At 38.6% G+C, this 116,524-nt stretch overlaps 3 protein-coding genes across 4 annotated transcripts; all 3 read right to left on the bottom strand.

Annotated features, from left to right (window-relative positions):
* Window positions 1-14,477: 14,477 nt before the first annotated feature.
* cpe (carboxypeptidase E) lies at window positions 14,478-62,739 on the bottom strand. The gene is made up of 9 exons (XM_055205520.2): window positions 62,297-62,739; window positions 25,603-25,799; window positions 22,412-22,579; window positions 22,214-22,331; window positions 21,691-21,873; window positions 18,609-18,748; window positions 17,406-17,505; window positions 15,977-16,095; window positions 14,478-15,892 (listed from the first exon to the last, which is right to left on the bottom strand). The coding sequence occupies exons 1-9, from the start codon at window positions 62,541-62,543 to the stop codon at window positions 15,794-15,796; spliced, it is 1,371 nt and encodes a 456-aa protein (XP_055061495.2). The 5' UTR covers window positions 62,544-62,739; the 3' UTR covers window positions 14,478-15,793.
* A 901-nt stretch (window positions 62,740-63,640) lies between these two features.
* Window positions 63,641-68,536, bottom strand: msmo1 (methylsterol monooxygenase 1). Its single transcript, XM_055205521.2, has 6 exons — window positions 68,387-68,536; window positions 66,643-66,926; window positions 66,409-66,557; window positions 66,062-66,188; window positions 65,787-65,941; window positions 63,641-64,428 (listed from the first exon to the last, which is right to left on the bottom strand). The coding sequence occupies exons 2-6, from the start codon at window positions 66,895-66,897 to the stop codon at window positions 64,239-64,241; spliced, it is 876 nt and encodes a 291-aa protein (XP_055061496.1). The 5' UTR covers window positions 66,898-66,926; window positions 68,387-68,536; the 3' UTR covers window positions 63,641-64,238.
* A 1,285-nt stretch (window positions 68,537-69,821) lies between these two features.
* klhl2 (kelch-like family member 2) lies at window positions 69,822-89,087 on the bottom strand. Of its 2 annotated transcripts, XM_073864810.1 has the most exons (16): window positions 88,963-89,087; window positions 85,329-85,433; window positions 82,063-82,188; window positions 81,369-81,475; window positions 78,150-78,271; window positions 77,577-77,739; window positions 77,365-77,474; window positions 76,854-76,970; window positions 76,603-76,752; window positions 74,831-74,948; window positions 73,581-73,778; window positions 73,293-73,394; window positions 73,071-73,199; window positions 72,849-72,989; window positions 72,620-72,763; window positions 69,822-71,169 (listed from the first exon to the last, which is right to left on the bottom strand). In XM_073864810.1, the coding sequence occupies exons 1-16, from the start codon at window positions 89,058-89,060 to the stop codon at window positions 71,141-71,143; spliced, it is 1,959 nt and encodes a 652-aa protein (XP_073720911.1). In that variant the 5' UTR covers window positions 89,061-89,087; the 3' UTR covers window positions 69,822-71,140. The 2 variants fall into 2 exon arrangements, with proteins under 2 accessions (XP_073720911.1, XP_055061494.2); XM_055205519.2 differs by lacking the exons at window positions 85,329-85,433; window positions 88,963-89,087 and adding an exon at window positions 82,494-82,841.
* Window positions 89,088-116,524: the final 27,437 nt, after the last annotated feature.

Below are 116,524 nucleotides of genomic sequence, written 5' to 3'. Positions count from 1 at the left end.
GTTCTCCATATGGCATTGTGGGTTTACTCCCACAGCCCAAAATCATGCACGTTTGCTAAATTTGGATGTATTAAATTGCTTTTCAGCCAACTTATGTGTGGAATAACTTAATGGATAGATGTTGATGGTGCTTATACAGTTGTAATTCTTTGAATTGAGAGGACATAAGTCACTAGTTGAGTGAACTCAGAAATTTGCTTATTGCCTTATCAGTTTAAGTTGGTTTAACTTGTTGGTTTAATGGCATTACTAACAGAAAACTCTTGTGTGATGCTACATCTACGCTATCATATTGGTCTGGGATACCAAAAAGTAGGGGTCCAGGGCAGATTTGACAATATCGGAGCCCAGGCGCATCTTATTGAATGTTATAATTGAGGCCATATACTGCAGAACATTAACCACAGATCAAATCCACTCATGGCAACGAACTGCTTCTGATCAAAAAGGTAAAGTTTGTGTTGAATACACTTTTAGTACTAGCAGCATGCACTTGGACCTCAACCCTAAAAACACAAACTTCACACTGAAAAAATATCTTCGCTGCCTTAAATTTTTTTGTTTAATCAACTCAGATTTACAAGTCATTTTAACTTACTGTTATTTATCTTGAGATGGGTCAACTTTAGTCAAGATAAATACATTTTGAATTGAATTGAACAGTGCAGTGATGGTTGAGGTTCATTTTTCAAACATCATTCATTAAAAACAACACTAAATACAACATAAATAAGCAAGAAAACACTTAAATAGTAATCTTTAAAAAAATTAACCGTCAAATTAAACATTCCGTAATGCTTTCTGGAAACCTTCAAAACCCTTATTTAATGAACTGAGGAGTTTAGATACAAAAGCCGCTAAACGCCTCCTCCATCAAGAAATGAGATAATGATATTAACCAAATGCTATGGACATGTATTAAATTTTAATCAAATACCTTCGCCTAAAATCAGTATAATCCTGGCTCCAGCCAATTCAGAAATACCCTTTGTTGGCAGAATCTGCTAAACACTGATTTTTCAGCAAAGTCCTCTTAGTGCACAGAAGATGAATTGGAATAATTGGATTAAACGTGCACAAAACAACTGTTAAAAACATTTAAACTTGTGTCCCTTGTAAGTAGCCTACATGGACCTGAATATAACACGAAAGTGGCAGCGAGATGGACACAGCGCCCCCTAATGTGTGACTCAGTGTCTTCATTTTTACATTCTGACTTTTATTATTTGCAATGTTTCTAGTTGCATCTTTAGTGATTTTGATGTCTTGTCCAGAAGTGGATATGTCAGATGCACTTAGAATTAGAAGGTTTTGCTTCTGAACTCCTCAATTGTTTGTCCAGTCAACAAAAAAATCTTTGTTAGTAGACTAATCATATTCAGTATATGCCAAATAATAAATTGACTCCTACTTAAAAATACAAAAGGGTTACTTTATTTCCATTTTTTGGGAAACATTTTGAAGTTAGATGTAATGTATTTATTTTTGACAGTAAATTTAGCAAACTAAAAAAAACCTGCATTAGACAGGTGCAGAAGTAGAGATAAAATATGTACTTGTAAAAGACATAATCTAGAAATTATATAAGGCACATACAGTAGTTGAGTAATTTCTGAAGGGAGCTGAGCTTTCGGCCCAGTGTGAGTACACGGAAATCACCATGCCGTGATTTTCCTAAAGTAAAGAGTGTGTGTCAGGAACTGGTGTCTCTTTGAGTTTCTGGCCATGTGAGATATGTTTCCTCTTCAGAGTGGAAGTGCATTATTACCAGCTTTAGGGACTATTTGAACGTGTGTGGACTTTCTGCAAGCAATTTGAGACTGAATGGATTCTGATAGACCGAAGGATGAAACTCTAAAATTTGTAAATAACTTCTATTAGACTACGTGTGCACATTTGTATTTTGTACATTTTAAAATTTTATGCCGTAAACATTTCAAAAGAGAAATCAAAAGTACATTATTATTATTTATTTAGATTTCATTACAACTAAATGACACAGTTGTGTTTTCAGTTAATTATACTTTCACAGATATTACACAAATTGCAATGAAATGCTGCATTTGATAAGGTGTGTGTGTGTGTGCGCAGTACAAACTGATACATCTAATTGTGTGTGTGTGTGTGTGTGTGTGTGTACAAGTTCATGGGCAGCCCCTCACAACTTTTTCTCCCTCCATCACCTCACTATCAAGGTGTGGACTGCGCCAGATAAGATAAGAGCAATGCGGACTAAACCACTCTGGCTTTGAGGTAAAGGGAAGATTGGACAGCTGAGGTGGCAGCGCCAACAGGAAATGGCCCCCTTTGAAACAGGAAGAGGATGTGAAGAGTGTTTGTCAAAGGATACTGGGAGGATTGTTACATAAACTATAGGAGCTTCTGTGTGTTTGGGTTTATGTGTGTAATTGTTTTATTATGCTTGTGAGGGGTGAATTTATGAAATGTTTATACAAGTATGATAAAAGTCTAATTTGTATGTCTGTCTGTCTGTCTATCTATCCATCTACTAAGCCTGGCCCTGTACTCATAATCCACTACTACTTATTATATTTATTATAGATATTATAGACCTCGGTGGTCTCATCTTTGCAGCTCCTCATTGGGTCGATGAAAAGAAAGAAAATGCAAAAATGTAAGTTTTTTCAACCTGATCTTATTGGGAAACATAGCGGTTTTACGAGGTGCCAATGTCATCAATTTGGATGATAGGAATTGTACATACGATTATCCAAATAAATACAAAATAATGCAGAGCCCTGACCTATATCAACTATCTTTGGGATGAGCTGAACTGAGATTCAGGCTTTCTTACCCAATATCCGTGCCTGATCTCATAAATGCGCTATAGAATGAATAAGCACAAATTTCCATCGAAATGCTTTTAAAAGTTTTGTGGAGATCTCTGCTCCATATTTTAGCATAATCTACTTAATCTGATTAGACCATAAGCCTCGCGCTCAAAAATAACCAAAGAGTTTCAATATTTTTCCTATTTAAAACTTGACTCTTTTGTAGTTACATTGTATACTCGAAAATAGTCCTCTTGGTCACTTTCAATAGCAGGGGACTATTTTTGGTCACTGCGTAATATAATTGCGCCGTCTGCAGCCATGGTTTTAAGCGCAATGCTAATGGTCTAATCAGATTCAATAGATTATACAAAGCTATGCTAAAAGTGGTACAGACAGACCCGGAGATCGGCTGAATGGATTCCAAAACGGTAAAAATCAAATGTTTAACTCTAGGGGAGCTGGAAAATGTCTAAGGGGACCCTATACTTTTGTCCATATAATGTATATATAATATCTTCTTTTGAACATACAGTAAATAAACATATAAGACATAAAAATCCTTCCATTCATGTTGTGCCCAACTATGCCAATAGCCTTGCATATATTCGAAATATATGCACTGAAGTTGTATTTGGTTACAGTTATTCCCTGTCAATTAATTTACATTTGATTTTAAGTATTCTTTATTTTTATATTACATAGCTTTATGCCAATTATAGTAATTTACCTAAAGTTTTGTGCCCTATTGGTAAGTTACTATGAGTAACTGTGAAAATAAGATAAAATGTGAGAAAGAATGTGGTCATGTTTATGCGCCTGAGGTAGTGACCTATGATAAGTCGTCTCTGATTGGCTGTGGCAGGTTCAGCTGAGGTCTGTGGAGGTGACTGCCTGTCCCTGTGATTCCCGAAAGCAACTGTTCTAATACATAAAACTCAAACTTTAGACAGTCTGTGTGAAAACGTCCCTAAAGCATGTGTCTGTCAGACATCACTGCAGCATCGGGGAAATGCAGGGTCAGTGCTTGAGTATGCACACATACAGAGAAATTCAGATGTGACTTTTCTTTCATAAGACATTGAACAAGAAGTTATGCTGTTACGTAAAAAGTGATACAAGACATTACAAAGAAAAGGAGATAGAAAGGTGAAAAGAGATTGAAAAGTTGATGAAGTTTTTTTCCTGTGAAATCCAGGCTAAAGTCTTATAATATTATTTTGAGATTTGGAGTAGCAAAATTTGATTTCAAGCATATGATTCTAACCCAGCAACGTAAATTCCAGCCCATTCAATTTGTCAAGCATGGGGTGGATCCGCTGAAAAGTAGCGTCCGGGAGAGGTCCCTTTTGTCAGATAAGTGGGTTCAGAAAGTCGATCTCGATCGTCAACTGAAGTTCCCACAGCATATTGCCATAACATCTCTGTGACCTGACATTGTGATAAGATCACCTACCACAATGACTGTCATCATGGCCGAACTAACCGTGCCATCGGATGGAGGCAGCTTTCGAGAGGAAAAGGGAGAAGTATGCAGAGCTTGTATCTGCATGTTCGCAGGCTGGGTGGAAAGCATATATCTTCCCAGTGGAAGTAGGCTGCAGAGGCTTCACTGGAACTTCTACACAGCGATTTCTAATGACTCTTGGAGTTAGAGGCCCCAGGCTGCGGAAGGCCTTAAAGTATCTGGCGGACGAGGCAGGGCAGGGGAGCCTTTGGCTACGTAGGAAAGATAAGGTTTCAGAGAGAGACGGATCCTAGGGTCACTGCAGGGGTGGCAGGGAGAAGTCCCTTTCACTGCTCCACCACCCACAGATGGGTGGCACTAGACGTGTGCCTGACAGTAATGCCTTGCAGGGAGCTCTACTTGTGATTACATACACTGAACAAAATTATAAACGTAACACTTTTTGCCCCGTTTTTCATGAGCTGAACTCAAAGATCTAAGACTTTTTTTATGAACACAAAAGGCCTGTTTCTCTCAAATATTGTTCACAAACTTATCTGAATCTGTGTTAGTGAGCACTTTACCTTTGCCAATCCATCCACCTCGCAGGTGTTGCATACCAAGATGCTGATTAGACAGCATGATTATTGCACAGGTGTGCCTTAAGCTGGACACAATAAAAAGGCCACTTTAAAATGTGCAGTTTTATCACACAGCACAAAGCCACTGACGTCGCAAGTTTTGAAGGGGCGTGCAATTGGCATGCTGACTGCAGGAATGTCCACCGCAGCTGTTGCCCGTGAATTGAATGTTCATTTTTCTACCATAAACCGTCTCCAAGGGCATTGCAGAGAATTTGGCAGTATATCCAACCAGCCTCACAACCGCAGACCACGTGTAAACACACCAGCCCAGGACCTCCACCTCCAACATCTTCACCTCCAAGATCGTCTGAGAGCAGCCACCCGGACAGCTGGTGCAACAATTGGTGTGTTCCAGTTTTTGCCAATATCCAGCAACCTTGCACACCATTGAAGAGGATTGGACCAACATTTCACATGCCACAATTACCAACCTGATCTGCATGAGGCAAATGGTGGTCACACCAGATACTGACCTGTTTTTGGACCCCCCCCAATCCCCCCCCCCCAATACAGTAAAACTGCACATTTAAGGCCTATTCCACACGGACACGGGTATTTTTATAACCGTTACTTTTTTAAGCAGTTTGGCCGTTCGTCCACAAAAAAAAACGCAGAATCAGGGCAATGAAACCGAAAATTTTTGAAAACCCCTGCCAGGGTGAGGATTTTAAGAAACACCAGTTGCAATGGTTTTTGCCTTGCGACTGCACTTTTGTTAGGCTTTTGATTGGCCAAGGTGGCCAAGGATGTCAAGGATACTTCCTAGGCAGGACTGATCTTTCCAAGTCACATCCTTTAGGGGCTAGGCGAGGCTCCTCTTTAGCATTCAGAGAACACGTAACTGGAACAGGCTAGCAAGTGCATGTCATTGCGTCATTACGTCAGTGAAAAGGTCTTTCGGCGCTGCGTGCATAGGATTGTGGGTGATTTGAGAGCGCGAAGAGCGCAAAGGATACACATGTGCATTGTTTGCTGTATATGTGATATTTTTCGAACAAAGGACTAAGTCCTTGGTTGAAATTCCGAGGATCTTCGACATTGGAACAATCCTTTGACAGATGTCGACAACGTAGCATCCTCGAAATTCTGGCTTCTGAGAGTCCTTCCTTGACATTGAGAAACACCTAATGACTGGTTTTTGGACTCCCTAATACAGTAAAACTGCACATTTGAGAGTGGCCTTTTATTGTGCCAAGCCTAAGGCACACCTGTGCAATAATCATGGCGTCTAATCAGCATCTTGATATGCCACACCTGTAAGGTGGATGGATTCTCTCAGCAAAGGAGAAGTGTAAAAGGAGATAGTATATTAAAAGCACATTCATGGTGTCTCAAAATAGCACAACACTTAGATCATCTTAAAGACACACTATGCAGTTATTTTACCTTAATATAACAGCTTTAAAGTTATTTCGGTGGTAAACAAAGTCATAGTAAGGCGAATCATCCTCCTGTTGAAGCTCGGGGAGGACGCCGCTACCAAAACGAGCAATGCAAGCTTGAGAGAACCGCCCCTGACAAATCTCGCGCGAATCACGACTTGCTTTACGGCAACGACGTCACACACGTTAGGCTTGTTCGACTTCGTGTGGTGCTGCAAGAACCGACCGCCGGATGACGTCAAAGTACCGCGAGAATGATACGAGACGGCACTTTGACGTCATCTGGCGGTCGGTTCTTGCAGCGCTGCATGAAGTCGATCAAGCCCATAACAACAACTACACGCACAAATTTGAGACGTGAGGCTAAACGATTTAAAAGTTAAGAAAGCGTGTTCGGAAGCAAGTAGGAAAAGAGAATCTGACCGCGTAAGGAACCGGACAAGAGTCCCACTCGGTCAGGTTTTTACTCGTTGGCGTGAGCTAAAAGACAGCACTGGAGGGATGCTGATCAGGCGATCTTGTTGATGGACTAGTAAGTAAATCTCTTATTTGTAAACTTGTTTGCGGTCTATGTTGTATGTTATTGCGCTTGCTTGTAGTATGTCATGCGATTATCATACAAGTGTTGTCAATATCTCACATAATTATCAGGACATAAATAAGCCTATTGGTTGTAAATAGTGTAAACATGCACAATTTGCAAACTATTATGATAAATAGCAATAATCATGTATAGTGACAGTGACATTATAACGAATAATGTTATGAGATAATGCAACGTACACAATTAACTTTGTCATGGCATTTTGTAATGTTTAATTGTGATTTAGCAGCAATCATGTTAAAACATTATAAGCTAGCAAACGCTGTATTTTATTATTATATGCACTTTATAGGGGTGTGACGAGACACTTAATCCACGAGACGAGACGAGACACGAGATTGGGTTCACGAGAACGAGACGATATTTTTACACTTTTTAAGAAACCCTCGATGATAAAATAAATGAATAAGAAACTGAAATCATGTTATTTTTAAATGTTTTAACTAATCAAGGACTGGCCCTAACAATTATTTTACTAACTGATAATGAAGTAATTTGTTATTTTTGGGTAATAAAAATAGACCCAAGTGAGCAGTAGCCTTTAAAATTACATAACGAAGATGCAATAATAATTGGTTCAAATAAAGTATTAAAACCAAGTTACATTAAACAACATTACATTAACAAACACATTACATGTGTGGTCTATAAATAAAAAGCATAATGTATATATTATAACAAATGCCTGCAGGGGGAGATAGTTGACTCGTCTCGCGGACGCTATCTTCACTTTCACTTTAGACGGAGAGAAACGCAAATTTTTTAGCCAAACAATGTTTAAATCCATTTGAATATTTAATATACGTCCATTTCTTTAAAATAGAAATGAACATGCAGACATTAAATCATGTAAACTCTGTGATGGTTTAATCTGCGGAGACTTCACATCTGACACTGATCATCAGACAAACACGACACGTCTCAGACTTCATACGAGCTCCCAAACGAACATTATTAAAAAACCAAAAAAAAAGCAAATGCAGTAAAAGACAGAATATAATGCATGCACTGTAAGAGGCTAATTACACCAACCACGCTTTAAACGCTTGGAAACACAAGGCACGACGCACTGCCTTCTAGAGCAGTGCGAGTCGACGCGGCTTTTAATATTGCTAGGCAACCACCTAGTCAGCTGTTTTGTCAATCAAATATTGAAGCGTGCGCTCTTTTGCTGTTAACTGTCATATTAGCAGAAACTTTAAAAAGATGACGCTTGCTCTGACCTTGTTTGAGGGTGAGAGGTGCACAAACACGCAGGAGAGAGTGAGCGAGTGGAGTCCGGTTCTTCAAAGCAACTGTAAACTTCCCTCACCACAACGTAAGGCCTGCATCTCCCCTCATTCGAGTGGACAATAGAAAGACGCGAATGACGTCGGGCGCTTCTCCGCTCTCAGCGTTCCTTCAAAGGCGCGTGCTGCGGCCGCCGGCAAAAACCGCAAAGCGCTCAGCGCGCATAAATAGCGCGCAAACGCTCCATGCCCATAGAATATCATTTAAAAAAGGCGCCTGCAACTGCCATAAACGCTTTTGGTGTAACTGGCCCATAAAAGGGTCAAACAGAAAGATGCATCCTCTGAGGTCGCATATGCAGGCTGCATACGTCATTAAGGTTTATTTCAGATCATTAACTGAGCATTACATTTGCAAGTCGTGAGCATATTACAACAATTTGCGATTAACTAAATTATTAGTAAACTTTATAATTGTAAGTAGTCTCTAATAAGACAGTCTTTATGAAGTAAATGCAGTTTAAAAATGTGACCTCCGAAGGATGCAGTCTTTTATTTGAGAAACGGCCAGAATTTCACGTACACAAGAAATCTCGCGAGACACACTTAATCTTACGATACATATTTAATCTCGCGAGATCTCGTCGCACCCCTAGCACTTTACACTTGGAATAAACTTCTTATTATCCTATTACCATCATCTGTAGTTTAGTAGACTATGCAGTAGCCTAATATTTGTATGAAATTGTGAAACATTACCTGTTCATTATCTTTGGAGTACTAGAGTGGGAAATTACGACAGTTGCAAGTATTCTCCAGCGACTAGGGGTCGCTGTTTGACAAAAACGCCGAATTGCATAGAGCGGCTTTAAGAACATCTTAAGAAGTACTAAAGAAGAATTTGTTGTATATTAAGTACAAAATTAGTGTAAAAATAAAGCACTTTAAGTACATGATGAAAGTGTACTACTTTTTCACCTGGGAAGACTCCTCACACACACAGAACTGCACACACACACATTTCATTCCTGGCTGGATTTCCCTGCAGTAGCCCAGCAGGTATCATGATTAATAGATACAGTTTAAAGATACAGTTGTGCTTGAGTCACAGATGTACACTAGATTATTATTCCAACAGGAGAGAACTGAGATTAGTATAGACTGTTGTGGGTGATTGCCAGGGCATTGTTATGGGCAGTTGCTAAGGTGTTTTGAATGTTTAAAAAAGGTGCTATGTGGTGTAGGGTGTTGTATACTAAATGATATTTTTATAAAATTCATGCTCATACAAACAGAACTAAATGTGTTACCTGCTAAGGTTTATAAGCAATTATAAAGTATAAACAATAGTAGAAGTGATGCTTGACTTAATGAGTGTGACAGAGCCAGTAAGAAAGAAAAGAGATTATAGAAGAGTGCAGTATGATCAACATCATGATACACAAACCAGACCCAATGACCTTTCCAGCATCTCCACCCTTTGCATTCTCGCTCTCTGCGTTTTGCTAAATTGAGCATGCATGCACATATTACAGGCACACTCATACATACCTGTATAGATATACCTAGATCACAAACAAACACGTTTTTTACTCAAATACTGTACATACACAATTGTAACGCACACACACAAATTAGGATGGTGTTCACAGCCCAGTGATACACGGAAATTTGGAGAAAGAGGAGAAGGTTAGGCCACCCAGAAGAACAAAAGAGCAAGGAAATGCTGAAACAGGGAAGAAACCGAAAAGAAAGGGAGGATTTGAAACAGGTCTTGAATCAAAGCACTGCAGCTTCACATACACACGCTTATGTTCGCCTTTACACACATACACACACAAATACACACCCCTGAGTGCATATATGGCATGTGACCACCTCTGTCTTTTGGCTATGTCTTTTCAGCGCTGATTTCTCTTTCACGGTTCCTCCCCTTCCAACATGTGTCTCCCTGTGGGTATATGTGAGTGTGTGTGTCTGTTATGCATTTGGCACTTGTTCTGGACCACAGCATAGAGACCCACAAGAATGCTTTGCTTACATTCATAATACAGTACGTGCACTGTATGAGCATCATCTTCGATAATAAACATTTTCTCTGTATTCCTCATTTTTGTAAGTCGCTTTGGATAAATGGCATTTGTTAGGTGCTCGAACATAAATGTTAAATGTAAACACACACTATTAAATGGTTGTTGTGTTAGTTCACATGTTGCCTGATATAAAATTTGAGTCTCTGTGACATCTATATAATAGATATTTAAATAAAACATTCACATTAAAAGTATGCGTTTGGCAAACACTTTTATCCAAAGCAAGTGCATTCAAGCTGTACATTTTAATAAGTGTGTTCCCCGGGAATCAAACCCACAACCTTTGCCTTGTTAACGCAGTGCTATAACTGAGCTACAGGAACGCATATGTGGGTGATTCTCACGAAACCATTGAAACACCAAGGCACTAATGATTTAAGCTTTAAAATGTGTAATATAGTAACATTAAAAAGCATCAGAATTAACACAATACTGTGTTCTACTTTGCACAATGTGTGATTTCAACATAAGAATTTATAATTGGAAATTTTATCTCATTTTCTGCTGAAATTCTCAATACCGCAATGTGTCCGGCTGTGTTTGAACATTCGTTATGTTGTAATTTAGTTAAATTAACACAAAAATATTAAGAAAAAAAATAAATGGATGTTTTGCTAGACTACTTTAGATGACAGAAAAAATATTTACTGAATATTCATGTATAATAATAATGAAGAAAAATTAGGAAAATGATGTGTCCATGCCTGATGTTCTCATCCTCCGCAACACTTTTTGCGAACAGTTTAAGCACACATACAGGATTTTAATAAAGTTTGATTTTGAGTGACCAAGCACATGGACCAGTTACTTCAAGATGGCTACCAGGTAAGATCATTTTTTACAGTTAATTTGAAATATTGTCTTGTCAGAATGCTTACACAACATTTTGATTATCATTACCGCAACAGATGCTTATTAAATGTTAATTTAATTAATAGAAGCATAATACTTTGATTTTAAATGCATGTGCAGAATCTCCAAATTATGTTCTTTCAGGTTTGTCATGTCATTTTGAAAATATGTCAGTGTTGATGTTTTCTGATTGTTGCGGTAATGAAATTTTTTAGGACTAATTTTTTTAATTATGTTACAAAAAGTGTTAAATGATTAGAAAAAGTTTTTAAATTAATGTTCCCATTTACTCCAGACTTTATTTTTCAATGTCTGGTGGGAAAAAAAGTAAATTTAAGCAATTTTTACATTTTCATGCTTGACATTTTTAAAACCAAGTTTTCGTGAGAATCACCCATGTAGGATTTAGTCATGCTTGTACATAAGAACGGTTGATTTTTTTATTCAAATGTCTTCCATAAGGCACCATCCAATTTCTTACCGTTAAAGGGATAGTTCACCTTAAAATGAAAATTATTTCATAATTTACTTATCTTCATGTTGTTCTAAACCTGTATGAATTTCTTTTTTATGATGAACACAAAAGAAGATATTTTAAGAAATTATGGCAAACACACATAGTAGGAAAAAATATTTTGGAAGTATTGTGATAAATTATGAAGAAAATATTTTGATAAATGATGGTAATAATAATTCGTTACATTTATATAGCGCTTTTCTCATGGAAGTCAATGGTCACTTTCTGCTGTGTGTTTACCATCATTTCTCAAAATATCTTCTTTTGTGTTCGTCAGAAAAAAGAAATTCATACAGGTTTAAAACAACATGAGGATGAGTAAATGATGACAGAATTTTCATTTTAAGGTGAACTATCCCTTAATCCATTATTCCAACTTAAAACATATGTTTCAACAGCGCCCTCTGTTGATTTTATGAGATGTGTGCAGTAGTATTTTCAGTAAAAACATTTAGTGGGGCTTTTTATGATCACAAGAGAAATTACATGCATGTCATTTCTTTATATATTGTAATCTTTTCACACTAAAATAAACTAAAGTTTATTTGTTTGTTAAAAAATTTAAACAGAAGATCAGAAAAAAGGAACTGACATGCCTGCAAGATTGCAGGGCATACTGAAATGCAAAAGTTATTGTTCGTTTGTGAAAACTTTTTGCTGTTTTGTAATGCATTTCATTATACATTGGTGTCAGCTCTCATGGGAAAGAGCACGGGTATTTTTAGCTCTAATTAAACACATATCAATGCTACTCTCGCACCTCTCTGAGGGAAGTAATGAGAGAAGCGTACCTTAGAGAAAAAGTATTGCTGTTTTAGGCATTCTGAGACCCCTCTGGGCCAACAGGAGCCGTGCCATACAGTACCTGTCTCCTCTCTGATCAATACTATTGATCAGGTTTATGCTAATAGACAAGGAATGAATAATGGGGAGACTTGGATCTGCTATGCCAGCAATTATACAGAAAATAGAGCCTAATAACTTGCCGACACAACATACCGTAACTGCAAAACTTTGCGATGAGGAACTAATAGTATGGAAACTTAAAAATGGTAACACTGAACTTCAGACTTAGTTCTGAAAGTCATAGAAAGTGTTTCTTTGCAAATCTGCTCAATGGGAAGTTATGTAGATTTGACTGGTAATTGGATTTTTAGATGAGATCTCAAAGAACTATTAAACATAAAAAGCCAATTAGAACCTAAAAAGCAGACAGACAACTTTTAGTCCACAAGGAACTTTATCATTTAATTTTAAAAAAGTTAGATCTATGTGTTGTTGCTTAAAGGACCAAGAAATCAACTTATAACACTAGAACTTCTTTACAGTACAATGAATAAAATAACCAATACACAGCAAGAATGAATGTGGTATATCAAGGTAAAAATAGAAAGCCTCATAGACTGGCTGTTCTGTATGCATTATATTATACATATCTATTGTGTTAGCAAATTAACTGAGAATGGGAGAAAAATATTACCAGCTGAAGTAACTGGTTAATGAAACTATCAGTTTTTTAACAATACACTGTAAAAAGTAAATGATTTTTCAACCGTAATGTTCTGACTTCAAAGCTCACATAACACACGATGTTTCTGCTTATCTCGCGTTAATTTTGAGTACTTGTCCTATAGAGTAGTATTACATCCATTTATAAAAGACAGATCAGCTCTCGCGGTACTTTGACGTCATCCGCATTACCGTTCTAGCGGCCCATGAAGTCGAACAAGCCTATAATATTATTGTCTGTGTTTTGATGGCAATCGGCTTATAAGTGCATATAATGTAAAGACACAGACATGTAGTGAATCGTAAGTTATCCAGAGGTAGTGGAAATGTTATGCAATTTTAGGAAAACTTACCACCTGATGACCCGGTTGGGACCGCCCCATTTCAACGAAATCCAGCGCATGACAAATACACACAACTTCGCTCCAACCCTGGATAAACAAACTATATCCGTTGTTTCCATAATGCCGGGTTCATTGGGAAGCTGAACAAGCTTAAACTTCCCTCACAAACAACAACACACTCCTTTGGTGACGACGTTGATTTCGTGTCAGCTCTTGGTTGATGTGTGCGTGAGCTATTCCGGTTAAAGTGCCCATAAAAGGACTTCCACTGTACTTCCTGCACTGAAATTGACCATTAAAGAAAAAATACGTACATAAAGCTAAACATAGACATTAATCTTGATAACACTATTTTTCTGATTTCTCTTCTTGGAAAATTTCATATTCATAAAGCCAGATCCATTCGTTCTAAACCTAATTTTAGAATGTTTGCTACAGACATTAAGCTACATACAAAACTTTTGACAATATGACAAAGCCGTTAAATTCAAAAGCTCAAAAAACTTTTAATATACTTAATTCTGTTATAAAGTATATTTGATTGTATTGTATGTTTTGTAAATTGTGATGTCCGTCTACCCCCTGGTATCTGTTCATTGTTGTCTTAAAATTGTTAAAAAAAAAAAGCTAAACATAAAAATGGTTATGTATGAATTTTGTTTGGTGTTCCCAACTGAAGTACGTTTTTTAAGTAGAACAGCATTTACTTTTTACAGTGTACTTCAATTACATCTGATGTCTATTCATTTCAAAACTACTTAAAATATAAATTTTGCAATAATTCAGAATAACTAAGTCTCATACACTGATAGAAATAAAGTTACAAAAGCTGTCACTGGAACGGTACCCTTTTAAAAAGGGTTTCTTAATTTCTAATACTGTATGTACTATTTAGGAACCGATATGCACCTTAATATGCACCCTTTAGGTACAAATATGTACTTTTTAAAAGGTTACTGTCCAAGTGACATCTTTTGTACCTTATTTTATGAAAGTGTATAGACAACATCCACATGCATTTTCTCTATAGTTGCATGGCATCACATAAAATTAAGACAAATCAATGACAACAGAAAGGGACATTTATTTTTATTTGTGAATTTAGTTTAATTTAACCATCATTACATTCATTTACAAGAACTTCCATTGATGTTTCATATAAGAAATATTTAAGCTGACTTAAAATGCCATTTTATGACACTAATATTTTAGGTTTAAGCTTTAGGTTTCATTTTGATAAGTAGAAGTTTAATAGAGTTGACATGTGAAAAGATAGATTTCATCATTATATTGAATTATTTAGCATTTACCTTCGAACGTGGCATTGTATAGTACAGAAATTCAGTAATTATAATGAAGCTGACAAAAAGGAACAATATATCATTGAATATTCAATAAGATTGCAGACAGTACCGTACAGGGCACGTTTGTGCATTTTGGTATATAGATTACAAAACCTTCGGATCCCTCCGTACATTTCAATAAACATATTTGTGCCATTAAAATCTGCTGTTTTATTAACTGAAATTTTACAAACATAGATAATACAAGTTTATAGCTATTATCTATTATATGTTCATTATTATTTAATATAAGGTAGGAGTTCAGTCGATAACCTCTTCCATTTAATTCGTACCTGCTGTTCAGTTAAAGTGAACTTATCAAAGCATTAGTAAACAGGAAATAGGTTTATCAAAAGCACTCCCATTAAAAACATCAAGCATAACTTTTTTAAACTCACAAGACAGTGTCTGTACAGAAAGAGATTATGATCAGGCGTAAATGAGTGTCGACTACATAGGCTTCAGTCATAATCAGTCACAATCAGAATAAATAGTAATAATCATTGCTGACACGTACATTCATCACAACACAGTGCTCTCTGATTGGTTGGTGTGATTGATGACAATAGCTACAAAACATAGCACAATATCAACATAAAACACAACGTTACAAAATATAGATCAGTCAAACGGCTTCCACAATATTAACTGTCTGTGTTATGTGTGTTTATATTTTATGAATAACTAGGTTGATCAAAATTGCAAAAACCCAGCAATAGATCAACTTTACCGTAGGGGCACTTTACCATGACTAAACACTGTAGCATTCGATTCAGTGTCAATCCGTGTATTCATCCATATATACAAGGACGCAGATCAATTATCCAACAATACATTTTATGGACCAACTATACCAGCTTTGTCTTTGTCAACATGTATGTGTATTATGGCTGTTATAAAGTCCGGATGCAGTGCCTCTAACATAAAACATTCAAAAAGAACAAATAAACAGAATGATATATTTAAGTTGAAGAACATATGACAACAATAAATATTTTACACCCAGTAAGCTTGCCATGATCTCAGCCGCAGCTTGTTTAAAAGTTGAGGGTCTCTGACATCATCTTCCACCAGTCCATGAGCTCCTCTTTCTCTTCTTCTTTCCTCTCTTCCATTGACTCCAGCTCGAAATCCACCTGAAAGAGAAAGAGAGAGATCTGAGATGTTAGGAGAAAGTGAGAAACAGAGGCTACAGAAGTGTCTTTGATAAACGTGTTTACCCGTGTAGCGGGGCTGTGAGGAACAGCCACTTTCTTGACCACGGTGAGGTATCCAGGAGCGGCTGCTGTAACTTTGTAGTTACCAGGAGCCAACAAACGCCAATAATCGCCATCCTTAGCTGAAGAAAAAATTAAACATGGATGTGAAACGTTTAGAAATAATGCTTAAAATGTCCACAAGAGGGCAGTGCTATATGACAACTAGTCACCATGCGGCCTAATACAAAAACAAGACAGCATTTTAATATAAAGTAGTTTGTGTTAAACTGAAGAAAGGAAGTAAATTACATTTGGGATGAGGGGAGGCTGCATAAAATATGAGAGAATTTGAACTTTTCCTTTGGTAAGCAACTGTAATTGTTGGTTGATCTGAAAAGATTTAAAATACTGTGGCTCTGCATTGCAATCAAAATATTGCATTCTGACCAGGCCCATAAAACAATGATGGATAAACGTGTCAATTTTGAACATATTTGGCATTTGGTTGCCAAGGGAAAAGTTGGGAAGGGAAAGAGGGTATAAGAAATATGTGCCTGTGTTTGTCTAATTCTATTTGGTGATGCTATTAGCAAGGAAACTACACACTTACAGTATCTTTAAAGGACAAGTTCGGTATTTTACAGTTAAAGCCCTGTTTTCAGATTGTTTATGATGAAATAGAACGGTTTTGACTGAAATTTGGACATATTATGAATTTTCGGGTGTTTCTTGTATCACCTCCCACCTCTATAATGGGTTTATAGGTGCACAGGAACAATCCTTCCTAAAATGCATTAAACTTTCATTTACAAAGACGTGAAACTCACCGAGTGGTCAGGGGTGTTCACTGACATGCTCACACAAAAATCGCTGCAAAATTCCAACAGGTTTTATCGTAGTTTTTGTCCAACTCCATTGACTTGTATTAGATGTGCTGTGAGGTACGATATTACTCCGTGCCGGGAACCCGTTTGTATTCTTGCAATTTGCAAAGGCGGATTATCATCACCAACTGGGCTGGAGTGTCTATTATTCAAGCTCTCAACGGAAGAATGTACGGGTGTGAAGCGTTTGGAAAAATAGGTCCACAAGTTTACAACGAACGCTAAAACACCTGTTGGAAAGGATCTTTAGCAGCGATTTTTGTGTGAGCATATCATTGAACACCCCTGATAACTTGGTAAGTTTCAGGTCTTTGTAAATGAAAGTTTAATGCATTTTAGGAAGAATTGTTCCTGTGCACCTATAAAGCCATTATAGAGGTGGGGGGTGATACAAGAAACACCCGAAAATTCTCAAGGCAGCCGCATATGTCGAAATTTCTGTCAAAACCGTTCTATTTCATCATAAACAATCTGAAAACAGGGCTTTAAGTGTAAAATACCGAACTTGTCCTTTAAATGTATTTGAATTATTAATCTCAGATGTGCATGTGATGTTTTGTGTGTACCTGTGGTGATGTCGTGGTCAATGCCTTCAACAGAAATAGAGGCGTTGGAAATGGGGCTGCCCTGCAGATCACGCACAAATCCAGTTACTCCCCTGTGAACCTGTAAAGGACACGAGGGATCAAATGGGATGAATACCTGCTAATCCTAACTCTCCACACACACTGTCAACAGGCTGAAAGAAGAACTAGGAATGTTCCTACTGAAAAAAACAGCTAAAACCAGCCTAATGCTGGGTACACACCTACTACAAAGATAATCGGCTGATTTTGGGGCGATTTCCCCCCTTCCGACAATCCTAGCTATGTCCTTATTATCTTGATAGTTTTACAGATTATCTTATCAAATTTTCCCTTGGTGTGAGGTGTGTTAAGAGTGTTCGAACCTGATCGGAAAAACGTCGGAGCCGCCCCGATCGCGAATCATAAATATTAAACATGTTTAATATTTACGATCAGAAATCCTGATGTGTGGGGGAACCCCGAGGACAAACACGCGCACGCTATTGAGATTACAAATTGAAACTAAACAATATCCAATCAGAAAGTGAGATGATGGAAGATGGAAGCAGTCATGGCGCAGCACAAAGTGAAGTTGACTTGTACAGACATGTTCCCGCTGTCTCCACGACTTCACCCAAACACTTTTCTTAATTTTTCTGTGAAAATCATTCCAAACACTATACTTGAAATTTCTTCCTGCATATCATCCACCATGCTCATAAGTCTCGTGAGATTTCGCGAGATTTCCTGTGTTCACAGTCGAGACTCTGGTTAAAATCTGTTTGTGTGTGGTGTGCTGTCTTTGACAAATCATGGCACACCACACACACTATAGGAGCAAAACGGGTAAATTAGGATTTTTTTCCTCATGTTTGTGGTTTATCACATTTTGAAAATCTTATACGATGCAAAAAATCTTTTGGTGTGTACCCAGCATAAGCTGGTTGACTGGTTTTACTGTAGCTGGTCTCCCAGCCTGGTTTTAACTGGTTAAGGCGGTGTAGGAGGCTGGTTTTAGACCCTTTTAAGCTGACCCACCATCTTAAAAACATCTTTACGAAGCTGGAAGCTTGGCCAGCTTGACTAGGCTGGTTGGCCAGTAGCTGGTTTAAGTTGGTCCTCCCAGCCTTGCAAAACAGGTCTTCCAGTCTGGTTTTAGCTGGTCTTTTCAGTAGGAATGAAAGACAAAAAAATTGTTCATACCTGCTCTATGTAGTTGACAAGTGAGTTGCGGTTCTGGTCCCAGTACTGTTTGAGTGTGTCCTCAGGAGGAAACTTATCACAGCTCAGCTCCAGAGTAATCTCAAAGCAGTTACTGCTCAAATAGTTAAAGTCCTGCATACCTGAGAGAAAAAGGGTGGTACAGATCAGGGGTCGGCAACCTTGTTAAAGGCGGGGTGCATGATCTCTGAAAGCCAATGTTGACATTTGAAAACACCTAAAGAAACACCCCTCTACCCCAATAGAATCTGGACCTTCTTTTGATAGACCCGCCCCACACATACATAAACCAGGCAATGATGTTGGGTAGTGGACACGCCCCTACTGCTGATTGGCTACAAGTGTGTTTTGGTACACGGCCCGACTCCCTTCTCCAAAGTGTTTTTCAAAAATCATGCACCCCGCCTTTAATTTGAAGTTTTATTTTTAACAATAACATATAGACGGTTTCAGCAGTAACAACATAAACAAGCGGCTGTCGTGGTCCGCACGTAACTTCCGGTAAACTTCGCTAAGAATAAATAACAACAAAGTCCTTTAAACGTAGTTTATTTATATAACAAGCAAAAAACCAACACATAGATTACCTAGGAAACCAAAACATTTGTTATTTTCGACGAGGCATTTGTTCAAGAGATCAGTTTAGCAACTAGTCAGACCATTTAAAAAAACGAAACCAGAAATAAAGTTCGGATCCAGACGTGTATCGCGTTAGCGCACGTGCGTCCAATGAAACCGTCTATATACAGTGGGATCCAAAGTCAAGTCAAGTTTATTTTAATAGTGATTTTTTTATAATGTTACAAGTAGCTTTACATGAAAGAAAACAAAAAAACAGAAAATGGAAAAAATATTAAATATATAGTATAAAGATTAGAATACACTGTATAGTATTATCACAAATGTTATTGTCTTCATAGATTATAATATAATAAAATTATATATACCTTTTTTTAACTATCAAACATTCTGTCAATTAATATGATGAAAAGCAGGTGTCATATTAATCTAAAATTGCATTTCCACCTTACCATTAAAACATAAAAAAAATTATTTACATTACATAAAGAATTTGCAATAATACCAAGAACAGCAGTGTAAATGCATAGAAAAAATTGTAGCAACATTAGAAGGATCTCTTGACAGCAATGCAATATAATATACATTTTATTACACTTTATTATCAGCAGTGTATAATGAACTGTATTGTTTTTATTACCTTAGAATGAGACGTTATATCTACATACAGCAGGTCCCCTTACATGGAAGTAGCTTACCATAGATTCACTATGTGTTTGCGAAAGGGAGGGGTAAGTAGTGAACTGAGCCATACAATCGCATGCCACCACAAATTTTTTTTCGACCTTTCACAGTCGACCTTTAAGATTGTAGCCGGACTATTACAAGAAACGCTGTATTAACACTTCCCAAGGCGTCAAAATCTGAAGCATGATCAAACGCCTTCAGCGTCAGTATGAAGACGCGAAGGGTGCCCCTATGCGTCACTATATCGACGAAATGGGAACTCCGTTGCTTTCATGCTAATCCCTCAGCGCCGGATATAGAGACGAAAGGGAATCCCGGAAGGTGATGCCGTCACGTTATGCGACGATCGGCAGGATCATGCCGCTTCTGGACGGTAACTACTCAATTTTTTCCCAATTTTTAAACCATTGTCGCTTGGGGTTGGGGTTAGATTTGGGGTTTGGATGTCAGTTTGTTTATACTTTTTGTCTTCTGATTTTTAAGCCACTGTTGCTTGGGGTTGGGGTTAGAGTTCCGGTTTGGGTTAGGATGTCTGTATTGGTTTATACTTTTTGTCTTCTGATTTTTAAACCATTGTCGCTTGGGGTTAGGGTTAGAGTTGGGTTTGGGTTAGGATGTAATTTTATGTAACAGAAAGTCATTCTGGCCCCAACCCCAAGCGACAATGGTAAAAAGTTTGGAACAGGAGTTGGGTGGTTGCCGTCCGGGGGCGGCGTGGTCCTGCCGATCGTCGCGTGGCGTGGCGGCGTCGCCTTCCGGGATTCCCTTTCGTCTGTGTCCGGCGCTGGGGGTTTGGCGTGGGACCAGCGGAGTTCCCGTTTCGTCCATGTGGTGATGCATGGGGGCGCCCTTCGCGTCTTCGTGCTGGCGCTGGGGCAGTTTGAGCATGCTTCAGATTTTGACGCCTTCGGGAGTGAGAATGGGTTGCTTTAGCTAAGCTAAGTTAAAGGCGATAATTTTTCATATTTAACCCAAAATATTTTAAAAATAGTTTTATTTCAGTAGATTCAATAAATAAAGAAATATAATATTGCAATATAGTATTAAGAAATAATTTTAATAAAATATTTGTATTTTTATTGCTTGATTTGGGAATGTTCTAAGGGCCTCTTTTGTGCTTAGACAGAAGCAATGAAATCTGACATGGTCAGCACTACAAATGTGTGTATGTTAGTAACCGCATGGTCTCTGACAATCTGTCCTACATTATTTATATTACAGTATATATTATTCCTATGAACTATATTCTAGTATTCTAGTAACTAGTATGCGTCACTACATAACTTTAATCAGTGCGTGGACCAGGGCCCTCGATGCAAAGTTCGTCACAACATGTATGTAGCCCGTCATGTGTGTGGTTTCAAAATACGTGTTCTGCGCGTCGAGAGATCCTGTGTCCATCACGTGTCCCGTCAAAATAAGTGCCTGCCGCAGACACGTCCAAAGGGTCTATGACAAAAGAGACGCTTGCTTTTGCCAGATACTCACATAATCTCATGCGTAATCGAAGTTTACTGTTAAGGGAGCGTCTTGCGTGTATTTTGTGAATGTATCATAAAGGTTTTGACGCGTGTGCAGCAGGCACTTATTTTGACAAAACACGTGATGCACATGGTTTAAATGACCCAACAAACACATATTTTGAAAACGCAAGCAACACGCATGACACTCCGAACACTTATTTTGAATTTGCCCCCTTTGGATGAGCAGTCATGAGCCGGCACTGGCATAGACGTGACTGTGTTATTTTAAGGCTACCTGACACAGGCACCAGATAATTAAGGTTGTGCATTTGTACCTCCAGGAACACTGTACCAGGCTCCTCCATTGGTGATGCCCTCTTTAAAGCTGGAGTCATCGTCATTCTTGCGGCACGGTGGTCGGTTTGGGTCAGACATCACTGGGTTGAAGCTGGAATAGGACTTTGCCAAAGTCTTAAACACCATATCATCTGGACTGGTGCTATACTCATGAGTGGAGCCTGGGGATTGAACAGAAAAATAAAAACCTTTAACCGGAGCTGGTTCTGTTTTTAGCAATACTCAGTTGTATTCACAACAAATGTCCATCACATTTCATTTAAGACATCACAATAATGATTGCCTGTATTTTGCTTAATTCTGTAATGATCACATGGAAAAATAGGTGAACTCACTATACTAATCTATATTGGTATATGCGCTATACCAAACTGTATGGGTGTGCTCCTATATTAAACTCATCATACTAAACTACTGAACCATACATTTGTACTCATTATAACTATATAGGTGTACTTGCTATACTAAACTATATGGCTGTGTGTTTATTGCATATCTCACCACTGCGTGTCTCATCATAGGGGTAGTTGGCCACCACATCACCTCCATGAAGATTGGCTGAGAGGACGAATGGTATGTCCATGATCCAGTGAATGATGGCCTTGGTTTCTGGAGCCAGCTGTAACAGACAGAAAACAAATACATTTGCAAGTCTGTATTTCGCAATATTTCAGTACAATATTTGACACACTGTCTCACCTTGGTGTTTTCATCCACGGCTTTTTTCATGTTTTTAAGGAGGTGGTTGTTGGCTCCTCCCTCTTTTTCGTTCATGTAGACAATGCGATCGAGGTCTGGAAAGTTCCGGTTCAGATCAATGCCTTGAGCATTGCTGCGACCCACAAACCAGTCCTTCATTTCTCCAGACTGCAAATGCATGTAATAATCATACTATTAGCATAATTCTTTAAAAATTCTGCCAAAAAACAGTATTTCTGAATGCCCTGAGGCTGGGATTATGCGGATTTGAAGCGAAAGTATTTGATGAATATATAATACATGCCTAATATCATTATCTTATTTTTGACGTATCTTGCGTTTAAAGGCTTTGGCATCTTAGCTTTTTATATGTAACCTCATTCTGGCAATTGTATATGAATCTAAAAATAACTGAATATATGCATTTTGCAGATCCAAAAACCAGACTGAATAGCCTGAAAGAGGTTTTAAGAATTAAAGTTATGAAAATCAGGTCACAAGTTTGTCCATGAATGTTGTAGGGTGATTCTCGCGAAATAAGACTTATGAGGTGTCGTGAAACATTTTGATAAAAAAAAGTAAATGCAAAGTAAGTATCAAAATATTTTGCATTTCAAATGACATCATACAAACCAATTTTGTTGCTTTTTCCACAATTAAAAGGAAGATTTTCATTAACGCAACGTGTCCATGACTGGATTTGGGTTCTTTGACATGGAAATATTTATAATTAAAAAATCTAAAAAATGTAAAGCTTCAGTGCATGTTATACTATAAACATTTACAGTAAAGAAACATGTGGTATTTGGTGATCATTGGTAAATGTAGAGAAAAAAATAAGGAATATAAATGTGTCAAAAACAATTTTCTCATTCTCCGCAACAATTTTCAATCATTGTTTAAGCCCTCAAGAAACTAAAATTTTCAACGAAAAAAAAATGTTGGAAGGGACATAATTGACTGTGACACTCAAGATGGCTACCAGGTAAGCAGTTCATATTTTTTCTCTCCAGATAAAAGTTAAATTTTGTTTGTCATAGTACCTAGACCTTTTTAGTTCTTATAACCGAAACATGAGTTTGTAAATCCATATATAACATGTAATATCATGATAATTTTTGATAATGATAATCTAAAAAATGTCAATAATTCTATAGAAAATATATTTTTAAATCCTCTAAAAATAATGGTTATAGTAAGTTCAGACCTTAATCTTATATGGGCTTCAAGGGCTTTTTTTAAATTCTGATGCTGGACACATAAATCTGGATTTCGTGAGAATCACCCATAAATCCATAAATCTCTTTGGTCCTATAGCTCAATTGGTAGCAGGTTATGTTAGCAATTCAAAGATCATGGGTTCAATTACGAGGGAAGCCACATACTGAAATAATAATATCCTTGAATTCACCATAAGTTGCATTGGATGAATGTGTCTGCCAAATGCATCAATGTAAAACAGGAGATGAACAGACTGAGGGGACTATGTTTTAGGCAGAGAAGTTACATCTCATTTTGCAGATGCTACACCAGGAAATGCCAAAGTCTTAAGTTTTGGCTGAAAAGCGAAGCCTGAAAACAATCACTGCTATAACTTAAAAATAAAACCAGACAAGCCTTTGACTCAACCAAAACCCAATGTTTACCTTTTTATTATAGTAAAATCATTTATCTATAGAAATCTCTTACTATATTCAGAGCCATAGTTAATATTTGCTTCTATTTGTAACTGCTGTGGCCACCCTTGGTTCACACACTTCACCTTGTATATCACTGACTGTGCCCACTAAACATTTAACGAGAGGACTGTACGAAAGCAGTCACTTCCAGAGAAGCGTTTTTGGGTATGTTGGACAGGGGGCTATTTATTGTCACCAAATACAGCTGAAAGTGCAGAGCACCTTTATATAAAACATGACTAATGTGTCTTTAAATGTCAAAGCCCACACAAGTCCTATGTACGTGTAAAAATTTGAAGGATGTGGTTAACCACAGCAAAGTGATATAAAATCAGCACCTATGCAATGCATACAGCTAAACAACAAACAAGTGTAACGCTAAATGATGAAGGAGGTGAACTGAACTGAAACTAAAAACTTTATTTGCATTTTGGGGGCCTACAAAAATAAAAAAGCACACACATATATATATATATATATATATATATATATATATATATATATATATATATATATATATATATATATATATATATATATAATAACGTTACTTTGTAAGATACTTTGTAAGATACTTTGTAAAACAATTGTTAATCTGGTCATAATATTTGTATTTAGGAAAAATGTGGTGCTTAAAAACAAAAATGACCCACAACGGGATCCGTGAATGGGAATCGTTTTAAAGGAACAGTGTGTAAGAAATTTATATCAATTAATCATAAAATGGCCCCGATGTTTCACTAGACATCAAGAAATCATTTTAATTTCAAATACTTATATCACTGACGACAGTGGTCTGGCCAGGATATTGTCATTTAAAAAGTGGAGTTGCAGCCCTCAACTGATGTTTATGTTGTCATGTTGTGTATTGGCCACCAGTTGGGTGATTGCAGTACCAGTTTTAGCCACAAGTTTTGTTATTGTAATACCAGTTTTGGCCACAATCCTACATACTGTAGGATTCGATGTTGACTGTACGCAAAAAACGCAAGCAACTTTTCTGTTTTAAATTACATAAATTGAAACAGTGAAGTTTTTAAGATTGTATCTTACAAGAAAAGCTATATTAACAGAATTTCGCTAAGCTAAGTTAAAGGGACAGTTCACCCAAAAATGAAAATTCTGTAATCATTTTCTCATCGTCATGTTCTCATCTTTGTCATCATTTATCACAATACATGCAAAATATATTTTCCTACTATGGAAGTCAATGGTGACAGCAGCTCTGTGCTTACCATCATTTATCAAAAAAATCTTCTTTTGTGTTTATCAAAATAAAAAAAACTCATACAGGTTTAGAACCATGTGAGGGTGAGTAAATGATAAATCATTTTTGGGTGAACTATCCCTTTGAAGACTGCAAATACTAATGAAAATGCTTTATTTTTTTTTTCAAATTTAACGCAAATATTTAAAATATTATTTTATTTCAATAAATAAATACCTAATCAAGTACCTCATTGTTGTGTAAATGTACCATTCTTTCTCTAGAAATACTTGTGTGCCTGTTACCTGTGAGGCGGCCTTTTCAAAGCCGTCAGGATTCATTGAGGGCATGATGTGAATGCGTGTGGAGTGGATCAGGTCGATGATGGTGTCATTGCCCGCCTGGTACTCATTACACAGATACTGAGCCAGATAAATAAGCAACTCTCTGCCCACAGCCTCATTGCCGTGCATGTTCCCAATGTACTTGAACTCCGGTTCACCTGTCACAGAAAACAAACAGTTAATGACAGAACACTGTACACATACAGTACACATACATGGCCGATGAATTCTCTTCTGAGGGGTGCGAATTCAAAATATGTGTTTGGAGTGTCGTATGTGGCTCTCATGTCAAAATATTGTTCGGTACATCATGTAAACCTATGTGCATCATGCGTCATGTCAAAATATGTGCCTGTTGCACATGCGTCAAATTGGTTTATGATAAAATTGACAGCTCGCTTAAACAAGAAGCTTACTTAAAGGATTATTCCATTTTCTTTAAAAAATCCAGATAATTTACTCACCACCATCTCATCCAAAATGTTAATGTCTTTTTTTGTTCAGTCGAGAAGAAATTTTGTTTTTTGAAGAAAACATTCCAGGATTTTTCTCATTTTAATGGACTTTAATGGACCCCAACACTTAGCAGTTTTAATGCATTTGAAAATTGCAGTTTCAACGCAGCTTCAAATGACTTTAAACAATCTCAAACGAGGCATAAGGGTCTTATGAAAATGATTGTCATTTTCGCAAAAAAAAAATATGCACTTTTAAACCACAACTTCTCGTCTTCCTCCGGTCCTGTGAAGCGCCAGCGCGACCTCATATGTCATCACGTCAAGAGGTCACGGATGACGTATGCGAAACTACGCCCCAGTGTTTACAAGTGTGGAGAAAGAGGACCGTTCTGACGTTGTTGTATGTCGAATTATACTAATGAATGTCTTTGTGTGTTTATTGTTTAAAATTATCCGCAAATGTGCGTTTAATATATGTAACACGCGACCTTTAGACTTCATTGCGCAATTACGTGAGGTCGAAGAAGGAGGAAGAAGAGAAGCTGTGGTTTAAAAGTGCTTTTTTTCTTGCCAAAAATGACAATCGTTTTACTAGATAAGACCCTTATGCCTCGTTTGGGATCCTTTAGAGTCCTGCATTAAAACTGTTAAGTGTTGGGGTCCATTAAAATCCATTAAAATTTGAAAAATCCTGAAATGTTTTCCTCAAAAAACATAATTTCTTCTCGACTTAACAAAGAAAGACATCAACATTTTGAATGACATGGTGGTAAGTAAATTATCTGGATTTTTTAAGAAAATGGACCAATCCTTTAACACTAAACTCTGATTACACGTAAGATTAAGCGAGTGTCTGGAAAACGCAAGTGTCTCTTTTATCATAAACCCCTTTGAGGTGTCTGTAGCAGGCACATATTTTGACATGACACGTGATGCACATAGGTTCACATGATGCGCCAAACACATATTTTGATATGACGAGCCACACACATGACAGGCTACATGTTTTCACGAGCTTCGCAATGTGCGCCCTCGAAAAAGAAGTCCACGGCCGCCACTGCACCTTATTGACCCATTTCCCTTACGAAAATAAAATTGTAGTAAACATGTTCTCTTGGTGTATGTAGCAAAACCATGGTTCATTTTCGTAAGGGTTACCACAATCATTAAAGCATTTTGTCAACCAAATCAACTTGTTCATCAGAAGAATGACTAGAACGACAGACTTGAATGACTGATTCAGTTATTTAAATGCACTGACATGAGGGTGAGTAAATAATGATTAGATGATGACTTTACATAGTTGGGTAAACTATTTCTGTAACAGCACAGTGAAACTGAAAAGGATGTTTACATTGGGCAGAGGAAAAACAAACAACAACACAAAGACATACGGCATTGTATACATAAACAGTTTATGGTGCATATTCAATGATGTTTCAGAAAAAACAAAAATGGCTATTTTTATGCTTTTATATACACTGCTTGACTAAACAAATGGAGAATGCTAGGATATTTTCAAAAATATCTGCATATGTGTTTGTGTAAAAAAGATGGACATATGTAACTCAAATGGCTTAAGGGTGAGTAATTTTCATTTTTTTAAATGAAAAAATGTGAATTTGAAAAGTATGTTTACAAAGTGGTTTTGAAAAGCCAACACGCCAGTTAAAAAAGAATACAAAGGCATACAGCATTGTATACATGCACATTTATTCACTGAACACAGATTAGAAGCAGATGGAAGCGCTGTTTTATTCAGCAGGGGTCCTTGCAGGCTCTGGCCTTTTATAGCCGTCTATTTCATTGCCTTCTCCGAACATCTAAATATTCTACATCTCACAATTAAAGAGCAGCGAGCACAAAGCGTCCTTTAAAAACTTTAAAAAGTATGTGTCTCTCTGTCACATTTACAACTGTCCTTTGAAGCTCCAATTTCTTTCAAATGAAATTACAGCAAAACACTTTTGCAGATGTCGAAGCAAAGTATTCCCAGGCTGGTCCACAGGAAATGTGGTTCTGAATGTGCTATGTGTGCGTGAGTGTGCATGGCTTTGTGGATGGGTGGGTGAGAAGGCCAGAAAGAGAAGGTGTTTTCGTTTTGCTTATTAACTGTTTACTGTGTATGCTTATGATAGCTGAAACGAAACAAAAATCTGCACACTGCCACTAGTGCTTTCAAAGTGGTTTTATTAAAGACCAAAAAAGGTCTCTATCAGGCAAACCTCTATTAAACGAAATTTGTTAAAATAACTTTTTATGACGATTTTTGTTTATTTTCAGTGTATTTTTCTTGACCGGGCACCTGCTGACAAGATTTTTCTAGATGTGCGCATTTTTATTTGAATTTGTAACATTCATTATAACTCACAATCCAAACAAAGATTTATTTTTTCACCCCAGATAAGTAATATGTAATTAAGCTTATTATTAATAATATTGATTAGGGATGCTCCGATCAGGATTTTTGCAGCCGATACAGAGTACCGATTTCTTGTTGTCATAATCGGCTGATACCAATGCCCGATACTGATTCTTCAAGCTAATATGTAAGCTCTTTGATGCCTGTAACTGTTAATCTTTTTTCTAGAAAAAGTAATACAGATGTTGCCTTTGCTATATTATTAAGTGTGCTTGCAAAAGCACACTTATTGTTCTTCTTAAGTTTTATTATTAAGTGTGCTTGCAAAAGCACACTTATTGTTCTTCTTAAGTTTTATTATTAGGGGTCAAGCACCGAAGGTGCTGAGACACCTATTGGAATTGTCAGTATTATTATTATTATTTTTCCGCAATGGGAGTCTATGGCAGCCCTATGAACCGTACATAGGAAAATGATAAAATTTGGCACAGTTGTAGAGGTGGTACTGAAAAGTCAAGTGACCAAAAATGGGGTCTCTAGCACTAACTCTATAGCGCCACCAGCAGTGCAAAAATTCAATTTTCAAATGGTTATAACTGGTGATCCGCTTGATCTATGAAAATTCTACTTAGTACACGTGATTGCTCTCCTCCCGCTTATTGAATTTGATACTTTACAGTAAAACTCCACCCATTACAGTAGCTGCCATTTTGAAATGTACAGTATTTCGTTTATTCGCTACTCCTCCTTCAAATTTGGTTCAATTGTTATGAAATTTGGCACAGGTGAACTTTGTAGTGAGCCGCACAGAAATGACCGAACAGAATTTTGATATTTATCTTTGTTCAAAAGTAATAAATGCGCAAACTTAACGAGGTTGACGCAAAAATGGTTCTGAAGCTGTTGCTCGGTCATTCTTTGATCAATTGAAATGAAATTTGGTACACTTCATGTGGACCATGAACTTGGGGTCCATGCCAAATTTGGTGACAGCGCCACCTATGGGTCCTGAGATATGAAAATAGGCTATTTTTGCCCATAACTTCTGAACTGTTTGTCAGAAAATTATGATCTTGATGTCTATGGATTGCTTACCTCATACCGCATCTGTCGATGTGCATTATGCCGGGTTTGACCGAACCGCCTGTCCGCCATTTTGAAATTTCACATAATTTGTTATATTTTTTTGAACAATTGGACATATCCGCGCAAAAATTTGTAAGGAGCTTCGACATGATGTCCTGAAGGTACCTGGGAAGTCAGAGTACAGCGCCACCTAGGGGTTATAAATTATAACAGTTCTTATGGAACTGCTTATAACTTCTGAATACTTTGTCTTATATTAATATTTTTGTGAAATTGTATTCACTGGTTTATGCCGATTGCAACGATACCTCGTTTGTCATTTTCCAACATTCTGTTCATGTGTTATTGTAAAGCATATGGTAGATGATTTTTTCGCTACTCCTTTTACAAATTTTGTTTATTTTATGCCAGGTACTGCTCGTATAATGTTTGGAGCAATCCGCACAGAAATGACTGAACAGATTTTTGATATTCTGTTCTCTTTCTTAGAAATACCACTCCAAAGTTGACCGTCCCTGTGACGTTGTCTATTTGTCATAGTAAATTAATGTGACTGTATATTACATTGTATAGCATTACTATACAGAATGATCTTCTTGTCTTCAATCTCACTTGAGCTTTTTGATTCTCATATACATTGTACTTCTGTTAGTTCTGCTCTGCACTGTCAGTTCTGCATCTGTGTTGATTGGCACATGTCAATCCTTGCAGCACCTAAGCTGTCTTTTTTGCTGCCCCTTGAGCTGTGTTAACTGAGTTGCGCATCTGGTTAATCACATGCCATGAGATTCTGATGTCATGGGTTCGAATCCCATGTGCAGTGGTATTTTGTTTTGTGATTCTCATACTATACATTGTATTTCAGTTATTTGTGCTCTCTGTTGTCATTTCTACACTTTTGGTAATTGCTGGATATCAATGTTTATAGCTGTAAAGCTGTATTCTATAGCTTGAACACACCAACTCAGTGATTTAATTGTTTACTCAGTGGCGCATGAGGTTAGTGCCGTGCTTTGGGAACATGAGGTCATGGGTTCGAAGCCCAGCTTTTACTTTCACTTACTGAGATTTCCTTTTGTGTTCCCTTTAACACGTTCTTCTCGACCTGTCTGGTTTTCCACACGTGTTATATTTTTGCAGTCTTTTCTATTGATGCTCCGCACTGCAGTGGTTCTGCTCTGCATTTGCTTTGCTTCGGATTCGGGCTCTGTATTGCGTGCTTTCTGCGCTTTGCGCATTTGCTGCGTCGTGTGGTTTTTGCTGTGCTTTGGGTCCTCATTGCGCTGAAGGTGCTTGACCCCGCAATTGCTGCTTGCAACCGAAGCAACCGAAGGTGCTGTGACACCTATTGGAATTGTTATTAGTATTATTAGGGGTCAAGCACCGAAGGTGCTGTGACACCTATTGGAATTGTTAGTATTATTATTATTATTCTGCGTCTTCTTCTTCTTAGCCATAGGCGTCTATGGCAGCCCTATGAACCGTACATAGGAAAATTATGAAATTTGGCACAGTTGTAGTGGTGGTCCTAAAAAGTCATGTGACCAAAAATGGGGTCTCTAGTACTAACTCTATAGCGCCACCAGCAGTGCAAAAATGCAATGTTCAAATGGTTATAACTGCTGATCCGCTTGATCTATGAAAATTCTACTTAGTACACGTGATTGCTCTCCTCATGCTTGTTGTTTTTAATACCTTACAGTAAAACTCCACCCATTACAGTTGTGGCCATTTTGAAATGTACAGTATTCCATTTATTCGCTACTCCTCCTTCAAATTTTGTTCAATTGTTATGAAATTTGGCACAGGTGATCTTTGGAGTGAGCCGCACAGAAATGACTGAACAGAATTTTGATATTTATCTTTGTTCAAAAGTAATAAATGCGCAAACTTAACGAGGTTGACGCAAAAATGGTTCTGAAGCTGTAGCTCTGTCATTCTTTGATCAATTAAAATGAAATTTGGTACACTTCATGTGGACCATGAACTTGGGGTTCATGCCAAATTTGGTGACAGCGCCACCTATGGGTCATGAGATATGAAAATAGGCTATTTTTGCCCATAACTTCTGAACTGTTTGTCAGAAAATTATGATCTTGATGTCTATGGATTGCTTACCTCATGCCGCATCTGTCGATGTGTATTTTGCCGGGTTTGACCGAACCGCCTGTCCGCCATTTTGAAATTTCAAATAATTTGTTATATTTTTTGAACTATTGGACATATCCGTGCAAAAATTAGTAAGGAGCTTCGACATGATGTCCTGAAGGTACCTGGGAAGGCAGAGTACAGCGCCACCTAGGGGTTATAAACTATAACAGTTCTTATGGAACTGCTTATAACTTCTGAATACTTTGTCTGATATTAATTTCTTTGTGAAATTGTATTCACTGGTTTATGCCGATTGCAACGATACCTCGTTTGTCATTTTACAACATTCTGTTCATGCGTTATTGTAAAGCATATGGTAGATGATTTTTTCGCTACTCCTTTTACAAATTTTGTTTATTTTATGCCAGGTACTGCTCGTATAATGTTTGGAGCAATCCACACAGAAATGACCGAACAGATTTTTGATATTCTGTTCTCTTTCTTAGAAATACCACTCCAAAGTTGACCGTGCCTGTGACGTTGTCTATTTGTCAGAGTAAATTAATGTGTATATTACATTGTATAGCATTACTATACAGAATGATCTTCTTGTCTTCAATCTCACTTGAGCTTTTTGATTCTCATATACATTGTACTTCTTTAAGTTCTGCTCTGCACTGTCAGTTCTGCATCTGTGTTGATTGGCATATGTCAATCCTTGCAGCACCTAAGCTGTTTTTTTGCTGCCCCTTGAGCTGTGTTAACTGAGTTGCGCAATTAGTTAACCATATGCCATGAGATTCTGAGGTCATGGGTTCGAATCCCATTAGTGTGGGTTTTGTCTTGACTAATTTGTTGTTTGAGTTATCTGATTCTGTTATTCATTGTATGTTTTATTTCTGATCAGTGGTGTCATATTTGCACCTTCAGTGATTGCCATATGTCAATGCGTGTATCTGTAAGCTCTTTTCTGCTGCCACTTGAACCATGTCAACCGAGTGGCTTATCTAGTTAATCATATGCCATGAGATTTTGAGGTCATGGGTTCGAATCCCATGAGCGTCGGTTTTGTCTTGACTAATTTGTTGTTTGAGTTATCTGATTCTGTTATTCATTGTATGTTTTATTTCTGATCAGTGGTGTCATATTGGCACCTTCAGTGATTGCCATATGTCAATGCGTGTATCTGTAATCTCTTTTCTACTGCCCCTTGAACCATGTCAACTGAGTGGCGCATCAAGTTAATCACATGCCTTGAGAATCTGAGTTCTTGGGTTCGAATCCCGCAAGGGGTATGTATTAAGTTCATCTATTAAAGTTTTGTTCTCTCTCACCAATTCTTCTCAACCTGTCTGTTGTTCACATATGTTCTATTTTTGCCGTGTTTGGCGTTGTTGCTCTGCACTGCGGTGGTTCTGCTCTGTGATTGCTGTGCCTTGTGTTCTTGATGCACCTTGGGTGCTCAATGCGCCTTGGGTGATTTCTGCGTTGTATGTTGCTTGCTGTGCTTTGGGTGCTCATTGCGCTGAAGGTGCTTGACCCCGCAATTGCTGCTTGCAGCTATATTTATTATTATTTTTATTATTTTTCCCGGGTAGATTTTTTTGGCCAGCTCTAGCGACCAGACCGTTTGACGCAGAGACACCGTTCAAACTTTAAAATGTTCGGGCAGTACCGGTGTAAGTTGCTTGAGAAGATGAAGTCACAGATCCATGTCGTTCGGCCACCATATTGGATAGAACACAAAACCTTTAAAAAGTTTCACAGGTCACAAATTTTGTCCAAACTTCAAGAAATTCCACGTACACGATCCTTGGACCAAGCCTCACAAAAGTTACTAGAAGGATTTTTGATTTTCAGAAGCATTTGCCCAAAACAGGTCAAAATATACCTATGGCGTAGTCCCCAAACAGGAAGTAGTTCATATCTCAGATTGTCTGTAACATATCTTTATAATTTTTTTAATATGAACTCGGAACTCCAATGTGAACATGGCCAAGATAAAAAAACATTGCAGTAACATGTCTATATTATGTTATTTTCACTTTAAAATGTCCAATAAAATCCTATGTAAAAATAAAAATGTCATATAGCTTTTACCACTAGAGGGCAGCCCAAGCGTGTTTAATTGCCTTGCCTTCACACGTGACTAGACCGAAACTTAGTCCGTGCCTATTGAAAACTATATATACTGAGAATTATTTGATACTAAATCCAATGGAATATTAATATTTCTCATATACGTTTGTGTACAAAACTGCAAATGGATGTTATATTCTGAAGGCGTGAATCAACGCGAGCTCTCTGGAGAACGTGCAGTACAGGTAGGAATGTTTCGGGGATTCAGACGTAAAACCCTTTCTTTTATTTCAGTAATATATAACATGACAAGTTTAATTCCGTTTTTCATCAATGTAATACATTGTAAACGTATTAGTTTGTAAAGACGTCAATTTCGCGTCCTCGCGTAGCAGTGATCGTTTGGCATCGGCTCTATAACAGCTGCATGGTTTAAATGATTGTGAATTGACGCGAAAAAGTGTCACTTTACCTTAAATCATGCATGTTATGCCAAGTGTATTTAACGTAAACAGTCATGACTTTGAGAAATGTATGAGACATTAAAACACAGCTTGCCACAGCTAGAAGACTGCGTATATTTACATAATCTTCAGATAAGAAAGTTATATATCATCGTATGCTTTACTAACGGGAACACGATCGATTGCATTATGCTGTCAATCATTATGCTGTCAATCACTCAGCGAAGCATTGATTTCACATGGAAAGCAAGAGGACAGGGTCGCAATCTTGATGCGCGTGCATATGTTGTTGCATGAGATGCAGAGCGCGAGTCACCCCTTCACGTGTATTCGCGCTTTGGTCTGCCCGCGTCAAGATGCAGAGACCACGGACTCTATGGCTGTTTTAACTTTATTTATTGTATTTCCAGCTTACAACAACTCCTCTTCCGACAGTTGTTGTCTGATATGTCGGCTCAACGATCACAATGACATTAGATGTCTTAATAAAGGAAACGATTTTTGTGAACTAGATAAAAGATCCTGGCGTTTCTCCGAAGTTCAAAGCAGACAAAGGCTCAAATATTATGCGAGTCATCGTTCTCACACAAGAATGCAATTTAAACGTGTAAGTTAATCGCCCATCGCTCACAGCCCAGCACCTGCACCACTGCATGCGTATCGCGCTGACAAACATACACGTGATTTTACTGCCCTGATGAAATCTAAAAGTATAATTTCTCTTATTAGAAGCTAGCTTAATGTTTGCCAGTTATTAAGATGGCGGTTGTAGTTTAAATAGAGGTCGTGAAATAATTAGCATTGCCAAAAAGTGCATAAAACAATGTTATGTTCCATATTATAAACTTTTGGTTATGTGTACTTAAGTGAGTAAATAAGTTAAATTCTCAATGAGTGTGATATGGCTCTTATTTACCCCTTTAAATGAACAATAAAGCTTACTCTGGTATCTTACAATGCACTTATGTTGTTATGCAGTTTTAAAATACAAAATACGAACGTCTGGATGTAGATAAAGCCTACTTGGTCATATTACAATGCACAAGTTTTGTTGTATGCAGTTTGAAAATACATGTTTGTAGAAAAAGTATATTGTACAATGCACTGATTTTGTTGTTATGCAGTTTCAAAATACAACATGAGAATGTTTAAATGTATATGTAGTCATCATCACTGATGTATCTCTGGCCCCCATGACAAACTAATTGAATAGCCCTGTCGTAGACGCTCAACACACAATCATATTCATAAATAGTAAAGAAATGCAATGATATTAGGCTATCAGTGCTGCTGTCGCTCTTTCCTATCGCTTATTTTAAAAATGAGCTTATGATCAATAAAATGCAGCTTACATCTGCTGCTTTTGGTGACGTGAACTCTGGCCTACATTAAGTCTCATGTTTTTAAGATTACTAAAGAAGAATTTTTGGTATATTATGTACAAAACTAGTGTGTGAAAATAGGACACTTTAAAGGGATTGTTCACCCAAAAATTTAAATTATTTAAATTACAATTCTAAAAAAATTTAATAAGAAAACACTGAACATGTGCAGCATAGCTGTTATAGTTGGTTCTAGGCTAGCTAGAGCGGGTTATCTAGGCTTGTGATCCCTGTATTTACATAAAATGGTCTGTGCTAAACCCCGGATGTCCTTCAATGCTGGAAACACCCCTGGTTACAAGCCTGTATACATTTCTGTGTGTGTGTGTGCGTGCGTGCGTGCGTGTGTGTGTGTGTCAGGAATGCTTTCACGTAGAGGTCGACCGATATGGCTTTTTCTCTGGCCAATGCCGATATTTAGAAATCAGGGCAGCTGATGGCCGATATGTTAGGCCGATTTTCTATATGTACATAATTATCAAAATGTTCTCATCATTAGCAGATATTTTAAATGTAAAAATGTCACTATTTAAGTCAAAGTCTTTTAAAAAAAATATGACTGGTCTTTCTGAAGAGTTTTACAACCTCCTCTGCACCATGCATTTATCAGACACAGATATTACCTGACACTCTTCTGTCATCATCTTTGATCAGTTTTTTACCATGGCTTTTATTGCTTTGTAGGATAAAATCCTTATTTGGTAGACCTGATAAAATATTTATTCATCATAAAGTTAACATAGTAATAAATGTCTATGTTTTTTAGTTGAGACTGTTATTTAGGGCAAATCTTTCTAAACAGATTTACATTCTCCTTTCTGAGGCGCTATAAGTGACTGATTGTGCTGACAGTGACGTCTTGTGAGTTTAGTGTTGGGACAGATCTGTTGTTTCAACCGTTCATTCAAACGAATCCGTTCAAAGGAGTCAGTTCGCGAATCGGACGCATTGTGTTGTAATCCAGGCTGAGCAGCGCAAAACTGTAAACAAAGTGTTACTGTAACAACACGAAAAACATTTCCTCGGTGGATATGATTTGGTCTTCCGACCTTTCGCCATCGAGTCAGTTTTGTTTTGAGTAATAAAAGCAGGGAGACAGTTTAAAGACAGAACTGTCTCCCTGCTCTCCAGTAACGCATAACTTATGTTGTTATGCAGTTTTAAAATTCAAAATACGAACATGTCTGGATGTAGCATTTTTTTGTGGAGGGAGGTGCCCTTTTTTTTTAGGTTAGAGCAACTGCCCCTTAAAATTCCTGTGCACGTCCCTGATGCTTAGTTACTGTTGAACGGGAACACGATTGATTGCATTATGCTGTCAATCACTGAGTGAAATATTTTTTTTTTATGGTAAATTTTAGAGAAACAGTTGTTACAAGTCTGTATACATTTCTGTGTGTGTGTGTGTGTGTGTGTGTGTGTGTGTGTGTGTGTGTGTGTGTGTGTGTGTGTGTGTGTGTGTGTGTGTGTGTGTGTGTGTGTGTGTGTGTGTGTGTGTGTGTGTGTGTGTGTGTGTTTTTAAAATGTTCGGGCAGTTCCGGTGTAAGTTGCTTGAGAAGATGAAGTCACAGATCCATGTCGTTCGTCCGCCATATTGGAAACCTTAAAGTTTCACAGGTCACAAATTTTGTCCAAACTTCACGAAATTCCACGTACACGATCCTTGGACCAAGCCTCACAAAAGTTACTTGAAGGATTTTTGATTTTCGGAAGCGTTTGCCCGTCACAGGCCAAACTAAATGTGCGTGGACGCCGCCAAAACAGGAAGTAGTTTATATCTCAGGAATGATTTCACGTATTGAAACCAAACTTTGTACATGAATTTCGGTCTCCAATGTGAGGATGCACAACATCAAAAGAACAATTTTTTTCCTAAAATTTTACGCTGCCAAACAGGAAGTAGTTTATATCTCAGGAACGTTTTTACGTATTGAAACCAAACTTTGTACATGAACTTGGGACTCCAATGTGAGGATGCACAAACTAAATCGGCGGCACCAGAGCAAGCACACTTTTGCAGTTCGTCCCGAAATGCATTTTCTAGTTAAGTGTGCTTGCAAAAGCACACTTATTGTTCTTCTTAAGTTTTATTATTCTTATTATTATTATTATTATTATTCCCGGGTAGATTTTTTGTGTCAGCTCTAGCGACCAGACCGTTTGACGCAGAGACACCGTTCAAACTTTAAAATGTTCGGGCAGTACCGGTGTAAGTTGCTTGAGAGGATGAAGTCACAGATCCATGTCGTTCGGCCGCCATATTGGAAAGAACACAAAACCTTAAAAAAGTTTCACAGGTCACAAATTTTGTCCAAACTTCATGAAATTCCACGTACGCGATCCTTGGACCGAGCCTCACAAAAGTTACTAGAAGGATTTTTGATTTTCGGAAGCGTTTGCGCGCCACAGCCCAAACTAAATGTGCGTCAACGCCGCCAAAACAGGAAGTAGTTCAAATCTCAATATGTCTGTAACATTTATTAACCAAAAATTTTATATGAACTCTTTACTCCAATGTGAAGATGCCCAAGATAAAAAAACATTGCAGTAACATGTCTATATTATGTTATTTTCACTTTAAAATGTCCAATTAAAACCTGTGTAAAAAATAAAAAATGTCATTAGCCTTTACCAGTAGAGGGCAGCCTTTACGTTCAAACGTGTTTTTTAGACAGAATGCAAAGACAGCGGCAGCCATCTTTAGAAGCTAAGCTAACAGGCTATTGCTCCGTGGAAAAGTTTGAATAACAATGGCGGGATGTAGTTTTAAGGTTTAAATGGCAAAATGGAATAGAGAAGAGCTGTTGAGAGAATCGAGTTTTCCTTTAAGAGCCATAATACAGCGAAGAGCTGAGGAAGAGAAAGCAGAGAAGCCCGGGGAAGAGGCGACAGCCTCAGACTCTGCTGCGAGCCCATGGAGGACCCAGCAACCTCGGCCGCCACCCAAGCTTCGTATCGTATATGGACAGATTCCTGGATACATATTTTTAGAATCATAAACTTCATCTTATTCGGTTTCGGACGCAAAACTGCAAATGGATTTTATATTCTGAATGCTTGAATCAACGCGAGCTCTCTGGAGAACGTGCATTTTTACATACAGGTAGGAATTATATGATTCAGACATATTTTAATCCCTTTCTTTTATTTCAGTGATATATGGCACGACAAGTTTAATTCCCTTTTTCATCAATGTAATACATTGTAAACGTATTAGTTTGTAAAGACGTCAGTTTCGCGTCCTCGCGTAACGTTAGCAGTGATCGTTTTTCATCGGCTCTATAACAGCTGCATGGTTTAAATGATTGTGAATTGACGCGAAAAAGTGTCACTTTACCTTAAATCATGCATGTTATGCCAAGTGTATTTAACAGTCATGACTTTGAGAAATGTATTACACATTAAAACACAGCTTGCCACAGCTAGAAGACTGCGTATATTTACATAATCTTCAGATAAGAAAGTTATATATCTAAATCGTATGCTTGACTAACGGGAACACGATCGATTGCATTATGCTGTCAATCATTATGCTGTCAATCACTCAGCGAAGCATTGATTTCACATGGAAAGCAAGAGGACAGGGTCGCAATCTTGATGCGCGTGCATATGTTGCATGAGATGCAGAGCGCGAGTCACCCCTTCACGTGTATTCGCGCTTTGGTCTGCCCGCGTCAAGATGCGAAGACTGACAGTGGTGCGTTAAGAGAACACGGACTCTATTGCTGTTTTAACTTTCTTTATTGTATTTCCAGCTTACAAAAACTCCTCTGCCGACAGTTGTTGTCTGATATGTCGGCTCAATGATCACAATGACATTAGATGTCTTAATAAAGGAAACGATTTTTGTGAACTGGATAAAAGATCCTGGCGTTTCTCCGAAGTTCAAAGCAGACAAAGGCTCAAATATTATGCGAGTCATCGTTCTCAAACAAGAATGCAATTTAAACGTGTAAGTTAATCGCCCATCGCTCACAGCCCAGCACCTGCACCACTGCATGCGTATCGCGCTGACAAACATACACCTGATTTTACTGCCCTGACGAAATCTAAAAGTATAATTTCTCTTATTAGAAGCTAGCCTTATGTTTGCCAGTTATTAAGATGGCGGTTGTAGTTTAAATAGAGGTCGTGAAATAATTAGCATTGCCAAAAAACTGCATAAAACAATGTTATGTTCCATATTATAAACTTTTGGTTATGTGTACTTAAGTGAGTAAATAAGTTAAATTCTCAATGAGTGTGATATGGCTCTTATTTACCCCTTTAAATGAAGAATAAAGCTTACTCGGGTATCTTACAATGCACTTATGTTGTTATGCAGTTTTAAAATACAAAATACGAACGTCTGGATGTAGATAAAGCCTACTTGGTCATATTACAATGCACAAGTTTTGTTGTATGCAGTTTGAAAATACATGTTTGTAGAAAAAGTATATTGTACAATGCACTGATTTTGTTGTTATGCAGTTTCAAAATACAACATGAGAATGCTTAAATGTATATGTAGTCATCATCACTGATGTATCTCTGGCCCCCATGACAAACTAATTGAATAGCCCTGTCGTAGACGCTCAACACACAATCATATTCATAAATAGTAAAGAAATGAAATGATATTAGGCTATCAGTGCTGCTGTCGCTCTTTCCTATCGCTTATTTTAAAAATGAGCTTATGATCAATAAAATGCAGCTTACATCTGCTGCTTTTGGTGACGTGAACTCTGGCCTACATTAAGTCTCATGTTTTTAAGATTATCTTAAGTACTAAAGAAGAATTTTTGGTATATTATGTACAAAACTAGTGTGTGAAAATAGGACACTTTAAAGGGATTGTTCACCCAAAAATTAAAATTATTTAAATTACAATTCTAAAAAAATTTAATAAGAAAACACTGAACATGTGCAGCATAGCTGTTATAGTTGGTTCTAGGCTAGCTAGAGCGGGTTATCTAGGCTTGTGATCCCTGTATTTACATAAAATGGTCTGTGCTAAACCCCGGATGTCCTTCAATGCTGGAAACACCCCTGGTTACAAGCCTGTATACATTTCTGTGTGTGTGTGTGCGTGTGTGTGTGCGTGCGTGCGTGCGTGTGTGTGTGTGTGTCAGGAATGCTTTCACGTAGAGGTCGACCGATATGGCTTTTTCTCTGGCCAATGCCGATATTTAGAAATCAGGGCAGCTGATGGCCGATATGTTAGGCCGATTTTCTATATGTACATAATTATCAAAATGTTCTCATCATTAGCAGATATTTTAAATGTAAAAATGTCACTATTTAAGTCAAAGTCTTTTAAAAAAATTATGACTGGTCTTTCTGAAGAGTTTTACAACCTCCTCTGCACCATGCATTTATCAGACACAGATATTACCTGACACTCTTCTGTCATCATCTTTGATCAGTTTTTTACCATGGCTTTTATTGCTTTGTAGGATAAAATCCTTATTTGGTAGACCTGATAAAATATTTATTCATCATAAAGTTAACATAGTAATAAATGTCTATGTTTTTTAGTTGAGACTGTTATTTAGGGCAAATCTTTCTAAACAGATTTACATTCTCCTTTCTGAGGCGCTATAAGTGACTGATTGTGCTGACAGTGACGTCTTGTGAGTTTAGTGTTGGGACAGATCTGTTGTTTCAACCGTTCATTCAAACGAATCCGTTCAAAGGAGTCAGTTCGCGAATCGGACGCATTGTGTTGTAATCCAGGCTGAGCAGCGCAAAACTGTAAACAAAGTGTTACTGTAACAACACGAAAAACATTTCCTCGGTGGATATGATTTGGTCTTCCGACCTTTCGCCATCGAGTCAGTTTTGTTTTGAGTAATAAAAGCAGGGAGACAGTTTAAAGACAGAACTGTCTCCCTGCTCTCCAGTAACGCATAACTTATGTTGTTATGCAGTTTTAAAATTCAAAATACGAACATGTCTGGATGTAGCATTTTTTTGTGGAGGGAGGTGCCCTTTTTTTTAGGTTAGAGCAACTGCCCCTTAAAATTCCTGTGCACGTCCCTGATGCTTAGTTACTGTTGAACGGGAACACGATTGATTGCATTATGCTGTCAATCACTGAGTGAAATATTTTTTTTTATGGTAAATTTTAGAGAAACAGTTGTTACAAGTCTGTATACATTTCTGTGTGTGTGTGTGTGTGTGTGTGTGTGTGTGTGTGTGTGTGTGTGTGTGTGTGTGTGTGTGTTTTTAAAATGTTCGGGCAGTTCCGGTGTAAGTTGCTTGAGAAGATGAAGTCACAGATCCATGTCGTTCGTCCGCCATATTGGAAACCTTAAAGTTTCACAGGTCACAAATTTTGTCCAAACTTCACGAAATTCCACGTACACGATCCTTGGACCAAGCCTCACAAAAGTTACTAGAAGGATTTTTGATTTTCGGAAGCGTTTGCCCGTCACAGGCCAAACTAAATGTGCGTGGACGCCGCCAAAACAGGAAGTAGTTTATATCTCAGGAATGATTTCACGTATTGAAACCAAACTTTGTACATGAATTTCGGTCTCCAATGTGAGGATGCACAACATCAAAAGAACAATTTTTTTCCTAAAATTTTACGCTGCCAAACAGGAAGTAGTTTATATCTCAGGAACGCTTTTACGTATTGAAACCAAACTTTGTACATGAACTTGGGACTCCAATGTGAGGATGCACAAACTAAATCGGCGGCACCAGAGCAAGCACACTTTTGCAGTTCGTCCCGAAATGCATTTTCTAGTTATTATTATTTTTCCCGGGTAGATTTTTTTGGCCAGCTCTAGCGACCAGATCGTTTGACGCAGAGACACCGTTCAAACTTTAAAATGTTCGGGCAGTACCGGTGTAAGTTGCTTGAGAAGATGAAGTCACAGATCCATGTCGTTCGGCCACCATATTGGATAGAACACAAAACCTTTAAAAAGTTTCACAGGTCACAAATTTTGTCCAAACTTCAAGAAATTCCACGTACACGATCCTTGGACCAAGCCTCACAAAAGTTACTAGAAGGATTTTTGATTTTCGGAAGCATTTGCCCAAAACAGGTCAAAATATACCTATGGCGTAGTCCCCAAACAGGAAGTAGTTCATATCTCAGATTGTCTGTAACATATCTTTATAATTTTTTTAATATGAACTCGGAACTCCAATGTGAACATGGCCAAGATAAAAAAACATTGCAGTAACATGTCTATATTATGTTATTTTCACTTTAAAATGTCCAATAAAATCCTATGTAAAAATAAAAATGTCATATAGCTTTTACCACTAGAGGGCAGCCCAAGCGTGTTTAATTGCCTTGCCTTCACACGTGACTAGACCGAAACTTAGTCCGTGCCTATTGAAAACTATATATACTGAGGATTATTTGATACTAAATCCAATGGAATATTAATATTTCTCATATACATTTGTGTACAAAACTGCAAATGGATGTTATATTCTGAAGGCGTGAATCAACGCGAGCTCTCTGGAGAACGTGCAGTACAGGTAGGAATGTTTCGTGGATTCAGACGTAAAACCCTTTCTTTTATTTCAGTAATATATAACATGACAAGTTTAATTCCGTTTTTCATCAATGTAATACATTGTAAACGTATTAGTTTGTAAAGACGTCAATTTCGCGTCCTCGCGTAGCAGTGATCTTTTGGCATCGGCTCTATAACAGCTGCATGGTTTAAATGATTGTGAATTGACGCGAAAAAGTGTCACTTTACCTTAAATCATGCATGTTATGCCAAGTGTATTTAACGTAAACAGTCATGACTTTGAGAAATGTATGAGACATTAAAACACAGCTTGCCACAGCTAGAAGACTGCGTATATTTACATAATCTTCAGATAAGAAAGTTATATATCATCGTATGCTTAACTAACGGGAACACGATCGATTGCATTATGCTGTCAATCATTATGCTGTCAATCACTCAGCGAAGCATTGATTTCACATGGAAAGCAAGAGGACAGGGTCGCAATCTTGATGCGCGTGCATATGTTGTTGCATGAGATGCAGAGCGCGAGTCACCCCTTCACGTGTATTCGCGCTTTGGTCTGCCCGCGTCAAGATGCAGAGACCACGGACTCTATGGCTGTTTTAACTTTATTTATTGTATTTCCAGCTTACAACAACTCCTCTTCCGACAGTTGTTGTCTGATATGTCGGCTCAACGATCACAATGACATTAGATGTCTTAATAAAGGAAACGATTTTTGTGAACTAGATAAAAGATCCTGGCGTTTCTCCGAAGTTCAAAGCAGACAAAGGCTCAAATATTATGCGAGTCATCGTTCTCACACAAGAATGCAATTTAAACGTGTAAGTTAATCGCCCATCGCTCACAGCCCAGCACCTGCACCACTGCATGCGTATCGCGCTGACAAACATACACGTGATTTTACTGCCCTGATGAAATCTAAAAGTATAATTTCTCTTATTAGAAGCTAGCTTAATGTTTGCCAGTTATTAAGATGGCGGTTGTAGTTTAAATAGAGGTCGTGAAATAATTAGCATTGCCAAAAAGTGCATAAAACAATGTTATGTTCCATATTATAAACTTTTGGTTATGTGTACTTAAGTGAGTAAATAAGTTAAATTCTCAATGAGTGTGATATGGCTCTTATTTACCCCTTTAAATGAAGAATAAAGCTTACTCGGGTATCTTACAATGCACTTATGTTGTTATGCAGTTTTAAAATACAAAATACGAACGTCTGGATGTAGATAAAGCCTACTTGGTCATATTACAATGCACAAGTTTTGTTGTATGCAGTTTGAAAATACATGTTTGTAGAAAAAGTATATTGTACAATGCACTGATTTTGTTGTTATGCAGTTTCAAAATACAACATGAGAATGTTTAAATGTAGATGTAGTCATCATCACTGATGTATCTCTGGCCCCCATGACAAACTAATTGAATAGCCCTGTCGTAGACGCTCAACACACAATCATATTCATAAATAGTAAAGAAATGAAATGATATTAGGCTATCAGTGCTGCTGTCGCTCTTTCCTATCGCTTATTTTAAAAATGAGCTTATGATCAATAAAATGCAGCTTACATCTGCTGCTTTTGGTGACGTGAACTCTGGCCTACATTAAGTCTCATGTTTTTAAGATTATCTTAAGTACTAAAGAAGAATTTTTGGTATATTATGTACAAAACTAGTGTGTGAAAATAGGACACTTTAAAGGGATTGTTCACCCAAAAATTAAAATTATTTAAATTACAATTCTAAAAAAATTTAATAAGAAAACACTGAACATGTGCAGCATAGCTGTTATAGTTGGTTCTAGGCTAGCTAGAGCGGGTTATCTAGGCTTGTGATCCCTGTATTTACATAAAATGGTCTGTGCTAAACCCCGGATGTCCTTCAATGCTGGAAACACCCCTGGTTACAAGCCTGTATACATTTCTGTGTGTGTGCGTGCGTGCGTGCGTGCGTGTGTGTGTGTGTCAGGAATGCTTTCACGTAGAGGTCGACCGATATGGCTTTTTCTCTGGCCAATGCCGATATTTAGAAATCAGGGCAGCTGATGGCCGATATGTTAGGCCGATTTTCTATATGTACATAATTATCAAAATGTTCTCATCATTAGCAGATATTTTAAATGTAAAAATGTCACTATTTAAGTCAAAGTCTTTTAAAAAAATTATGACTGGTCTTTCTGAAGAGTTTTACAACCTCCTCTGCACCATGCATTTATCAGACACAGATATTACCTGACACTCTTCTGTCATCATCTTTGATCAGTTTTTTACCATGGCTTTTATTGCTTTGTAGGATAAAATCCTTATTTGGTAGACCTGATAAAATATTTATTCATCATAAAGTTAACATAGTAATAAATGTCTATGTTTTTTAGTTGAGACTGTTATTTAGGGCAAATCTTTCTAAACAGATTTACATTCTCCTTTCTGAGGCGCTATAAGTGACTGATTGTGCTGACAGTGACGTCTTGTGAGTTTAGTGTTGGGACAGATCTGTTGTTTCAACCGTTCATTCAAACGAATCCGTTCAAAGGAGTCAGTTCGCGAATCGGACGCATTGTGTTGTAATCCAGGCTGAGCAGCGCAAAACTGTAAACAAAGTGTTACTGTAACAACACGAAAAACATTTCCTCGGTGGATATGATTTGGTCTTCCGACCTTTCGCCATCGAGTCAGTTTTGTTTTGAGTAATAAAAGCAGGGAGACAGTTTAAAGACAGAACTGTCTCCCTGCTCTCCAGTAACGCATAACTTATGTTGTTATGCAGTTTTAAAATTCAAAATACGAACATGTCTGGATGTAGCATTTTTTTGTGGAGGGAGGTGCCCTTTTTTTTAGGTTAGAGCAACTGCCCCTTAAAATTCCTGTGCACGTCCCTGATGCTTAGTTACTGTTGAACGGGAACACGATTGATTGCATTATGCTGTCAATCACTGAGTGAAATATTTTTTTTTATGGTAAATTTTAGAGAAACAGTTGTTACAAGTCTGTATACATTTCTGTGTGTGTGTGTGTGTGTGTGTGTGTGTGTGTGTGTGTGTGTGTGTGTGTGTTTTTAAAATTTTCTGGCAGTTCCGGTGTAAGTTGATAGAGAATATGAAGTCACAGATCAATGTCTATCGACCGCCATATTGGAAAACAAAAAGTTTCACAGGTCACAAATTTTGTCCAAACTTCACGAAATTCCACGTACACGATCCTTGGACCAAGCCTCACAAAAGTTACTAGAAGGATTTTTGATTTTCGGAAGCGTTTACCCGTCACAGGCCAAACTAAATGTGCGTGGACGCCGCCAAAACAGGAAGTAGTTTATATCTCAGGAATGATTTCACGTATTGAAACCAAACTTTGTACATGAATTTCGGTCTCCAATGTGAGGATGCACAACATCAAAAGAACAATTTTTTTCCTAAAATTTTACGCTGCCAAACAGGAAGTAGTTTATATCTCAGGAACGCTTTTACGTATTGAAACCAAACTTTGTACATGAACTTGGGACTCCAATGTGAGGATGCACAAACTAAATCGGCGGCACCAGAGCAAGCACACTTTTGCAGTTCGTCCCGAAATGCATTTTCTAGTTATTATTATTTTTCCCGGGTAGATTTTTTTGGCCAGCTCTAGCGACCAGACCGTTTGACGCAGAGACACCGTTCAAACTTTAAAATGTTCGGGCAGTACCGGTGTAAGTTGCTTGAGAAGATGAAGTCACAGATCCATGTCGTTCGGCCACCATATTGGATAGAACACAAAACCTTTAAAAAGTTTCACAGGTCACAAATTTTGTCCAAACTTCAAGAAATTCCACGTACACGATCCTTGGACCAAGCCTCACAAAAGTTACTAGAAGGATTTTTGATTTTCGGAAGCATTTGCCCAAAACAGGTCAAAATATACCTATGGCGTGGCCCCAAACAGGAAGTAGTTCATATCTCAGATTGTCTGTAACATATCTTTATAATTTTTTTAATATGAACTCGGAACTCCAATGTGAACATGGCCAAGATAAAAAAACATTGCAGTAACATGTCTATATTATGTTATTTTCACTTTAAAATGTCCAATAAAATCCTATGTAAAAATAAAAATGTCATATAGCTTTTACCACTAGAGGGCAGCCCAAGCGTGTTTAATTGCCTTGCCTTCACACGTGACTAGACCGAAACTTAGTCCGTGCCTATTGAAAACTATATATACTGAGGATTATTTGATACTAAATCCAATGGAATATTAATATTTCTCATATACATTTGTGTACAAAACTGCAAATGGATGTTATATTCTGAAGGCGTGAATCAACGCGAGCTCTCTGGAGAACGTGCAGTACAGGTAGGAATGTTTCGGGGATTCAGACGTAAAACCCTTTCTTTTATTTCAGTAATATATAACATGACAAGTTTAATTCCGTTTTTCATCAATGTAATACATTGTAAACGTATTAGTTTGTAAAGACGTCAATTTCGCGTCCTCGCGTAGCAGTGATCGTTTGGCATCGGCTCTATAACAGCTGCATTGTTTAAATGATTGTGAATTGACGCGAAAAAGTGTCACTTTACCTTAAATCATGCATGTTATGCCAAGTGTATTTAACGTAAACAGTCATGACTTTGAGAAATGTATGAGACATTAAAACACAGCTTGCCACAGCTAGAAGACTGCGTATATTTACATAATCTTCAGATAAGAAAGTTATATATCATCGTATGCTTAACTAACGGGAACACGATCGATTGCATTATGCTGTCAATCATTATGCTGTCAATCACTCAGCGAAGCATTGATTTCACATGGAAAGCAAGAGGACAGGGTCGCAATCTTGATGCGCGTGCATATGTTGTTGCATGAGATGCAGAGCGCGAGTCACCCCTTCACGTGTATTCGCGCTTTGGTCTGCCCGCGTCAAGATGCAGAGACCACGGACTCTATGGCTGTTTTAACTTTATTTATTGTATTTCCAGCTTACAACAACTCCTCTTCCGACAGTTGTTGTCTGATATGTCGGCTCAACGATCACAATGACATTAGATGTCTTAATAAAGGAAACGATTTTTGTGAACTAGATAAAAGATCCTGGCGTTTCTCCGAAGTTCAAAGCAGACAAAGGCTCAAATATTATGCGAGTCATCGTTCTCACACAAGAATGCAATTTAAACGTGTAAGTTAATCGCCCATCGCTCACAGCCCAGCACCTGCACCACTGCATGCGTATCGCGCTGACAAACATACACGTGATTTTACTGCCCTGATGAAATCTAAAAGTATAATTTCTCTTATTAGAAGCTAGCTTAATGTTTGCCAGTTATTAAGATGGCGGTTGTAGTTTAAATAGAGGTCGTGAAATAATTAGCATTGCCAAAAAGTGCATAAAACAATGTTATGTTCCATATTATAAACTTTTGGTTATGTGTACTTAAGTGAGTAAATAAGTTAAATTCTCAATGAGTGTGATATGGCTCTTATTTACCCCTTTAAATGAAGAATAAAGCTTACTCGGGTATCTTACAATGCACTTATGTTGTTATGCAGTTTTAAAATACAAAATACGAACGTCTGGATGTAGATAAAGCCTACTTGGTCATATTACAATGCACAAGTTTTGTTGTATGCAGTTTGAAAATACATGTTTGTAGAAAAAGTATATTGTACAATGCACTGATTTTGTTGTTATGCAGTTTCAAAATACAACATGAGAATGTTTAAATGTATATGTAGTCATCATCACTGATGTATCTCTGGCCCCCATGACAAACTAATTGAATAGCCCTGTCGTAGACGCTCAACACACAATCATATTCATAAATAGTAAAGAAATGAAATGATATTAGGCTATCAGTGCTGCTGTCGCTCTTTCCTATCGCTTATTTTAAAAATGAGCTTATGATCAATAAAATGCAGCTTACATCTGCTGCTTTTGGTGACGTGAACTCTGGCCTACATTAAGTCTCATGTTTTTAAGATTATCTTAAGTACTAAAGAAGAATTTTTGGTATATTATGTACAAAACTAGTGTGTGAAAATAGGACACTTTAAAGGGATTGTTCACCCAAAAATTTAAATTATTTAAATTACAATTCTAAAAAAATTTAATAAGAAAACACTGAACATGTGCAGCATAGCTGTTATAGTTGGTTCTAGGCTAGCTAGAGCGGGTTATCTAGGCTTGTGATCCCTGTATTTACATAAAATGGTCTGTGCTAAACCCCGGATGTCCTTCAATGCTGGAAACACCCCTGGTTACAAGCCTGTATACATTTCTGTGTGTGTGCGTGCGTGCGTGCGTGCGTGTGTGTGTGTGTCAGGAATGCTTTCACGTAGAGGTCGACCGATATGGCTTTTTCTCTGGCCAATGCCGATATTTAGAAATCAGGGCAGCTGATGGCCGATATGTTAGGCCGATTTTCTATATGTACATAATTATCAAAATGTTCTCATCATTAGCAGATATTTTAAATGTAAAAATGTCACTATTTAAGTCAAAGTCTTTTAAAAAAATTATGACTGGTCTTTCTGAAGAGTTTTACAACCTCCTCTGCACCATGCATTTATCAGACACAGATATTACCTGACACTCTTCTGTCATCATCTTTGATCAGTTTTTTACCATGGCTTTTATTGCTTTGTAGGATAAAATCCTTATTTGGTAGACCTGATAAAATATTTATTCATCATAAAGTTAACATAGTAATAAATGTCTATGTTTTTTAGTTGAGACTGTTATTTAGGGCAAATCTTTCTAAACAGATTGACATTCTCCTTTCTGAGGCGCTATAAGTGACTGATTGTGCTGACAGTGACGTCTTGTGAGTTTAGTGTTGGGACAGATCTGTTGTTTCAACCGTTCATTCAAACGAATCCGTTCAAAGGAGTCAGTTCGCGAATCGGACGCATTGTGTTGTAATCCAGGCTGAGCAGCGCAAAACTGTAAACAAAGTGTTACTGTAACAACACGAAAAACATTTCCTCGGTGGATATGATTTGGTCTTCCGACCTTTCGCCATCGAGTCAGTTTTGTTTTGAGTATTAAAAGCAGGGAGACATTTTAAAGACAGAACTGTCTCCCTGCTCTCCAGTAACGCATAACTTATGTTGTTATGCAGTTTTAAAATTCAAAATACGAACATGTCTGGATGTATCATTTTTTTGTGGAGGGAGGTGCCCTTTTTTTTAGGTTAGAGCAACTGCCCCTTAAAATTCCTGTGCACGTCCCTGATGCTTAGTTACTGTTGAACGGGAACACGATTGATTGCATTATGCTGTCAATCACTGAGTGAAATATTTTTTTTTATGGTAAATTTTAGAGAAACAGTTGTTACAAGTCTGTATACATTTCTGTGTGTGTGTGTGTGTGTGTGTGTGTGTGTGTGTGTGTGTGTGTGTGTGTGTGTGTGTGTGTGTGTTTAAAATGTTCGGGCAGTTCCGGTGTAAGTTGCTTGAGAAGATGAAGTCACAGATCCATGTCGTTCGTCCGCCATATTGGAAACCTTAAAGTTTCACAGGTCACAAATTTTGTCCAAACTTCACGAAATTCCACGTACACGATCCTTGGACCAAGCCTCACAAAAGTTACTAGAAGGATTTTTGATTTTCGGAAGCATTTGCCCCTCACAGGCCAAACTAAATGTGCGTGGACGCCGCCAAAACAGGAAGTAGTTTATATCTCAGGAATGATTTCACGTATTGAAACCAAACTTTGTACATGAATTTCGGTCTCCAATGTGAGGATGCACAACATCAAAAGAACAATTTTTTTCCTAAAATTTTACGCTGCCAAACAGGAAGTAGTTTATATCTCAGGAACGCTTTTACGTATTGAAACCAAACTTTGTACATGAACTTGGGACTTGAGGATGCACAAACTAAATCGGCGGCACCAGAGCAAGCACACTTTTGCAGTTCGTCCCGAAATGCATTTTCTAGTTTAATTAGGTATATTATTGTGGTTTTGTTTGAGGATAAATAAGCACAACAAATATTCATATTAGAATATTCAGAGCAATGTAATATGCCTTTTAAAAGGCTTATGTCTGGTAAAGGTGGTAGATGCTTTTCCTACTTAGCCCCTAAGCTCTGAAATGATTTGCCAACTGTTGTCCGACAATCAGACACAGTCGATCACTTTGGGCTCTATCTTACACCCGGCGCAATGCAGCGCAATGCGCGACGCAAGTGTCTTTTGCTAGTTTCCACCCTGCGCAATTATAATTTTCACGTTTAGCGCCGCATTGTTTAAATAGAAAATGCATTTGCGCCCCCTTCTGCTCCCATGGGCGTTCTGGTCTGAAAACGAGGTGTGTTCAGGCGCATTGTTGGCGCGTTGCTTTTTGAGGCAACTAAAATAGACTACGCCATTGACCAACAAAAACCTGGTCTAAAGTCAATGGCGCAATGTTTTTTTTTTTGTTATTTAAAGAGCGCTTTGCGCAGCAGCACAAAAACACTTTTAAATATGAAAGATTAAAGGATTGAATGTAAAAGATTATTATTGAGTCTCTTGGACATAAATGATGACCGATTATGAGACGTTAGAAGGCGCAAAGAGCTGCTTCACCTGCAGCCTGGTAAGTAAATAAATGCTTTGCTTTAAACAAATGCATCTGTTTTTAAATGTTTTTAAATGCTATCTCACAGATTTATTGTATATGATGACTCTGTACCTGTGGATATGGTGAGATGAGAAACATTTTTAAGTAATGCTTAAAAAATCTCGTGACGCGGTCCAAGTGCTGAAAGGAGAGCCGTTTGTAAATTCTTTATCTCCTGTTTGTTACAAATAAAGTATTTTTAGAGTACAAACCTTTTCTTACATACTTGTAAATTATTTTTTGATGATATTGGATAGCCATACATTTAAAGCAATTAAAAGCCTGCTTTTTTACTTCTATGACTAAAAGAAAACGGGTTTTAAAGGTTTTAATCCAAAAAATAACAATTTCAATTACAAGTGAAAACAACACAATTATTTAACATTAATCTTAAACTGGGGATCTTCTTCCTCCGCTTAGTTTTTCAGTTTACAAAGTCCATCATCTAAATAGGGATTAGACATAGCGCCAGCGCAACTGGGGGGATGAGAGCTGAGACTCTCATTGGTTTATTGCACGTTACGCCCGAAATACTCCCATTAATCATTAAAAAAATAGGACCAACCCTTTTCGACCATGCGCTCGGCACACAAACCATTTTTCCCGTCGTTAAATTAGCAAAAGTGGATTCGGACACGCCCTTTAGACAATGCGCTTAGAACGTTAAAATAGGGCCCTTTAAGTCTAAACTTAAGACTTTTCTCTTTAACAAAGCATTCACATAATTTGTCTAGTAAATGTACTTATCTCACAATAGTTAGCCTGTACGGAACAAAGCATTCACATAACTCGTCTGGGTAATATACTAGTGCCGCAATAGCCTGTCTTGCTTTACATGCGAACAGCCCCTACGCTAAAATATATATATTTTTCCTTCTAGGACTTTTTTTTCCTCCTGGCTAAAAATGCCAAAAAAATGCTACAAATCCTCCTGCATTCAGGAGCCCTAAAGTAAATCTGTTCGTGAGATCGGCAAATTTAGCAAGTATCGATTGAGTCATTTAATTTGGATGATCGACTGATACCGATCTACGGCCGATCGATCAGAGCATACCTAATGCTGACAGTGATGTGTCATATATAAACTAAACTAAAATTGTTTGATTCACTTCATTAATTTACTTTAATTCGGGGTGTGTATTAAAATGACAAACCTAACTCACTTATCAAAAGATCCAATCATAAATAATAACCAATTTATGATCAGTTCAGATGCAAAGCCCTCTAAATGCATCTGACATGTTTTCTTGTAAATGAGCAAAACGCTATTTCTGAATGGTCTGAGGCCAGGAGGATTAAGTGGATTTGAAGCTAAAGTATTGGATGAAGGTATAAAACATGCAGAGAGCATTCGATTAGTAATTTCATTGTTTCATTTTTGACGGAGGTGGCATTTAGCGGCTTATGTATCTGAGCTCTTTAAATATAAGTATTAAATGTGACAACAGGAGCCAAATGATATACTGAATCAAAACATCTCTAGTACTTCGCACAAGAAATAAGGGTGTGATACGTTGGGTATTACTGCAGTAAATTACATAACCAATGCAATGATTTTTTTGTTGTTGTGTCATTTCCTTGTAAGGTATATTAAACCCCTCATCTTACAAAATAAAATGATCAGTTTATTAAGAAGATTGAGTTTGCAAAATCCCACACAGATTGTGCAGAACAAACTACCCATTAACCGCAAAAACCCTGTATTTATTTGTGTTATCTCAACAAAGCAATGTTGTCTTGTAACAAATGATGATGAGGAAATCATGTGTTGTACAGATGAGGTGAAGACTAGAGCTATGAAAAACTGCTAATCTATCAGTGAAACTGACAAACAAAGAGATGGTAAATCACCAAATTTTACCTAAATGACCTCTTACTTTCTAAACATTTCCACTAAGATCAACATGGAAAAACATTGTATCAAATCTCTATTATATCTCTTCTTTCTCATCCCTTATTCCATTTTTTCTCACTTGAACAGAAAGAATAACTACACAACATCTGTTAACCTCATTAAGAACAGAATGCCTCAATCACACAAACATTTAAAGACACACAGCGCTCTTTTATTAGGACACAGTTCAGATGGTCTCACCGGTATGCACTACTGGCAATTCTGCGCATTACTGTTCACAATATCAGGAATTATTTTTGCAGGTCTCTTAAACTGCTGGCATACTTTTCATCCCTGATCAACAAGACTTCAGTGTCACTTGCCAAAAACCTAAGCCTTGCACTGTGAAGTTTTGCTATCGCTATTAAATATGTGCATATTTTAGTCTTTTTTTTAATTAACAAGTTTTTTATCCAAAGTGACTTACAGTGTTTGCTAAATATACTGTCATGTTTTTTATCAGTATGTGTGTTTCCTGGGAATGAAACCCTTGATCTGTTAACGCAATGCTCAACTGCACAAAATATCAACCCTGCATCGGAAATCACATACTGTGAAAGTATGTACTGAAATAGATGAAGTTATCGACCATAAATACAGTAAATGCCAGGAACTTTGATGTAGCTTTGATGTATTTTCTTTGAAGACACAATGATATACAGTACTGTGCAAAAGTCTAGGCCACCATCACCAGCTTTGTTGTTTTAGCAAAGTTTTAATATCCATCCATATTTATTTTCACTCTCTTTTAAGATACAAACAGAACATACAGGAAATATGTACACAAAATTAAAAACAAAACAATTTTCAGAACTAAATGTGTTCTTCAGGCATCAGTCAGTATTTAGTGTGACCTTTCTTGGCACTAAACACATCTGGAGCTTTTTTAAGGAGACTGAAGTCCTGAAGTCATTCAATTAGAATTAGAAATTAGGATTTAGTTTCTTTTAGGTTTAAGAGATCCTGCAGCTGCCTGCTATTGGTCAAGTGGAAGAGGAGTTTACCATAAATACTTGACACTTCAGCTTATACTTTTATACTGTTTTTAATACTACATACACATAGTATTTTCTGGTGGTATTCTAATAAAGATAATTATATATGATCACTATAATTGCAAAAAACAACACATCTAATGGTAGTAAGGTGGCCTAAGACTTTTGCACAGTACTGTAAGACCAATGGGTGTCATTGCAGGCTCTATAGAGACAGAGCACAGTTATGCAAACCTGAAAACCACGCCCACCGGGGGGAACGCAATCCAACCGTCTCCACCGACCCCGCACCGCGAGAAGCCGCCTCCCCGCCACCCCCGGCCCACAACAAAAAACTGAATAATGCCTAAAAGCTGCTGTGCGACAACACGTACAGCCAACAAGCCAAAGAACCCAGAAATAAGTTTTTATAAGCTGTCGAGCCGTAAAACCCAGCTTTTAAGGAGAAAAAAGTGGATAGCCGACTACGTTTCCCCCTAGTGGACGCAGTTCTACTAATAGAAGTACTATGAAAAGTTGCCTGTATCCATTTTTGTGTCTTTGAACGCTCGTTTTTTGGGGTCGACAGCTTATTAAAACGTATTTACAGATTAAACTTAAAAACAGAATAATACCTAAAAGCTGCTGTGTGACCAGGTGTACATCTAACAAGCCAAAAAAAAAAAAAATACGTTTTTATAAGCTGACTTCAAAAAAGGAGCGTTTAAAGACACAGAAATGGAAACAGGCAACTTTTCATAGTACTCCTATTAGTAAAACTGCGTCCAATAGGGGGAAACGTAGTCGGCGATCCACTTTATTCTCCATAAAGACTGGGTTTTATGGCTCGACAGCTTATAAAATCTTATTTCTGTGTTCTTTGGCTTGTTAGCTGTACATATTGTCACAGAGCAGCTTTTAGGCATTATTCAGTTTTTTGTTATAAGCCAGAAATGACAAGGAGGCGGCCTCTCGCAATACAAAGTCAATGGAGACGGTTGGATTGCTTTCCCCCCCGGTGGGCGTGGTTTTCAGGTTATGACGCGCTGCGCTCTGTCTCTATCCAACCGTCTCCAACGCTCGTTTTTTGAGATTGACAGCTTATAAAAACTTATTTCTGGGTTTTTTTGCTTGTTAGCTGTACACCTTGCCACACAGCAGCTTTTAAGTATTATTCTGTTTTTAAGTTTAATCTGTAAATACGTTTTTATAAGCTGTCGACCCCAAAAAACGAGAGTTTAAAGACACAAAAGTGGAAACAGGCAACTTTTCATAGTACTCCTATTAGTAGAACTGCGTCCACTAGGGGGAAACGTAGTCGGCTATCCACTTTTTTCTCCTTAAAAGCTGGGTTTTACGGCTTGACAGCTTATAAAAACTTATTTCTGGGATCTTTGGCTTGTTAGCTGTACATATTGTCACACAGCAGCATTCTGTTTTTTTGTTATAAGCCAGAAATGACAAGGAGGCGGCCTCTCGCAATACAAAGTCAATGGAGACGGTTGGATTACCCCCCCCCCCCCCCCCCCCCCCGATGGGTGTAGTTTTCAGGTTATGACGCGCTGTGCTCTGTCTCTATAGAGCCAATAATAAAAATATATATTATGAAGGCTTATGGTTACTGAGTTTACTTCAAGAAAAACCCACCATATAAGTTCTACCTCAGAATCTATACACTTTAAAAAGTTTTCGGTTGTTTTTAACCAAAGTTAAATATTGGACAGAACACACCACTGGTTTAAAAAAATTACCCAATGCTAGGTTGTTTAAACCCATTTGCTGGGTTGTTGAAACATTTACATTACATTTAATGGAACTGCTTCTGTTGCCCTTTCATGGCCTCTCTCTCTCTCTCTCTTTCTCTCTCTCTCTATTTCTGCCAGAAACAAAGGGAGAGAACAGAGAACCCAAAGAAGAAAAATATAATGCTGAAAATGCTGTCTCATCTTGTCGTGCAAGGATAAGCTAGAGCAAGAGCGAGAGAGAAAGAGACAGAAATTTTATTTGAATCTTTTTGATCCTAATCACTTGATAACACAACCTCACATTATCACTTTACATAAAATACTGTAAGCAATCTCATCTTTCCATCAACAAAATCAACACTGATTTTCGTTCCTGATTCATCTCTCAAATCTTTGAAAAATCCTTCTTTCTGCGGCTTTAGACCTTTTAACTAAACCCATCCATCAATCAGTCACAGAAACTGTGTGCTTTTGACTCAAGTCTGTTTCAAAGACACACGCAAACACACACAGAGACGTCACTGAAGGCCTGGTTTCCATGACTATGTTGACCAAAGGAGACCAATAACTTAAGATAATTGATTCAGCACACTTTTCCAGTGGAAACACACACAGTTCAATAGCGTTTGTGTGGTACTGTATGACACGCATTGTAGGATACAATCTGAGCGACAGTTTCACTTAAAAAAATTATGGTGGGTTTAATAACAAAAAGTTTGTTTTACATACAGAATCAATGGTCATCATAGACCGAAATGTTTTACTGTACAAAATAGCTATGAATAAATGTGACCTGCTTGTGAAAACCCAGCATTTTATTTATTATTTACAATATCTGCATTAAATCATCCTAAGAACATTCTGTGAAAATATAACCTTGATATCTTTAATACAGGCCATGTATGGCAAATAAAATAGGCTCTGATATGTTTAGACAAAGATAAACGTTAATTGCCAATCTTGCATGGTCAAACTAAATATTTTATTCGCTTTTTATTTTAAATTCATAAAAGATGTGCAATTTTTGCAACTACTGTGTGAGCAAAATTTGAAAGCTCTGCATTTCTTGGGTGTCACAATTCAATGTCAAAAAAGGGTTGCACTTACGATATACTGTAAGTATGCACCTAAACGCTAAGGTAAATAAGTATGCACCTACATACTATTTTGGGTTTGTTTTTGTTCTTTACTACAATAATGTAGACTGTGTAGCAAGCTAATGGGTGAATGTGTTGACTACACTGACAGAGAAAATGGTCAAAATATGAAGAGTTTGGTTCCAAAACGCAAAAAGCGCCATTTAAAAAAAATGAGTTACTGCCAAAATCAGTATTGTATCATGTCAGTATTTAAAAGTAAAATTCTTAATTTTACACAAAATACAAAATCCGCCATGTTATTATGTCATCTTTTCTACCTTTTTCCCAAAAAGCAATAAACGCCACTCCTCCTTTTCTGCAGAATGCAATAAATCTGCTCAACAAATCACAGCGCACCATTCCACGTTGTAAACAATAATGGCGGCATGTTAAATACAGGGTACCCTGGATTCCTCATCTTGTGATCAACAAACAAACAAAAACAAAATAATGCTTTTGATGGCATTGATAAACATGTGGTGGTTTTCTGTGACGGGAAAGAAACGTAAGCCATCAACATCTAATAATTTATGCGAGAGGCACTCGGGAGACGGAAAAAAGCTGGCTGGTGCTTGCTCTACCGACAACATCAAGCTTTTGTCATGCCAACACATTGACCCCAGGGGATCTTATGAAAAACGTTCTATTATTTTACTCAAAGTCAATGAAAACTTTCGACCAAAACATTTTACAGCTGATCGCTGTCAAAAAAGTTCCCGACGACGTCCCAAGTATAACAGCAGTAATGACAGTGTTCTTAATATGACAAAGTAAGTGTTTTGATTAATGCCATTAATGTTTATTTTTTTAATCAGTGTATACCACTAGTCAACTAAATTAATATATCATGGCAGAGATGAATGCACATTTATATATTCATTCAATAGATTTATAGCATTTTGAAAAAATAACTTGTCATGGATTTATAGCATTTTGTGCAAAAAATAATCAGTTTTATTATAAATCTTTGAAAATCAAATAATGGATTTGAATTTTTTATGTCTTTATAACCTAAAGATGCTATGTGAACGTTTGTAACAGAAAATAGTGTTTTTCATCTTGTCACATAGAAAACACGTTTTTACCGAAATTAGTCAAAATGGATTTATTGCGTTTTGGAACCCTACTCTTCATAAGCACCCCAGGTCTGTATCCTTTCAAAAAGTACAGCTTTGCTCAAAAAGACTTCATTTTACTACTGATTAGTATCTCAAAGATTCATATTAGTAGTATCTCAAAAGTACATCCTATAATGGTACATATTTGGAACTTTTTAAAGGGTATACTCTCCAGTGACAACTGGGGAACTTATTTCGACCATTTCTTCTAAAAGTGTACCAGCATAGGTGATCTCGCATGCTCATTCAGTACAGCACCAGATGGCCTGTTTCTGAGCGTGTCCCAGCCATCGGGGCAGACGGTTCTGTATGCTAATTCTTCCTCATCCTCATCTGACTGAGCACAGAGAGGTGCGTGGCTCATGGTGTTAAGCTGATCTGTCTCCAGGGCAACAGCTATTTCTGCTCAGCCGTAACACTCGACATTAGCCGCACAGAGCCGGCTGACTGCGGGCCCTCTCTTTGATATATCCTGCTCTCTTTCGCTTGCATCCGTACACTGCTGCTGAGGTGCAGCTGGTTGCCAATAGTTACGGGGCGTGGGCAGCGCTGGAAACTCATCTGGTAGCAATAAAAGACTTAATGCAATGAGTCATATCTACGCAAACACACATATGGGAAGCCAACCGTTCTATTTAAGGAACAGGAGCACTACCTTTAGGAAAAAGTCTTCCCCCTACAAGCATTCACACTTGAATACACATATGATCACACGCTCTTGTTTACACTCCCTCAAACACATGGAAAGCCACAACACAAACTGTACATGAGTCTTAATCAGCTTTGCTAAACTTAATGGTCAATAAAAACAGAAACGCCTGGCATCTGTATTTAAATCATATCAAAGATTGCACACACTATTATTTAAAAATCTAATTCTTCCTCTCTATTCCTTCTACACAATTCTTAAAACATTGTATTCTACCACTATTTTTGCCTGAACAATGAATCGCTTTGTTGTTTTCCTCACTTTGGTATGTTGCATTGGATAAGCATCTTCAACTTTAAATGCTCTAATGTTTGCATGTTACATTAAAGGGACACTCCCCTTTTTTTGAAAATATGCTAATTTTTCATCTCCCCTAAGGTTAAACATTTGATTTTTACCGTTTTGGAATCCATTCAGCTGATCTCTGGCGCTACCACTTTTAGCATAGCTTAGCACAATCCATTGAATCTGATTAGACCATTAGCATCGTGCTAAAAAAGAGCCAAAGAGTTTCGATATTTTTCCTACTTAAAACTTGACTCTTCTCGTGTACTAAGACCAACAGAAAATTAAAAGTTGTGATTTTCTAGGCAGATATGGCTAGAAACTATATTCTCATTCTGGCGTAATAATCAAAGATTTTTCTGGCATAACATGGCTGCAGGAGGCGCGATGATATTGCGCAGTGCCCGAAAATAGTCCCCTGATATTGAAAGTTACTAAGGGGACAGTAGTAAACTCTAAAAGGCCTAAACAATCATAAATATTTTTAATAGACAAGAGAAGTAAGCTATGTATGCAATATCATACTGTACACACTTCAAATTCAGCTTTAAAAAACCATGTACTCAAGCCAGGACACAAATGATCCCCAAAGCTTTTTACTAACTACTCCTAAATATTTGATGGATTTCTGTGTAGCTTTCAGTGTGAGACGTTAAGTGATTTATCAGAATCCATTGTCTAATTCCGGACTATATGGGTAGGCCTATATTCAAAATCCAAATGTAGCACGCTAAAGTAATCTGTGTGTATATGAATCAAAAGACTTTGGCTATAGTATCCTACTTTTAGCCTACATAACACATACTGAAAAATAAGTGAATATTACTTAAAGTAACTGTACCCAGGGTTTAAATTGGGCCGGGGCCGTCCGGGGCTAAGCTCCGGCACATAGGCTGAAGGTCGCGCTGTGCTCTTGCCAGTGTACCCGCTGCGCTTGTGCGTGTGTACTCGCTGCGCTGGTGCGCGTGCACTGACGCGAAGGGAATAATGCGTTTTCATTCATTATGGGGCATACTCACCAACGCAAGTTCAACGATTTGCGCGAGCAGATTACATACAAAGTCAATGCAAAGACGCAACCAGGCGCGTCCTTGCAAGGGGCGATGACAATGACGCGAATTGGGCGCCGCAATTGCCGCGAAAACACGCGCTTTTCCCTTTAAATGCGTCTTCGCGCAAGTTATGCAACTTAAGCGAAAAAACTCAGAACTTCAAGAACGCGCTCTCACACAGGATCATTTGACGAGAGAGAGAGAGAGAAACAGAGAGAGAGAGAGACAGAGAGAGAGAGAGAGAGAGAGAGAGACAGAGACAGAGAGAGAGAGGTAAGAATGGTGCCCACGTCGAGAAAACTTCATAAGACTACAAACGTGTAAAGGATTAAAGTATGTATGTCACTCATCTAATTACATTATGTTAAGGATGACACTGGATATAACTATTATGGTTTAATAAAATAATGTATTTTGATTACACAAATCTATATGATTGTTTTAGCTGCTGACCAGCATAGGGAATCTCTATGGCTAATTTATAAGACATTTTGATGATACAGTACTGTGTGTTGTACCTTTTCTTTTTATTTGAGTCTTTTTAGCCTATCTTATGCCTAGAATTATTCAAGGAGGTTGATTCTTTTAACTTCATTTAAAGTTTGATCAATTGTGCATAATGACATGTGCAACAAATGCATATAGGGTGTCAGACTCATAGATTTGCATCATTTAAAATTCAGACGCTCTTTATAAAATATTTGGGGTCAACCTCTGGCACAGCTTTAAAGCTGAAACTTATCAAATCCTATCAGAGGTCCAGAATGTCATTGAAACACACCAGTGGCTTTGCTATCATCAGTATTAAACATGTTACCGCTTGAAGTACCCCTCCCCGCAGAGCCCCCCCACATAACAAATCCCAATTTAACCCCTGACTGTACCTAACATGTAGTGTACAACCAGGTCATCAAAAAGCCATGATAAATGTGCACAGCAAAAAACATGGTTCTTTTTGCAACACTTTACCTTACAGTGTAAACATGTCATGACATAACATGTAAATGCATAAATAATGTATAAACAGAAATAATGACGTCAATGTTAGAATTTTTAGCCTGCTAGAGAAAATAACTGTTTAATATGTTGTACTACTCTGTCACTAATATGTATTTACAATGTAATGTAAGAAATGACCTATTGTATTTAACTGTATTCCATTGACTGGGTAACAGGCGTGAGCTGCAATTACATCCTCGCAAAATGGCGTCCACGCGCATAGTGAGCTGCTGTCGAGGACGCGCACCTGCGCATCACCGTCAACAGGGACATCCATGAAATGATTAATAAAACCTATGTAAAATGATTAACCTCGTTTCTTTTACAAAATCACTGTTGAACTTAAACAATAGAGATTTTGCATGGTTACTATTTGTTTCAAAATCACCTTTCAGTGAATGCGTTTGTTCGGCAGGAGAGCAGATTTGGTTTTGCGTCAGTTATAAATTATGAGTGTGAGATGTGCTCTCATTAACAGACCCAATTCTTATGTCTGATGAGAAAAAACGTGGGTAGGCATATAAATACATATATAAAACATACAATGACAAAAACTATTCAAATGGATGGGTAGCCTACTTGTAATATGAGAACCCCATTTATTGATCTGTGGCTTTCATTTATGGCCTGATCAAATTCTATGTAGGCTGGATAGACATGGTGAAAACAACTTACGTCAAGCAAGATTATAGCATTGACACATAGTTTAAAAGGTTTATGGTTTTTCTTTATTGTAGGCTAAGCATCTCTCACCAGGTTCATGGATACCGGGGTTGTCGCTCATTTCCAGCACCAACAGCTCTCTGCGTTCGAAACTCTCGCCCACCGTGTAGATGCGGGTGATGGACGGGCACTGCAGCCACACCGACACGAGCGCTTTCCGCATCTCCTCATATCGGTGGTACTCAAACGAGATGGCTCCGTCGCCCGCAGCATCCCCGCCCGAGGCCAGGGCCAGCAGAAGCCAAGCCCCGCAAAACACCGCCGCTCGCACCTTCATCACTCCCGTCTCTCTTTTCGTGTATCTATCTTTTCTTTATTTCCTCCCTGCTTCTCTCTCGTTTTTAGCGTCGTGCGCAGAGGAAGCCCGCAGAATAGATGAGGGGGCGCGAGTGTACCTGTTTAAAAGCGAGAACGCGCTTGAGATGACGGACGTGCGGCGCGATGCTTTGAGCACAAGATTACACACGCACAGTGGGTGAACGCGCACGGTGCTACCCCTGCATGGGCGTGGCTTATGTAATGACACAAGAGAAAAATGGACATATGTAAATCCAAAGCCGATCCTAGACTTCTGGGGGCCCTATGCAACTTTATCAGGGGGCCCAGTCAGCGAGTTCATAAATACCCATTCACTCTCTACTTAAATGTAGCTATAAACTGTACATTTTGCCATGAAAAAATGAAAATTATGAATAAAATAAAACCAAAATTGCTAAGCCGTCAGAAAAACTACAACAAACAACACAACAGATTTTCCAATTTGCTTAAAAACTAAGGCATGATCAATATAGTTTACTCAATTGGTACATAAATACCAAAATACATAAATAATTTTTTAAACTTTTGACGTAATATGCATTGTTTTAAATGCTAACATCAGTCACACAAGCTTGCTTGCATGAATAAATAAATCTGTTTATTTCTTTAATTTGTAAATTCATTTTATTATTGATGCTTACAAGCATTTAAAAAAAAAACTAGACAAATATTGGAAATATATTGGATACATTTGGAAATTTGGACTGGAATATTTTTAATAAATCCATTGCATATTTATTTTAAAACTAAATAGACTGTTGTTGGTGTACTGCTGGTGCAAATGATCTATCCTAAACTATATTTAAACTGCTATGCTTTGTTGTTTTTTGCTTTTCTGTTTTTCTATGTTTTTATTTAATGTAAAGTTGCTTTGGAACAACAAACATTTGGGGAAAAAATGCTATATAAATAAAACTGTTTTTTTTTTACTTCAAAGCCCTCCACATTGTCCACAACAATAAGCAAACACTAAAAAAATATTGTGCTGTAACTTTTTTTAATGCTTTTTTTAATATTTTAATTTTAAATAATTCTAAGTTCTCACAGACACAAAGCCAACATTTTTGGTAATTTTACTAAGTTAAAAACTTGCATTGTCAAATTAACATGCAAACAATTTTGGTTTCAATTATATATAAATCTATATTTATTTGTAATGTTTTTCCACATTCTGTTCAAGGTCCATTATATTTATTTTACAGTGGGTTGTCACAAACTTTTACAATGTTTACTTATTTTCTTATTCTGCAAAGAAAAATTTGTTAATGCAACAAGAAAGTCGTTAAAAAATAACATTTTAAGACAGTGTGTCCTTGTTCAGGTGAAAGTAAAGTGCTTTTCAAGAATGGAATGAAATAATAAGTCATTACTTAAACGAGATTGTTGATAGCACAGAAAACAGGGTGTCATTGTTCCTTTAATTCCTAAAAGTCCTTTGGACCACTGTGACCAGTGGGGTTGTGTTTTCCCTTTTTAAAAGGCACATTGGTGAGAGAAGGTGGCCTTGATTGATCTGAATTAATTCAGTCCAATTTGAAATACTTTACAGCGGGTGTGTGTGGGGGAAACATGCCCAAACAGATGTCCATGAGAGACAGATCCTTCTGCATGATGGTGAAACCGCTGTATATTTTAGTAAGTGCACTTCTGTCAATCAGTCGGTCTTCACTGCTTTATTATGGCCGTAATGTTTGTAATACTGGGAATCCGTGTCGAAGAGTTTGTCCCACCAGGTGAATGTAGAACCGTAGTTACCCACAAAATTCATGTGGTGGAAGTCATGGAAGCGAGCGCCAGCGTAGAATGGAATCAGATGCAGGGGGTTCAGAGGAATGTCATAGCCACTAAACATAGGACAAAAGAAAAACACATCAAATGATAAAAAGACATGCATACAATATAAATTAATTGATGAGAAAAAAAAGTACTTTAAAGCATTATAATACAATAAAAATGCTTCAGACAAAAATCTTTGCCCATTTAATTAAAATGACACAATTTGATATAAATTGATAACACAGTGCCCCCTAGTGTTGCAATTAATGACTCGGCACTTTCCACAAATCAACAAAATCATCAATGTTAAAGGAGACATTTTATGAGAGTTTCTTAAGATGTAAAATAACTCTTTGTTATTACCAGAGTGTGTATGTGAAGTTTTAGCTCAAAATACCCCATAGATAATTTACTATAGCATGTTAAAATTGCCACTTTATAGATTTGAGAAAAAAACTGGCAATTTTGGGTGTGTCCTTTTAAATGCAAATGAGCTGATGAAATGCAAACACTAATCACCATAATGGTGGTTTGTTGAAATTGAAACTCAATTGTGCTGTCAATTATGTTCCCTCTCACTCTCTGTCTTTGCACTAAATGTGCAAAGGTGCCATGGTTGGATAATGCAGATTAAGGGGCGGTATTATTGTAATAAAAAAAACTTTCAACATCACAAGAGGAGCCAAATCTGAATTACCTAATTTTTTACATGCTTGCAGAGAATGGTTTACCAAAACTAAGTTACTGGGTTGTTCTGACAGAAGCACTGGGAACCCAATTATAGCATTTAAACATGGAAAAAGTCAGATTTTCATGATAAGTCTGCCTTAAATCTATTTTCCGCTTTAAATTAACCAAATAAATATAAACATTTACCAGAATGAGTAACATGTTTGAACTTTACAAACCACTACTTATTTAAAAACAAATCACATTGAATCTGGGCCCCTAATTCTCTGAACAACAGTACAGGGGTGTGCACAACACAGCTTTTAACAGTTTTCAATTGTTTCCAATGGAAGCGGGAGTTTTTCAAAAAAGGAGGCAGCATGGTGTTTTTTCCGTGCTCATTGCAGAGTCTGAGAGTTGAAAAATTTTCAACTTTGGGTGAAAAGCTCAGCTCGTCAATGTCAGTTCTCACACGGCCATCCAATCACAGCGGAGGAGGGGATGCATAAAAAGCACAACAACCAATCCGCGTTGGTCATTCAACGACTGATAAGTTCACAGCAACCAAAGCGCTCAGCTGAAAAAAGCTGTCAGTTGGCTGAAAAAACGCTGGAAGTCTGCGTCCGCATGGCATTTTCAGCCACATTTAAAGCTTTGGTGTGCCCACCCCCTAATAGCCAATGTAATTGTGCAAAGTACCATTAACATAATGACTGTGTTAATATGATAACATTTAAGACACGTGTGCTGGTCTTACCTGTGTACATCAATAGTTTCCATCAGACGGAAAGTGACCCAGGCCCAGAGCATAACAACATGATTGCAGAAGATCATGATGCCAATGAAGAATCCTGCTCCCAGAATGATGGTCTCGAGAGGGTGGGCATACTCAGCCTGCATGCCAAAAGGAGCCTAACATACAAAGACAGAAAAAAAATGATTGAACAGCAAGGTTAATTATCATTAACTTAAATTACGCAGATGAGAGATAAATGTTTTCCTTAATTTGCATATTCATTGTCAACAGCTTACAGTGAAGTCGTGATGGACTTTATGGATGTATTTGTAGATTCTGCGGTGATGTAGAGCTCGGTGAAGGAAGTAATGCCATGTGTCCTCAATCACCGCACAGCCAAAACATTGGGCCAAAATATAAGGCCTGAAATGGAAAAAGAGATTTTTAACAATAAATCAAGGGCCACTCAAACTCATAAATTAACCATAAATCAACAGAGCAATGACACGTCCAAAATCCTGCTCCAATGAAACTTGATATTGCAATGTGAATGGCTCTGAATGTGTCATGTTTACTTTTTATATTCATTTTGGAAAGACAGTGTGCAAATAGCATGAAATCCTCAAAAGTTTTATCTGCTCACCAGCGAGGCATAGAGTCCCAATCATAAGGAATGCTGAAGAACTCAGTAAAGTAATATGTCCCACAGATGAGTGGTAGTTGGATAAAGAAGTGATTAAACAGCAGCATTTTCAAGCACTTCCACTGCTTCTCCCATGTCTCTGGTTTGTCCTACAAGCAAAAACGAACAAAGTTCAGAAAAGTTCAGCTTTAATTGAAATTAAAATGTATTACAAATACATAAAAATCAACATACCGGTTGGATCTTATATTTTTGCATGAAGGGGAGGAACTGAAAGATAAAACCAGGCAGACAGAACATGAAATATATCAGTTCATGGACGATGAGGGACCCCCAAGTGGCGATCTGAAATTTGCTATAGTTCTGCAGCATGTCGTTCCAGGCGTGCTTCAGAGGTTCCTGCAGCGGATTGGCTGGCAGAACCGAGTCCACGAATTCAACGGCCAGGTACGCCGAAGACAGTATGTTGACTGTGCCGTTCACCTCCATGACAGCGAGTCAATGGGCCTCTGTGTAAACTATATAAACAAATGAATAAAGATCGATAAGATTCAGTTAGTTATTTCAAAGTAGGTAGACACTTGGAGTTGGACCTTACAGGACAGTGTTATTACATACACACACATTAAAATTATGTGTTTTTCAGTTTCAACTTAACCAATAATTTATACACAACTAAATCCTAAATTTCAATGAAATTAAACGAGGCACACAAAAGTGAATTGCAAAAAAAAAAAACTGTAATTCAACTTACTCTCAATCCAAGTTTCACAAACTAACATTGATTGCACAGTAATTAATAATCTGATTTAAGGAAATAAAATATAAAGAATAAAATAATAAACAGAAAATTAGACAAATATACAAAGTTGATATAAATATATTTGAATATCCGGTTTTCATTTTACATAACTATATGATATTTCCCTAATAATTGTTATGTTATTTTGGCACCCATGTTCTATGATAATAAATATATAGCTAAGTTACAATATAATATAGCTACAATAATTAATCAGATATAAAATAAATATAAATTAATATATATACACATGTAAATGAATGTGTGCGTATTTATATATACATAATAATTACACACAGCACAAACTCATATGTTATGCAAAAAATTACTTTTATTTTGTATGAGATTAATCTAGATCAGTGCTTCCCAATCCTGGTCCTCGATCACCCCCCCAGGGGGTTTTGGATGTCTCCTTGTTGGACACGCCTGATTTAACTCATCAGCTTGTTAGAGAGACATGTTTAACATTTTGGAAGAAGGCTGATAAGTTGAATCAGGTGTGTTAAATAAGGAGACATCTAAAGCTTTTTGGGAGGGGGTGCTCGAGGACCAGGATTGGGAAACACTGATCTAGATTAATCTATTCCCAGCTCTAGTATTTATTAATCTTTGTTAATGTTAGTTAATAGAAATAAAGCTTTTATTTGTTTGTTCATGTTAGTTCACAGTGCATTAACTAACGTCAACAAGATTTTAATAAAGTATTAGTAATTGTTGAAATTAACATTAACAAAGATGAATGACGTACAGGCTGTATAACTGCAGTTCATTGTTAGTTCATGCTAACTAATGTAACCAATGTAACAAATCAACATCAATGTAACGTGTTACCGATATATTATTCAGGTTACGTTTGCGACCATTTGTTTATCACTTTTGTTTTTATCTAAATTAGTAAGTATCAACACTGTTAACCTAACCCAAGCCCTTATTAAACAACACATACTTATATAATTTCTTAAACAACGCAAATGCACAGCAGTCCAACATTAATATTTAACTCTCTGCGTGTTTACAGTATTTCGTACATTAGCTAGATGCGAAATAGCGCAAGAGTTTCCGTTAAACACTGAAAATAATACAACCGATTTTAATATAGTTAAATGTCGATATATTAAAATATATAAAAATCGCCATTCACCATTATGCAGTTCAGCACGAGTTATGTTGACTTACCTGTGAGCAGCTATCCCTCTACCTTGCTGAAGTATGGACGCTTTAATGTATTACACATTTACATATGACCATTGGCTCAGACAAGAGGAGACTAGTGTAGGCCCGTAATAACTGAGCGCTGATTGGCTAACACAAGAAGGAGACGGACGTGTGCGATCATAGGTCACGTGCTGATTGGCTGAAGCAATGAACTGACGATAGTGAGATCTTTACTTCTGGCATCAACAGCCAATAGGAAACGCGTTTGTCTTAGATAACCTGCGCGTATTGGATGTGAATCAATTTATTTACCTCAATCGTTTAGTATGAAGCATGTGCATTTTAATGTGCATTATAAACCGAAATACGTAATAACACCTAAAATTTGAGGATAGGCATCCCATTTTAACACAGTAAATATTATTATTTGATAATATGGTAACACTTTACAATAAGGTTGTATTTGTTAACAATTAATAAATGCTAAAATGATCTATTAAATAACGATACTTAAACAGCATTTATTAATCTAAGTTCATGTTAATTTAAGCATTTACTAATTAATACATTTTTAAAATAAAAAATCTAGCTAAGACCAGCATAAGCTGGTAGCTGGTTTAAGGTGGCAGTAGCTGATTTTAGCTGGTTTAAAGGGATAGTTCACTTTAAAATGAAAACTCCGTGACCATCCACTCATCCCCACGCCGCTGTAAACCTGTATGAACTTATCCTTTCCGATGAACACAAAAGAAGATACCCTAAGAAATGATGGTAAACACACAGCAGTGACCATGGACTTCCATGGTAGGAAAAAAATATTTTGGAATTATTGTGATAAATGACTAAGAATTTTTTTTATAAATGATGGCAAGCAAACAGTCGACCGTACCCATTAAATTCAATCATATTTTTTATTTCTACTATGGAAGTCTATGGTCACTTACTGCTGTGTGTTTACCATCATTTGTCAAAATATCTTCTTTTGTGTTCATCAGAAAAAAGAAATACATACAGGATTAAAACAACATGAGAATGAGTAAATGATGACAGAATTTTCATTTTAAAGTGAACTATCTGTTTAAGGTGGCAGTAGCTGGTATAAACTGCTCCGCCCAGCCTGGCAAAGCTGGTGGGTCAGCTGATCTTCTAATCTGGCCAGCTAAGTCCAGCTCAAAAAGTGACCAAAACACAGCAAAACCAGCTAAAACCAAGCTGGGAGACCAGCTTATGCTGGATTTTTCAGTAGGAATGGTAACTGTTAACATCAGTTAATGAACAATGAACTAACATAAATAGCTGCATTGACATTAACTAACATTAAAAAAAAAATTAGTAAATGCTGAAAAACTATATTGTTCATGTTAGCATTTACTAATTGTTAACAAATAAAACCTTATTGTAAAGTGATACTATATGGTGTTCTGTTCATGAGCTCATGTAAACACACTCACCCCAATTTGTATTTACAAGCATGTTTATTATTAATATTACAAAACAAGTTATGAAACAATTCAAGAACACAACATTCTCTTGACTGACATTTAATAATACACTTATTATTTACATACACACATTTATTAACAGGCTTGGTGACAGCAGTTAAAGAGAGTTAAATACTAAACAATGAGAGAAGAATAGATAAAAGATACAGAAAACAAAGAAACTACGAAAAAAGAAAGAAGGGTAAGAAAAAGGAACAAAAACAGAGAAAACAACGTTTTTAATATAGAAAGAAATTTTATACTTCTTCAGTGTTCAATACCGCCAGTACACAAAGCATGTCACGTTGGTTACTGAATACAGTAGTAGTTTAAGAATGGCACACAAGTATCAGTATTGAAAACCATGCAAAGCGGTTTAATACCCAAGCAACCAGCATTAGTCCACACAGTGTCGTGCATGTCAAAGCGTTCAAGTTAACAGGCATTCAAAGATTGCAATTCTCGTACAACTGGACCACAAGAAAAAATCCAGAGGATATTAAAATAAAAAACACCAACAGACAGTTCAAACTTTAAGACTTCAAATGTAATTTGGCAAACAATCATAAAAGTTTGCTTGAATTCAAAGGAGACCGTTCTCCCATATAGGCGGGCAAGCAAAGTTTCAGCTCCAAACGTGAAACTAAATTCACATCCGACCTTCATAATGAAGATGCTTTGAAGTCCAGTGACCTCATAACAAGCTTCCGAGAGGCAACAAAGTGCTGGTCCTAAACTAGACGCAATTTTACTCAAACTTTATTTGAATGAGCAAAGATCATCATGAAATTCAGCTCAAATGATCAAGCAGCAAAATCACCGGCCATCGCTTTAGCTCGACTCAGAAATTCATTCCATATGCGCTGGCCAACATATTGAGTTGAACAACACTGTTATGTTTTGATCCTTCTTCATTAGTGCTCCTCCTCAAAGTGCATTAATCTTCATCTTTGACTACTCTCAAACAAGAGAAACAGAAAGAATAGAGATAGTGTGTGTGTGTGTGTGTGTGTGTGTGTGTGTGTGTGTGTGTAGTGTATACTGTATGCTAGAGACATAACGGGAGGTACAGTAAAGTGTTTAAATGTGTATTTATGTATCTAAATGTATGTGTGTGTGTCCGTGTGCAAGAGAAAGAGAGAGAGAAAGAGAGAGAGAGAGCAGTATTCTTCAGGCCATGTCCATGGTGAAGCAGTTCCAGGATGAAGTCTCAGCCGCTGCAAGAGCTTCAGTGTTAGCAAATCCTTTGCTGTACGTCAGCTTCAGGTCAAGTGTTCAACAAAGCCTCAGCTGCTCAGAGAGGTTTATCAATGACGGTCACACCTACCACACACACACAGCATATATCAGAAATGTCATTCATAAGTGCCGAAAATAGTCCCCTGCTATTGAAAGTTACCAAGGGGACTTTTTTTTGGGCACTGTGTAATATCATTGCGCCTGGTGCACCCATTGTACGGCAGCAAAGTTTTAAGTTTTAAAGTCAGTTTTAAATAGGAAAAATATCAAAACTCTTTGATTATTTTTAAGCTCGATGCTAATGGTCTAATCAGATTAAAAGGATTATGCTAAGCTATGCAAAAAGTGGTAGCGCCAGACCCGGAGATCGGCTGAATGGATTCCAAAACGGTAAAAATCAAATTGTTTAACTCTGGGGGAGCTGGAAAATGAGCCTATTTTCAAAAAAAGTGGAGTGTCCCTTTAAAAAGCAGAATTTTATTGTACATCAAACGACCACTAGATGGAGCTCTGTATCATTTATGTTTTTGGCAGATGCTTTCTCACACAGCATGCTCTGCTGAACATAACAGCACATTTTGTCATGTAGTTGTTTGCCAGTTGATTTTTATATCAAATAAAATATGAATTCTTATATTTCTATTTCATTAATAGCTCAGACAAAATCATAATTAGGCTCTGGTCTGGGCTTAAAGGAATTGTCTACTCATTTTCAATATTAAACTATGTTATTACCTTAACTAAGAATTGTTGATACATCCCTCTGTCATCTGTGTGCGTGCACGTAAGCGCTGGAGCGCGCTGCGACACTTCGATAGCATTTAGCTTAGCCCCATTCATTCAATGGTATCAAGCAGAGATAAAGTTAGAAGTGACCAAACACATCAACGTTTTTCCTATTTAAGACGAGTAGTTATACGAGCAAGTTTGGTGGTACAAAATAAAACGTAGCGCTTTTCTAAGCGGATTTAAAAGAAGAGGAACTATATTGTATGGCATAATAGCACTTATGAGAGTACTTCGACTCGGCGCAGTAACACCCTCCCTCTCCCATTATGAGAGGGAGAAGGGGAGCGGACTTTTCAAGCGAGTCGAAGTACTCCCATAAGTGCCATTACGCCATACAATATATTTCCTCTTTTAAATCCGCTTAGAAAAGCGCTACGTTTTATTTTGTACCACCAAACTTGCTCGTATAACTACTCGTCTTAAATAGGAAAAATGTTGATGTGTTTGGTCACTTCTAACTTTATCTCTGTTTGATACCATTGAATGAATGGGGCTAAGCTAAATGCTATCGAAGTGTCGCAGCGCGCTCCAGCGCCCACGTGCACGCACACAGACGACAGAGGGATGTATCAACAATTCTTAGTTAAGGTAATAACATAGTTTAATATTGAAAATGAGTAGACTATTCCTTTAAGTGCCCCCCAAACTCTGCCTATGTTTTTATTTATTTGCACAATACACAGATTATACATACTGAAATATTAGTATGGTAGTATGTCATTTCAAACAGGTTTTTATCTCTGACCTGCATAGCTGCGTCCTGTGCTCATACAGGTGGGCAGTAAAGTCCATTTATCACTATTTGGATTGTAGAACTCCACTGAAGCCAGGTTGCAGGAGCCGTCATCCCCACCAATCACATACAGCAGGTTACCCACAGCACACACTCCTGTAACAATGAGCGAAAAACCATGTTGATCCATCATAGCTATAAGAAAGATGGTTGTGGATGCTGTACTGTTGATCCAACTCACCAGCATTCCTGCGGCACATGTTCATATCAGCCACTTGTTTCCAAGTGTTGGTGGCTGGGTCATAAACCTCACAGCTTTTTCTAACCAAAGGGCCATCGTGCCCACCCACAGCATACAGCAGACCTTTCAATACACCTACACCTGTAACGCAGATGTGTGGTTTACACAAATACAAAGTGATGACAGCATATGCAAAGTTATCAGCGTGGCTGTGGATGTTACCGGCACCACTACGTCGAGTTCCCATCTCTGAAGTGTAAGTCCATTCATTTGTGTTGGGGTTGTAGGCCTCAACTGTACTTAAACACTGACGCGTCGCCCCATCATATCCTCCAACTGCATACAGCAAACCTAAAAAAAAAAAGTAACAGTGTCTCTTGTTGACTCTTATTGGTTGTGGTTGCTTATATTTGGATTGAGATAGAATGCCTGGATATCACTAACCTCCAACGACTCCGACTCCCACGCTGCTGCGGCGTGTGCTCATGGGACCTACGTGGAACCACTCGTTGGCTTTGGCATTATAAGCCTCTACAGTAGCTAAACCTGCAAACCATCATCAATATTGTAACGGTCACAGATGTGTACATGTCAATATCACAGCAATATCATTTGAATGAGCCTTGCCAGAGGTGCATTTCTCCATGTAAATAATAAACAGATTTTCATTCTGTGTATATGTGTAAGTGCATGCAAAGCATATTTAATTCTAATACATTGTGTTTGTGTTACCCGTGCTGCCATCGAAGCCCCCTACAGCGTACAGCAGTCCGTTGAGCACAGCGGCCCCTAGTGTTGACCTCCGGTCCTGCATGCTGCTGACACAGCACCATTCGTCTTTCACCGGGTCATAGGCATCCACCGTCCTCACACGTAATGACCCGTTAAACCCGCCAACAGCGTACACAATACCGCCCATGTACACCACACCTATGCACAAATAATACAAAGAAAAATGTATGCATTTATACAAAAAAGATCAAAACAAAACCCCCAAAAACAACAAATTGTTATGTCTCAGATATACAGGTAATCTGTGTAGTTGTGTAATGGAAATCTGGGCCCCACCAGGGAAATATGTAACAGGACTTTGTCCATGAGCAGAGATAACTTCTGGGCAAAGAGTATATTTAGGATATGTGATGCATTTAAGGTTACCTGTAGCAATGGGAGCGCATGCAGGGTTCCCACACCTTAGTTAACTTCAAATTCAAGGACCTTTCAAGGACTTTCCAGGTCCAATACCCTCAAATTCAAGGACATTTCAAGTGAGGGCAAGGTTACATTGTGTTACCTTTAAAGATACATTATTACAGTTCCCTTTCGAAGGAACTCGCGCTGCGTCACTGCGGTGACACTTTTGGGACGCCTCCAGGATAAGCGTGTCTGATGGGTATATCAAATTCAACCAATCGTGAGGCTTAACGACAAAGACAGGGTGACGCGGGAGCCAGGAAGTATATCGCTATTTGAAATACTGCCAAAGTTACAGGGATGTAGGATGTATGGCAAGGGAGACACAGCGCCTCTTTCCCTTCTCAGGGAACAACAGCTACATAAGTAACCAAAGACATTTTCATGTGTCAAACACAACTATGCAAAAAAGCATTTTGGTATGAATCAACATTCGCATACAGAAGATATAAGCAATTAAAGCGAACAGTTTAGCATGTGTGCTTAAAAAGTCTATAATTTTTATGATATTATCCTACACTACACAGAGAATAATATAGATTTTTTCCAGAAAACTCCTTGCATAAAATAGATGCAAGCAATTTCAATGACCTGTATTTATGTATGTATATTTTCAAGAACTTCCCAGGGCCTTGAATTTTCCCCCCAGATTTACAAACTTTCAAGGATTTCAAGGACCCGTGGGAACCCTGCGCATGGCACTGGCAATGCCAAGGTCATGGATTTGGTTCCCAAGTAATGCGGACAGAATGTCAGTAATTTGCATTGATATGAGCGTGTCTGCTCACCTGCTCGACATCGTCTGGAGGGCAGTTCTGCCACTTGAAACCATCTCTCTTCTTCAAAATCAAAGCACTCCACACTGCGAATGGCTTTTGGTGCTTGCCCCCCCACCACAACCATCACCTTAAACACATACACACACATTACAATTAACACCCTCTAGAAATATAACAACAGTGTAACTGTAAAACTGATAGTTTAGGCCTTTAAACACTGGGGGTCTCATGCTGTTTCATGCATTCTGACTTATTAATGCTGTTAAAAATTGGATTCCTCATGCTAAACATATGGAAAGTGTCAAAAAAACAGTTGGACATACGGTAGGGGTATTTCTGTGCCGAATGCACTTACCTAGATACGTTTTTTCCAACATGAAAGATTCATATATAAAAGTTGAAGTCCTTATATGGGCACTTCATGCCAAACTAGCGCAAGCACAAACCTATCAAGGGTTGACACGAAATCAACATCACCAGAGAACTGTTTTTGTTTGTAAGGGAAATTTTTCTTGTTCAGCGTTGCAATGAACCCAGCATTATGAAAACAATGGATATAGTTTTTTTTATCCGGAGTAGCAGCAGAGCTGTGTGTGTGCGTTTGTTTAAAGGATTATTCCATTTTCTTAAAAAAAAAATCCAGATGATTTACTCACCACCATGTCATCCAAAATGTTGATGTCTTTCTTTGTTCAGTTGAAAAGAAATTATGTTTTTTGAGGAAAACATTCCAGGATTTTTCTCATTTTAATGGACTTTAATGGATCCCAACACTTAACAGTTTTAATGCAGTTTAAAATTGCAGTTTCAAAGGACTCTAAACGATCCCAAACGAGGCATACGGGTCTTATCTAGCGGAACAATTGTCATTTTTGGCACTTTTAAATCATAACTTCTTGTCTCCCTCCGTTCCTGTGACGCGTCAGCATGACATATGCGCAACTACGCCCCAGTGTTTACAAGTGTGGAGAAAGAGGACTGTTCCGACGTTGTTGTATGTTGAATGATACTAATTAATGTCTTTGTGTCAGTTTATTGTTTAAAATGGTCCGCAAATGTGCGTTTCATATATGTAACACGTGACTTACAACGTCATTACGCAGTTACATGAGGTCGCGCTACTGTGTCACACAGCCGTAGGAAGACAAGAAGTCGTGGTTTAAAAGTGCATATTTTTTATTTTTCTTGCCCAAAAATGACAATCGTTTCGCTAGATAAGACCCTTATGCTTCGTTTGGGATCGTTTAGAGTCCTTTTAAACTGCATAAACACTGTTAAGTGTTGGGGTCCATTAAAATGAGAAAAATCCTGGAATGTTTTCCTAAAAAAAAAAATTTCTTCTCGACTGAACAAAGAAAGACATCAATATTTTGGATGACATGGTGGTGAGTAAATTATATGGATTTTTTTTTTTACAAAAATTGACTAATCCTTTAAAGCTGGGTTTCATTGAAATGGGGTAAACGGTTTGGCTACAAACATTTCTCATAATATCTTCCTTTGCAGGTTTGTAACAACATAAGAGTGAGAAAATTATCACAGAATTTTCGTTTTTGGGTTACTATCCCTTTAATGCTGGTCAATAGCTGTTGTATATTCATGATAAAGTGCATGACCTCTACTATTTCCATTCCAGTGAAACATCCATAGTTCATAGTTATTTTTGTTGCATAGTTCATTTACTGTTTACAAGTCAGTGATCTTCCAATGGAGGAAATGCTTTACTGTTTTTTAAGGTGAAAATGACAAAAATGACCCTAATCAAGATTGTCCAGACAAACCTTTGGGTAGCTGATGGGTGTTCTCACTCTCGTCCGGATGGTCTTCATCATAGAGCGTTGATCAGCAGGCAAAAGGTGGTACTTCATGGCTTCAATCAGGTAGTCTTTACAGGTGCTGCTGTTCTTTACCAGAGTTTCCTCCTCCACTCTCTACACACACACAAACACACACAATATTTAATGATATTACATTTATTCAATTCTTTCATCAAAGCTCATACGCATTAAATCTCATGCATATGCAAACACACCTGCACCAAGTACTCTCTGGAAAGTAGGGGTAAGCGGACATGTTCCATCAGATGAGCCATATGTTCCTGACGCACATCTTTATCATGTGTAACCCATGCGATGACTGCTTCAAACACCTGCAAACACACACGTTTGATGTAACAAGTGGAGCACAATCAGAGCATAGTCACAAAATCTGAGATCATCCTTTTGATAAAATCTGGTCAAACATGGTCACAAGAGATACATGCAAAACATGATATCTTTAGATGCTGGTGTTGCCATGGCAAAATAACACAGCATGGTGCCCACATTTTGCCTTGTCCGACTCCTGTTTCCATGATGACAAACAAGCCCTCACCAGCAGCTACAGCTATTCCCATAGTCTTATTGTACCAGCGGTGCATTACTATGGCAACAGGGCTGCCGAAGTCTGCATGATACAATCACCCGTGCGCTTCTCTGTAGTTACAAACATCGGACCCGATGACAACACAAGGCGTCAGCCCGCTCATCATAGGGTAACGTTACCTTTTCCTCTGATGGAATGGTGAGTTTGTCACTTGCTATGAGGCTGCACACTTGGTCCATGCCCAGATTGAGAAACTCCTCGCTCTGCACGACCTCAGAAAAGTGTTGCTCTGTGAGTGTCAATAAGTGGGAGAGAGATAAAAACTGTCAGAGTTTCTGACACTCCGATGTTTATCAAATAGGACTCAAGAATCATTACATATCCAACACACCTGCATACGTGTTGGCGAGATTTAGAAGCTCCGTGCAGGCGTGCAGGTCGGCGAAAGCGCGGATACCGAGGCAGTTGGTCGGGTGAAGCTGAGTAACGAGAAACTCACAGCAGGCCTTTTTTACCTCCTGCAGCTGGAGCAGACCAGCGGCGGGAAGGAGAACCTAAACACACCGACATCAGCACTTAAGTTTTTTAGTTCAAATTTATTGCAATGTTAGCACTTGAGCAGATTCCTCAAAATACAGCCTCATTTTTACACCATCAGTCTATCCAACTGCGCAGACACATAAAGTACTGACACCCACCCACACAACACACACTTCCTGATTTCTGTCCTTTTAGATTTAACACAGCATTAAAAGAAGGAAAACGCTTTGAAACAGGGCAGGCTTCCCAAACCTTTCGATTAAAGAAACTTCTGACTTTCTATAAATATTCCATACATTTTTTATTATCGGGTAAGAAAATAAAAACATTTTATTGAAATGATAAATAAACAACAAACGCTAGGTAATATCTTAGCTATTTCTCCTGCTGCTGCACACAAAAGTATCAAAAGTGACCCACAAACCTGCACATTCTCCTCCGTGACTTGAATTTCAGCAGTGTAAACATAATCGATCAGCATTCCCAGGGTCCAGCCGTCAATCTCTTTGATTCTAACCTTTTTCTGACGGCTCTCTGTCATCTCTCCTACAAACAGAAACCAAATATGTCACCTGATGAGGACAGAAATCTGTACATGGATATTCCTCAGTGAAACATTGTCCTCTTTTAAGTTCATTGTGAATTTTATAAAGCCTTTATGAGACAATGAAGCCTTCATGAGATAATACATGAACTAAAATTTATGCACAATTAAGTTAAGAAATAGATAATATTGATATCTGTGCTTCTAGAACAAGGACTACAGGTTTTGTCACGAACCACTACTATGTAATATGTGCTGGCAATGTTGTGTTGTATTTTATACAATGGTAACTCTATTTTGTTCTTTGGAGGGGGGAATTAAAGCTATTTCATGCATGTCAATAAAGCAGTTGGACGTATGATGAGTATTTCTGTGCCAAATGCACTTCGCCAGGGTTCGTACAAGTTTCAGAAAGTTTTTTTTATTTGAACATGAAAGATTCATACGTAACAATCTTGCTTTATTTCTTTTATGGGCAATTTCAGTGCAGGAAGCTGACATGAAATCAACATCACCAAAAAACTGTGTTGTTGTTTGAGAGGGAAAATTAAGCTTGTTTAGCTTCCCAAAGAACCCAGCATTGTGGAAACAATGGATATAGTTTGTTTATACGGGGTAGCAGCGGAGTTGTGCGTGTGTGTTTGTTTAAAGGAACAGAATGTAGGATTGTTGCCAAAACTGGTACTGCAATCACACAACTGATGGCCAACACACAAAATGACAACATAAACATCTGTTGAGGGCTGCAACTCCACTTTTTAAATGAAAATATCCTGGCCATACCACTGTTGTCAGTGTTATAAGTATTTGAAATTAAAATGATTTCTTAATGTCTAGTGACATATCAGGGCCATTTTTTTGATTAATTGATATAAATTTCTTACACACTGTTCCTTAACTCTGAAATGGGGTCCCAACCGGGTCACGAGTCGCAGGCAGTTAGTAAAACTGCATCAAATGTGTGTGTTTTGTTGGCAATCAGCGTGTAAGTGCATATAATTTAAACGACACGTACGTAGTGAATCATAAGTAAACAATAGATAGTGAGATAATGATTTGTGTTTTTTGCTTTATCGAGAATCGCCTCGCCCGTGGTATGCCTCCAGGAGCTTGGGCTTATTCGAAAGGAATCAGTCCAACTGATTTGTCTTTTATAAATTTGATAAAATTAAAGACTCTTTGGATATATGAAGGATGTAACACTACTTTATATGTACTCTAAACATGAGATAAGCAGAAATAGCGTGTGTTATGTGAACTTTAAGGGTCACGTTCTTTCTGATCCAATTTTTAAAATCCTAGTTAGTGTGTAACGTTGCTGTTAGAGCATAAATAATATCTGTAAAATAATAAAGCTCAAAGTTCACTGCCAGACGATATATTTTCTTTAACAGAATTCGCCTTTCAAAGCCTACAGCGAACGGCTGGTTTGGACTACAGGTCTCTAATTCCTGTTTTAATGACATCACTAGAACCGTTTTTTTGACTAAACTCCGCCCACAGGAATACGTCAGTCGCCAGCTAAACTAACGGCAAGCTAAGCTGCTATCGAATCACAACACAGTAAACAAACTACACAATCAGAACTCGATACGCATTTCTGAAGGAGGGACTTTAGGAAGACATCAGCCCGTTGATGTGAAAACAGCGCTATAGAGATAAGTAAATTTTGTGGAAAATACTGCGTTTTTTACACGTGAAACATGAACGCATGTTATATTGCGTACTGTAAACACAATCAAAGCTTTAAAAACACAGAAAGAACATGACCTTTAAATATGTAATTTTCGCTGTGAGAAGTCAAACAAAAACAATGGAATTACTTGATGACACTATAAAGAAGTATGAAATATTGGGAGTTGTAATCTTTTCCCCACTGTCGATTGGAAATCAGTATGACGGGACTTACAAATCATGTTCATGGATATAGTAATAGAATGAAGTTTTGAAACTTTGCAAAGGCAGAAATTACCAGAAAAAACACAATTAACGGGCGACTCAATGAACAGGGGCAGACTGCTTTTTAAAAAATTATCTGGATTCAAACATTGTTGACAACATTTGTAATTTGTAAGTACGCTTTTTTAATCAAACTCCTTTTTTGGATTCTGCCAACATTTTTTTTAACATAAAGGATACTGCCAACAAATATCAGATGTATTTGTGTATGACCTGAAGCGAAATTATTTAATGAACATACATCATGGCAAGAGCATTTGGTTAATATCATTATCTAATTTTTGACGGAAGTGGCATTTAGTGGCTTTTGCATCTGCGCTCCTTATATATACTGCTATGCTAGTACAGTGTTTCCCACAGGATTTTGAGAGACTGTGGTGGTGATGACGTCACCCGCTAATTAGCATATATGTGACGTCATCATGTCGTGTTTGCGTTTGATCTAGTGTTGGCACCTGAAAAATGTTTCACTTCTACTCTTTAATCTGTATCTGTATTTGATCTGTATTATATATCAAATTATATTTTAAGCCGAATTAAGCTGTTTTAAATAGTGAAATAAAAATGTAAATGGGAATCATGAAAATTCTATTTGTGGGGGCCAGTGTTGATTCTGTGGTGGGCCACCACAAATAAATCAATGTATGGGAAACACTGTGGTAGTTTTTGGATATTTCAATGAAAAAAAAAAGTTTATTATGGAGTGGTTTCCCAGACAGGGATTATCTTGAAACAGAATTAGGCCTTAGTTTAATTACGTAATATACCTATTTTTACATGCCTTACTAACAAAATTACTTATGCCCATTTTGAGGCAAAACAAAGAGCACTGATGTATTTTAAGAAATGTTAATGTAAGTTGTTTTCAGTTTGGACAGCTCTTTTAGTCTCACACATTTATTTTAGTCTAGGAGTCTAATCCCTGTCCGGGAAACCGCCCCATGGTGTCTTTAATGTTTTCTTATAAATTTGGTAGAGACTTGTTTGACACACACAACATCAGACTTTACCCTGAATTTTAAAAGCCACATACATGAACAAAAATTGTGTAATAAAATACAGGTTTTTGCTATTTCCAATCTGTTTGTACATAGTTATAGACCAGGACCATTCTGACCATTGCTGCCAGTCAGTTCTCACCTGTAAACATGGCATGGAAGTAAGGACTCCCAGCAGCTAAGACGACTCGATGAGCAGCTATCTCCACATCCTCCGCAATGATGGTGACATCACACAACACACTTTGACTGCAAAGAAGAGAAACAGACAGAGACATGTATTACACATAAAGTAGCATGAATATATATTTGTATACAATACATTGTCAAAATTATTAAAAAAATTAATGCCAAAAATCATTAGTAAAGATCACTTTTCATGATATTTTGAATTTTCCTACCGTAAATAGATCAAAAATGTATTTAGTAATAGAAACATATGTTGCTGAGGACTTCATTTGGACAACTTTAAATGCAATTTTCTCAATATTTTGATTTAATGCACCCTCAGATTCCAGATTTTCAAATAGTTTTATCTCGGCCAAATACTGTCCTATTCTAACAAATCTATTCATACATCAATTAAAAGCTTATTTATTAAGCTGATGTATAAATCTCAATTTTAAAACATTGTCCCTTATGGTTTTGTGGTTCAGGGTCACATCTTACAACAAACATATAAACAAAGCAACTCTTTTAAGGAAAAGAGAATAAAACATGTGCGTTATATTTAGATAGATAGAAAAAAACAACAACCAGACATCACACACAGATACACACACACACACAGATACACACACACACACACACACGCACACACACACACACACACACACCTGCGGAGCTCGTTCATGATCCTGAAGGCTTTTCTCATGTGACGTGGATTGATAGTGACAGCACTCTGTTTCTCACACACATCATCCTTCAGCTCCACAGCTTTATGATGGCAAAGCTTAGTGCATCTGAAACACGCACACACACACAAATATACAAATCATCACCTACCACAATACTATCCCGAATAACACATAGCCTAAAGCATTATGTTTCTGAGCATACAGACAGTCTCTGTTATTTATGAAGTGACCATATGGCAGTTGGTACACATGACATTATTTGACATATGCCAGCTGACATGTGACAGTGCTGAGGTGTATGGAAAACGATGTCACGTGATCTTTGTGCTACACATATTTACTCTGTATTGACATTTTTACAGTAGTGTGAACACATGCAGGTCACTCATTCACACACGCGCTGCTCTTACAGTGGATGTATCTCCATATCGCTGGCTATGTTCAAATCAGTCTGCGTCTCTCCATCTCTAATCGCACCCTGTCGTTCAAATCGCCACTGGGTCCCGTCCACCGAACCGAGCTGAACCGGGCTTGACTGAGTCCCCGTGTACGGGTCCAGCTCCGATGGTGACGATCTGGTTCAATGTCGGTGTCAATGTATCCGGATAATAAGCAACAGTAGGGTCTGATGTGTGGGTAAAAAAATGACACATCCAGAGACTGACACGACTGTTATTTTTCTACAGCTCACATACAAAAACAAGAGTGAAGGAAAGACAGACGCTCTTCTTCGGCGAAAACACGAACGTTCGAGCGGAGCCACAGCGCCAACTGCTGGTGGAAGACTTGTAAAATACATGTACGTTTACACAACTGATTTCGGTTATATATATATATATATTTTTACAGTTTATGGTTATATATCAGAGATCACATTATGGAGATATGCAGTAGGCTACATAAAAGACGAAATCTCGAGATCTGAGCAAATTTTAACAATATCTATTTTCGCATTAATTTAAAAAGGTCACTTTCTTTTGCACACATGAAATAAAAGCATGCTTTAAATAAAACATTAATAAAGTGAAAAACAGTAAAAATGTAGACCTAGTTAATAACTTACTGCTTATTAAATTAACACAGTAAATTCTGCTTAAGATTATGAAAGACATTGGCTGTTCTACCACCCTTTGTCGAACTTGTTAATTTTAACTCCTTGCAAATGATGGCATTTTGTTTATTGTCTCTTAATGTAAACTAAATTATCCCCATATTACAGAATTTAGAAGTGGGTATACCATCTAATAACTCTGTATACCTGCGTATAGCCTGCACTACACCACCCCATCATCCGCTTGCATGTCTCCCTCCACACCTGTGGTGCTTACTGTTGTCCTTTGATAATGAGGATTTACATTTTGCGCTACTCGTGTGACGTAAAGGGGAAGTGAACTTATAGTCTTTGGCACATTAATTGCAATTTCCCACCATATTCGATATATACTGTATTCTGCTATTTTATTCCTTCAGCACAATTTTCTTGACAAAATCTCATGCATGGTTTGGAAATTAAAGGCGTATAGTCCTTTGCATGATCAAACTGATCAGAGATCAGTTTGTCAAAATGGAGTAAATGAGTGTTCATTATGCCTATGTCATGAAAATTTTCAGATTTTACTACAGTAGTCATTATAACCACATTTGTGGTATTACTATGGTAATACAAGTGGTCATCAATCCACTATAAAACCATGGTTGAACTGTGGTTGATTTTTCTAGTTTACTCGTCTTTGTTTTTTTATCAGTGTTCCACCCTTAAAGAGCAACTATGATCCGATTCACGATTTTACATTTCCTTTGGTGTTTAAGTGTGTATTAGTACATGTTAACAATATGCAAAAGGTTCATACCCCAAAGTAAACAATGATGCAAGTTATCGTTTCCAACGTAAATCTCTTTTGTTGGACTATAACAAACACACGGATTGTAGGCAACAGTTTACTTCTTAGGCCGGTTGACATGGACAAGCCGACATTATCATAATTCCTCCCGCTTTGGACTCACAGCCTGTAAGTTAACTCCTGTTAGCATTGCATTGTGAGTGAATCTTTCAAACATGGTAAGGAGCGTCACATTTCTGGCTGATGTCAAAGGTATTCGGGCAAATCACAACGTACAGATTAGCTGACCAATCAGGGACACAGCGCTTTTCAGAACAATGAGTTTTGTACAAAATCAATGCGTTTGAGAAAAGCAGTATATCTCGAGCTACAAAAATGTACGGTATGTGGAAAATAATGTATTTTTTACCATAAACCAACGCTAACACATTGTATTATACAAAATACACAAAATAACATTGTTATTTAGCAATGAAATAAGTGCACTTTAAAACATTTTATATATGTAGAGAATTATATTTAACATAGGCCTTTAGGTCTTTAACAGAAGGGCCTCTGCTGCCCTAAAATCCTCAGGAACAATGAGATCATCTATCCAGGTCCGTTAGAAGTCAGCTTCTCTATTTTAGTTGTATTAAATGTTTTAATCTGTCTAATTTGTCTTGTTTTTTTAAGCATCTCACACTCATTAAATTTTGCTTGATGGTGCAGCAGCTAAAAACAGATGCTCAACAGATTGATAGATCCAAATGAAATGTATGTATCCCAGTATGGATATGGCTTGCAGATATTATAGGTCTAATTATAGTCTATAGGCAGATACAGAGATTAAGAGAATGTACAACAGGCAGGAGACGAAGTGTTGTATAAAATGATAAAGGATTTATTGAATAATCTCAGTTGTGCTTCAATGCTCAGTTTCGCTTTGTCGATGGAGTGACTTACTCTGTCTAATAAGAAGCAGATTTATAAGGTGGTATAGCAAACACAGACGAATTTACTGTTGACAACATTCTGGTGATGTTGTTTAAAACCTTGAGATGGAGACAGCACCAACAATAAGATTAAACAACAATATCATGCAGAAAAAAATTAATATTACATAAGTTGAATATATATTAAAAAAATATAACTATCAAAATGAATGATAAAACAATTAAATAGATAAATTAATATATAATTAAATAAGTAAGGGTTAGTACAAATAAATAACTAATTTACTTTTATGTAGTTGCCTAACTCTAAACACAAAGGATTAGCCATATATTTTAGACAGAAAATCAGAGACAGCTTAAATCTCCAAAATCTATATTGATATAGGATGTAAAGTTGAGAAGGTGTAGGCAAAGGGAGAAGCAAAAGGAGGAGATGGGCAGTAGGGTTATGTGAGGTTTGCAGTGGTACCTGGATAGTAATGGACGTCCAGACGTAGTGCCTTTTTGCAGTCTGTGATGAGATGATGAGGGAAAGGAATAGAGCTGCAGGTGGAACAATATGCTTTGATGGCTGCTGTAAAAACATTATGGGGATAGATATTTAGACACATAATTTTACAAAATTTCTTCAAAACCTAACATTGTCTTTAAAATTGTACTAAAACAATGACTGTATGCCACTTTGCCACTGCCACATTTTGATCAACTCTGGACTGTTTTTAGTAAAGTTGTTATGAATGGTACCCAAAATGTTTTAACAAAACTATAACTGGTCAGTCCATGCACTGCTATTATCCTCAGCTGGGTACAAGTGTTTATCTGATATACCATGTCTGAATTAAAGCAACACTAAAGAACTCTGGCTCTTTGCTCCCCCTACAGGTTAGAAGCGTAATTGTTCAGTACCACTGTCGTAAATACTGCAGCATAGCTGGCTCTGATTGGATTATAGGTCTGCCGTAAAGCAAGTTTTTGTAGTTTTCACTCGAACTACAGGACCGCTACCCGACGGTTGGAAACTTCTTTAGTGCGGTTTTGGCCGATAGAGGGCTGCAAAGCGAATGTGAAAGTGCCATTCACCCTGTTTTGTGTTGATGAACCACTGAAACTTTTTTGGAAACGTTATTTTAAGGTAAAAAAAACTCTTTGGTGTTGCTTTAAATCCAATACAAAAGTAAAGACACAAAATGTACACATAAAAATATGAAAGCCTTTCTAAATTACGTGCAATTCCCCAGTAGAGGGCACTGTAACACTCACAACTGTGATTTCTGGCATTGTTTACATGAATTTATTGGGGCGGATTCCCGGACAGGGATTACCCTACTGAAAAATCCAGCTAAGACCAGCATAAGCTGGTGAGCTGGTTTTAGCTGTTCCCCAGCTTGGTTTTAACTGGTTTTGCTGGTGTTGGAAGCTGGTTTTGCTGGTGTAGCAGGCTGGTCTAGCTGTGTTTTGGTCACATTTTAAGTTGGTCTAGCTGGACTTAGCTGGTCATGCTGGAATACCAGCTGGCCCACCAGCATGACCAGCTTTGTCAGGCTGGGAGGACCAGCGTGAACCACCTTAAACCAGCTAAAGCCAGCTAAAACCAGCTACCAGCTTATGCTGGTTTTAGCTGGATTTTTCAGTAGGGTAGACTAGTCCTAGACTGAAATAAATGTAAGAGCTGTCCAAACTGGTAACATCTTGCAATGACATATCTAAAAATACATCAGTGCCCTTTGTTTTGCCTCAAAATGCACACAAGTTGTATTTCATAAGAAAACTAAGGCCTAGTCCTGGCTTAAACTAATCCCTGACCGGGAAACCACCCCATTGTGTCCTATTTCACTGACAGCCTCAGTCATCATGTCACATTAATTGTATAAAAGAATAGAGGGGTCATTTTGAAATTAAAATTTGTTTAGTTACGAAAGAAAGAAAACCGTATGGGTGATGACATGAAGGTGATTTGTTCAATATCTCAATAGGCTTTATGCCCAGCTGCACTGAACTTTAGCTAGCTCCTTGTTTCCTGTCTGCCATTATTGGACAAACTGATTAATCCAGGTGTGCCTGACCTCAGTAGTCACAAACAAACTGAATAATCCAGCTGTGCCTGACCTCAGTAGTCACAACAACAATAATCAGACACACCCGGATTAATCAGTTAGTCCAATAATGGCAGACAGGAAACAAGGAGCTGGCTGAAGTTAAGGAAGTAGTGCAGCTGGGCATAAAGCCTATTATGAAGCTATGCCTTAAATCTCCTGTGTCTCAGCTGCTTCCCCTGAAAGACAAAAAAAATCAAAGAAATCTAACACATAATTTAAAACATTTATTAGACCACCTGTCTATTTGTCTCAAAGATCATCCATCACCATGAAGTGCTTTAAAGGGGACATTTCACAATACTTTTTTAAATGTAAAATAAATCGTTGATGTCCTCCGACTGTGTATGTGAAGTTCTAGTACTGTACTGTCATTTGTACTGTTGTATTTGTATTTTGTCATGGTGGCAGAGTTCTGGCAGTCCCAGGCCTTATGTGGAGGTTCATGCCTTGTTTAATGTGGCATGTGCCTCCGGTGTCTTGTCTTGTGACCCCGCCCCCTCGTTCTCCTGGGGCACGTTCAATCTCACACAGGTGCACAACGTTTTGCTACGGTTTCCGGGTTGAACGACATGTTTCCTGGAAACGGTGTGCAACGGAGTGCAACAGGTTTTAGAAGCGTTTTCTCTTGTTTGGTGGGTGTGTCAGAAATGTCAGCCCAATCAGCGGCAAGATGTATAAAACCACGCGGTAGTAAAGAGACAGCTCGCTCAATGGGTTCAAGTTGGAATGTTGTCTTTCATTCTGGACGGCAAGGTCAGTGACTGTAACATTGAGGGTCTTTTACAGTATTAAACACACATTTATAACGATTTCATCAGTCCTCAGAAACATTTAAAAAAAGAACACAAAGAATGGCCTCTCAGCTACCGTAGTTGCAACTCTTACGTCATCACAACAGGGCGTTCAACGCATCACCGTTTCTGTTTAATAAACGTTGTGCAACGTTTTGTCGGAGCTGAACGCAGCCCTGCTTATAAGTAATCATTGGTTTTCTCCCATCACCTGTTCCCGCTCGTTATCTTGTTTGGTTTCTTCTATTTAATGTCAGTGTATCTTTAGTTCTGTGCAGGTTCATTGTGTTCTGTTTCTCGTGTTCGTGTACTTTCAAGTCCAGTTATCAAGTCAAAGTTTAGTGTTATCTGTCAAAGAGTTTCATGTTTCATGTTTTGTACCCCCTCGTGGGTTTTTGTTTTTTGTCACAATAAAGTGTTTTCTGTTTTCCCCGACATCGTTTGCGTTTGGGTTCATCTGTCCTAGACCCTCACAGTTAACAGTGCGCAATATAACGTGTGTTCATGTTTCACATGTGAAAACACATTCTTCTTCACACAATTTACTTATCTCTATACCGCTGTTTTCTCTGTCCTCAAAACGAGCTGATGTCTTCCCTGTTCTATGAAGTCCCTCCTACAGAAATACGTAACGAGTTCTGATTATGTAGCTTGTTTAGTGTGTTGTGAATCGACAGGAGCTTAGCCAGAGCTGTATGAGCTTAGCTGGCTACTGACGTATTCCTGTGGGTGGAGTTTAATCAAACGCTCTTGCTTTGATGTCATTCAACTGGGAAGTAGGGGATTGTAGTCCAAACCGGCCATTCCCTCTAGGCTTTGAAAGGGGAATTCTGTTAAAGAAAATATATCGCCTGGCAGTGAACTTTGAGCTTCAAAATTTTGCAGGTATTATTTATTCTCTAACAGCAACCGTACACACTAATTAAAGTTTGAAAAATTGGAATAAGGAAAAACGGGACCTTTAAGATATGTCAATACAAGGTGTTTTGAAATTAAGACAGTTCAAACACACATTTTAGTCTGGAACTAGGATAAGCCCTGTCTGGGAAACCGCCCCAAAGTGTCACAATGCTGGAAAAATCTTAATGCTCAATAAAAACAGGTGTCAACATCTTTAGGCAAAAAAAAACTTTAATTATGTTCTTGGGGTGAAATTTTCAAGTATGGGGTGAGGATATTTAAAGAAGGTGTTATGTCACAGCACTGGTAAACTTACATCTCTGAGACTCTGAAAACCACCTGTTGGTCCTGGATGGTGTCATGCTTGAACGCCTTTTGCATGTTGATGTCCTGTAAGTGGACAGCATGACACATATCCTAATATTATCAATACGTCTGAAAATCAAATTTCAGCTGAATTTATTGTCACTTGCGAATGTCTGATCCATATGAAACATACCTAACACAAGGGTCAATTTTAATTACAAAAATACATTTACTCTCCCCTTACCCGTGATGGTAATCCGGATCAGATAGGAAAAACAATTTCTGCAGCACATGTAGGATATAGATGGAGCATAGAAAGAAAGAACATGGTTAACTTACTGTAACTATGCCATTATACCAATACTGAACAGTAAACCATTATACATAGATAAGTAAAACCATGGTCAACATGCTGTTACATATAGTAAGCTTTGAAATAGCAGAAACACATACAAATACATGACATGGTTTGGCAATGGTCTGATAACACAACAACAGAGATGTACTGCATTTCACAAGACTCTTTTAAGATGTCAAATAAAGTTTTGGTGTCTCCAGAGTATGTATGTAAAGTTTCAGTTCAAAATATAATATGGATAATTTATTATAGCATGTTAAAATTACCACTTTTTAGGTGTGAGCAAAAATGTGCCGTTTTGGGTGTGTCCTTTTAAATGCAAATAAGATGATCTCTGCACTAAATGGCAGTGCCGTGGTTGGATAGTGGAGGTTAAGGGGCGGTATTATCCCCTTCTGACATACCAAGGGGAGCCAAATTTCATTAACCTATGTTTTCTCATGCTTGCAGAGAATGGTTCACCAAAACTAAGTTACTGGGTTTATCTTTTTCACATTTTCTAAGTTAATACAAGCACTGGGGACCCAATAATAGCACTTTAACATGGAAAAAGTCAGATTTAATCCATGAAGATCAGCTGTGTTTGGTTGTGTGCAGCACTGTTTTAAGAAAAAGGTGTCCCAAAAAGATTAATTCACAGATTATACTGTAAATCAAATAAAAAAAACACCTACAGCATGGAAGATGATGATCATGGAGTAAAGGCTGTTTTTTGTACTTTGGTACACCGATGGCAGGACTACAGTAGACAGAAACAACAACAAAAAAATCGAAAGATACAACTCGAATTACTGTACAGTTTCAACCCAGTATCACGAAATTATGTACCTATAGACACGTAAATTTGTGAGTCTTAAGCGTGACACTGATACGGTTTTTCGCCGTTTTGTAGATTTGTTTACAGTAGTTACAGTATAAAACTTTATTTGATGTGGTTTGTATATGACCAGTTACCTTAGGGGTCAGAGACGTCTCGACTTTATCCGTTTTAAAAAAAATTGTCAGAAACTGCGGGTGGAGGAAGGGTTTTTGTGGTTCCGTCGATAGCAGACTCTTGTTACTGACTGGCCATACGACGTCAATTAACGTTATCCCCACTTTCTATTTGGTGAATGAGCCCAGTGCTATGCATAGATATGTACACATATGTGTATATATCTATGAGTGCTATGATTGGGCTTTTTTTTATTCTGTTGCTTGTTTTGAGTACTTCGCGCGGCGGCGGCAGAGGCGTCACCAAGTTTTTGCGTAGAGTGACTTACTAACGTTACACACGTAAATAAAAAGCATGTTAACAGATAGTTTTGCGAACAATGCTTTCCGATACACTATTTAAAACGTTTAAACTTAACCCACATTCCCTAAAGTTACTTACACTGTGAGTTTTGTCCATTTATGCAAGTGCGGTATATGCACTTAGGGCCCGCTGTCACTAAAATACTGCTGAACTGCGGTTATATGATTATACTCGTAAAAAAACATTACATTTCACATTATTTTCCTCAAAATTTAAACTAATCAATTGATGACAAAGACCTCAATATTAAATCTATAATTTTATATCGGCGTTAATATGTTTACATTTAAAGAAAACGGACAACATGCATTTAATTTGCCCGCTCTCCTCGTCCTGCGCGCACGTGACATACTTTTTTTAGTCACGTGACACAGACGCCTTTTATGGAATGTACAGTGTATGACGTCATATAGAACTTATAAAAAAAACCAGTTAGAGCTGGATTCTGTCATTTAGTGGTAAGCATCAGAACGGTGAAGGTGAGTGCGGAACACAGGCGTTGCGATACACTCGTGTAAAATGTTATGTGGTTTAATTATTTTAACTATTTGACATTTCATCTTAATTATTTAACATTTTCTGTAAGTCACAAATAATATAATATTTTCAACGTAATGTAACTCATCAACAAAAAATGCGGGGTACATTTTTAATATTCATATTTTTTTGGAAGTTATCCGAATCACCAAGTAGGCATTTATAACGAATATTGACATCTGCGTATAATCCGGTCTTGACAATTCATTGTATAATAGTGTACGCTGTGACATTTGAGCGCGGTAAGTAGTTGTGAGAGCCCGGATGCAGCAATGTTGTCAGGTCCCATTATTAAAATCCTTTTTAGACGTTATGTTAAGTGTTTTAGCAATTAATGTGACTTTACAAGTGTCTGGCAACAGTTAATGACCCGCACCTAAACTGACAGTAATAACAAAAAGGCACATCATTAAGTGGGCAGTAGGTTTTTGATGACAGGACATTGGGCATTTTCCAAACGGCATTTATGCACCCTTGAAGGGCCCTTCGCGAAGGGGGCGCCGTTTGTAGGGTTAAGTTAACCTAAAGCGTCTTAACCGTAACCTTTTAGTGTTTAAGTAGGCTATTTTTTACAATGGTCAAAACGGCAACGGAGCAGCGGTTGCTATAGTTACAAAATCTCATAGCGTAAACAAACCAACGGACCCAGCTCAACAGACGGTGATTTTTGTGTAATGTATATTAAAGATGTCGCCAATAATTGTAAAGTACCGCAGGTAGAGGAGGCTATCTGAACAACTAGCCTGTTTCACACTTCGTATGCAGTGCGAATTGTGTAGAACAACAAGGTATGCAGTACAGATCCGTCAAGTGCCATTGTGTTTTCCATATTTAACTTTACACATACATTTGCACGACCCTCGTCTTCTGTTTGATTAACAGTCAAAATTGAGTAAGTAATTGTCAATGTCTGCATAAATGCACCTTCCCATGCAATATAAACACTGAAGCATATTTAAATTTTATATAATTTTGAACAGATTAAGTATTTTTGCAACTCCTAGTAAGTGTTTTGCTTTTATTGCTTTATCTGGAAATTAAACAAATAGAATGATAAAAATATAATAATAAACGTTATCTATATGCATTTAGGGTGAAATTACAGCATTTGTGTCAATCTGTGTTCAGTTTGACCACTAAAGGTGTGGTACTAGTTAAAGGCGGGGTGCATGATTTTTGAAAAACACTTTGGAAAAGGGAGTTGGGCCAACTACCAAAACACACTTGTAGCCAATCAGCAGTAAGAGACGCGTGTCTACTAATTGACATTGTTGTCTGGGTTGCATATCTATTAAAAAAGGTCCAGATACTGTTGGGGTATGGGGTGTTTGTTTAGGTGATTTCAAATGTCAACATTGGCTTTTAGAGATCATGCACCCCACCTAAAGACACCTTTTACTAAAGACATGAAAACAGAAGACCCCCCGTTTAAATTTTGAGTGTTTATATATACATTTCTATCCAGAGGTGGTAAATTGCCTAAACTGAAATTCCTAAAGTACTAAAAGCGGTGCTATATAGCACCAAAAGTGATTCTTTGCTCGTAATCATAGAAGAACCATTTTTAGTGCCATATAGCACCGGTGTAGCACCAGTGAAGCACCTGTGTAGAACCATATAGTGCTATGTAGAACCATATGTGGTGCCATATTGCCCCTATATGGTTCTACACAGGTGCTTTACAGGTGCTTCACCGGTGCTATTGGCACTACAAATGGTTCTTCTATGATTACAAGCAAAGAACCACTTTTGGTGCTATGTAGCACCGTTTGTGTTTAGAGTGTATACTTGTAGGTGGATCATAACTGCGAAGAGGATTTGCCCCTTCAGAGCGAAGAGGATTTGCCCCTTCAGAGCGAAGAGGATGTGCCCCTTCAGAGGCAAGGGGATTTGCCCCTTCAGAGCCAATGGTATAATCCCTTTCAGAGCCAAGGGTATAATCCCCTTCAGAGCCAGGGTATAATCTCCTTCAGAGCGAAGAGGATTTGCCCCTTCAGAGCGAAGAGGATTTGCCCCTTCAGAGCGAAGAGGATTTGCCCCTTCAGAGCGAAGAGGATGTGCCCCTTCAGAGCGAAGAGGATGTGCCCCTTCAGAGCGAAGAGGATTTGCCCCTTCAGAGCGAAGAGGATTTGCCCCTTCAGAGCGAAGAGGATTTGCCCCTTCAGAGCGAAGAGGATTTGCCCCTTCAGAGCGAAGAGGATTTGCCCCTTCAGAGCGAAGAGGATGTGCCCCTTCAGAGCGAAGAGGATGTGCCCCTTCAGAGCGAAGAGGATTTGCCCCTTCAGAGCGAAGAGGATGTGCGCCTTCAGAGCGAAGAGGATTTGCCCCTTCAGAGCGAAGAGGATGTGCCCCTTCAGATCGAAGAGGATGTGCCCCTTCAGATCGAAGAGGATGTGCCCCTTCAGAGCGAAGAGGATGTGCCCCTTCAGATCGAAGAGGATGTGCCCCTTCAGAGCCAAGGAGATTTGCCCCTTCAGAGCCAAGGGTATAATCCCCTTCAGAGCCAGGGTATAATCTTCAGAGCGAAGAGGATTTGCCCCTTCAGAGCGAAGAGGATTTGCCCCTTCAGAGCGAAGAGGATTTGCCCCTTCAGAGCGAAGAGGATTTGCCCCTTCAGAGCGAAGAGGATGTGCCCCTTCAGAGCGAAGAGGATGTGCCCCTTCAGAGCGAAGAGGATGTGCCCCTTCAGAGCGAAGAGGATGTGCCCCTTCAGAGCGAAGAGGATGTGCCCCTTCAGAGCGAAGAGAATGTGCCCCTTCAGAGCGAAGAGGATTTGCCCCTTCAGAGCGAAGAGGATTTGCCCCTTCAGAGCGAAGAGGATGTGCCCCTTCAGAGCGAAGAGGATGTGCCCCTTCAGAGCGAAGAGGATGTGCCCCTTCAGAGCGAAGAGGATGTGCCCCTTCAGAGCGAAGAGGATGTGCCCCTTCAGAGCGAAGAGGATGTGCCCCTTCAGAGCGAAGAGGATGTGCCCCTTCAGAGCGAAGAGGATTTTCCCCTTCAGAGCGAAGAGGATTTGCCCCTTCAGAGCGAAGAGGATTTGCCCCTTCAGAGCGAAGAGGATGTGCCCCTTCAGAGCGAAGAGGATGTGCCCCTTCAGAGCGAAGAGGATTTGCCCCTTCAGAGCGAAGAGGATGTGCCCCTTCAGAGCGAAGAGGATTTGCCCCTTCAGAGCGAAGAGGATGTGCCCCTTCAGAGTGAAGATGATGTGCCCCTTCAGAGCGAAGAGGATTTTCCCCTTCAGAGCGAAGAGGATTTGCCCCTTCAGAGCGAAGAGGATTTGCCCCTTTAGAGCGAAGAGGATGTGCCCCTTCAGAGCGAAGAGGATGTGCCCCTTCAGAGCGAAGAGGATTTGCCCCTTCAGAGCGAAGAAGATGTGCCCCTTCAGAGCGAAGAGGATTTGCCCCTTCAGAGCGAAGAGGATGTGCCCCTTCAGAGCGAAGAGGATGTGCCCCTTCAGAGCGAAGAGGATTTTCCCCTTCAGAGCGAAGAGGATTTGCCCCTTCAGAGCGAAGAGGATTTGCCCCTTTAGAGCGAAGAGGATGTGCCCCTTCAGAGCCAAGGGTATAGTCCCCTTCAGAGCCAGGGTATAATCTCCTTCAGAGCGAAGAGGATTCGCCCCTTCAGAGCGAAGAGGAGTTGTAATCTGTAAAATATGTAAAACTATGTAAAAAAAAAAAAACAGGGTCTCCTTTAAATGTGTACATTATGATACATCAGATGGGTCCTTCACAGCCTTGGGTATCCCAAGATTCAATGCTAACCTGTGACGTTTGGGTATTATAAGATGAACACGCATAACTTAAATGAAGTTAAAGTATATATTTTGCAAATTTAAGGTCCTGTTTTACTTTTATAGCTTTTAATAATGTGAATTAATATTATTGCTGCATTTCTGTGCATGTTGCTTTTTTCTTTTGTATATTTCTAAGGTTGTTAAATTTGATATACTGTGGAGTAGCTTAGTTCACCTAAAAATAAAAATTCTGTCATCATTTTCTCACTCTATGTTGTTGCAAACCTGTATGAATTTCTTTGTTATGATAAATAAGAAGGAAGATATTTTCAGGAAAGTTTGTAACCAAACCGCTCGTGAGCCCCATTCACTTCCACAGTAGGAAAAAGAATACTATGAAAGTGAATCGGGCTCATGAATGGTTTGGTTACAAACATTTCTCAAAATATTTTCTTTCTTGTTCATTAGAAAAAAGACATTTAAGTTTGTAATAAGATGAAAGTGTGTAAATGATGACAGAATTTTCATTTTTGGGTTAACTATCCCTTTAATGCATCAACACATCATATGCTATAAAATAAAATATTTATTTGTAAAAGTCTGAAATGTCTCTGCTCTTGTGTCCTGCTGACAGGCGCAGTGGGCGGGAACAGCAAGTCATCCAACTGCCTCCACAGGCTAGACCGTCTCATTTCAGTTCGCTTCGTGACTTGAGATGCTGCAGCCTTCAAAGTCTACGTCCATCAAAGGATCCAGCCTTCAAATTGAGATGCACCCCTAGACACTGCTGCAGACCCACCGCATCTGGGTTGTACCTATAGAAGCATTATTGGTAGCAATATTCAGTTTAGAATGTAATATGCAATATGGCAATGCATTTCTGTATTTTAGGGTGTTTTCACACCTGCTTTGTTTGAGCCCTCCAAACGCTCTCAGAGCAGTTCAGGGTGTATATCTGCACAAACCAAGTGATCTCAGACCCCCCTAAAAGGACCAAAAAGCGAACCGAACTCAGACCACGTCGGGAGGTGGTCTGAGTACGGTTCGCTTTTGGGTTCTTTTGTGGTTCGATTTCTTTTTGATATGTGAAATCAATGAGGTCCCGGTCCGTTTCGTGTGTGGTTTTGACGTTGTATCAAAATAAACTGCTGCATAGAAGGCTGGGGTCTGAGTTCTTATGAAGTTGTGATGTGAACAAGAAAGGGTCTGAGATCACTTCAGTTCTGAAGGGGACTAATAAAAGAACTGGGTCCTCTTTTGAGTTCCCTATATTGTGAACACCAAAAGGACTGAGGTCACATTCAGCTAGTTCCTTTTCTGGTTCACTTTAAGTGAACTGGGTTTGGTTCTTTAAAAATGAACTATATGTGAAAACACCCTAAATGTACATTTTTCATGCTATAGATGGTTTCAGCAGTAACAATATCCGCTTTTGTGGAAAACACGTGGATGACTCCGCTAAAAATAAATAACAACAAAGTCCTTTTAAAGTAGTTTATTTATATAACAAGCAAAATAAACAACACGTAGATTACCTAGGAAACCAAAACATGTTATTTTCGACGAGGTATTTGTTAAAGAGTTCAGTTTAGCAACTAATCAGACCATTAAACAAACAGAAACCGGAAGTAAAGTTCCGACCAGACCCGTAATCGCGTCACCACACCATGTGTCCGATGAAACCGCCTATATGTGCAATGTTTGGTGCGAAATGAAAATTAATTTACATTTGCCAGTTCCTACAGTCCTTTTTTAAATAAAGATTTTAATGCTTTATACGTTGCAAAATTAAATTGGAAATGTATAAGCTGAATTGATTAGATGTGTTTACATGGTCAAGCAAAAACTGTAGCAAAATGATATATGTAATATATATGTATATGTAACATTCATGGCTGTTTTGTGAATGTGAATCAATCTGTTCTTCAATTGAAGTTTCCAAACAAAGGATGTGATTCCTTAGCTAATGAGACTTTTAAGTGATGCTCGATTAAAAATGAAAATGAATTGTGTCAAAAACAGTAGTATAACAGTATATAAAAATCGATTCAGCAAATTGGTTATCGGGCACATAAGCAACCAAATATTTGGTATCGGTATCGTTTTTTTTTTTTTAAATCAGTACCAGTCTATCTCTCATACATATGCTGCGTTCTGTCCGCTGATCTGATACTGTAATGAAGATGAATGTGTAGTAACTCTGTTTTAAAAGGTAAAATGTACAACTTTAAATAAATAGAAAAACTATGTGCATGCTTAGGATTTGCGTTGTTATAATGTACAGGGAGACTTCAGATATAAAAACGGAGACTGGTAAGTACTGTTTTTCTTTTAAATCTGATAACGTTCTATTACTTTAATAGAATGTTTGGGCAAACCAATATGGCAGCGCGGTGGCTTCACAATTGTGACGTCATGCAGGAGTCGGTGTTTTGTCTTAGATATTAAAGGTAATGATTCGATTAAAGGACTGTGTTCAAAGTACCTGGTGTAAATTTACATACTACTAATAAACCTACTGTATGTTGGTTGCGAAGGCACAAGAGTAATAAATAAATTAGGAGATTCACTGTCATTTTGGTTTGAGTTTATTTATTTAAGAATTGGGACAATGCACATTCATAGCCATGCAACACATTGAGCATGAAAATATGCCAGGCAGGCAGATGTTAAATAATACAATTACAATTAAAAAGCTAAATTCTAATAAAAATAAACATATAATACATTTTCCAAACAGCATACACTTTTGATTATCTAATAGCCACTGTTTTACAGATGTAGAAAAAGAAATAAAAGGAACAATATCTCTTATCTCAATACAGCATTCCAAACATATACAGCTCTATAGGAAAAATGCTGATTGGCCAAAAGAACTCCTCCTAAATGGTACTGTACAATCCCCTCTAACAGTGGCTCTTGTAATTGCAGTTTGACTTTGCTTAATAAACTCCTTGAGTGGAGGTGGAGCTAAACCATGTAACATTTTATAAACAAGTAAAATATCTGCAAATATCTGATCACATTTTCCCAAGTTAAAGGTGCAGTGTGTAATTTTTAGAAGGATCTCTTGACAGAAATGGAAAATAATATACAAAACTATATTATCAGGGGTGTACAAAGACCTTTCATAATGATGTTTATTACCTTAGAACGAGACCTTTTTATCTACATACACCGAGGGTCCCCTTACATGGAAGTCGCCATTTTGTGCCGCCATTTTTCTACAGAAGCACTTAACGAACAATTTTTTGTTGTCTCCGACAATGACATGTTTGTTCGGTGGCAGCTACCATAGCTTCTCTATGTGTTTCAAAACCAAGGGGTGAGCAGTGGAGTAAGCCATTGGTTGCAATTCACAACCTCACCACTAGATGCTGCTAAAATTTACACACTGCACCTTTAAAAGATTATATTTAGTTAAAATATTGCAATGATGATGATACAAATTTGACTTTTTAATCTAATATTTTTATTAATTTTATTTTTAGATTGTTTGTAAAGTTGTTCTATTGATATTAATGTGTTTTTTTTGTCTGCACCCAGCTAGTCAGACAATAATTCATATGTGAAAATATCATTGCGTTTACATACAACTTTGATGCCTCAATTGTTAAATTATTCCTTATATATCTGAAATTTGCAAGATTAAATTTAATTCTGTTACCTACTTTTTGAACTTGTTTTTTGAATATAAGCTGTGAATATAATATAATACCCAAATATTTATATTCTTGCACTACTTCCAATGTTCTTCCAGCTACTAAAACGTGCGGGTCTGGTTCTCTGTTTACAGACTTTGAAAAAACATACATACGGTCTCACTAACATTAAGGTGTAAACATGAATTTGACAGCCATTTAGAAACATTAACCAATGTGGCTGATAATTCTCTTGCAGCTTCAGTTTTACTTTTTGCATGCAGATATATAACCGTATCATCGGCATTTGACACTTTACTTTAGATGAACAAACTTTTGGCAAATCATTCATATATAAACTAAATAACAAAGGACCCAGAGTTGAACCTTAAGGGACACCAGTAGTATTGCTAACTATTCGAGAGATCTTATCTTCAACATGTACACACTGTTCTCTACAGGTAATGTAAGATGTTATCCATGCAATTGACTCTGGTGAAAAATTATAATTTAATAGCTTATTAATTAAAACCTTGTGATTTACTGTGTCAAATGCTTTCTTAAAATCCAAAAAAGTCAGCTCCCACAACACCACCTTTATCCAAAATATATTTTCTAAAAGGTAGCAGTTTGCAGTTTCAGGAGTCAGTATTGGTGTGGTGAGTTGGTCAGAACATCAAAAAGGGGGGGAAATGAGTTTTAACTGCCTTTTATATGCTTTAAAGTACATGTGCAACAATTTTAAGTTCCTTGGCACATGAGATGAGACCACTTATGAAAAAGACAGTGGCTCTGATAATTTGAGGTATAGGATTCCTTCCGGTTTTCTTTATAGTGCCCCAACAAAGAAAATGTTCCTAAATAAAGTTTACTGAACTTACAGATCCGTTGCTATATAGCAGGAATTAATTATAGGGATAGTCCAATGTGAGCCTTAACATAAACCGACTAGGCTGAGTACATTAATGAGCTGGGCACATCCACTGACTATAACATTATTCCTCATCATCAACCTTTAGAAAGACCATTAAAACTACAAGTTATAAGATTGTAGGCTACTGTTAGTGTTTTAGGGGAATACAAACGCGTCGTGCTGTCAGTCATTCTTTCTCTCTGTCTCTGGTGAGAGGCCTTGTCATGGTTGGATAGTGCAGATGAAGGGGCGGTATCATTATAATAAGATCCCCTTAATACATCATCGAGGGAGCGAACTCCGAATGACCTATATATTCACATGCTTGCAGAGAGAGCCTTACCAAAACAAAGTTACAGGGTTGCTATTTTTCATGTTTTCTGTGTTGGTAGAAGCACTTGGGACCTGACTATAGCACTTAAACATGGAAAAAGTCTGATTTTCATGGATTGTCCCCTTTAAAATTGTCACTTTTTAGGTGTGAGCAAATGTGTCGTTTTGGGTGTCCTTTTAAATGCAAATGTGCTGATCTCTGGCAGTGCCGTGGTTGGATAGTGCATGGGCTGTATATCCCCTTCTGACATCCCAGGGAGCCAAATTTCAATGACCTATTTTTTTCTCATTCTTGCAGAGAATGGTTCACCAAAACTAAGTTACTTGGTTGATCTTTTTCACATTTTCTAAGTCTATACAAGCACTGGGGACCCAATTATAGCACTTAAACATGAAAAAAGTCAGATTTAATCCATGAAGATCAGCTGTATTTGGTTCTGTGCAGCACTGTCTAAAGAAAAAGGTGTCCCAAAAAAGATTCTTTCGCAACGCAAACGTCCTAAGCATGTACATTGTTTGCTTTTTAATCAGTTATTAACGTATATACATTCATCTTTATTACATCAGATCATCAGACAGACCGCACCATATTTAGTATTAATGACAAACGTGCTAATTCTGAAATCTAAATAAATAATCTTGCTTTGTACCGTATGTGCATGCAATAATTTGTTGGTTTTGTAATTATGTTAACTAAATTTACAAGTTACCTAAACTTATTCAGAGAAATAACCGAAATAACGCTGACCGTGTAGCTGAATGCAAAAAACTTCATTTATACCCGTGCATTAACAAAATGCAGCAGACACACGTAAGTTTTTTTTTTTATATAAATCCATTAGCCTGCCCGATTAAAACATAAACATTGCAAATAACACCAGAATTAACAATTAATTTACGCATACATATCCTAAAAAAAATTATCTTGTGTGACTGATATGCTGTACAGCGGGTAAATTTAGAACATGATTTGAATGGAAGTCAAGGACGCCCTTTGCCGGTTGGGCAGACCAGGATGGACGCTCGAACTCTGCGCTGGTTTCACGGTTTCACCACAAGCGTTCTATGCGCAATCCAGTCATATAGATCAGTGGTCTCGACCCTTCAAAGACTCGGTCTTGAATCGGCATGTCTCGTCCCCAACACTAGAAAAAAAGAAAGATAGAATAATTTCGAATTACTGTACAGTTTACAACACCTGATCAACTGTCAAAAAACCACAGTACATTTGACAAAATACCACAATAATAATATAAAAGATAAAATGTTATAATATATAAAATATATAAAACAATAATAAAAACAGTTTTATTAAACTCAACCCACATTACACTGTGAGTGTTGTCCATTCATGTAAGTGCGGTTTATGCACTTCAGAAGGGCGACTCAAAAATACTGCGGATATGATGATACTCGTAAAAAACATTAAATTTCACCTTATATTCCTAAAAAATTAAAAACTAATAAATTGAAGACAAATACTAAAGATTAGATCAAGATTAAATCTATAATTTTATATCGGATTTGATATGTTTACATTTTTAAGAAAACGACATGCATTTAATTGGCCCGCTCTCCTCGTCCTGCGCCCACGTGACACAGACGTGTTTCCATGGAATCTATAGTGTATGACGTCATATAAAACATATAAAGCGCAGTTAGAGCTGGATTCTGTCATTTAGTGGTAAGCATCAGAACGGTAAAGGTGAGTGCGCGGAACACAGGCGTCGCGATACACTCGTGTAAGATGTTATGTGGTTTAATTATTTTAAACTATTTGACATTTCATCTTAATTATTTGACATTTTCTGTAAGTCACAAAAAATATATTTTCACATAACGTTAATGTAACTCATCAACAAAAAATGCTTCGAAAAAATATTTTTTAAATTTTTTTTGATAATTTTTTTAAAATATTTTTAATATTGCATATTTTAAGTTATCCGAATGTACAATTAGCCATTTATAACGAATATTGACATCTGCGTAAAATCCGGTTTTTACAATTCACCGTATAATAGTGTACGCTGTGAGACTTGATCGCGGTAAGTATTTGTGAGAGCGCGGATGTATCAATGTTGTCAGGTCCCATTATTAAAATCCTTTTTAGACGTTATGTTAAGTGTTTTAGCAATTAATGTGACTTTACAAATGTCTGGCAACAGTGAGTGACCAGCACCTAAACTGACAGTAATAACAAAAAGGTACATCATTAAGTGGGCGGTAGGTTTTTCCTGACAGGACATTGGGCATTTTCCAAACGGCATTTATGCACGCTTGAAGGGGGCGCCATTTGTAGGGTTAAGTTAACCTAAAGCGTCTTAACCGTAACCTTTGAGTGTTTAAGTATTTTACAATGGTCAAAACGGCAACGGAGCAGCGGTTGCTATAGTAACAAAATCTCACAGTGTAAACAAATCAACTGACCCAGCTCAACAGACGGTGATTTTTGTGTAATGTATATTAAAGATGTCGCCAATAACTGTAAAGTACCGCAGGTATCTAAACAACTAGCCTGTTTCACACTCCGTATGCAGTGCGAATTGTAGAGCAGCAATTATGCAGCACAAATCCGTCAAGTGACATTGTGTTTTCCATATTTAACTTTACACATACATTCGCACGACCCTCGTCTTCTGTTTGATTAACAGTCAACAATGAGTAAGTAATTGTCAATGTCTGCATAAATGCACCTTCTCATGCAATATAAACACTGAAGCATATTTAAAATGTTTTTTATATAATTGGAACAGAATAAGTATTTTTGCAACTCCTAATGATTGTTTTGCTTTTATTGCTTTATCTGGGAATTGATCAAATAGAATGATAAAAAATATATAATAATAAACGTTATCTATATGCATTTAGGGTGAAATTACAGCATTTGTGTCAATCTGTGTTCAGTTTGACCACTAAAGGTGTGGTACTAGTGTTAAAGACAGGGTGCATGATTTTTGAAAAACACTTTGGAAAAGGGAGTTGGGCCAACTACCAAAACACACTTGTAGCCAATCAGCAGTAAGAGGCATGTCTACTAATTGACATTGTTGCCTGGGTTGTGTATATGTGGGGCGGGTCTATCAAAAAAGGTCCAGATACTGTTGGATTAGGGGATGTTTGTTTAGGTGATTTCAAATGTCAACATTGGCTTTCAGAGATCATGCACCCAACCTTTTTACTGAAGACATGAAAACGGAAGACCCCACATTTAAATTTTAAGTGTTTTATATACATTTCTATCCAGAAGTGTAAATTGCCTAAACTGAATTTCCAAAAGTACTACAAACGGTGCTAAATATATAGCACCAAAAGTGGTTCTCTGCTCGTAATCATAGAAGAACCATTTTTAGTGCCATATAGCACCGGTGAAGCACCAGTGTAGAACCATATAGACCTTTAGACGGTTTTTGTAGGCGGAGCCCAACTGGTGTCAGAAAGTGAATGCTTCTCAATAGCTGTGTGAAGTGTTTTAGCGTTAAACTGTGATTTTTATGGATTCAGTGTTGTGTAGAAGTCTGTTTCCCCTATATTTCTCTTAAGTGTAATGTTTCTTATAACGTTTTCACCAAGTTACGTTTATTTTTTAAATAAATTAAAAGTTTAAATGGCTTGGCTACTGATATGTGTGCATGTATGTAATGTATATGTATTGTTCTTTATTGGTAAATCAATTATTTTTACAGTATGAATCGCTGAAGTACTTATAAGAGCAATACTATCATGTATTCTGTATAATATCATTTTTTAAATATTTCATCATTTTCCTGTTTTCAATTTCTTCCTTATATTTATAGCTTACGTGTTTGTTCTAAAACGATTATGTTTACATACAAATTCATTTGTATAAGCCTGTATATATATATATTATTAACACTTTACATCGTGTGTGTGTGTGTGTGTGTGTGTGCTATGTTTATATATTTATTAGTAAACATCACAATTTGGAAAAAAAAGGAAAAAGACATAGGATAAGATATAAGGTAAAAAGAAGTAATAGAAAACGAAAAAAATACGAAAACTTTAATAAATGGTAATATTATTGATATTATGAACTAATTCACATCTTTAAAGGCTCTCTAAGCGAATCTGCGAGATGTTAGTTATTGTTGATGTTTGAAACTGTTTTCAAACAGACGGAGCTAACTCCTCCCCCTCCCTTCCGTGCTTTCATGAACGCGCCCAACCCCCACCCCCGAATCCTTTTTTTCGTTTATTGGCTGGAATACTGTTTTGTTTTGTGATGCTAGGTTTGGCCACTTGTTGATATTGCCGTTTGTGAAGCCTGGGCTGTCTACAGAGATCGTGTTTTTTTACAGTTTGATCAGCGGACAGGCAGCAAGCAGATAGTGAGGAGATGTTTCCGGTATGTAACAAAAAATGTTTTATGGTCTAAAACGCTTCAATTCGCTTAGAGCGCCTTTAATCTTTCTAAATAAATTATAAACGTAACGTGATGAAAACGCTATAAGAAACACATAGAGGGATCAGACTTCGACAGAACACCGGATCTTCTCTATTTACTTTCTATTTTAATTATTAAAAGATTTCCAAATGATTTCATCACTCCAGTCTGTCCGGTTGAGGGCTTATTATTGCAACCATAAACACCTACGTTTATCTTCAAATGGTGTCTTCGACGACGGTATACTATAAAAATGAAGGTCATCTATTTTGGCATTCCTATTCTGACACTCAACAGCACAACAAAACATTTTCTAGTGAGTTATATTGTTCGTTTCACTCGTTTCTCATTCATTTCCACTGCTTTTCTGCCACCACATGCGCGCGTGACGTAACTGTGACGTCGACTTGCAAAAGGTGTTTAAAAGGTGTTTATAGTGCTATGTAGAACCATATGTGGTGCCATATGGTCCCTACATGGTTCTACACAGGTGCTTTAAAGGTGCTTCACCGGTGCTATATGGCACTAAAAATGGTTCTTCTATGATTACAAGCAAAGAACCACTTTTGGTGCTATAAAGCACCGTTTGTTTTTAGAGTGTATACTTCAAGGTGTATCATTATTGCGAAGAGGATTTGCCCCTTCAGAGCGAAGAGGATTTGCCCCTTCAGAGCGAAGAGGATTTGCCCCTTCAGAGCGAAGAGGATTTGCCCCTTCAGAGCGAAGAGGATTTGCCCCTTCAGAGCGAAGAGGATTTGCCCCTTCAGAGCGAAGAGGATTTGCCCCTTCAGAGCGTAGAGGATTTGCCCCTTCAGAGCGAAGAGGATGTTCCCCCTTCAGAGCGAAGAGGATGTGCCCCTTCAGAGCGAAGAGGATTTGCCCCTTCAGAGCGAAGAGGATTTGCCCCTTCAGAGCGAAGAGGATGTGCCCCTTCAGCGAAGAGGATGTGCCCCTTCAGAGCGAAGAGGATGTGCCCCTTCAGAGCGAAGAGGATTTGCCCCTTCAGAGCGAAGAGGATTTGCCCCTTCAGAGCGAAGAGGATTTGCCCCTTCAGAGCGAAGAGGATTTGCCCCTTCAGAGCGAAGAGGATTTGCCCCTTCAGAGCGAAGAGGATTTGCCCCCTTTAGAGCGAAGAGGATGTGCCCCTTCAGAGCGAAGAGGATTTGCCCCTTCAGAGCGAAGAGGATTTGCCCCTTCAGAGCGAAGAGGATGTGCCCCCCTTCAGAGCGAAGAGGATGTGCCCCTTCAGAGCGAAGAGGATGTGCCCCTTCAGAGCGAAGAGGATGTGCCCCTTCAGAGCGAAGAGGATTTGCCCCTTCAGAGCGAAGAGGATTTGCCCCTTCAGAGCGAAGAGGATTTGCCCCTTCAGAGCGAAGAGGATGTGCCCCTTCAGAGCGAAGAGGATGTGCCCCTTCAGAGCGAAGAGGATGTGCCCCTTCAGAGCGAAGAGGATTTGCCCCTTCAGAGCGAAGAGGATGTGCCCCTTCAGAGCGAAGAGGATTTGCCCCTTCAGAGCGAAGAGGATGTGCTCCTTCAGAGCGAAGAGGATTTGCCCCTTCAGAGCGAAGAGGATTTGCCCCTTCAGAGCGAAGAGGATTTGCCCCTTCAGAGCGAAGAGGATGTGCCCCTTCAGAGCGAAGAGGATGTGCCCCTTCAGAGCGAAGAGGATGTGCCCCTTCAGAGCGAAGAGGATTTGCCCCTTCAGAGCGAAGAGGATTTGCCCCTTCAGAGCGAAGAGGATGTGCTCCTTCAGAGCGAAGAGGATGTGCCCCTTCAGAGCGAAGAGGATGTGCCCCTTCAGATCGAAGAGGATGTGCCCCTTCAGAGCGAAGAGGATTTGCCCCTTCAGAGCGAAGAGGATTTGCCCCTTCAGAGCGAAGAGGATTTGCCCCTTCAGAGCGAAGAGGATTTGCCCCTTCAGAGCGAAGAGGATTTGCCCCTTCAGAGCGAAGAGGATTTGCCCCTTCAGAGCGAAGAGGATGTGCCCCTTCAGAGCGAAGAGGATGTGCCCCTTCAGAGCGAAGAGGATGTGCCCCTTCAGAGCGAAGAGGATTTGCCCCTTCAGATCGAAGAGGATTTGCCCCTTCAGAGCGAAGAGGATTTGCCCCTTCAGAGCGAAGAGGATGTGCCCCTTCAGAGCGAAGAGGATGTGCCCCTTCAGAGCGAAGAGGATTTGCCCCTTCAGAGCGAAGAGGATGTGCCCCTTCAGAGCGAAGAGGATGTGCCCCTTCAGAGCGAAGAGGATGTGCCCCTTCAGAGCGAAGAGGATTTGCCCCTTCAGAGCGAAGAGGATTTGCCCCTTCAGAGCGAAGAGGATTTGCCCCTTCAGAGCGAAGAGGATGTGCCCCTTCAGAGCGAAGAGGATTTGCCCCTTCAGAGCGAAGAGGATTTGCCCCTTCAGAGCGAAGAGGATGTGCCCCTTCAGAGCGAAGAGGATTTGCCCCTTCAGAGCGAAGAGGATGTGCCCCTTCAGAGCGAAGAGGATTTGCCCCTTCAGAGCGAAGAGGATTTGCCCCTTCAGAGCGAAGAGGATTTGCCCCTTCAGAGCGAAGAGGATGTGCCCCTTCAGAGCGAAGAGGATGTGCCCCTTCAGAGCGAAGAGGATTTGCCCCTTCAGAGCGAAGAGGATGTGCCCCTTCAGAGCGAAGAGGATGTGCCCCTTCAGAGCGAAGAGGATGTGCCCCTTCAGAGCGAAGAGGATGTGCCCCTTCAGAGCGAAGAGGATTTGCCCCTTCAGAGCGAAGAGGATTTGCCCCTTCAGAGCGAAGAGGGGCACATCCTCTTCGCTCTGAAGGCGCACATTCACATCCAGCCGGATGTGCCCCTTCAGAGCGAAGAGGATTTGCCCCTTCAGAGCGAAGAGGATTTGCCCCTTCAGAGCGAAGAGGATTTGCCCCTTCAGAGCGAAGAGGATGTGCCCCTTCAGAGCGAAGAGGATGTGCCCCTTCAGAGCGAAGAGGATTTGCCCTTTCAGAGCGAAGAGGGGCACATCCTCTTCGCTCTGAAGGCGCACATCCACATCCAGCCGGATGTGCCCCTTCAGAGCGAAGAGGATTTGCCCCTTCAGAGCGAAGAGGATGTGCCCCTTCAGAGCGAAGAGGATTTGCCCCTTCAGAGCGAAGAGGATTTGCCCCTTCAGAGCGAAGAGGATGTGCCCCTTCAGAGCGAAGAGGATGTGCCCCTTCAGAGCGAAGAGGATGTGCCCCTTCAGAGCGAAGAGGATGTGCCCCTTCAGAGCGAAGAGGATTTGCCCCTTCAGAGCGAAGAGGATTTGCCCCTTCAGAGCGAAGAGGGGCACATCCTCTTCGCTCTGAAGGCGCACATTCACATCCAGCCGGATGTGCCCCTTCAGAGCGAAGAGGATTTGCCCCTTCAGAGCGAAGAGGATTTGCCCCTTCAGATCGAAGAGGATGTGCCCCTTCAGAGCGAAGAGGATGTGCCCCTTCAGAGCGAAGAGGATTTGCCCCTTCAGAGCGAAGAGGGGAACATCCTCTTCGCTCTGAAGGCGCACATCCACATCCAGCCGGATGTGCCCCTTCAGAGCGAAGAGGATTTGCCCCTTGAGGATTTGCCCCTTCAGAGCGAAGAGGATTTGCCCCTTCAGAGCGAAGAGGATGTGCCCCTTCAGTGCGAAGAGGATGTGCCCCTTCAGAGCGAAGAGGATTTGCCCCTTCAGAGCGAAGAGGATGTGCCCCTTCAGAGCGAAGAGGATGTGCCCCTTCAGAGCGAAGAGGATTTGCCCCTTCAGAGCGAAGAGGGGCACATCCTCTTCGCTCTGAAGGCGCACATCCACATCCAGCCGGATGTGCCCCTTCAGAGCGAAGAGGATTTGCCCCTTCAGAGCGAAGAGGATTTGCCCCTTCAGAGCGAAGAGGATTTGCCCCTTCAGAGCGAAGAGGATGTGCCCCTTCAGAGCGAAGAGGATGTGCCCCTTCAGAGCGAAGAGGATTTGCCCCTTCAGAGCGAAGAGGGGCACATCCTCTTCGCTCTGAAGGCGCACATCCACATCCAGCCGGATGTCCCCTTCAGAGCGAAGAGGATTTGCCCCTTCAGAGCGAAGAGGATTTGCCCCTTCAGAGCGAAGAGGATTTGCCCCTTCAGAGCGAAGAGGATTTGCCCCTTCAGAGCGAAGAGGATTTGCCCCTTCAGAGCGAAGAGGATGTGCCCCTTCAGAGCGAAGAGGATGTGCCCCTTCAGAGCGAAGAGGATTTGCCCCTTCAGAGCGAAGAGGATGTGCCCCTTCAGAGCGAAGAGGATTTGCCCCTTCAGAGCGAAGAGGGGCACATCCTCTTCGCTCTGAAGGCGCACATCCACATCCAGCCGGATGTGCCCCTTCAGAGCGAAGAGGATTTGCCCCTTCAGAGCGAAGAGGATTTGCCCCTTCAGAGCGAAGAGGATGTGCCCCTTCAGAGCGAAGAGGATGTGCCCCTTCAGAGCGAAGAGGATTTGCCCCTTCAGAGCGAAGAGGGGAACATCCTCTTCGCTCTGAAGGCGCATATCCACATCCAGCCGGATGTGCCCCTTCAGAGCGAAGAGGATTTGCCCCTTCAGAGCGAAGAGGATTTGCCCCTTCAGAGCGAAGAGGATTTGCCCCTTCAGAGCGAAGAGGATTTGCCCCTTCAGAGCGAAGAGGATGTGCCCCTTCAGTGCGAAGAGGATGTGCCCCTTCAGAGCGAAGAGGATTTGCCCCTTCAGAGCGAAGAGGATGTGCCCCTTCAGAGCGAAGAGGATGTGCCCCTTCAGAGCGAAGAGGATTTGCCCCTTCAGAGCGAAGAGGGGCACATCCTCTTCGCTCTGAAGGCGCACATCCACATCCAACCGGATGTGCCCCTTCAGAGCGAAGAGGATTTGCCCCTTCAGAGCGAAGAGGATTTGCCCCTTCAGAGCGAAGAGGATTTGCCCCTTCAGAGCGAAGAGGATGTGCCCCTTCAGAGCGAAGAGGATGTGCCCCTTCAGAGCGAAGAGGATTTGCCCCTTCAGAGCGAAGAGGGGCACATCCTCTTCGCTCTGAAGGCGCACATCCACATCCAGCCGGATGTCCCCTTCAGAGCGAAGAGGATTTGCCCCTTCAGAGCGAAGAGGATTTGCCCCTTCAGAGCGAAGAGGATTTGCCCCTTCAGAGCGAAGAGGATGTGCCCCTTCAGAGCGAAGAGGATTTGCCCCTTCAGAGCGAAGAGGATGTGCCCCTTCAGAGCGAAGAGGATTTGCCCCTTCAGAGCGAAGAGGATTTGCCCCTTCAGAGCGAAGAGGGGCACATCCTCTTCGCTCTGAAGGCGCACATCCACATCCAGCCGGATGTGCCCCTTCAGAGCGAAGAGGATTTGCCCCTTCAGAGCGAAGAGGGGCACATCCTCTTCGCTCTGAAGGCGCACATCCACATCCAGCCGGATGTGCCCCTTCAGAGCGAAGAGGATTTGCCCCTTCAGAGCGAAGAGGATTTGCCCCTTCAGAGCGAAGATGATTTGCCCCTTCAGAGCGAAGAGGATGTGCCCCTTCAGAGCGAAGAGGATGTGCCCCTTCAGAGCGAAGAGGATTTGCCCCTTCAGAGCGAAGAGGGGCACATCCTCTTCGCTCTGAAGGCGCACATCCACATCCAGCCGGATGTGCCCCTTCAGAGCGAAGAGGATTTGCCCCTTCAGAGCGAAGAGGATTTGCCCCTTCAGAGCGAAGAGGATTTGCCCCTTCAGAGCGAAGAGGATGTGCCCCTTCAGAGAGAAGAGGATTTGCCCCTTCAGAGCGAAGAGGGGCACATCCTCTTCGCTCTGAAGGCGCACATCCACATCCAGCCGGATGTGCCCCTTCAGAGCGAAGAGGATTTGCCCCTTCAGAGCGAAGAGGATTTGCCCCTTCAGAGCGAAGAGGATTTGCCCCTTCAGAGCGAAGAGGATTTGCCCCTTCAGAGCGAAGAGGATTTGCCCCTTCAGAGCGAAGAGGATGTGCCCCTTCAGAGCGAAGAGGATGTGTCCCTTCAGAGCGAAGAGGATGTGCCCCTTCAGAGCGAAGAGGATTTGCCCCTTCAGAGCGAAGAGGATGTGCCCCTTCAGAGCGAAGAGGATTTGCCCCTTCAGAGCGAAGAGGATTTGCCCCTTCAGAGCGAAGAGGATTTGCCCCTTCAGAGCGAAGAGGATGTGTCCCTTCAGAGCGAAGAGGATGTGCCCCTTCAGAGCGAAGAGGATTTGCCCCTTCAGAGCGAAGAGGATTTGCCCCTTCAGAGCCAAGGGGATTTGCCCCTTCAGAGCGAAGAGGATGTGCCCCTTCAGAGCGAATAGGATTTGCCCCTTCAGAGCCAAGGGGATTTGCCTCTTCAGAGCCAAGGGGATTTGCCCATTCAGAGCCAGGGTATAATCCCCTTCAAAACTAGAGGATTTGCCCCTTCAGAGCGAAGAGGATGTGCCCCTTCAGAGTGAAGATGATGTGCCCCTTAGGCTGTCACTTTTTATTCGATATTCGAATATGCATTTGAACATGACGTGACATATCCGTATTCGAACTATAAATAAACCATCCAGTTTTTAAAATGCCATGTTTAGCGCATTTTTTACAGTAACACCTCCTTTAATAGGAAGGAGGCTGAGAGTGAGACCAACGGCAACTGTGCGCAAGAGAGGGAATCAAATTGGACCAACATGAACCTAATGTGCACGTCAAGATAGAATTATAGTTTGTATATAAAATGACATTATTTGTTTATACTGTAAAATATTATAGCAGAATATAAAGCTTTTGTTAATACGTTCACATTATGAAATTAGCATGTATGAAGATAATTTCATCATGTTTACAACAAAATGTAAACTTTATATTAAACAACAACAGCATTTGTCTTGTAAACGGATTTGAAATGATCATGTACTGACTGTCGCGCGTCACATAGACGACAGAGTCAAGTGAGCTCTGCTTAACTCAGCGGTAAGTTTATTTTCATCTCAAATATCAAATGGTTTGAGCTCTATATCATTACAAACGGCCAAGCAAACAGCACGCGCAGAGATAATGCACTTGTCAATGACGGCTCACAAACGCATGATAGTCTATGTATATGTGCTTGTTGTCAATGAGATTTCTTCTCACAAAGTACAGGCTACAACCGCGGGATATGTGTGCTTGTCAATGAAGGGCATTATAGCCGCGGAATTCAGCGGAGCTTTCCGCCGAAATCTGCGGGCGCGGATTTCGTTTGGGCTTGGCTATATGCCTTACAGCCCCTTCAGAGCCAAAGGTATAATCCCCTTCAGAGCGAAGAGGATTTCTTTGTTTTGATAAATTAAGAAGGAAGATATTTTCAGGAAAGTTTGTAACCAAACCGATCCTGAGCCCCATTCACTTTCACAGTAGGAAAAAAGAATACTATGGAAGTGAACGGGGCTCATGAATGGTTTGTTTACAAACATTTCTCAAAATATCTTTCTTGTTCATTAGAAAAAATACATTTATACAAGTTTGTAATAACATGAGAGTGTGTAAATGATGACAGAATTTTAATTTTTGGGTTAACTATCCCTTTAATGCATCAACACATCATATTCTATAAAATAAAAGATTTATTTGTAAAAGTCTGAAATGCCACTGCTCTTGTGTCCTGCTGACAGTCGCGATCGGTGGAAGGGAACAAAAGGTCATCCAACTGCCTCCATAGGCCGTCTTATTTCAGTTGCTTCGTGACTTGAGATGCTGCAGCCTTCAAAGTCTACGTCCTTTAAAGGATCCAGCCTTCAAATTGAGATGCACCCATGCACCCATTGACACTGCTGCAGACCCACCGAACTTGGGTTGTACCTACAGAAGCATTATTGGTAGTACAATTCAATTTAGAATGTAATATGGCAACGCAATATGTAAAAAGGCAATGCATTTTTGTATTTAAATTGACATTTTTCATGCTATAGATGCAGTAACAATATAATCAAGCAGCTTTTGTGAAAAACACATGGATAACTCCTTTTAAAGTAGTTTATTTATATAACAAGCAAAATAAACAACACGTAGATTTAGGAAACCAAAACATATGTTACTTTAGATGAGGTATTTGTTCAAGAGTTCAGTTTAGCAACTAGTCAGACCATTAAACAAACAGAAACCGGAAGTAAAGTTCCGACCAGACGCGTAATCGCGTCACAGTACATGCATCCTAAGAAACTGCCTATATGTGCAATGTTTGGTGCAATATGAAAATAAAAAATGTAATAATCTAATTTACATTTGCCAGTTCCTACAGTCCTTTTTAAATAAAGATTTTAATGCTTTATAAGTTGCAATATTAAATTAGAAATGTATAAGCCAAATTGATTGATGTGTTTACATGGTCAAGCAAAAACTGTAGCAAAATGATTGTTTATTATCTAAATACATTACAATACATCTACCTGTAGCTTGTTCGCTACAGGTCGAATGTTTTACCCACGTGAACTTCCCATTCCTAATATCATAATCCAAGGAAAGGTTGCAGCGTCTGTGTTTTTCCACATCCAGGCACTGCACAATATTTTGCAGTCTTCAATGACATGTTTGTTGCTTGGACACTCAAGTGTTGTGTTACTTCCCTACACTCTAAACATATTAGACAGAACACAATGCTGAGGTAAAATTGGCCCAATGCTGGGTCATTTTATATAAAGTCTGTATGGTCTCCAATTGATTTATTCCAATAACATTCATGGCTGTTTTGTGGATGTGAATCAATCTGCTTCAATTGAAGTTTCCAAACAAAGGATGTGATTCCTTAGCTAATGAGACTTTTAAGTGATGCTCGATCAAAAATCAATCAATAAATACTGATACAAGACATGACATTCGTTTATGATTTTATGTCAAGATATGTAATTGTAATTTTACTTATGATTTTATGTGACATTCACAATATGGATCGATGCACAAAAAGGTTTGCTCGCTCTGTTTAGGATGGTTTGTGTTGAAGAGCTACTAACAAGGTAATCTCTCTCTCCCACAAAGAGCCGTAATTCACAGACAAGCTAGGCAATATCACGGTCATAATCGCGGACAAATCGCTTGCGATAAGGAATGCGATATTGCCTAGCTTGGCAGTGAACTACGGCTTTTTGTAGCAAAGAGTATAGAAGAACAAGAGGCGAAACTCTGATTCGGTTTTGGCAACAGCCACTAGGTGGCGCTTCAGTCGCGCGGCCGCCATTTTGGAATGAAAATTCTCACAGCCAATTCATTCTCAGCGAATCTCACAGCCAAAGCAGAAGCGCAATAGTAAGGTTCTTAAATTAAAATTTTGTTCACTTGCTACGCCCGTTCTTCGAAGTAGAGTTGCTGTCATAACAACAGTCTATATACGCTTAAACCTGCTGCTACAGTAAACAAATAAATTGTCCCTTTTATTTCAATAGGGCAGAACATTTTTATTTTTTGTTTTACCATCAATGCGCTGCACATCATCTGTGAGTTACCATTACATTTAAACATTTAGCAAATGTGACTTCCAAAAATGAGAAAACGATTTTTCCTAAGTGCTAGGATATTACTGTATATTTCAACATTTGATAGAGACATGAGAAAAAATAGATGCTGAGTCAACTGTGTACTGTATCCATTGTGATCCCAACAAGTGTTCACGGATTAGATAACTTATCTGTTTCTACTTATCTGTTTCTTTTTAATAATGCGGGATGACAGAGATTGAAAAATCGAAATGTTGCTGAACAAATTAACATTTTTGCCATACAGATTCATTTCCAGGATTTTAATTCAGTGGCAGAGGATCTTTGGAGGTGGAGGGACTTTTATACCCAACATTTTTTTTCAGGTTATGACTGGTTTGTCTATTTTACTTTGTGCCCTGCATAATTATAAAAAAATTAAAATTGTATTGTAACATTATATGAAAAATAGAAATGTTGCTAAACAAACAGATTCATTTCTAAGATTTTAATTCAGTGGCAGGGGACCTTGGGAGGTGGAGGGACTTTAAAACTGTCTCAGGTTATGTATGTAACCCTGGTTCCCTGAGAAGGGAACAAGATGCTGCGTCGCCATTAAAACGATATGGGGAATGCCTCGGCGTGACCCCAGAAAGGCCTTTGCCATCCCTGGGGCAAATTCAAGGCATGTCGGAGATACAGACAAGACCTGAGGGTTTCCCTCTTGCTTTAAGGAGACAATAGCCAAAAGGAAGACTGTCTTAAAAGTAGGGCTGCACGATTCGGAGAAAAAATCTAATTGCGATTTTTCTGATCAAAATTGCGATTCGCGATTTAAAGTGCGATTCATTAGTATATAATAAAAGAGGTACATCCAGGTTTGTTGTGGTGGTTTTAATAGCACCAAAGAAAGATGCTGTGCTACTGCTTTAAAACCTCTTAAACATTGTACCAAGTTGTCTGCAGGACTTTGCTATTCTGCAGACAAACTTTTTTTTTTAATCTAAGAACATTAAAAAAAAATACAATTTAAATTTTTTTTGAAAGTTTTATTTAAAATAACATATAGGCCAATGTATTTTGGCTGTCACTACAACAATGCATCTGACAAGCAAATGTTTAGTTTTTCTTTTAATCATAAGACTATACTCATCTTGTTTTACTTTTCAGGCATCTGTAATAAATGTAAATATATTAGTTATTAGAATCTATGATTTAACATAAGCAAAAAATACAAATAAAACACTGCACAGTCCTCACTGTAGGATTTTAAATGTGGAGCTGCAGCAGCTTGTTCAGTTAAGAGTAAGGAGTGATTTTAATTTTTGGAGTGTAATAAACATTTCTGACAAAGAAAGCACCAGGTTACTGTCACTTTAAGACACAAGACAGCTTTAAAACTGCTCTGCTTCAATATAGCCTACTGATAAACATCCAGCTGTTTATGTTCACTTAGACAAGAAAGAAAACTTAAGTTTAGTGATCACGCGTGTGCTGACTGGTCTCTGTGTGCGCGCTTCATGAACCCTCATGCCTGTAAATATTCAAAGCGGTGCAGATGTGCGCGTGCAAGAAAGTATAATGTACCTGTTTCGTCTGCTGTGTTCCGGGCTTTAATGAAACCTGCTTATAGTTTGATGAGGCGCTTGTCATTGTTTGCGATGCATTACAAGAAACGGACGTATATACACCTTTCTTTAAGTCCAACATTACACAAAAGGGAAATGTTTTCGCGCATTTCTTTCCTTTCATTTGCCGGTTAATGAGTTATAATGCGTTTTTAAAATGACTGAATCCAAAATCTGCCAACTTCATGGCATTCCGCGTTGTGCAGTTAATTCCATTTGTATGCATTTCGCGATTCTGTCCGTGATGCGGAAATCATATGGCCATACACTTTGTTTAGGAGTTGAACTGCTGCTCGCGCTCATGTTTTCCAAATGGTGTGATGACGTGTAGTCAGCACCTCAGTGTTCATGCACTCTATAGGTCTAAACTGCATCAAACGTAAAATGCGCATGAAGCGAACTGTCAAAAACTGCGTACTAGATGATTGTTATATTTAATAGTTTTGAATCGAAATAATCGCATTTCTTGCGATTCGAAAATCGCATCCATTCACATCGCGATTTCGGTTTAAAAACGATTAATCGTGCAGCCCTACTTAAAAGACAGAAGCCTGTCTGGCGTGCCATTGAGTGGCTTAAACTGAGCCCCTGAGAGCCCATATACTTTTTGCCTTATAGATTCACTCTCATTCTGGCGTAATAATCAAGGAATTTGCTGCTGTAACATGGCTGCAGGAGGCGCAATGATATTACACAGTATTGAAAGTTACTAAGGGGACTATTTTCGGGCTGCTGCGTAATATCATTGCACCTCCTGCAGCCATGTTACAGCAGCAAATTCCTTGATTATAACGCCAGAATGAGAGTATAGTAGCCATATCTGCCTAGAAAATCACAACTTTTAATTTTCCATCGGTCTTAGTACACGATGTAAGTACAGAAGGGTCAAGTTTTAAATAGAAAAAATATCCAAACTCTTTGGTTATTTTTTTTTGCGGGATGCTAATTGTCTAATCAGATTCAATGGATTGTGCTAAGCTACGCTAAAAGTGCTAGCGCCAGACCCGGAGCTGAATGGATTGCAAAACGGTAAAAATCAAATGTTTAACTTTATGGGAGCTGGAAAATTTGCATATTTTCAAAAAAAGGGGAATGTCCCTTTAATGGCTAATTGTATTTGTTAATAAAACACAGTTCAATTAAATAATGTTAGACTGCAATTTGTATGTCTCAAAAGATACTGAGGTGCTCCATCTATTTTAAAGTATAGGATAAATTATGTACAAAATATTATTTGCAGTGCTGCTGTATCAGCATAAATGCAAGCAACACTTTGTTATACATGATATGAAGAGTTTAGTTGTAAAACTAGATAACTTGGTTTTTATTTCTTTTTCAAAACATGTT

This window comes from Misgurnus anguillicaudatus, chromosome 3, assembly GCF_027580225.2.
Source record: "Misgurnus anguillicaudatus chromosome 3, ASM2758022v2, whole genome shotgun sequence".
In the NCBI taxonomy this organism is placed as follows: domain Eukaryota; kingdom Metazoa; phylum Chordata; class Actinopteri; order Cypriniformes; family Cobitidae; genus Misgurnus; species Misgurnus anguillicaudatus.
The sequence above is the reverse complement of the archived record's forward strand: the minus strand, read 5'-3'. Positions and strand labels throughout refer to the sequence as shown.

What these genes read in the sequence shown, in the direction of transcription:
- cpe (XM_055205520.2), bottom strand. Translation starts at nt 62,543, where the DNA reads ATGAAGGTGCGAGCGGCGGTGTTTTGCGGGGCTTGGCTTCTGCTGGCC. An exon ending in CTATGATGAGACACGCAGTG is followed by an intron (nt 21,874 to 22,213) that starts GTGAGATATGCA and finishes TTCAATCCCCAG; the next exon opens with GCTCCACTCATGAGTATAGC. An exon ending in CTCACAGCCCCGCTACACGG is followed by an intron (nt 15,893 to 15,976) that starts GTAAACACGTTT and finishes TTTCTCTTTCAG; the next exon opens with GTGGATTTCGAGCTGGAGTC.
- msmo1 (XM_055205521.2), bottom strand. Translation starts at nt 66,897, where the DNA reads ATGGAGGTGAACGGCACAGTCAACATACTGTCTTCGGCGTACCTGGCC. An exon ending in TGGGACTCTATGCCTCGCTG is followed by an intron (nt 66,189 to 66,408) that starts GTGAGCAGATAA and finishes TTTCCATTTCAG; the next exon opens with GCCTTATATTTTGGCCCAAT. An exon ending in GAAACTATTGATGTACACAG is followed by an intron (nt 64,429 to 65,786) that starts GTAAGACCAGCA and finishes TCCTATGTTTAG; the next exon opens with TGGCTATGACATTCCTCTGA.
- klhl2 (XM_073864810.1), bottom strand. Translation starts at nt 89,060, where the DNA reads ATGTGTCATGCTGTCCACTTACAGGACATCAACATGCAAAAGGCGTTC. An exon ending in CTCCAGACGATGTCGAGCAG is followed by an intron (nt 73,779 to 74,830) that starts GTGAGCAGACAC and finishes ATTTGTGCATAG; the next exon opens with GTGTGGTGTACATGGGCGGT. An exon ending in AACTCGACGTAGTGGTGCCG is followed by an intron (nt 72,990 to 73,070) that starts GTAACATCCACA and finishes TCTGCGTTACAG; the next exon opens with GTGTAGGTGTATTGAAAGGT.